This window comes from Ovis canadensis, chromosome X (genome assembly GCF_042477335.2).
Source record: "Ovis canadensis isolate MfBH-ARS-UI-01 breed Bighorn chromosome X, ARS-UI_OviCan_v2, whole genome shotgun sequence".
Classification (NCBI taxonomy): Eukaryota; Metazoa; Chordata; class Mammalia; order Artiodactyla; family Bovidae; genus Ovis; species Ovis canadensis.
The window spans coordinates 1034940-1179118 of NC_091727.1; the positions used below are offsets into that span (position 1 = coordinate 1034940).

At 48.3% G+C, this 144179-nt stretch overlaps 1 protein-coding gene and 1 long non-coding RNA gene across 3 annotated transcripts in view; both read right to left on the reverse strand.

Moving 5' to 3' along the window:
* Window positions 1–4248: 4248 nt before the first annotated feature.
* Window positions 4249–78237, reverse strand: LOC138930901 (uncharacterized). 2 transcript variants are annotated; one of them, XR_011446270.1, is made up of 7 exons: window positions 76445–78237; window positions 51164–51340; window positions 49105–49193; window positions 30959–31026; window positions 30784–30880; window positions 9241–9353; window positions 4249–5005 (listed from the first exon to the last, which is right to left on the reverse strand). It is a non-coding gene; the product is annotated as an uncharacterized lncRNA (long non-coding RNA). The 2 variants fall into 2 exon arrangements; XR_011446271.1 differs by lacking the exons at window positions 4249–5005; window positions 9241–9353; window positions 30784–30880 and adding exons at window positions 49284–49443; window positions 50900–51039 and having other exon boundaries at window positions 30882–31026; window positions 76445–76861.
* Window positions 78238–85275: 7038 nt separating this feature from the next.
* Window positions 85276–144179, reverse strand: part of LOC138929695 (polyprenol dehydrogenase-like) — a 141762-nt gene continuing 82858 nt past the window's right edge. The window contains exons 4-7 of the mRNA XM_070291325.1: window positions 123747–123848; window positions 109240–109447; window positions 100444–100651; window positions 85276–85935 (exon numbers count right to left, since the gene is read on the reverse strand). Coding sequence (XP_070147426.1) covers window positions 85732–85935; window positions 100444–100651; window positions 109240–109447; window positions 123747–123848 — 722 coding nt within the window. The 3' untranslated portion in view covers window positions 85276–85731. The remainder of the gene's footprint in view (window positions 85936–100443; window positions 100652–109239; window positions 109448–123746; window positions 123849–144179) is intronic.

Sequence of the window (144179 nt, forward strand, 5' to 3'; positions counted from 1 at the left end):
GGAAGGACTGATGATAAATCTGAAGCTCCAATACTTGAGCCACGTGATGCAAAGAGCCGACTCATTGGAAAAGACCCTGACACTGGGAAAGATTGAAGGCAGGAGGAGAAGGGGACGACAGAGGATGAGATGGTTGGATGGCATCACCAACTCGACGGACATGGGTTTGAGCAAGCTCTGGGAGTTGGTGATGGACAGGGAGGCCTGGTGTGCTGCAGTCCATGGGGTCACAAAAAGTTGCATGTGACTTAGGAACTGAACAACAATAGGTAAAGATATAGACAGATGAGTGATGGTAGGTAGGTAATAGATACAGAGAGGTAAACAGATGGAGGTATTGATATAGATGGACAGATGGTTGATAGATATGGAGACAGATAATAGACATAGACAGGTTGACAGAGATAGATGATGGGCAGATGGATGGATAGATGGATGACAGATATAGGTATAGGTACAGATAGAGATAGATGATTAATAGGTAGATAATATATATACAGATAACATTATACATATTCATATAGATGAACAGAGATGGCAATGGCACGCCACTCCAGTACTTGTGCCTGGAAAATCCCATGGGCGGAGAAGCCTGGTGGGCTGCAGTCCATGGGGTCGCGAAGAGTCGGACACAGCTGAGTGACTTCACTTTCACTTTTCACATTCATGCATTGGAGAAGGACATGGCAACCCACTCCAGTGTTCTTGCCTGGAGAATCCCAGGGACGGCAGAGTCTGGTGGGCTGCCATCTCTGGGGTCGCACAGAGTCGGACACGACTGAAGCGACTTAGCAGCGGCAGCAGCAGAGATAGATGTCGACAGTTAATAGGTAGATGGGTGATACATAGATGATTGACAGGGAGATAGTAGACATGGATGGATAGGTGGGCAGACAGACAGAGATAAGACAGATATGATGGATGGATGGTTAGATGGATAGATATGACTGACGGATGGATGGATGGATAGATGTGATGGATGGGTGGATAGATATGATGGATAGATATGACTGATGGATGGATGGATATGCAGACATATCACTGATGGATAGATGGATAGACAGATAAATATGAAGGATGGATGGATAGACAGACAGATATGATTGATGGATGATGGATAGAGAGATATGATAGATGGATAGAGAGAATATAATGCATGCTTGGATGGATAGAGGTGATGGATGGATGGATAGATATAACTGATGGATGGATGGGTAGATATGACTGATGGATGTATGGATAGATAGATGTGATGGATGGGTGGATAGATATGATGGATGGATAGATATGATGGATGGATGGATAGATATGATGGATGGATGGGTGGATGGATATGATGGATGGGTGGATTGATATGACGGATGGATGGATGGACAGACACACAGGTGGATAAGTAGATACAATGGATGGATAGATAGATAGGTGGATGGATGGATGGATACGATGGATGAATGGATGGATATGACTGACGGATGGATGGACAGACACACAGGTGGATAAGTAGATACAATGGATGGATAGATAGATAGGTGGGTGGATGGATGGATGGATATGATGGATGAATGGATGGATATGACGGATGGATGGATGGATGGATGGACAGACACACAGGTGGATAAGTATATACGATGGATGGATAGATAGATAGGTGGGTGGATGGATCCTACCGACTGTGTTTCCCTGCAGAACTCTGGCAGACATAACACCCGTGTCCACCGCAGGCTGACATGAGGCAGTATACCTGAAGGGGTGACACGTGACCCAACTGTCAGGATTCCAGCCCAGAACCACTCCCAGGTACAGCCAGAAACTCAACATCTGCCACTTGGCAAGTTAGGACTAAAGGATTTTATGGCTTAACATGGGCAATCAGCCACTGGGTGACAGAATGCATGCCTTTTGCCCGAATTTCCTGTCTCTCTTTCCCCAGCTATTACTCTTCCCATACCCCTTCCTCCCTAACCCCAGACTCTTCCATGAACCCACCCTGAACCCGTCTGAACTTCTTCAGATTCTTAACAGAGGGGACCAGTATTCCTCCCTGGAATACCCTCCAGCTCGTGGCTGGCTATGTCTGTCTCCCCTTCACATGTTACTTCAGATGTCTCCAGGTGGCCTTTTCTGACCTCTGAGTGCAGCGGAGTGATCTTGTAGACACCTGGACCCTTATTTCAAATGCAAAAATCCATCGGCTGACAATTCACTTTTCCAAAATTTAAAAGCAAGCAAAAGATGAGAAGAAAATCAACCCACTGAGGATTCACTAGCCTTTTCAGGACAGGAAAGGGGGGGAGGGGGGGAACCCTAAATAGAATGCCTGGGACGTCCCTGGTGGTCCAGCAGTGAGGGATGTGCCTTCTCTCTGGGGGCTCAGATGGTAAAGAAGCTGCCCACAATGCGGGAGACCTGGGTTCGATCCCTAAGTCAGCAAGATGCTCTGGAGGAGGGAAGATCCCCTGGAGGAGGAAACAGCAACCCACTCCAGCGTTCCTGCCTGCAGAATCTCATGGGCAGAGGAGCTTGGTGGGCTACCGTCCATGGAATTGCAAGAGTTTGGACACGATTTAGCGACTAAACCACCAACAAAGAAAAAGAATGCATGCCAATGCTTTCTCTTTATCCTTAATGTCTGACTTGTCTCACTTTTTCCAAGAACCCATCTTTCTCACCAATTAGAGGAAAAAGGAAATTGTGGAAGACCCATGTGGGTTAATTTCACGTTTCAACTTGAAACGTCATGGGCAGCCTGGATGTTTGAGTTAACTTCATTCTGAGTGTGTGATGCCTAAAGGCATATGTCTCCCATCCCAGGGGGCTGTGGACAGGGGTCCAGGACAAAGAAAGAAAAAGACGTTACATTAGTCATGGTGCCAAGTGCAGGAATCTTGTCCTTTGAGGGTGGGAGCGGTTTAGCCGCTAACTCGTGTTTGACCCTTCTGACCCCATGGGCTGTAGCCCACCAGGCTCCTCTGTCCAGGGAATTCTCCAGGCCACAATACTGGAGTGGGTGGCCATTTCCTTCTCCAGGGGATCTTCCTGACCCAGGGATCAAACCCACGTCTCCTGAATTGCAGGCAGTCTCCTGCATGGCCGGCAGATTCTTTTACCGCTGAGTCATGGTCCTCTGGGGGGCATGCGATAATCGATCGTTGTCTTCTGAATGTCCCCACTTTGCCTATGTTGGAACACAAAAGGACAAGCTTTCTGATCCTACTTGTGCGGGGAAACGTGTATATAATGAAATAGCATAAATATTTCAAAATATGAAACAGGTTGTCCAGTGATTTCTAAAGACATAGAGACAGGTTGTCCAATGAGTAGATACAAAATATACTTCTACTGACTGTACTTTAATAGTTATGCGTTTTTTAAGAAAATATTTGTTATTTAATTTTTGGCTGTGATGGGTGTTCATTTCTGCACAGGGGCTGTCTTTAGTTGCAGAAAAGGGTGGGGGGGCTCCTCTCCAGCTGAGGGGCATGAACTTCTCATGGCGGTAACTTGTGAAGCATGGGCTCCAGCCGTGTGGATTTTAGAAGTTCTGCACGAGCTAAGTTGCGTTGTGGCAGGTGGGATCTAACTGGACCAGGGGTGGAAATCTGTGTCCCCTGCACTGCAAGGCAGATTCTTACCCACTGGACCACCAGGGGAAGTCCCAATAGCTGTGCTTTTAATAAAGCTGAATAGACATAAGGTGCATTCGTACATGTGTCTATGTCTGTGTGTACGTGTGGTGATGGGCACGTATGTTTCTATATGTCTGTACGTGTGATACAAGAGACTTCACTTTGCCGACAAAAGATCCATCTAGTGAAAGCTATGGTTTTTCCAGTAGTCATGCACGGATGTGAGAGTTGGACCATAAAGAAGGCTGAGTGCCCAAGAATTGATGCTTTGGAACTGTGGTGTTGGAGAAGACTCTTGAGAGTCCCTTGAACTGCACGGAGATGCAACCAGTCCATCCTAAAGGAAATCATTCTTGACTATTCATTGGAAGGACTGATGCTGAAGCTGAAGGTCCACAACTCTGGCCACCTGAATGGAAGAACCGACTCATTGGAAAAGACTCTGATGCTGGGAGGGATTGGGGGCAGGAGGAAAAGGGGACGACAGAGGATGAGATGGCTGGATGGCATTACTGACTCAATGGACATGAGTTTGAGTAAACTCTGGGAGTTGGTGAAGGACAGGGAGGCCTGGCATGCTGCAGTCCATGGGGTCACAAAGAGTCAGACACGACTGAGAGACTGAACTGAACTCAAGCCTTTATTAAGTGTAGTAGAAAAGTGTTTGCATATTACAGATAAACATGTATAATATCTATGTTTTAGAAAACTTAGAAATTTTTGCCTAGCTAAAAACTCATGACATTTTGATTCCACTCATTTGATTTAGTATGAATAGAATGCCAGATTTCTAATTAAAAAATAGCTCTGCAACAAGCAATGGAGGTTTAGTGTATAGCACAGGGAACTATAGGCAATATCTTATAATAACTCACAATGGAAAATAGTTTCAAAAATAATATATGTGCGTATTTGTACAACTGAATCACCTGGCTGGGCACCTGAATCATTGTAAGTCAACTACACTTCAATAAAATGTATCTGTTTTACAAAACAAACAGAAAAAAGCACAGCTTGGCTTGCCTGAAAATGGCGCTCCCTAAAGTCCCATAGGGTCACAGCACCTGCCATCCTGGTGGAAACCAGAGACGGGATCTAAGTCGTAAGCGACCTGCGTTGAGAAGATGCAAGCTGTGTCAGGGAGGCGGCCCCACAAAAGACCCAGTGCCGGGCACAAAGCGATGGGGCCGCCATGCGGCAGCCTGCACGGGTGGGACTGGGGATCCCACGCCTGGGCTGGTTGTACACGCCAGATACCAAATGGGGATGCAAGTGGGTTTTCCGTCAAGTTCTGAAGACAAGCTCTGATCCCAGAAATGCTGTGACTCCTGGAGTCCCCAGCCTCCATGATCCAATGCCTGATGTTCAGCGCTGATGTCCTAACAACAGAAATACAGTGCGTGGAAAAAATGTCATGTGCTTGAATCATCCCGAAACCTTCCCCCAACTCCCCGATCTGTGGAAATATCCATCTGCTGTGAAACCAGTCCCTGACGCCAAAAAATAGGTTGGGGACCTTGGCTTTAAAGCATCATCAGGCCGAAAAGCTCCCCGGGGCTCCCTAACTGCAGTCACTGCGGTCAGGACAGCTGTGCAGGGGTGAAGGAAGAAATTGCCAAGCTGTGCCGTGTCCCATCTGGACAAGAGTCCGGTCCTAATGAGAAACGGAGTTTGGTGGCAAGGTGCCCTGTGTTTAAACCGTCTTCTCAACGGTTTGTCACAATCCTTCCATTTGAGTATCTCTTTCATGGCAAAGAAAAACTGTAGAGTTTTCTCCTGGACAGACTCTAAATATAGACCCATGTGCGTCATCTTGAAGGTGCATGTGTTTGGAGGTGACCTCTTGGCTTGTTCCTCCTGGAGATGATGACCTCAGGGTTGGAGATTTTGTTTGTTTGTTTGTTTTTAATTGGAGGATACCTGCTTTACACTGTTGTGCTTCTAGGAGAATTCTTTGAGGGCAGGAAGAATTTTGTGTTTTTGTTTTTTTTGTGGAAAGTGTGTTTTTGTTCCTTATCTCTGCCAAGTCTACAAAGCACAGAAGATGCAGGGGTGAGCCTCTGCTGGGTACAAGCTGTGCATGCATGGGCAGGTCACGAAGCTGCTCAGAGGAGGTGATGGGTCACACACAGTCACCGTGAGGATCCACTGAGTTTGTGCGGGGAAACTTCCTACAGCCAGACCAGACCCTCAGCATGGTTTACGTGGAGGACTGTTGTCAGTGATACTGGCGTGGAAACCACTGTACGAGCACAGTGACTACTGCAGCTAGGACCAGAGCAATGACTACCGCCATGACGACTGCTGCTATGACAGCTATCATAGTGACTATGACCGGTATCATAGTGACGACTGCTACCCGACTGTGCCAACTAGGACCAGAGCAATGACTACCGCCATGACGACTGCTGCTATGACAGCTATCATAGTGACTATGACCGGTATCATAGTGACGACTGCTACCCGACTGTGCCAACTAGGACCAGAGCAATGACTACCGCCATGATGACTGCTGCCATGACTGGTATCATAGTGACTATGACTGGTATCATAGTGACGACTGCTACCCGACTGTGCCAACTAGGACCAGAGCAATGACTACCGCCATGATGACTGCTGCCATGACTGGTATCATAGTGACTATGACTGGTATCATAGTGACGACTGCTACCTGACTGTGCCAACTAGGACCAGAGCAATGACTACTGCCATGACGACTGCTACTATGACTGGTATCATAGTGACGACTGTTACCCGACTATGCCAACCAGACCTGGTGAAATCACTACTACAACTGCTAGCTTTACAACTACAACCGTAACCTTTACCATGATGAGTGCTGCTATGACCGGTATCATAGTGACGACTGTTACACGACTGTGCCAACTAGGACCAGAGCGATGACTACTGCAACTGTGAGCTTTACGACTACAGCGGCAACCGTTACCGTGATGACTGCTGCTGTGACTGGTACAAGAGTGACTCGTGTTGCATGACTGTGCCAACTAGGACCAGAGTGATGACTGCTATAATTATTAGCTTTACTATGACTATAATGCTTGCTACTGCTCTAACAATTAACACTGCTACAGCTGTTCCTATCCCAACTTCCTGTGACAACCACAACGACATCACTCGCTACTGCTACAAAAACTATTACAACCACTCCTACAGCTCTCTCACTTACTACTGCAGTGGCAACCATTACGATGACTAGTGTGCTTACAGATGCTACTAAAAGTATTACTCGTGCTACAACTGTGAAAGCATTTGTCGTTGTTGTGAAGTGGCTCAGTCGTCTCCGACCCTTTGCAACCCAGCAGACTGTAGCCTGCCAGGCTCCTCCGTCCATGGGATTTTCCAGGCAAGGATACTGGAGTGGGTTGCCGTTGCCTTCTCCAGAGGATCTTCCTGACCCAGGGACCGAACCTGGGTCTCGCGCTTTGTAGGCAGACGCTTTTACCGTCTGAGCCACCAGGGAATTGACAGCATTAGTACTAATACAATCACTGCTGCTGCTGCTGCTGCTAAGTTGCTTCAGTCGTGTCCGACTCTGTGCGATTCTAAAGACGGCAGCCCACCAGGCTCCCCCGTCCCTGGGATTCTCCAGGCAAGAACACTGGAGTGGGTTGCCATTTCCTTCTCCAATGCATGAACATGAAAAGTGAAAGTGAAGTCGCTCAGTTGTCTCCGACTCTGTGACCTCACGGACTGCAGCCCGCTAGGCTCCCCCATCCCTGGGATTCTCCAGGCAAGAGCACTGGAGTGGGTTGCCATTTCCTTCTCCAATGCATGAAAGCGAAAAGGGAAAGTGAAGTCGCCCGGTTGTGTGGCGTTAGGCTCTCCACTACAATTGTAACGTTGACCACTGTGACGATTACTAACACCATTAGCGCTGCTTCAGTTGTGAGCCCTGCTACAATGACTACAGAAGTCAGGACTGCCGCACGACTGGTCCACAGGTTACGGTTACCACTGCTGCTGAGACACCGACTGCTATAACAACTCTGGCTGGTTCTGCAAGGCTTACCGCTGCTGCAGGAACTTTACAGACGAGCACTCCTGCAGCTGTTTCTCTCACCATCACAAGCGCAGCACTTCTGATGACTAAAGCAATGACCGCCAAAACCACTGCTGCTGCTGTAGCTCCCACAAAACTGGTCCCGCTAGAACAACTCCGACTCCAGAGACTACTGTTCTCATCGCAATTGCTGTCATAATAAATCTTCGCTGCTGCTACACCTACTGTTATTACAATCAGGGCTGCCTCCACGATAAGAATCACAACTCCTATGACTCGCCTAACGACCGCAGTTGTGACTGTGACAAAAACGTCTATCACAAGCACTGCTACAACCATTACCACTGGGACAACAACTGTTACAATTGTCCTGCTACAAGCCCTACTGCGACTATCACACTTGCCAGGAGTACACTTACAACAGTTACTAGAACTTCGAAGATTACAGACACTACTATAACTATTACTAGTGCTACAACTGTAATTAATATAAGTAGTAGCATTGTAATTACCACTCTGTCATTGTAATTACCAAACTGTCAGGTTTACTACAATTTGGGCTTCCCTGGTAGATCAATGTGAAAGAATCTACCTGCCAGTGAAGGAGATGCGGAAAATAGTAGGTTCAGTCCCCAGGAAGATCCCCTGGAGGAGGGCACGGCAACCCACTCCAATATTCTTGACTAGAAAACTCCGTGGACAGAGGAGCCTGGTGAGCTACATTCCACGGGGTTGCAAAGAGTCGGACATGGCTGAATCGACTTAGCATGCATTGCAATAGTGCAAAAGAGACCTTTTATGGGTCCAGACTCACCTCCAAAGTTGGCAAGGGCAAGAGGGTATTTATGGCCAACGAGCAAGTGGGGGTCAGTGGATGGAAAAGTCACTGGTTGGGGGATTGTGCCTCAACTGACCTTACAGGATTCCCACCAAGGGCTGGGCAGGGTCACGAGATACCATTTGGGGGTGGTGGAGAATGAGGAACCCGATCAGATATTGAGACAAACTGATACAGAGTCAACCACACACAGTCTAGATGAGCATGCAGACTCTTCCACACTTAGGAACTGTCGGACCTGAGGGACACCTGACTCAGGCATTCTGCTTCAGTTTTCTCATTTATAATTAAGGGCCAGGGACTTCCCTGGTGGTCCAGCGGTGAAGACTCTGCTTGCCGATGCAGGGGACACAGGTCCCATCCCTGGTCTGGGAAGATCCCACATGCTGCGGGGCAGCTAAGCCCGTGCGCCCAAACTACAGAAGCCCACGTGAGCTAGCGGCTCTGCAACGACAGAAGCCACTGCAATGAGAAGGCCGCACACGGCAACTGCAGCGCAGCCGCCACTCTCCTCTGCAACTAGAGGGAAGCCGGCACAGCAGTAGAGACTCAGCACGGCCAAAAATAAATAAAAAGTATTTTTTAAAAGTTCTTGAGAGAGGAAATCCTGAGTTCTCATCACAAGGAAAACAACAACAACAACAACAACAAATGTATATATAGATAAAGAATCATGTCTTCTCACAAAGTAGTTCATGGCACGCACACAAACGTTTCGTCACACAGACACGCACACTCACCAGGAACTGACTCACCGGTTCTAGAGACGGCGTGCGAATTTAGTCTCTTGCCGATTTGGATCACTCCACTTCCATTTTCGGCGTATCCACAAGGGCCGTCCGTAAAGTCAAGGGACTCTTCCGAGTTTCTGAAATTATGAAAAGGATAAAAGCATTTCAGTAGAGGCATGGATGGTTGGAACTCTTTCCCAAACAGCTGTAATTTTTTTTTTTTTGGTAGCACATGCCAGTGAAGGGGATTTTAGCAAATACTGTAATGATTATTATTATTATTATTATTTTACTTATTTATTTAGCTGTGCTATGTCTTACTTGCAGCATGTGGAATCTAATCCCTTGACCAGGGATAAAACCTGGGCTCCCTGTATTGGGAGTGTGGAGCTTTAGCCACTGGACCAGCAAGGAAGTCTCTGAATACTTTCATTCTTAAAATGGATTTCAATTCCAAATTTTCATGTGAGAAGACCTGCCCCCCTTTCTGTTGTTTTTACCCATTAAGTTGTGCCCGACTCTTTGCAATCCCGTGGACTGCAGCCTGCCAGGCTCCTCTGTCCATGGGATTCTCCAAGCAAGAATACTGGACTGGGTTACCATTTCTTTCTCCCGGGGGTCTTCCTGACCCAGGAATAGAACCCCCATCACCTGCTTAGCAGGTAGACTCTTTACCACTGAGCCACCTGGGAAGTTCCATCCCACTTTTAAAGGCCACTAATTTACAGAGGAAAGTATCAAACACATAATGATCAACTTTTTTTTATTTTTTCCCCTCAGAGAAGAATATGCAAATTATTTTGTCATCATTAGAAAATCCTATTAAAGATATTTTGTCCCCGTTCCAGGGTTTGAAGGATCTGAAAGCAAGAATGACTTGGCTGTGAGCTGATTATTGCAAAACTTTAGTAAATCATAATCTGTTTCGCTTCCTGTTTTTTGATATTTTTTGAAGTGCGGATTAAGAACCAAACCCTCTTTGCTCTTTCTAACTGCTCTGTAGGCAAAAAATTTGCATAATGCAAAGAATGTTCGATTTAGGGCATAAATCTATCTGGCTGGATATTCATTTGTTTACTTAGAAACTGGTTTCCTCCGCACAGCCCAAGTCTGCAGCACTGGATGGTTACTGACCTCAATTCGCTGTTGTTCATTCACTAAGTCATATCCAACTATTTGCAACTCCATGGACTGCAGCATGCCAGGCCTCCCTGTCCATCACCACCTGCCAGAATTTACTGAAACTTTGCTCAGACTCATGTCCATTGAGTCGGTGATGCCATCCAACCATCTCAACCTCTGTCATCCCCTTCTCCTCCTGCCCTCAATCTTTCCCAGCATCAGGGTCTTTTCCAATGAACCAGTTCTTCCCATCAGGTGGCCAAAGTATTGGAGTTTCAGCTTCAGCATCAGTCCTTCCAATGAATATTCAGGACTGATTTCCTTTAGGATGGACTGGTTGGATCTCCTTGCAGTCCAAGCCACTCTCAAGAGCCTTCTCCAACACCACAGTTCAAAAGCATCAATTGTCTGGTGCTCAGTCTTCTTTATGGTCCAACTCTCACATTCATACATGACCACTGGGAAAACTATAGCTTTGATTATAAGGACCTTTGTCAGCAAAGTGAGGTCTCTGCTTTTTAACACGCTGTCTAGGTTTGTCTTAGCTTTCCTTCCAAGGAGCAAGCGTCTTAATTTCATGGCTGCAGTCACCGTCCACAGTGATATTGAGTACAATACTGTGAATTGTATTAACTGTACTGAAAATTATTTGAACACTACTTTGGGAGTAAAAGATAATTCTACAGTACCTTCACTGTGGAATTTTTAATAAAGATTTTTTTTTTTCCCCTCATGAATGCTTGGCAGTCTAATATCATTGTGTCATTTCTTGCAGCTGAGATGACATGAAGCCAAACCCATATTTGTTCTGCTACTCTTATCTTTCCATGAGCACCTGTAGAGGTTTTTTTTTTTTTTTTTTAATCTTTTGGACAATGGTACCAGAACACGTGTAGAACTGGTTTTCTTTCCAATTTTCACTGAGAACTCAGCATGTAGTCATTTTTTTCTATTTCTTGGCTTCCAACATTCATCTCTCATCATTTCTATAGTTAGTGTTTCTGGTCGATATAGCGCGTATTCCCTTGTAGGAAATCCTGTTTCCAGTTTCGCTTTGGTGAGTGTTGTTGGTGTCTCTAAGTTGCTGTTCTATCCCCATAAGCATTTTAAACTCTCCTCTGCTTGCTGGAAACATTTTTTTCCTCCTCAGTTTTCTGCTTCACCAAAAAATTGATTTCTCACCGCACAAAGCGCCTGCATTCATACTTTAAACTCCGAGGTGATGTTTATCTATCTCGTGCACACTACTGTATCTCTGTTTATTTCTCAGGATCAAATACCCCAATTTTCTCTGAATCCCAGAGATTTTTAAATCATTTTTTTTTTGTTATGAAAATCTTTTCTTTTCATAGTTGGAATAGACTCAGCTGACAGTGTTGTGTTGGTTTTGGATGTGTAGCAGAGTGATTCCATTACACATATATTTTTCAGACTCTTTTCCCTTATACATCATTACAAGACACTGAACATAACTTCGTGTTCTAAATAGAAATACTTTGTTACTTGGTCGGTCGTATCCAACCTTTGTGACCCCATGGACAGTAGCCATCCAGACTCCTCTGTCCATGGGATTCTCCAGGCAAAAAGAGTGGAGTGGGTTGCCATTCCCTTCTCCAGGGGGTCTTCCCAACCCAGGGATTGAACCTGGGTCTCCTGCATTGCAGGCATATTTACCATCTGAGCAACCAGGGAAACCCATATATTTATCGGTGTGTATTATCTATTTTACATATAGTACTGAGGATTGGACACGACTCAGTGACTTCACTTTCACTTTTCACTTTCATGCAGTGGAGAAGGAAATGGCAACCCACTCCAGTACTCTTGCCTGGGAACCCCATGGACGGAGAAGCCTGGTGGGCTGCAGTCCATGGGGTCGCCGAGAGTCAGACACAACTGAGCGACTTCACTTTCACTTTTCACTTTCATGCATTGGAGAAGGACATGGCAACCCACTCCAGTGTTCTTGCCTAGAGAATCCCAGGGACAGGGGAGCCTGGTGGGCTGCCGTCTATGGGGTCGCATAGAATCAGACACGACTGAAGCGACTTAGCAGCAGCAGCAGCAGCCATGTGTATATGTCAATCCCAAACTCCTAATTTACCCCTTCCTCCTTTTTTCCTTCTTTTTCAATTACTCTGGTTTTTTTTTTTTTTTTTGGTTTTGGTTCAGGAAGATCCCCGGGAGAATGGAATGGCCACCCACTCCAGTATTCCTGCCTGGAGAATCCCATGGACACAGGAGCCTGGCAGGCTACAGTCCATGGGGTCGCAAGAGTCAGACATGACTGACCGACTAACACTTCCTTTTGCTTTCTTACTTAGCAATATGTATAGCAAAATGCCTTCTGTAATTTTGATATCAGAGTGCCGCCTAGACCATTTATTTAAGGCATGCATGATATTGACTTCTCCCTCTTTGAAACCCTTATTAGAGATTTTAATTGGAGATTGACTGTGAAGGAGGGAGTCACCATCCTGATTAAAATTAGCTCTATGAAATCAGCCTTGGGGGATGGACTGTTACTCAAGGAAAGGAGAAGAAGGGAGACATCCTGGTTGGGGGATGGGGAGGGCGAGATTCTGCTTTGTAGAGGTGGGAGGCAGATGAGACTGGTCACCCCCTCCCCCTCATCCATCTAACAAACTGCTCATTTGAGACAGAGGTCCTGGGAGGTGTAGACAGACTCCCAGTGGGGACAATTCCTGCTCCCAGGGAACCTCTATTGCAATAGGAAGAATAAGCAGTGAATAACAATAATAAGGGGCTTCCCTGGCAGCTGAGGAATGAAGAATTCCCCTGCCAGTGTAAGAGACCCGGGTTTGGTCCCTGGGTCAGGAGGATCCCCTGGAGGAAGGCATGGCAACCCGCTCCGGTATTCTTGCCTGGAGAATCCCATGGACAGAGGATCCTGGTGGGCTACAGTCCACGGGGTCGCAAAGAGTCGGACACAACTGAGCAACTAAACAACAACAAAAAGAAGCTAAGGGCTAAAGAATGTGATGTGTGTATTAAGGAATTTAAAAGATGGTGAGAAAGGTCCCTGTGAATGGAAAAGTCAGGGGCGATCTAAGGGGGTGATTTCATCTTTAAAAATAATTTTTTTACTGGAGGATAATTGCTTTGCAATGTGTTGGTTTCTGCTGTACAATGAAGTGAATCAGCCGTATGTGTACAGATACTCTTCCCCTCCTAAGCCTCCTCCCTCCCGTCCACCCCTCTAGGTCATCACAGAGCACCAAGCTGAGTTCCCTGAGCCACGCAGCAGCTTCCCACTAGCTGTCCATTTCACACACGGTTGTGTAGAGATGAGGAAACAATGGAAACCGTGACAGACTTTATTTTCTTTGGCTCCAAAATTACTGCAGATGCTGACTGCGCCCATGAAATTAAAAGACACTTACTCCTTGGATGAAAAGCTATGACCAAGCTAGATAGCATTTTAAAAAGCAGAGACATTACTTCGGCAACAAAGGTTCCTCTACTCAGAGCTATGGCTTTTTCAGTAGTCATGTATGGATGTGAGAGTTGGACCATAAAGAAGGCTGAGCACCAAAGAATGGATGCTTTTGAACTGTGGCATTGCAGAAGACTCTTGAGAGTCCCTTGGACTGCAAGGAGATCCAACCAGTCCATCCTAAAGGAACTCAGTCCTGAATATTCATTGGAAGGACTGATGATGAAGCTGAAACTCCAATACTCTGGCCACCTGATGGGAAGAACTGGTTCATTGAAAAAGACCCTGATGCTGGGAAAGATTGAAGGCGTGAGGAGAAGGGGGCGACAGAGGATGAGATGGCTGGATGGCATCACCAGCTCGATGGACATGAGTTTGCACAAACTCTAGGAGACAGTGAAGGACAGGGAAGCCTGGCGTGCTGTGATCCATGGGGTTGCAAAGAGTCGGACATGACTTAGCCACTGACCAACAAGAAACATTGGGATGCCTAGAACACTTAAGGCTGTGGTCCATGTGCATGATGGCGGCTGGGTCTCAGCTGGTGGCTGCCACGGTGGTGACAAGTGGACACACAGCAACTGTATGTGATGGACAGAACTGGCAAGGCTCGGAAACGTTTTGACTCTGGTGGAGAAGAAAGAGTCAAGCTTCCGCCTTGTTTTGACCAGCTGAATGACGCTATTTACAAGGACAGGAAAGGCTGCGCGGTACGGACCGAACAGTGTCCCTCACCTCAAATTCGTACGCTGAAGCCCTTGACCCTCAGCACAATGGTGTTAGAAGCTGGGCTGTGATGAGATGCAGATGAACTCTTGAGGGTGGGGCCCCCATGATCGCCTTGGAGAAGGACATGGCAAACCCACTCCAGTATCCTTGCCTGGAGAATCCCATGAACAGCGGTGCCTGGTGGGTCCAATGGGTCTTAAGAGTCTAACACAACGGAGAGACTTCACACACACACACACACACACACATAAGGAGAGAGAGAGACCACATTTGTATTCTCTGCACCACGTGAGGATGTGGGGAGAAGGCAGCCACGTGTCTACCAGGAAGAGAGCCTGCCTCAGGACTTTATCAGCCCACGCTGTGATCTTGAACGTCCAGCTTGCAGAACTGTGAGAGGATGAATTCCTGTCGTTTAGCCCGGTCTCTGGCATTTTATTACAGCATCTGGAGCTAAGGCGCCAAGTGTGGTGGACTTTTGCTGGTCTTGCCTCTTGCACAGGCGACACCATTGCCTTTGTTTTGGGGAACTAAGCCTCTTTTCCTATGCAGAGCGTTCTTCCATCACCAGTGATGTTAGTCATGCATGGGTTACGGTTGATGACTCCAGTTTTCTGACCACCTTTTGTTCAGAAAATGGGATTGGGACGGTTCATTCCAATTTGTTGCCACTGTTTAGTTGCTAGGTCGTGTCTGACTCTTTTGCAGCCCCACGGACTAGGCTGCCGGGCTCCTCTGTCCATGGAATTCTCCAGGTAACAATACTAGAGTGGATTCCCATGCCCTTCTCCAAAGGGATCTTCCCGACCCAGGGATCGAACCTGGGTCTCCCGCATTGTAGGCAGATTCCTTACCGTCTGAGCCACAAGGGAAGCCCAGCTATTCCAATTCAGTTTGTCTAAATCTAAATGGGTTGCAATTTCCACCTCCAGGGGATCTTCCCAACTCAAGGATCAAACCTAGGTCTCCTGCATTGCAGGCAGATTCTTTACCAGCTCTTCCTGACCCAGGGATCGAACCCAGCTCTCCCGCATTGCAGGCAGATTCTTTACCAGCTGAGCCACCAGGGAAGCCCAAGAATACTGGAGTGGGTTGCCTGTCCCTTCTCCAAGGGAATCTTCCCAACTCAGGAATCGAACTGAGGCCTCCTGCATTGCAGGCGGATTCTGTACCACTGAGCCATCTGGGAAGCCCGGAGTGTGTGTATAAATAAATATAAGCATACAGACAGACAGACAGACAATGGTGTATTATTTAGCCATAAGGAAAACGTGAAATAGTGCCCTTTGGAGCAATATGGATAGCCTTAGACGGTATTATGCTGAGTGAAGTAAGCCAGACAGCAAAAGGCAAATGTCATATGGTATCACTTACACGTGGAATCTCAAATGACACAAACCCAGCTTATGTATAAAACAGAAACAGATCCACTGACAAAAAAACAAACTTAGGGTTACCAAAGAGGGGGCAGGCGAGGCAATAAATTAGGACTTTGGGATGAGCATACAGACACTGCTGCTGCTGCTGCTGAGTCGCCTCAGTCGTGTCCGACTCTGTGCAGCCCCGTAGATGGCAGCCCACCAGGCTCCCCCGTCCCTGGGGTTCTCCAGCAAGAACACTGCAGTGGGTTGCCATTTCCTTCTCCAATGCATACAGACACTGCTGTATATAAAATAGACAAGCAAAAAGGACCTACTGTATGGCATAATATTGAGTCAGTATTCTGTAAGAACCTAAAAGGGAAAAGGATCTTCGCACACATATTATATGCATACATATATGTGTATATACACGCACATAAGAGACGCAGGTTTGATCCCTGGGGTGGGGAAGGGCCCCTGGTGAAGGGCCTAGCAACCTACTCCAGCATTCTTGCCTGGAGAATCGATGGACAGAGGAGCCTGGTGGGTTCTGTCCATATGGTCGCAAAGCCCTGGACACAACTGGCAGTGACTTAGCATGCATGCTCACATATATACACACACATATATGACTCATATATATACACACATATATGACTTATATATATACACACATATATATGACTAAAGCCCTTTGCTGTACACCTGAAATTACTAACCCTAACCCTAACCCTGTGGTATAGGGTTAGTATACCACACTGTCCGTCAACTCTACCTCAATTAATAAAAAAATAAAAATAAAAACAACAACAGACAAAGCCTTAAAGCACAGAAGCCATCATCCTTTAAAGGGCTTCTCCGATTAAGTCAGGCCCACCACCACCCCTTTCCTCTTGATGAGCTCAAGTTCACCCACTGCAACATCGTCACGAGCTGGGGGGCTGGGCTGACATCCACCGAGCTCACACTCCAAGGGGGGAGATTATACCGGGTGTTTCCACTAGGGGAGCAGCAGTCTTGAGGCCACTCCAGAATCCTGCCTACCACTGCTCCTTGCGACATAGCCTGAGCCTCCAGGGCCTCAGCGTGCCTCCTGGTAAACACACCTGAGATCTGACAGGGGCCTCCTCAGATTTCCTGGGCAATTCCAGGTCCACTCACAGCGATATTCTGCCTGGTCTCTAAAGGGACTCAATGGGGAGGCAAGGTCGCACAGAGCAATCGAATTTTCATGACATTAGATTGCTCTATATTTGCAAAACGGTTCTTGCCTGGTGGCTCGGGGGGCCAGGAATCTGCCTGAAGTGGAGGAGGCCCAGGTTCAGTCCCTGGGTCGGAAATATCCCCTGGACAAGGGCATGCATGGCAACTCACTCCAGGACTCTTGCCTGGAGAATCCAATGGACAGAGAAGCCTGGCGGGCCACAGTCCATCGGCTCTCAAAGAGTAAGTCTTTATTTTATTTTATTTTCCCTCCAGCCTAGGAGTTTTCAAAATATCCCTTATAATACAACACAAGTCTGTGTTAGGTTTAGAAAAGGATATCTCCTCAGTTTCTCCGCACTGTGGGCTCAAGAAGTCTTCCTCTCGAGTCCCGACCATCTGCCCTGTTCCCCCCAAAACATCTTCTTCCAATTATGAGGCCATTTGTTCTCCTTTCTCCTGAGAGGAAACAAGAGCCCGTCAACGCATTTGGCCGACTGGCACGCGGCAATCGCCATCCACCCGTCATGGCTTGGCGAGCGCTACCTGACGCAGTGCGAGCGGGCTGTGCTCGCTTCTGCCCACCTGCTGGGCAGCCTCACGGAGGCTCTGAGGAACACGGGGTCCATTTAAGGCTGACTTTTCTAGGAGAGACTGAGTCTCTACCTTCTAGGAACTAGCCAGTGAGCTCCAAAGAACTTGGACAGCTTTATTGAGCCATTTTGATTCCCCCTCCCCCGTTTTGTAAAAAAATAAAATAAAATAGTCACTGTGGTGAGCCATTCATAAAATAAAATATATCATTTTCACCATTTAAAAACATACAGTTCAGTAGCATTAAGTACATTCACAGGGTTCTGGAACTCACACCAACACGCATCTCCAGGACTCACTGTTCTTGGAAAACGGAAAGGGTTAGGGTTAAACTGTAGCCCCACAGCCTCCGTCAACCAGCATCTTCCTGTCCTTTAAGTCTGCCCTCTCCAGGGGGCACACATGAGTGGAACCATATAGGATGTGCCCTCCTGCGTCTCGTTTATTTCACTGAGCATAATTCCGAGACGGCTCAGCGGTAAAGAACATGCCTGCAGGAGATGAGGGTTGGATCCCTGGGTCAGGAAGACGCCCTGGAGGAGGGCATGGCAACGACTCCAGCATTCTCGCCAGGAGAATCCCGTGGACAGAGGAGCCGGGCGGGCTGCAGTCCGTGGGGTCGCCGGGCTGGACAGGACTGAGCGACTAGACGACAACAAAGTTCTCAAGATTCATCCACATCGTTAGCCTCTGCCGGAATTTCCTTCCTCTTTAAACGTAAAGGCCGCTCCGTTGTGTCTGACTCTTTCCAGTCCCATGGACTGCATGTAGCCCACCAGGCTCCTCTATCCATGGGATTCTCCAGGCAAGAATACTGCAGTGGGTGGCCGGGTCTCCCACATTGCGAGCAAATTCTTTGCCATCTGAGCCGCCAGGAAAGCCTGTGTAAAGGCTGAGTAATATTCCCTTTCTGGGTGGACCACCTTTTCCTTATAAATTCACCCCTCCTTGGACTCTCGGCTTGTTTGCACACTTCAGCAGTTGTGAACGGCACTGCTATGAACACAGGTGTGCAAATCTTTCTATAAGACCCTGTTTTTTGTTTTATTGGAGGCTCAATACGCTCTCTGCTTTGGGGTGGAGTCGACATGGCTCCAAAGGAGAACGTGGAGTTCGAATCTCCTCACAGGGCCTCATCTCAGCACACGGGCCCAGCTGCACGCAACTGGCCACAAACTACAGCACTGGACGCCTCAGGACACACAAACAGCGAGACAGAATGATGTACATCAAGACGGAACGACAGAGAGATATGTTAAGATGAAAGAGCATGGTCAAAACCTACAAGACCAAATCCATGAAGAGAAAATAGGTAATTTTCTACCTGAAAAAGCATTCACAGGAATGCTACTGAGTTAACCAAAATCTCACAAATAGCATGGAGGGGTTTCGGAGAACATAAAAGAAATGTCTCACAAGGACCTAGAAGAAAAAAAAGAAAATCCGTGATGAACAGCGCAATAACTGAAATGAAAAAATATACTGAAAGGAACCGGCAGCGGAGTGACCAAGGCAGATGAACAGGTAAGCAAGCTGGCGGAGGGAAAGAGTCGGTATTCTTCTCAGGAGAATATTCTCACCCGGGGAACATTCTTCTGAGGAGCAGAATAAGACAGGAATGAAGAAAAATGAGGAGAGCCTCAGAGACGCCCGGGACCACATTCAAACACACCAACGCTCAAATTATTTACTCAGTTATTACCCTCCTCTCCCAGCAGGAGGAGAGAAAGGGTCTGAGAGAATACTGGAAGAGATGATAGTTGACAGCGTCCCTAACATCAGAGAGGAAATAGCTACACGAGGCAGGAAGTGCTGAGAGGCCCACGAAGCAGAAACCGAAGAAAAACACGCCCAGACGCATATTAATCGAACTAACAAAAATGAAATTCAAAGGAAAAGAACTATGAAAAGCAGCAAGGGAAAAACAACCACATACAAAGCAGTCTCCACAAGTTTATCAGCTGAGTTTTCGGCAGAAACTGTGGGATAGAAGAGAAAGGCAGCATGCGTTTGAACTGATGAAAGGGAGGAACCTACAAGCAAGATGACCCTACCCAGCAAGGGTCTCAGTCAGATTCCACAGAGAAACAGGAAGCTTCACCGACAAGCAAACGCTGAGGGAATTCAGCACCAGCAAAGCAGCTTTGTAAAACTCTTTGCAACCCTGTGGACTATACAGTCCATGGGATTCTCCCAACCCAGGGATCCAACCCAGGCCTCTCGCATTGCAGGCGGATTCTTTACCAGCTGAGCTGCAAGAGAAGCCCAAAAATGTTTTATAAAACAGCAGATGCTGAACGAACTTCTCTGTACGCAGAAAAGACAAGAAAAAGACCTGCAGAAACAAGCGCAAAACAATTAAGAAAACGGCAGTAAGAACATACATATTGATAATTACCTTAAAGGTAAATGGATGAAATGCCCCAGCCGAAAGACACTCGACTGGCTGAAGGGATATAAAAAATGGATACGAAGCATATATCTGGATATATGCTTCCTACACGAGACTCATCTCAGAACTACAGACAGCACAGACCAAAAGTGAGGAGATGGAAGAGAGATTCCATACAAACGGAAATCAAAAGAAAGCTGCAGTAGCCATACTCATATCAGATAAAACAGAGTTTAAAATCCACCCGATTACAAACGACAAGGAAGGGAGCTACATGAAGATCCAGGGATCAGTCTAAGGAGAAGACATAATAGTGATACATATTTATGCACCCAACATATGAGCGTATATTCAATACGTACATTCAATACATAAAGCAAATGCTAACAGCCGTCAAAGGGGCAGTCAACAGTGACACAATTACAGTGGGGGGACTTTAGCATCCCATTTACACCCGTGGACACATCATTCAGGCATAAAAGAGCGAAAGACAAGCTTTAAATGACGCAGCACACCCGACAGATTTAGTGAGTGTGAGCCAGTCGGTCATGCCCAGTTCTTTGCAATTCCATGGACTGTAGCCCACCAGGCTCGCATGTCCGTGGGACGTCCTGTCCACGGGCAAGAATCCTGGAGGGGGGTGCCATTTAGTTCTCCACAGACAGATTAATGGATATTTATAGACGTTCCACCCCAAAAGCAGCAGCATATGCTTTCTTCTCAAATGCACACAGAACATTCTGCAGGATAGGTGAGATCTTCGGTCACAAATCAAGCCTGGGTAAATTTAGGAAAACAAATCACATCAAGCATTTTTTCCAACCACAATCCGAGGAGACTAGAAATCAATTACAGGGAAAAAAATTATAAAAACAGAAACACATGGAGGCTAAATAATACTCTGCAGCTGCTGCTCAGTCGCTTCCGTCGTGTCCGACTCTGCGTGACCCCATAGACGGCAGCCCACCAGGCTCCCCCATCCCTGGGGTTCTCCAGGCAAGAACACTGGAGTGGGTTCCCATTTCCTTCTCCAATGCACGAAAGTGAAAAGGGAAAGTGAAGTCGCTCAGTCGTGTCTGACTCTCAGGGACCCCATGGACTGCAGCCCACCAGGCTCCTCCATCCATGGGATTCTCCAGGCAAGAGTACTGCACTGGGGTGCCATTGCCTTCTCCAAACAATACTCTACTTAATAACAAAAAGATCATTGAAGAAATCAAAGAGGAAATTTAAAAAATACCTAGATACAAATGACAAGAAAAACACGAAGGACCCAAAACCTGTGGGCTGCAGCCAGCGCAGTTCTAAGAGTAAGTTTATAGCAACTCCGTCTCACCTCGAGGAACAGGGGAAACCTCAAGTAAACAATCCAACCTCAAACCTAAAGCGACTAGGAAACGAAGAACACGCGAAATCCCAAGTTCGTAGAGGGGAAGAAATCAGGAAGCCCAGAGCAGAAATACATGACATAGAGGGAAGGAAGCAATAGCAAAGGTCGATGGGGCTAAAAGCCGGTGCTTTGAGAAGATAAACAGAAGTAAGACACCCTTTAGCCAGACTCGTCAAGAAAATAAAGGGAGAAGACTCAAATCCACAAAGTTAGAAATGCACAAAGGAGAAGTTACAACCGACACCACAGAAACACAAAGAATCAAAACAGACGGCTGCAGACAGCTCTACGCCGATACCATGGACAGCTGGAAGAAATGGACCGATTCTTAGACACATACAGTGTGTATGAACACACCAATCATAAGAGATGAAATTATAACTGTTCTAAAAGAAAAAAAACTTCCAACAAAGGTACGGGACCTGATGGCTTCCGAGGCAAATTCTATCAAACCCCTTGCTGCTGCTGCTGCTAAGTCACTTCAGTCGTGTCCGACTCTGTGCGACCCTATAGACGGCAGCCCACCAGGCTCCCCCGTCCCTGGGATTCTCCAGGCAAGAACACTGGAGTGGGTTGCCATTTCCTTCTCCAATGGATGCAAGTGAAAAGTGAAAGTGAAGTCGCTCAGTTGTGTCTGACTCCTAGCGACCCCATGGACTGCAGCCCTCCACACTCCTCCATCCGTGGGATTTTCCAGGCAAGAGTACTGGAGTGGGGTGACAGAGAAAAGCTAACACCTGGCTATTTCTGCTTTATTGACTATGCCAAAGCCTTTGACTGTGTGGCTCTCCATAAACTGGAAAATTCTGAGAGAGATGGGAATACCAGACTGCCTGACCTGCCTCTTGAGAAACCTGTATGCAGGTCAGGAAGCAACAGTTAGAACTGGACATGGAACAACAGACTGGTTCCAAATAGGAAAAGGAGTGCGTCAAGGCTGTATATTGTCCCCCTGCTTATTTAACTTCTATGCAGAGTACATCATGAGAAATGCTGGGCTGGAGGAAGCACAAGCTGGAATCAAGATTGCCAGAAAAATATCAATAACCTCAGATATGCAGATACCACCACCCTTATGGAAGAAAGCAAAGAAGAACTAAAGAATCTCTTGATGAAAGTGAAAGAGGAGAGTGAAAAAGTTGGCTTAAAGCTCAACATTCAGAAAACGAAGATCATGGCATCTGGTCCCATCACTTGATGGCAAATAGATGGGGAAACAGTGGAAACAGTGGCTGACTTTATTTTTTGGGGCCCCAAAATCACTGCAGATGGTGATTGCAGCCATGAAATTAAAAGACGCTTACTCCTTGGAAGGAAAGTTATGACCAACCTAGACAGCTTATTAAAAAGCAGGCACATTACTTTTGCCAACAAAGTATAATTATTATAATGAATTGCAATATGGAATTCTCCAGGCAAGAATACTGGAGCGGGTTGCCATGCCCTCCTCCAGGGGATCTTCCCAACCAGGAATCGAACCCGCAGTCTCTTAAAATCTCCTCTATTTGCAGGCAGGTTCTTTACCACTATCACCACCTGGGAAACCTCAACACTATATTACTAGCTGATATTAAAAGAACAATATTTTATTAATGAATTTTTAATTAATAATTAATTGCTAATCAATTTTATTAATACAACAATATTTTGTGGTGTATTCCTCAATATGCAAGTTGACAGGAAATGCCAGGTTGGTTTGATTACAACCCAAATGGCCTTTTCAGCTTCAATTAGGTATTGGAGAAGGGCATAGCAACCCACTCCAGTATTCTTGCCTGGAGAATCCCCTGGACAGAAGAGCCTGGTGGGCTGCAGTTCATGGGGTAGCAGAGAGTCAGACACGACTGAGTGACTAACACTTGGTGTAGGAGTTTTCTGCACGGATTTAATGACCTGGACATGGGCCTCATGGGGAGTGTCTGTTTACAACTGTCTAGTGCTGTCCTGGGTGGGTGCAAACGCAGAACCGAGCCCCACAGCTCCCGGAAAATGACCCCTGTGTCCGCCAACGTCATTTACAACCAAAACAGCATGCCAACTGCCTACTGCAAATTCCCTGAGTGAGACTGTGGTGCAGGCTGGCACAAACTTGTTTACAGATTTTGAAAGGAAATGAGATGAAATGCAGAAAAACCCTGAAGAGCCCTAGACAGCTCTCCAAAACAGAATCTCATCTGCAAAGCTCGGAGGAGGCAGCGTATTAGCTTCAACAGGGCTGAGTATTACATAGAGAACAAAGACTATTTGGATTTTTCCAGATAGGAGCATAGATATGAAGGGCCCTTCAGAGAATGAATGAAATCCCATCAACCATTTGAAAAACAAAAAAGAAGAAATCCAGCCAATTTGTTAGAGCCATGTTTATACTCCCAGGAAACCACAAATCCCATAATAATACAGCTTGCATCTTTCACTAAGAAGTAAAATTGCGTTAACTTATTTGCATAATTAAGACACATTGTTGGATCTGAAGAGATGAACCAGAAATCCAGAACTCCAGAATAAAAGCCGACTGTCCCAATCCACTGTGCAGTCAGTGAAGTTTTTAACGGACAAGTCCTCTTGCCCCAGTGGTCTATATTACCAGATTTACAGTTTACAAATATTTTTTCACCCATTCTACACAGATACAGAAAATGTCTCTTTGCTGTATTCATTGTTTCCCTTGTTATGCAGAAGTCGATTTTTTTTTAAGTTGCTGCAAACCCATTTCTGTATTTATTTGCTTCTGTTGCTAAAGTTTTCATATTAGTTCTATGAAGTCATTGATGCTGCCCGTGTCAAGAAACTCTTCTAATGTGTTTTTGGTGTTTAAGGGTTTTCATATGGAGTGCTGAAGCTTTTACTGCATTTTGAGTTAATTAAAAAAAATTTTTTTTTGTCATATACAGCCTGCTGTATTTAAAATGGAGAACCAATAAGGACCTGCTGGACAGCACAGGGAACTCTGCTCAATACTCTGTAATAAACTTATGGTTTGCAGGCAGAAGGATGGGGGAAGAGATAAGTCAGGGAGTCTGGGATGGACATGGGCACACTGCTGTATTTAACACGGAGAACCAGCAAGGACCTACTGGACAGTACAGGGAACTCTGCTCAATACTCTGTAATAACCTTATGGTCACCAGGGGGAAGGATAGGGGAAGGGATAGTCAGGGAGTCTGGGATGGACATGGACACACCGCTGGATTTAACATGGAGAACCAGCGAGGACCTGCTGGACAGCACAGGGACCTCTGCTCCATGTCACGTGGCCGCCTGGATGGGAGGGGAGCTGGGGGAGAGTGGATATGTGTACATGTGTGGCTGAGTCCCTTTGCTGCCCACCTGAAGCTTGCACTACGTTTCAGTGATAGTTTGAAATCGGCTCTGGATGAGAGTCTCTCAGTCCTGCGCAACTCTTTGCAACCCCATGGACTATAGAGTCCACGGGATTCTCCAGGCCAGAAAATTGGAGTGGGCTGCCATGCCCTCCTCCAGGGGATCTTCCCCACCCAGGGGTCGAACCCGTGTCTCCTGCATCGGCAGGTGGATTCTTTACCCGCTGAGCCACCTGGACACGCCGTCCCTCATCGATAGCTCACGGTTGATTGGGGAGCTGCAGGAATTCAGGAAACACTTGGGAACACTTCAGCAAGCCCGTGGCCACGGCCTGGTTCTCAATCTGTGGTTTCTTAGGGCTTCCGTCTCCTTATCCTTCCGGGGAGGTTCTCGATTCTTCCCTGGAAGTTATACTAACGTGTGAGTGTCTCTCTTTCCCCCTTTTCTCCTCTTTGCTTCTGTCTCCTCTCTCACTCACACACAACCTATAAAACATACAGAACACACAGGGATGCTCACCTATGGCTGATTTAAATTTGTGATAGTTTCAGGGGTCCCGCAAAGTGACTCAGTTATACCTGTCACTGCTTTCGTTGCTAGCTCCTGTCCGACTCTTTTGCGACCCCCCTGGACTGCAGCCTGCCAGGCTCCTCTGTCCACGGGATTCCCCAGGCAAGGATACTGGAGTGGGTTGCCATTTCCCAACTCCAGGGGATCTTCCCAACCCACAGATCGAACCCACATCTCCTGCCTGAGCAGGCCGACTCTTTATCCACTGAGCAGGGAAGCCGTCAGTTATAGACACACGTGCATATCTCGTTGTTTCCACAGCCGTTTGCATTGTAGGTTATTACACGATTCCCCTTCACTTTTAAACCTGGTCCTTGGGGGTCCCAGTCCTGGGTGGGGAGGGTCTCCTGTGAGCTCCCCTGTCCCGCTATGGGACTCAGGGCGGGAGGGTCACAAGTGCCCACCGTGGTTTCCCAGCGTCCTCAGAGCAAAACGCAGACACCGCTGTCTCCTGAGCCTCGTGGGTCCTCCTGTCTGACTTTAGCTGAGAGCCTGATGGTTTCTATCTGTTTCGGGTTGTTTTCTTTTCTGTTCCCCAGCCCAGGATGGATTCCGTGGCCCCTGCAGTGGAAGCGTGGAGCCAGTAACCACTGGACCGCCTGGAAACTCTGTCTTTAAATCCTGAATGATACTCCACGGTGTGTACACACAGAACAGGGCGTGTTAATGAACGTTCAGGAGCTAAGAAGCCCTCAAGATCCCGGTGGGCATCTGAGCTTTGACAGAATTAGCATAAAGTCCCTTTCTCCAGCACATTCTTTCTGGAAGACTCCCTCATCCTCCACTTCAGCTGTCTGCCTCACTTGCCTCTTCCTTCCCATTCAGAATTCAGACTGCGTACTTTTTAAATAGGGAAGCCGCTTAGCTATCCCCTATCTAGCTGGCTATCAGATCTACCTACTTGTCATATCCATTTATCATATCCATCCATCCATCCATCCACACACCCCTCCATCCAACCATCCACCTACCCCTCCATCCATCCACCCACCCCTCCATCCATCCATCCATAATATCTATCAATCATGTCTATCCATCCATCTACCCACCCCTCCATCCATCCATCCATATGTATATATCAATCATGTCTATCCATCCATCCATAATATCTATCAATCATGCCTATCCATCCATTACCCACCCCTCCAATCCATCCCCTATCTAGCTGGCTATCAGATCTACCTACTTTTCATATCCATCCATAATATCTATCTATCCATCCATCCACCCACCCACCCCTCCATCCATCCATCCATATGTATGTATCAATCATGTCTATGTATCCATCCACCCACCCCTCCATCCATAATATCTATCAATCATGTCTATCTATCCATCCACCCACCCCTCCATCCATCCATATGTATCTATCCATCTATCCATCCATCCATCCACCATCTAAAGGACATCAGTCCTGGGTGTTCATTGGAAGGACTGATGTTGAAGCTGAAGCTCCAATCCTTTGGCCACCTGATGCGAAGAGCTGATGCATTGGAAAAGACCCTGAAGCTTGGAAAGATTGAAGGCAGGAGGAGAAGGGGGTGACAGAGGATGAGATGGCTGGATGGCGTCACTGACTCGATGGACATGAGTTTGAGCAAACTCCGGGAGTTGGTGATGGACAGAGAGGCCTGGGGCGCTGCAGTCCACGGGGTCACCAAGAGTCAGACACGACTGAGCAACTGAACAACAACAAGGATGTGCCCCCGATTGCAATCACACAGAGAGCCACGCGGTGGCCGCTTCCACAGCACAGCCTTGGCCCGCATCTGAGGACCTGGAGAGACTGGACTTGGCATTGGATACACTGGCACTCTGGGCTGCTGGTGAATCACAGTGACATCCGGGTGAGGAGGGAAGGGGAACAGAGGCTGCTGTTCCAATATCAGTGGGCGTTTAAAATACGGAAATGCTTTTGCCAGGGGTGAGGGTGGGCATTTCTTCCTGAGGACCGGCAAACGTAGGTGTGGATGAGCTCCGTTATTATCGCCGACATGGGGGCTAGGGGATGCGAACTGCTGGGGGCGTGCGGAGGACCGGGGGTGGTGGGGAACACAGTGGACGGCAGCATGCGCTGCCCAGATGAGCCCTGGGGGTAGGACAGCCTTGCCGTGCCAGGGAGAGCCTTTTCTGGAAGTCGGCGGGCATTTTTCTAACATCGATCATCTCTGCTAAGTTGCACGTACTGTGTAGCGCTACTAGGGGGTGTCATTACAGATAATCGGCGGCCTCTGCCAAGCCGAAGGTTTTGGAGGATGTCAAGGGAAGATGAGGTCATTGGAATGTGGTATCTGACTCTGAATGACACAGAATGAGGACTGCAGAGCCCAGATGACTGCAAAGAGAGAGCTTTCGAGATCCCGCTACAAAATCCAACTTTGCCAAATGAATGCGGGAATCTGGCTAGGTAAAGCAAACTGTTGCTTTTTTTGTCTCTTCTCCTAAGGATGTATGTTGTTCTTCACTCGCTCGTGTCTGACTCTGCGACCTCTGCTGGACTGCAGCACGCCAGACTTCCCGGTCCATCACCAGCTCCTGGAGCTTGCTCAAACTCATGTCCACGGAGTCGGTGATGCCATCCAACCATCTCATCCTCTGTCGTCCCCTTCTCCTCCAGCCTTCAATCTTTCCCAGCATCAGCGTCTTTTCTAATGAGTCAGTTCTTCGCATCAGGTAGACAAAGGATTGAAGTTTCAGCTTCAGCATCAGTCCTTCCAGTGAACACCCACGACTGATCTCCTTTAGGATAGACTGGTTGGATCTCCTTGCAGTCCAAGGGACTCTCAAGAGTCTTCTCCAACACCACAGTTCAAAAGCATCAATTCTTTGGCACTCAGCTTTCTTCACAGTCCAACTCTCACATCCATACACGACCACTGGAAAAACCATAGCCTTGACTAGATGGACCTTTGTTGGCAAAGTAATGTCTCTGCTTTTTAATATGCTGTCTAGGTTGGTCATAGCTTTTCTCCCAAGGAGCAAGCGTCTTTTAATTTCATGGCTGCAGTCACCATCTGCAGTGATTTTGGAGCCCAAGAAAATAAAGTCTGACACTGTTTCTATTGTTTCCCCATCTATTTGCCATGAAGTGATGGGACCGGATTCCATGATCTTAGTATTTTGCATGTTGAGAATTAAGCCAACTTTTAGCAAACACGACTGTGTCATATTCAAGCCAGCCCACTCATTAAAGGAAAACCTGTATATGGAATTAAAACCAATATACAGATTAGTCCAAGAAAGCAAAGTTAAAAATTTCACAACCAAGATTTTGGCAAACTCTCCATGACTCAGATTGTTTGAGGTGCGTCCATTATTTTTATATTCTCCTCCGTTTCTCAAGTCTGTCCACTCAAAAAAGCATCTTGAAGGCTTATCCGTGAACAACTAGGCGTGATATATGAGGAATTTTTGTGTGTGTGTGGCTAATCTTACATTGAAAAGAATGTTCAAACTGCCTAAATTCAGTAACTTCAGATAAAGCAACGTTTAAATTAAAAAATGATTTGCTAAGATCCGGGATTATGTTTTTGGGCTCCAACATCACTGCAGATGGTGATTGCAGCCATGAAATTAAAAGACGCTTACTCCTGGGAGGGAAAGTTATGACCAACCTAGACAGCATATTAAAAAGCAGAGACATTACTTTGCCGACAAAGGTCCGTCTAGTCAAGGCTATGGTTTTTCCAGTGGTCGTGTACGGATGTGAGAGTTGGACTATAAAGAAAGCTGAGCGCCAAAGAATTGATGCTTTTGAACCGTGGTGTTGGAGAAGACTCTTGAGAGTTCCTTGGAATGCAAGGAGGTCCAACCAGTCCATCCTCAAGGAATCCAGTGCTGAATACTCACTGGAAGGATGGGTGCTGAAGCTGAAACTCCAATCCTTTGGCCACCTGATGTGAAGAGCTGACTCATTGGAAAAAAAGACCCTGATGCTGGGGAAGACGGAAGGCAGGAGGAGAAGGGGACGACAGAAGATGAGATGGCTGGATGGCATCACCGACTTGATGGACATGAATTTGAGTAAACTCTGGGAGTTGGCGATGGACAGGGAGGCCTGGCGTGCTGCAGTCCACGGGGTTGCAAAGAGTCAGACTCGACTGAGCGACGGAACTGATTGACTGAAGACCCGGGAAGAAAATGATAGAAGATATTTGCCATCACCGAAGGGGGATAAAATTTAGTCTTGGTGTCTGTGAGAAGTCAAAATGGAAACACAGATCAGAAGCTTGGATATCTCTGGTGGTTCAGACAAGGCCTTGGCTCAACCCCTGGTCCAGGAGGGTACCATGCGCTGTGGATCACGGGCTTAGGTACATACATACATGCCTGTGTGTGTGCTCAGGCCTGTCTGACTCTGTGACCCCATGGACTGTAGCCCGCCAGGCTCCTCTGTCCATGGGATTCTCCAGGCAAGAACACCGGAGTGGGTTGCCATTTCCAGATTTATGTTACTATCCTAACAGGCAAAAGGAGAAGAAGGTGGCAGAGGATAAGACAGTTAGATGGCATCACTGACTCAATGGACGTGAGTCTGAGCAAACTCCAGGAGTTGGAGATGGAGAGGGAAGCCTGGCGTGCTGCAGTCCATGGGGTCGCAAAGAGTCAGACACGACTGAGCGACTGGACAAAAACAATAACAGATCTGGGAGAAAACAGGTAAGCTTTAGGAAGGCCTCTGAATGCATTGAGAATGTTGGGTCACGGGTGATATTTTCAGTGGGTTTTTAATCAAATCCGTAAAGTCTGCTTTGGCTGTTTGTCAGCAAATTGCACCTGATCCTTCCTCAGCAAGACGTGACGTTTGGAGGCTGAACCTGGGGATCTGTGTTATTCCTCCAGGATGAGTGAATTTCAGCGGGTCACATGTCACACTTCCCCTGGCTTAAAGGCAGCAGTGGGCCAGAATGTATACACACTGATCCCAGCTCGCCTGGCGCAGCAGACTGCTACCCCACTTCTGAGCTTTCAGTCACCATCCTGTTATCCGTAAATTGTAGAGGCTGGACTCGGTCATGCTTCTGGGTCTTCTCAGATCAGTCATTCTTTTCCCCTTCCCTTCCTCTTTTTCTTTATTCTCAACAAACAGCGATGCACTCTTAAATAGGTGCTGGCTATCAGGGCAATTGACCCTTAGGTGTGCCTATACGCATGTCTTGGAGAAGTTGCTAAAATGTGGATTCTGCTTGAGTCATTTGGGGTGCGTGCGTGCGTGCTTAGTTGCTCACTCATGTCCGAGTCTTGGCGACCCCGTGGAATGCAGCCCACCAGGCTCCTCTGTCCACGCGGCTCTCCAGGGGAGAGTGCCATGCCCTCCTCCAGGGGAATCTTCCTGACGGAAGGATTGAACCTGAGCCTCCTGCATCGGCAGCACAGTTCTTTACCACTGAGCCACTTGGGAAGCCCCTAATTTGGGGCGAGGTCTTACCTGCTACAAAGATGACGCTCACTGGGGTTCCACGCTTCTGGCAAGGCGACAGACGGCATGAGGCCAGGTTACCTGTTTCTTTTTATATTTCAGCTTCCTTTTTAAAAACGATTTAACTACTTTAATTCTTTCTGTCATCCTTTGAGACCATTTTTCAAGCAGAGACATCAAGTACCTTCATACTGTTGGGGAAGCATTCTTGCTGTTCGTGTTCAGAATATGTTTCATCTTCCCAAACTGAAACTTAAAAAAAAAAAATTTTTTTTTAGACTAACTTTTTCTTGGTGAATAAAAATAACACGTGATGGACAAAAACAGATTTACAGGACATGAAATTTGGGGTAGGGAAAGAATGCAATAATACTGGGTAATTGGGTAATTGGGTAATAAGGGATACTGTTAACATTACAGATCCTTTCATCTTAAAAATCCTAGGTAGTACCAACAGTCTCCAAGATGAATAAAACATGAGCTGTGTCTCACCTCAGCCAACGCCGAGCATGAGTCAGATTTTCTCTGTTGTTATGAAACAGTCCAAAGTGGCAAGACTCAGAATTCTTTGTCATAAATATTTTTCAAGGATGCCACAGTCACTGCTTATACGTTGTTTTGCAGACAATGCTTTTTACAGAGAGACTAAAATTTTCCTGTTCACTAGAGCATCGCATCCCAAACTTTTCAGCCCTAGGGCCCACTTTCATGGGAGACAATTTTTCCACAGACCGTGGTGGGGGTCCGTTCAGTTCAGTCACTCAGTCGTGTCCGACTCTTTGCGACCCCATGGGCTGCAGCACGCCAGGCCTCCCTGTCCATCACCAACTCCCAGAGCATGCATAAACTCATGTCCATGGAGTCAGTGATGTCCTCCAACCGTCTCATCCTCTGTCATCTCCTTCTCCTCCCGCCTTCAATCTTTCCCAGCATCAGGGTCTTTTCTAAGGAGTCAGTTCTTCGCATCAGGTGGCCAAAGGTTGGAATTTCAGCATCAGCATCAGTCCTTCCAATGAATATTCAGGACTGATTTCCTTTAGGTGGTGGTGGGGTGGGGTGGGGATAGTTTGGGGATGATCCAAGCACACTACATTTATTTTGCACTTTATTGCTAATCTAATGCCGCTGCTCATCTGACAGGACATACTTGACCCCGGCCTGGAGGCCGGGGACCCCTGCACGAGAGTCCGTGGGGAACCCAATACACTTCTCTTTGCCTGGACTTGACTTGAAGAGATTTTAATTCAGTGGCCAGGGAAGACGATGCAGGCATTGGGATTTTTGCCAGCTCTCTGGATTCTAAAGCCTGCAGCCCAGGTTCAGAACGACTGCTTCTCGGGGTCAAGTGAGATTCTAAAACTCTCCCTGGGGTCGTCCCATAAAACCCAGAGCCTAGAATTATTAATATTTGTTTTTAAAGGCAAAAGTGTTTTCTGTTCTCTCTCCAGCAAGCAGGAATGAACACATTCAGATGGCTTTGCCCTTGTCTGCAGTGAATGGCCATGTCTGCTGCAGATTGGCGTTTGCCGGCCACTGAACGACAGCAAGGGCATCCGCCGTCTGCCTCTCGGGAGCCTGAGCCCCGAGCTGCTGCAGCTGCTGACCTTCGACACCCCAAGAAGGAGTTCACGGTGGAAGGAGCGGCACTCTGTGGCCCAGGGAACCTGGAGGAACACGTCTTGGCGTTGCTCTTAAGTTGGTCAGTCGTGTCCGACTCTCTGCGACCCCCTGGACTGCAGCACGCCAGGCCTCCCTGTCCATCACCAACTCCCGGAGTTTGCTCAAACTCAAGTCCATCGAGTCGGTGATGGGCCTGGAAATTTCTGCTCCGTGTCCCGGAGGGTTGACTGTCTATGTAAATTACCTATCTGAGTTTCTTCTCCTTCTAGGAAGATTTATCTATTCTCCCCATTATGGATTTATCTAATCACTTATTTATGGTCGCAGAGATGAATGGTTATTTGTTTTATACTTTGGGTTACAATGCAACCTTCCTTTATTTATGCTGTTGCCAAAAAAAACAATCAATCAATCACATCTCCCAAAACCCCACTGCACGTTCGTAAGCCGTGCTAGATTTTTACAACGCAGGACTGTGATGGGAAAAAAAAAAAAGAGAGAACGGGGATAGATTTCCATGGTATCCCACAGCCTGTATGCAGTGTTCCATAATTAACATAGGATGGGACGTTGTTTGTCAGTTATACTGAAATAATAATAAGGAAAAAAAAAAAAAACATGCTGTGAGAAACTGAGTCGCTGGGAACACATCTGATAAACACTATTATCATGGAAACTTCCCAACAGTCAAGGTTAAGATCAGACTCTAAGAATGTTGGTGAGGAAACAAAGAAGTGTAACAGAAACATCTCCAAGACACTGGAAAAAAAAAAAAAAAAAAAAAAAGCTCTGGACGTATTAGCCAACCAAGAGTGAAAAAAATAAATAATGAGAATTAAAGAAAAAAAAACAAACAAACAGGTTTTCTAACCCTTCTGGGTAGAACAGAAGTCACTGCCTTGAGCTTTCTCTGACGACTGAATTCAGGTGAAATTTTTCCAAAGACTGAGTTCTTTTATAAGTAACCTCTTAACCTCCCAGGGGAAAAAAAAATCCACTCTAAGAAGAAGATTGGAATCTATGTAAATAGAAACATATTTTCAGGTTTGGTGGTTTAGTCGCTAAGTTGTGTCCGACTCTGCGACCCCATGGACTGTAGCCCGCAAGGCTCCTCTTCCCTGGGATTCTCCAGGCAAGGATATCGCACTGGGTGGTTTCCATGGCCTCCTCCAGGGGATCTTGCCGACCCAGGGATCGAACCCACATGTCCTGCATTGCAGGAAGATTCTTTACTGACTGAGATACTTTCTTTTTGTATGTAAGAAAGATTTTATTTTATATGGTTCTTGGCTTGAGAAATGTTTGCCTCAAACTCAGTTGCTGACATCAGTTTTGGAAATACCAGTAGATTTTTCTGTTGTCTGTTAGAAATTTTTTAATGTTTGATTAGTAAATTAGTTCCATGTGAAGTTACATACATAATGGGTTTGAACTGTAGCTTAACTGCTGATGGCTTTGGGACCATTCTTTTTGATCCACAGTTTCATCATCTGCGGACTTTCCTGGTGGCTCAGCTGGTAAAGAATCCACCTGCAATGTGGGAGATCTGGGTTCGATTCCTGGGTTGGGAAGATCTCCTGGAGAAGGGAAAGTTCTGGCCTGGAGAATTCCATGGACTGTATAGTCCCTGGGTTTCACGACTGAGTAACTTTCACGCTCATCATCTGTGAGTGGTAATCTTACTTCAGAGGATTGTCAGGATTGAATGAGAATATATTTGGCACCCTGTCTGGGACATGGTCTCTGTTCCTCTAATTTATGATGGATGCCAAAGGATCGGGTAAAATTTCAAACTGCATGAATAAGGAAGGTGTAAGTGAGGAAAATGAAGCTTTAAGAAGGCTAGATTCCTCAATTCTGTTTAAAGGAAGAGCTGGAGTGTTGCTCAGTAAGAGACTGCAGAGCCATGGGCTGTTGCTCTGCTAGAAAGTCCCCTGTTGATCGTGGCCTTTGACTCCTTATCTGTGTGATTGACTTGAACTTCCTGTCACAGCATCCTGCAACCTAGAGCTAATCTTAGTCAGTCCTGCCACCTTCTGCATAAAGCTTTGTGTGTGAGCTGTGCTGGACTGCTCGCTTTTTCTGCATAAAGCTTTGTGTGTGAGCTGTACTGGACTGCTCGCTTTTTCTGAATATCTTATGTGCTGGGTTGGCCAAAAAGTTCTTTTGAGTTTCTCCATAGATGGTACGGAAAAACCTGAATGACCTTTTTGACCAACCCAGAACTTCCATGTATCTGTTCTACCCTCTTTTTAGAATGTTGTACTTGCTTTTGTTTCTTTTTTCTGATGTATGACTTGTTTCTTGAGGATTTCTAACATATTACCTATCTACTTCGTGATTTCTAACATATTACCTACCTTATCTCTTCCTCTGCAGAATTAGTCCTTCTTTGTCTTGCTCTTAAAACACCTTGATCTGAATGGGGCCTTCGGTGTAGTGGTAGGTTTGTGTGTCTGTCTTCCTTGATAGAATAGGAACTGCTAGAGTGTGGTGGGGAAGGCAGGGGCACCCCACTGCAGCACTCCTGCCGGGAAAGTCCCAGGGACTGAGGAGCCTGGTGGGCTGCCGTCCATGGGGTCACGCAGAGTTGATTTACAACATCATGTTCATTTCTGCTGAACATCAAAGCAAGCAATGCGGTCCAAAAAGGGGCAGAAAATCTAAACAGACATTTCTTCAAAGAAGACATACAGATGGCCAAGAGGCACATGAGAAGATGTTCAGCACCAGTGAACTTTAGAGAAACGCACTTCAAAACTACAATGAGGTTATCACCTCACAGCACCCAGCATGGCCACCATCAGGAAACATCTACAAACAGTCAACGCTGGAGAGGGTGCGGAGGAAAGGGAACGCTCCTACACTGTTGGTGGGATCGGAAATCGGGGCACCGTTGTGGAGAACGGTCTGGAGATTCCTTCAAAAACTAAAAACAGGACTACGATGTGACTCTGCAATCCCACCGCCGGGCGTACACCCACCCAGAGAAAGACAGGAGCCGGAAAGATACATGCACCCTCGGTGTTCAGAGCAGCGCTGTTCACAACAGCCCGGACACGGAAGCGACCTACAGGTCCGTCAGCAGAGCGACGGAGAAAGAAGGTGCGGGACGTTCACACAGCGGATGCTACGCAGCCACGGAAAAGAGTGAAACCATGCCTCTGGCAGCGGCATGGTTGGACCTAGAGACGGTCCTACTAAATGAAGTCAGTCGCAGAGGAAAGGAAACACACCATGTGATGTCACTGATAGGTGGAATCTAACTTGAGAAAAGGATGCTAATGAATGATCTAAATGGGAAGGGAATCCAAAAGGGAGGGGGCCAATGTCTCCATATAGTGGATTTAATTTGTTGTACCGCAGAAACTCACAGAGCATTGTAAAACAGCTATACTCCAGTAAAGAAAAATTTTTAAAATGATACCAATGAACTTGTTTATGAAACAGAAACAGACTCACGGAGAAAACAAACTTGAGGTTACCAAAGGGGAAGGGGCAGAGGAGGGAAGATGAGCAGTTTGTGATGAAAACATACTCGCTGTGCTTACGTGCTCAGTCGTGTCCAACCCTGAGACCCCCGTGGACTGTAGCCTGCCAGGCTCCTCTGCCCATGCGGACTCTCCAGGCAAGAGTGCTGGAGAGGGTTGCCATGCCCTACCTCCAGGGGATCTTCCCGACGCAGGGATTGAACCCGGCTCTCCCGCACTGCAGAGGGATCCTTTATGGTCTGCACCACCAGGGAAGCCCAGATACGCACCACTACGTATAAATTAGATGACCAACAAGGAACTGCTATATAGCACAGGGATGTCTACTCAATATGCTGTGACAACGTATATGAGAAAAGGATCCAAAAAAGAATAGGTGTATGTCTAAGCGAACCACTTTGCTGAAACCAACACATTGAAACTAACACATTGCAAATCATCTATAGTCCAATAAAATGTAAAAATAAAAATGCAGAGTGACCGGAGTTCTTTTTGTTCTGGTAATTACATGTACAGCGATGTTGTTTTTGTTCAGTTGCTCAGTCGTGTCTGACTCTGAGACCCCCAGTGACTGCAGCCCGCCAGGCTTTCCCTGTTCTTCACCATCTCCCAGACTTTACTCAGACTCATGTCCATCGAGTCAGTGATGCCATCCAAGCATCTCACCCTCTGTCATCCCCTTCTCCTCCCGCCTTCAATCTTTTTCAGCCTCAAGGTCTTTTCCAATTAGTCAGCTCTTTGAATCAAGCGCCAAAGGATCGGAGCTTCAGCTTTAGCATCAGTCCTTCCAGTGAATATTCAGGACTGATTTCCTTTAGGATGGACTGGTTGGATCTCCTTGCAGTGCAAGGGACTCTCAAGAAGTCTTCTCCAACATCACGGTTCAAAAGGATCCATTCTTCAGCACCTACTACTCTTTATGGTCCAACTGTCACATCCATACATGACTACTGGGAAAACCACAGCTTTGACCAGACATTTGTTATTACCCACGAGCATCTCTGCTGGATGAGATCAAATGTTTGCTGGCATCATCAGAGGTCTTCTCTCTTTTAACAAGTTAGCCTTGGTTCTCAGTGATCTTCACGCATCTTCATTTCCATCCAAAGGAAGCGATGTGGAAAATGCCTTCCTTCCACAAAGCTCACTGGACACACGCCAAGACCAGCTTTCCCCAGGTTAGTGAGCAACCGAGGAAATGGACACAGGATTCTTTCCAATAGTGGCCAGGGATGAAGTTAGCATCTGAACCTTCCAGACAAGAGCCAGCAGTGGATGGGTGAAACCAGCAATGTCTGATTGAGCAAATCTAATCTAATCCTCCCCCCGACCACCAAAAAAAAAAAAAAAAAAAATCACCAAGGAAGCAACAGCGGCTAAAATATAGCTAAGAGTTACCTTTAGGAGACAAGCCTCATAAAGCCTCATATTTTTAGATGATATTAAGATGACTTTAAGATGATATTGAGATGATATTAAGACAAGCCTCATATTTTAACATGATAAATGCAAAGAAAGAGAGTTTATTTATAGAACAAAAAATAGGGTAAGTTTCCTTGGAGATGTGCCGTGGGTACCACCTTGGGGAAACGAACACCCCTAGCAACAAACATCGCGACTCCTGCACGCACGTGTCCAGCTGGGCGTGGAGAACAAACTCAGAACCAAATGCTTCGTCTCCGACCTCCACACTTGGCGTGGATGATGAGACTCAACTCGCAAAGGCTTTGTCTCATCAGGGAGGCGTCGACCGACAGCTAAAATTACGGGTTTCTGCAGCCCCGGTGTTGTGCTCTATTTTCTTTCTTTTTTTTTTGCTTCTGGGAGATGAGGGATAGGCGTGCATAAATTAACCCAAATGTTCATGGCAGACAATAATTAGCCACGGGCTCAGTGGAAATAGTAAGGGCCTGATGGCACATGTCACAGAATATACAATTTTCTCTCCGTCTAGCGCAGAGAATGCCTTGATTCACGTCGCTCCCCCACTGTTGTGTCAATCGTGATGAGACGCAAAATCTACCACCCCCCCAAAGGGAAAAAACACAAAGGAGACTACACAAACCAAGAAGAGCAGGGCGTTGATTACATGTCCAGACGCATACCTGTTTGCACGGCCACCTCTCATTATTTCTGCGCAATGGGGATTTCCGTCTCTGGGTTAAGTGGTGGCGGGGAGATGGACCTTATTACTTCCAGGCTCTTCTTTAACACAAGAGCCCTGAAAAGTGTGTGAAAGCGGTTTAGTCCCCGCAGGCTGAGCAGTTCTTGGATATGCTGAGCAGTCTACGGGTTTCACTTGAAATTAATAAGAAAATGTGTCCATTGAGAAAATTTGTTGTTCAGTCACTGAGTTGTGTCTGATTCTTTGCGACCCCATGGACCACAGCACGCCAGGCCTCCCCGTCCTTCACTGTCTCCTGGAGCTCGCTCAAACTCATGTCCACCGAGTCGGTGATGCCATCCAACCATCTCATCCTCTGTCATCCCCTTCTCCTCCCGCCTTCAATCTTTCCCAGCATCAGGGTCTTTTCCAAGGACTTGGTTCTTCACCTCAGGTGGCCCAAGTATTGGAGCTGCAGCTTCAGCATCAGTCCTTCCAGTGAATATTCAGGGTTAATTTCCTTTAGGATGGTCTGGTTTGATCTCTTTGCTGTGCACAGGACTCTCAAGAGTCTTCTCTAGCACCATAGTTCGAAAGTATAAATTCTTTGGCACTCAGCTTTCTTTATAAAGGTTATAAATAGCTTTCCCAGGTGGCTCAGATGGTAAAGAAGCTGCCTGCAGTGCAGGAGACCCGGGTTTGATCCCTAAGTCGTGACCATCCCCTGGGGGAGGGCCAGGGCAACCCACTCCAGTGTTCTTGTCTGGAGAATCCCGTGGACAGAGGAGCCTGTGAACCACAGTCCATGTGGTCGCAGGGAGTGGACACGGCTGGAACGACTTAGCGCAGCACCGCGGCGCCTCGTGTTAACCTCGCCTTTCCGTGCATATTCTTCTGATGTAGTGAACACTGCTGTCTGCTCCACTGATTTTCATGTTATTTGCCATCATATTCATATCACTTTGGACTCTCCTTGCCTTGTACTACTTTTTTCTTTCTTTTTTTTTTTAATTTAAAGATTAATTTGTATTGGGGTATACCTGCTTTACAATGCTGTCAGCGTCTGCTGCACAGCAGCGTGAATCAGCCGTGTGTCTACATAGATCCCGGCCCTCTGGAGCCTCCCTGCCCCCGCCCAGCCCTCTAGGTCATCACAGAGCCCCGAGCTGAGCTCCCTGAGCTGCAGAGCAGCCGCCCACTCGCTGTGTATTTCACACGACAGCGTATAGATCTCAGTGTGCTTTAAAAATCAAATTTCAGAATGATTCTGAGATGTCTCTCACGGAACTACTTGGAAGCATTCCCCCTCAACGCGGTCTCTGGATAATATAAATACTTTGAGAATGATTCGTGGGTTTCCGAGAACTTGGTTCGGAATTCTGTGACCTTGAACGTTTTTACGCCGATAGCTCTTATTCAACTTCTTCCTTAAAGCTGATATACGGATGCTTACTCTGTTTTTCTAGCTGTGCTAATGCATATTTTCCCTAGAAGAACTCCTTGTATTCTATTTTTCAAAAATATTTGTATAAACCTCTGTCAGTCAGACTGATTTTTGTGATGCGGGTACTGTTTTGGGGTTGATTGGGGGTTGATTTGGGGTATGTGCACTTTAATGCTCTTTTTCATACGCTTTCTAGCAGTCTAACTCTGATGGTAAAGAATCTGCCTGCGATGCAGGAGGCCCCGGTTCGATTCCTGGGTTGGGAAGATCCGCCGGAGAAGGGAAAGGCGACCCACTCCAGTATTCTTCAGCTTCCCTGGTGGCTCAGCTGGTAAAGAATCTGCCTGCAATGCGGGAGACCTGGGTTCAATCCCTCGGTTTGGAAGATCCGCCTGGAGAAGGCCATGGCTACCCACTGCAGTATTCTTGCCTGGAGAATTCCATGGGGTCGCAAAGAGTTGGACGCGACTAACGCTTTCACTTCACTTGCGATACAGATCCACGATCTCGGTTATTCAGTTCCTCCGTCGGTAACTGAAAAGTTTCACTTATTACTTTCTTGCGATGGATGCTTCTCTTTATCCACTTCTCAACTGAATGCTGAATTCATTATTTTAAAAGTAAACTCATTCTAAAAAAAGGTCAGTCCCCTCACCCCACCCTACTCCAAGAGTAATTTTTGCCATACCCACAAAGTTCTGAAACGGTGATGAGTTTAAATCTTCTTCTTCCAAAAAGATGTCTGCTGCTGCTGCTGCTAAGTCGCTTCAGTCGTGTCCGACTCTGTGCGACCCCATAGATGGCAGCCCACCAGGCTCCCGTGTCCCTGGGAATCTCCACGTAAGAACACTGGAGTGGGTTGCCATTTCCTTCTCCAATACATGAACGTGAAAAGTGAAAGTGAAGTCAGTTAGTTGTTTCAGACTCTTAGCGACCCCATGGACTGCAGCCCATCAGGCTCCTCCATCCATGGGATTTTCCAGGCAAGAGTACTGGAGTGGGGTGACATTGCCTTCTGCAAAAAACTATCCCGGTTGGAAACTATCCTTCAAAAATACACATGCAGCCCAAAGTTGACAGCAGAACCACTGACAATAGCCAAGACTCAGAAACGATGTAAGTGGCCTGTGACGGATGAACGGATAAAGAAGAGGGGGTATGATACAATGGAATATTGCTCAGTCATCAGAAAGAATGAGCCAGTGGCACACCGCGTGGATGGACGTGGGCAGTATCACGCCAAGTCAACCAGAGAAAGACTGACCGATGCAGGACATTGCGCTTCTGCAGAATCCTCAAAAAAGGGTGCAAATGAGCTCGTCTACAAAACAGAGTGCCCGACGTTTATGCAACAGTTACGGAAGACTCCCCTACGCTGTTGGTGGGGAGGTAGGTTGGTGCAGTCACTGTGGATAGCCGTATCGTGGTTCCTCAGAAAACAAAAACGGAGCTAACATATGACCCAGCAATCCCACTCCTGGGCGTATTCCTAGAGAAAACCACAGTTCATAAAGATACATGCACCCCAATGGGCCCAGCAGCGCCGTTCACAACAGGTGAGAGACGGAAGCAACCCAAGTGTTCGTCGACGGATGAAAAGATAAAGAAGACGTGCTAGCTACGCCGCGTGGGATGCTACTCGGCCACGAGGAAGGCTGGGACAGTGCCATCTGCAACTACGTGGACGGACCTAGCGACGATCTTGAAAGTGAAAGCGTTACTCACTCTATCACGTTTGACTCTTTGCAACCCCGCTTTTGGAGAAGGCGATGGCACCCCACTGCAGCACTCTTGCCTGGAAAATCCCATGGGCGGAGGAGCCTGGTGGGCTGCAGTCCATGAGGTTGTGAAGAGTCGGACACAACTCAGCGACTTCACTTTCACTTTTCACTTTCATGCATTGAAGAAGGAAATGGCAACCCACTCTGGTGTTCTTGCCTGGAAAATCCCATGGATGGAGGAGCCTGGTGGGCTGCAGTCCATGGGGTCGCTAAGAGTAGGTCAAGACTGAGCGACTTCACTTTCACTTTTCACTTTCATGCATTGGAGAAGGAAATGGCAACCCACTCCAGAGTTCTTGCCTGGACAATCCCAGGGATGGCGGAGCCTGGTGGGCTGCCGTCTATGGGGCCACACAGAGTCGGACACGACTGAAGTGACTTAGCAGCAGCAGCAGCAGCCCCAATGGAATTCTCCAGGGAAGAATACTGGAGTTGGGTGGCCATGCCCTTCTCCAGGAGATCTTCCCGACCCAGGGGTCGAACCTGCATCTCCTACATTTCAGGCAGAGGCTTTACCACTGAGCCACCAGGGAAGGCACAGAGATGATCTTACTAACTGAAGTAAATCAGACAGAGAAAGGCTAATACCTCATGATATCCCTTACTGGCAAAATCTAAAAATACGGTATAAATAAAGTTACCTACACAACGCAGGAGACCCAGGATGGATCCCTGCGTTAGGAAGATCCGCTAGAGAAAGAAATGACAACCCACTGCAGTCTTCTTGCCTGGAGAATTCCACAGGCAGAGGAGCCGGGTGGGATACAGCCCGTGGGGTCGCGAAGAGTCAGGCATGAGTGAGCACACGCACAAACAGAAATCGATTTACAGACACAGAGAATGGATTTCTGGTTGCCAGAGGACAGAGCAGTGAGGAAGCATGGATGGGAGTTTGGAGTTAGCTGGTGCCAACAGTTATATACAGGATGGATAAAACACCAAGGTCCTACTGCAGAGCTCAGGGAGCTAGACTCAATATCCTGGCGTAAACCAGCATGGGGAGCAGTATTTTTTAAAGCACCCCACTCCAGTGCTCTTGCCTGGAAAGTCCCATGGACGGAGGAGCCTGGTGGGCTGCAGTCCATGGGGTCGTGAAGAGCCGGACACGACTGAGAGACTTCCCTTTCACTTTTCACTCTCATGCATTGGAGAAGGAAATGGCAACCCGCTCCAGTGTTCTTGCCTGGAGAATCCCAGGGACGGGGGAGCCTGGTGGGCTGCCGTCTATGGGGTCACACAGAGTCGGACACGACTGAAGCGACTTAGCAGCAGCAGCAGCAGCAGCATAGACGTGTGTACAACGGAAAGGCTTTGCTCTACAGTGGACCTTGGCTCAGCCTTGACCATCAGCTGCATTTCAGTAAAAACATTCCAGGGAGAGGGGGATTCAGGATGGGGAACACGTGTATACCCGTGGTGGATTCACGTTGATGTATGGCAAAATCAATACAATATTGTAAAGTAGGAAAAAAAAAAAAAGAAACCAACCAACCAAAAAAAAAAAAAAATCCAGTTGGACGATCACATTTCTTTTCGAATATTTTTGTTTTCAAATGTTGTCTTCAGGACAGTATGGGCCCGAATATGGCTGACTTATTTATATCACTTGGAATTTTCTTTTTCTTTCTGAGCTAATAGTTGATTTATCTATTTTTCACTGCAGGATAATGGCTTTACAATACCGTGTTGGTCTCTGCCATGCACCAGCACGAATCAGCCGTAAATATACACATGTTCCCCTCCCTCATGAACCTCCCTCCCACCTCCCACTCCTTCCCCATTCCAGCACTCTAGGTTGTCTCAGATCAGTGGTTTGAGTTCCCTGAGTCATAGAGCAGACGCCCACTGGCATCTGTTCTTACGTACAGCCGTGTATATGTATCCATGCTTCTCTCTCCTTCTGTCCCGTAGCTCAGCTGGTAAAGAATCCGCCTGCAATGCAGGAGACTCTGGTTCGATTCCTGGGTCAGGAAGATCCCCTGGAGAAGGGATAGGCTACCCACTTGAGAATCCTAGGGCCTCCCTGGTGGCTCAGCTGGTAAAGAATCCGCCTGCAATGCTAGGAGAGCTGGGTTCGATTCCTGGGTCAGGAAGATCCCCTGGAGAAGGGATAGGCTACCCACTTGAGAATCCTAGGGCCTCCCTGGTGGCTCAGCTGGTAAAGAATCCGCCTGCAATGCAGGAGACTCTGGTTCGATTCCTGGGTCAGGAAGATCCCCTGGAGAAGGGATAGGCTACCCACTTGAGAATCCTAGGGCCTCCCTGGTGGCTCAGCTGGTAAAGAACCCGCCTGCAATGCTAGGAGACCTGGGTTCGATTCCTGGGTTGGGAAGATTCCCCTGGAGAAGGGAAAGGCTACCCACCCCAGTTTTCTGGTCTGGAGAATTCCAAGGACCGTATAGTCCATGGGGTTGCAAAGAGTGGGACATGACGGAGTGAGTTTCACTTTCAGGTTCTCCTCCTCCCACTGGGCCCACAAGTCTGGATCTCCCCTCTGCAAATGCACTGTATTATAAAGACTGAAGTAAGTCAGAAAGATAACACAGGGACCGGATATTAATGCATATATGTGGAACATAGCAAGATGGAACTGATCGTTTGAAATGTCATTTCTGTTTTACGGGTATGGACTTTGTTACACACCCGTGAAAGTTTCCTTCAGTTACATAACTTAAATCCTTAATTCCGATTTTCTTCTTCTCTTCTTAACCTGTCATGCTGCCCTTGTTTAATACGCTTGCTATTTCTGGTAACATGGAAGGCTAACTCTCTTGACCCAACATTCCTGGTGAATGCTGGGCGCACTCTGAAAAATGCTTGGTGTACGTATTTGTAAAGACTCTCGCTACAAGCATCTCAAGACTGATGGGATAACAGAGCGTCCCGCTAGGATCTCGAAGGCAGCATGAACACACAGAGCCCTGAAACCCCTTTTTCTTCAGAGACCAGTCGGCGAACTGGTCAGACTTGAGCCACATTTTTCACCCGTCCTCTGATTTCTCCCGAAACAGAAGACAAAGGTTTTCATGTCCTCCTTAAGGTCAGGACTCTAGTGAGACGTTTCCCTCCAGTAATCTGGCCGCCTGATGCAAAGAGCCGACTCACCGGAAAAGACCCTGAGGCTGGGATGGATTGGGGGCAGGAGGAGAAGGGGGCGACAGAGGATGAGATGGCTGGATGGCATCACGGACTCGATGGACGTGAGTCTGGGTGAACTCCGGGAGTTGGTGATGGACAGGGAGGCCTGGCGTGCTGCGGTTCACGGGGTCGCAGAGAGACGGACACGACTGAGCGACTGAACTGAACTGAACTGAATATTACTGAGAGGATATTTGTCTTTCTCACCTATAGTCTCTTGCAAGAGTCCAGGGGAGTTTTCCAGCAGCTATATGGTGGATGAGAACACAAGAGGCTGAACACAGAAGCGGATATAGGAGTCTAGTTGGACTTACAAGCACCCATTCTCCGCCAAACTCCCCTCCCATCCAGGCTGCCACCTGACATGGAGCAGAGTTCCCTGTGCTGTCCAGCAGGTCCTTGCTCGTTCTCCATGTTAAATACAGCCGTGTGTCCATGTCCATCCCAGACTCCCTGACTATCCCTTCCCCCATCCTTCCCCCTGGTGACCATAAGGTTATTACAGAGGATTGAGCAGAGTTCCCTGTGCTGAACAGCAGGTCCTTGCTGGTTCTCCGTGTTAAATATAGCTATACTTCTTTCTTTTAAGCTAAGCAGTCTTGCTTGGCTCTTTCTTAGCTTGATACACACCCACACTCAATATATGTTCCTGAGTTACTGGTCTATGCTTCCTCAAGGGGTTCTCAGTGGCACTCAAAAAATGCTAGCACTTGAGTTCACTCACTCCAATGATCCCATCCTCGGTCGTCGGCTGGATGGCATCACGGACTCGATGGACGTGAGTCTGAGTGAACTCCGGGATTTGGTGATGGACAAGGAGGCCTGGCGTGCTGCGATTCATGGGGTTCCAAAGAGTCGGACACGACTGAGCGACTGAACTGAACTGAACTGAACTGAATGATCCCATCGAAAGTCAGATTGCAAAGTGCTGAACAGTAAGGGATATTCTGATTGTAATAGCTTCATCAGCCTGGTTCTAGGTCTTAGACAAATGTTTCAAACAGGGTTGCCGGCTTTAGCAAATTGACACACAGGACTCATAGTCACATTTGAGTTTCAGATTAAAACAAACAAACAATATTCTTTGGTATAAGTAAGTCACAACCATAGCACGGGACATACTTTTACTAAATAAACTACTTCTCTGAAATATTGTATGGGATCCACTTATACTAAATAAACTACTGGTCTCAAATATTACATGGGACATGCTTATACTAAGTTAACTATTTAAATGGCTCAAATATTGCATGAGATGGACTTAGACTTAAATAAACTACTTGTCTCAAATATTGTATGGGATACTCCAACAGTAAATGAATTCTTTGTCTCAAAGATCACATGAGACATACTTCATAAATTACTTGTCTCAAATATTGCACGGGACATACTTGTAACTAAATGAACTGGAGAAGGGGAATCTTCCTGACCCAGGGATTGGACCGGGTGTCCTGCACGGGCAGCCAGATTCTTTACCGTCAAATACTCCATGGGATGTGTGTATATTAGGCTCCTGTGTATTGTTTATTATGCAATATTTGATATGTACTTACACTTAAAACTCTGTAATTTATATAAAAAGCTCAGGGACTTCCCTGGTAGTCCCATGGTTGATTCCACGCTTCCCGTGAAGGGAGCGCGAGCTTGATTCCTGGAACTGTATCCCGCGTGCTGCAACTAAAGATTCCATGTGCTACAATAACACCAGCACAGCCAAGTAAATAAACAAATGTTTCTTTTAAAAAATAAAATATAAAAACAGTGCAAATTTAACTGGTGCCTTGTAATTTAAGGGGCTTCCCTGGTGGCTCAGATAGTACAGAATCTGCATACAATGCGGGAGATCCGGGTTGGGAAAGATCCCCTGGAGAAGCGAATAGCTACCCACTCCAGTGTTCTTGCCTGGACAATCCCACAGACAGAGGAGCCTGGTGGGCTACGGTCCATGGACTCGCAAAGACTCAGAAACGACCGAGCGCCTAACACTTGTAATTTAATGGGGCAACTCCACTTCCAAAGGCATAGCTTGACTTTTCGGAGCGGAAAAGAAAGGGGCAAAGACAGTTGGTGTCAACAAAATGCAAAATGTCCGTACCGTGTGACCAGCAAGTCCCGTTGATCGGGTTTCTTCTGAGCAAATAATACCATTATGAGGAGGAGGAAAGCGCAAAGATGGCGAGCGCAGTTTTACAGGAGGCTGGATACAGAGCACGTCGCGTTTGATGAAACGCTAGGCTGTCAGCATGACTAATGGGGAAAGCCGTACATAAAATTTTCATGAATGAATATCAAATTAAATATTAGAACACTATAATTACAAACACATTTGCACATCATAATTACTAAAGAAAAGACTCAGAATGGCGGGGCAATTAGATTGTGCGTGGGAGATGTTTTATTTCAATATTCATGTTGCAATGATATATTAGGGTTCTCCAGAGACAAGGACTGAACAGAATGTGCGTGGGTATATATGTGTGTAGACAGTGTGCCCATGTATATGTGTGCATACGATGTATATGTGTGCGTGTGTATATGCAGTGTATGTAGGGAGACGTATATATGTGTGTATATATGCAGTATCTGTGTATGTGTGCGCAGTGTATGTGTGTATACGTGTATATGTGTATATAGTCTGTGTGTGTGTATACGTACATGTTCACGTGCATATACAGCATACGTGTGTGTGGTAGGTATGTGTATGCATATGTGTGCACACAGGATATGTATGTATACATATATATGTATTTATACAGTTCAGTTCAGTTCAGTCGCTCAGTCGTGTCCGACTCTTTGCGACCCCACGAATCGCAGCACGCCAGGCCTCCCTGTCCATCACCAGCCCCCGGAGTTCACTCAGACTCACGTCCATCGAGTAGGTGATGCCACCCAGCCATCTCATCCTCGGTCGTCCCCTTCTCCTCCTGCCCCCAATCCCTCCCAGCATCAGGGTCTTTTCCAATGAGTCAACTCTTCTCATGAGGTGGCCAAAGGACTGGAGCTTCAGCTGTAGCATCAGTCCTTTCAATGAACACCCAGGGCTGATCTCCTTCAGAACGGACTGGTTGGAGCTCCTTGCAGTCCAAGGGACTCTCAAGAGTCTTCTCCAATGTCACAGTTCAAAAGCATCAATTCTTTGGCACTCACCAGATAGTCAACACCTAAGTTAGATTGATTATACTCTTTGCAGCCAAACATGGAGAAGCTCTGTACAGTCACAAAAACAAGACCAGGAGCTGACTGTGGCTCAGATCATGAACTCCTTATTGCCAAATTCAGACTTAAATTGAAGAAAGTAGGGAAAACCACTAGACCATTCAGGTATGACCTAAATCAAATCCCTTATGATTATACAGTGGAAGTGAGAAATAGATTTAAGGGCCTACATCTGATAGAGTGCCTGATGAACTATGGAATGAGGTTCGTGACATTGTTCAGGAGACAGGGATCAAGACCATTCCCATGGAAAAGAAATGCAAAAAAGCAAAATGGCTGCCTGGGGAGGCCTTACAAATAGCTGTGAAAAGAAGAGAGGGGAAAAGCAAAGGAGAAAAGGAAAGATATAAGCATCTGAATGCAGAGTTCCAAAGAATAACAAGAAGAGATAAGAAAGCCTTCTTCAGTGATCAATGCAAAGAAATAGAGGAAAAGAACAGAATGGGAAAGACTAGAGATCTCTTCAAGAAAATTAGAGATACCAAGGGAACATTTCATGCAAAGATGGGCTCGATAAAGGACAGAAATGGTCTGGACCTAACAGAAGCAGAAGATATTAAGAAGAGGTGGCAGGAATACACAGAAGAACTGTACAAAAAAGATCTTCACGACCCAGATAATCATGATGGTGTGATCACTCATCTAGAGCCAGACATCCTGGAATGCGAAGTCAAGTGGACCTTAGAAAGCATCACTACGAACAAAGCTAGTGGAGGTGATGGCATTCCAGTTGAGCAAATCCTGAAAGATGATGCTGTGAAAGTGCTGCACTCAATATGCCAGCAAATTTGGAAAACTCAGCAGTGGCCACAGGACTGGAAAAGGTCAGTTTTCATTCCAATCGCAGAGAAGGCCAATGCCAAAGATAGCCTTAAGTCATGTTAAATAAGACCATGTAAAAAGGAGATCCTTCATGATACCCCAAACTAAAGTGTGTCTGATCTGATGTTCTGAGCCTCATAGCTTATTAGCAAAAGCATCATCATCACCAACATCATGTGGACGCCAGGGCCATTACTGTGGGGGCCATTACAGTGTGAGCGACAGGATCATCTTCATCCTGTTATCTCCGTCACCATCACCATCACACCGTCATCATTATGAAGTCACCACCGACGCCATCACCGCTCACGGCGCCATCATCATGTCATCATCGGCACCATCACCTTCATCCTGTCACCACCAGCATCATCACCATCGCTACCACAGGACGTCATCATCACTATCGCATCAGCATCAGCATCGTCACCTTCATCCCTTCATCACCTTGATCCATTCATCCCCAAGAGCACCATCGTCCCTATCACACGACATCATCACCAGTATCGTATCATCAGCACCATCACTTTGATCCCTTCATCACCAGCATCACCATCGTCCCTATCACGGGACATCATCACCATTATCACATCAGCATCAACGCCATGACCTTCATCCTCTTATCACCATCACCACCACCACCACCATCAGCACCACCACCATTATCCAATAGGTTCTGAATCCCCATGGCGATTCATCAGAGCCTTTTCAACTGACCTGAAAGGACTGTGTTTTCTCTTCTTCATCCCAGAAGGACAGTCATCTGACAGATGTTTCCCTCCAGGCGGTGGAGCATCCTTGGTGCCCTGAAAACAAGGAAAAGTGATGATTGCATGTCCTTGTGAGACAGCCTCTAAGTGGCCTCAAAACAAATCGGTCTGGCTTGAGCCTCCTACGTGGTTTTCTGTGCAGTTTCATCTCCCACCCTCATTTGTCGTGTGTCACAGCGTGGCTCCTTAGGAATCAATTAACGGAAATTGAAGACAATGAGGTCTCTTCCTCTCCGTCATGTTCCCTTCCACAGATACTGGTTTCTCTCCGGAGGAACTGACTGTCCTGAATAAACAGAGGCAGAGAAATGTTCATTTCTGTTACTTTGCCCTGCTGAGAAAAATGACAGGAATGAGCCATCTCTGGTGTGGCCACATTGAAGGTAAAACAGTCTTCTGGCCCCATGCACTAATTTTTAAACAGTAGCTTTAGAACTAGGGCCTCCCTGGTAGCTCAGCTGGTAAAGAACCTGCCTGCAATGCAGGAGACCCTAGTTTGATTCCTGGGTCAGGAAGATCCTCTGGAGAAGGGATAAGCTATCCACTCGAGTCTTCTTGGGTTTCCCTGGTGGCTCAGCTGGTAAAGAATCTGCCTGCAATGCGGGAGACCTGGGTTCGATCCCTGGGTTGGGAAGATCCCCTGGAGAAGGGAAAGGCTCCCCACTCCAGGAGTAGGGTGTGCCTCTCTGACAGTGAACTCAAACAGAAGTCAGAAAGGGTCCACCTAAACTATGCTAGGAAAACATGCTGGGGAAAAGTGTTGGAAGAGAAATTTAAAAACAATGCTGTTGCTTAGATCAGACATGGTTGCTTAGATAAGACATGGTTGCTCAGACCAGACATGGCTGCTCAGACCAGACATGGCTGCTCAGATCAGACATGGCTGCATGGGGCTGAAGTCTTCCCATGCCCACAGGACCCATGGAGGGGCAAAAGAAAATCGAAGCCTCCAAATATGTCAGTATTTGAGCTGCTGTGGTAGATGGTTGCACTGTGGCCTCATTAATGAGGGCTGGGCAGGGTATTGTTGGCCAAGCTAAACCCTGAGACCCAAACGTTAGTGAACCTGGAAGGACAGCAAGGGACTCAACGAGGCCAGCCAGAGACTCCACGGGTCCAAATAGCTATTCAAGCAGACGAATGGCCCAGAAGGCCAAGGTGACATGGCCAGCTATGTATTCAAGGTGGATGGAGCCTGCTGAAAACCTCGGGCAGGAAAACCCCGGAAAATGAGTTGAGAGGCTTGTGCCATTGGAATGAGCCGTCATCCACACACCCAGCCACTCAGCATCCATTCATCTATTTATCCATCCATGCATCCATCCATCCATTCATCATCCATTCACTTATGCATCCATCCACAAATCCATCTAAGCATCTAATCATCCATCCACCCACCCACCAGCTACTCACCATCCATTCATCATCCATTAACTTACGCATCCATCTACAAATCCATCTAACCATCCATCCACCCACCCAACCAGCCACTCACCATCCATTCATCTATTTATCCATCCATGCATCCATCCACGCATCCATCCATCCACTCATCATCCATTCACTTGCACATCCATCCACAAATCCATCTAACCCTCCATCCACCCATCCGTCCATTCGCCATCCACCCATCTACATATCCATTCACCACGCATCTATCTATTCATTCATCCATTGATTCACCCAACCATCCATCCACTGGTCCATCACCCATCCACTCGGGCATTCATCTACTAACCCACCTATCCATCCATCCATTTAACAAGCAAGCATGATATGTGAGGAAATTCCCCAGCCTTGGGGCCTCAAAGGCATGAAGACGCAGTCCAGTCAGCAGAACTCCAGGCTCCCAGTCAAGGCTGAGGCTCCCAGAAGAAAGAGCCTGGAGACACAGGGGAAGGAGATGAGCTTGAGTGAGTCAAAGGCTAGGCTGTAGCAATCTCTCACTGCAGAGGAATGAAGGATCACAAGGACCAGGATGGACCACCTCGTCGAGCTCAACTCACCCTCCAGTGATCGGCATCAAGGCACCTCCTTCTCAGGCATCCTCATGGGAATGCAGACAACATTTGACCTTCTCCACAAAGTTGTTGCTTCAGAAAGGACTTCCTCCATGGGGAGCTTTCAAGCTCACTCGTGGTTTTTCCAGGACTCATTGGAAAACACCCTGAGGCTGGGAAAGACTGAGGACAAGCAGAGAAGAGGGCAACAGAGGATGAGATGGTTGGACGGTGTGACTGATTCAATAGACATGAGTTCGAGCAAACTCCGGGAGACAGTGAAAACTGAGAGAGATAGCTACTGAGGGGAAAAATTAGCTCAGTGATTTGAGCTGTTAGGATGCAATCTGCGATCCAAAGCTCCCTGGAATGAGTAACTGCGAACCGTCAGGCTTGGATAAGGGCAGGGTTAGCAAGGGAGAAGAGATGTGTCTGGCTGACTCTCTTTGTCCATAAATGTTTATGTAGAAGGGGACAAGGAAATAAACTGTTTCTCACTTCACAGGTGGCTCAGCAGGTAAAGAATCTGCCTGCCAAAAAGGAGATGAGGGTTCGATTCCTGGCTCAGGAAGATCCCCTGGAGAAGGAAATGTCCATCCACTCCAGTATTCATGCCTGGAGAATCCCATGGTTGGAGGAGCCTGGCAGGCTGCAGGCTATGGGGTCGCAAAGAGCTGGACATGACTGAGTGACTGAGTGCTCACACATGGTCAGGGGTGGGGGTGGGCTTCCCAGGTGGCTCAATGGTTAAGAATCTGCCTACCAGTGCAGGAGATGCGGGTTTGACCCCTGGGTGGGGAAGATGCCCTGGAGAAGGAAATGGCAACCCACCCCAGTGTTCCTGCCTGGAGAATCCCAGGGACAGAGGAGCCTGGTAGGTCACAAAAGAGCTGGATGTGACTTAGTGACTGAACGACCACACAGGCTAGGGAGAGTCTGAAAGACCTCCATCCATCTAGGAAAGGAAGCGAGGAACAGTAATAGCTTCTACCATGCTTCCTTCTAAAAATGGTGTTTCAGATGGGGCTATTGCAAGCCATCTTCGCCGTACAACCTTGACGGCACAAAGCATTTAAGGCTGCCTGAGAATTAAAGCAGTGACATCCACGGCTTCGTAGGTGCTCTGTGATGACCTAGTGGAGGGGGATGGAGAGGCGGGAGGGAGGCTCAAGAGGCGGGGGGTATATGTATACGTATGGCTGAATCACTGAGGAAGACTTTCTATTAAAATAGTCCAACTCTCACAGACGTGTCCAAAATCACTGCAGATGGTGACTGCAGCCATGAAATTAAAAGACGCTTGCTCCTTGGAAGAAAAGCTATCACCAACCTAGACAGCATCTGAAAAAGCAGAGAGTTTACATTGCCAACAAAAGTTTGTCTAGTCAAGCTTTTTCCAGTGCTCATGTATGGATGTGAGAACTGGACCATAAAGAAAGCTGAGTGCCGAAGAATGGATCTTTTGAACTGTGGTGTTGGAGAACACTCTTGAGAGTCCCTTGGACTGCAAGGAGATTAAACCAGTCTGTGCTAAAGATGAGTCCTGAATATTCATTGGAAGGACTGATACTGAAGCTGAGACTGCAGTCCTTTGGGAAGAACTAACTCACTGGAAAAGACCCTGATGCTGGGAAAGGTTGAAGGCGGGAGGAGAAGGGGACAACAGAGGATGAGATGGCTGGATGGCATCATTGACTCGATGGACAGGAGTTTGACCATGGTCGGGAGTTGGTGACGGACAGGGAGGCCTGACATGCTGCAGTCCATGGGGTCGCAAAGAGTCGGACACGACTGAGCGACTGAACTGAACTGATCGCTGAATCACTTTGCCCTAGAGCAGAAACTAATGCAACATTGTAAATCAATTGTACTCCAACTAAACACACACACACACACACACACACACACACACACAAAACTGAAATCTATGCTCATCTCTCTCTCCAGGGAGGCAACCAGCCATCTGTTGAATGAAAACCAAGAGTCTGCCCAGAACTGCTTAATTGCAGAGCTGGGGAACACCCAAAAGTCTGATTAATGGAACCTGGCTCAGTTCTACTGCAGGCAGATGGAAACATGACTGAGACTTAATAAGCGGGAATCCGGTTAATCGTATTTTCCCGGGTGTGTAGAGAGACTGAGCTAATTAGAGAAGAAGCAGTCAGCTTCAGTGAACCCTGCCCAGAGTGTGTAGTGGACAATGGAACAGGCATCTGATGGGTGCTGGTAGGTGGCGGACACAGCTCAGCATCCTCAGAGTCTCATACTGACGAGAGGGTCAATTCCTAGGCAGGTTGATTAGAAGTCTGGAGTCCCTGAGGAGGAGGGGTGGGGGGTAGGAGGGAAGGGAGGAGGAGGAGGGGGAGGAGGAGGGAGAGGAGAAGGGGGAGGAGGAGGATCTTGAAAAAGAGACAGGGGTCTGGAGTTCTCAAGGAGGAGGAAAGGACAAACGTGTTTTTCTCTCTGCATTCCTTAGCCTACATTCCTTGGCATCACCAACTCGATGGACATGAGTTTGAACAAACTCCAGGAGTTGGTGATGGACAGGGAGGCCCAGCGTGCTGCAGTCCATGGGGTCACAAGGTGTCGGACACGACTGAGCAATGGAACTGAACTGAGCTTCCTTAGTCTTAGTCACATAAGTTTTCTTCTTTAACTGATGATTATACGACAAAACAACTCAGCTTAAACTCTGTACTAGGGATTATATTGGAGAAGGCAATGGCACCCCACTCCAGTACTCTTGCCTGGAAAATCCCATGGACGGAGGAGCCTGGTAGGCTGCAGTCCATGGAGTCGCTAAGAGTCGGACACGACTGAGCGACTTCCCTTTCACTTTTCACTTTCATGCATTGGAGAAGGAAATAGCAACCCACTCCAGTGTTCGTGCCTGGAGAATCCCAGGGGTGGGGAAGACTGGTGGGCTGCCGTCTATGGGGTCGCGCAGAGTCGGACACGACTGAAGCGACTCAGCAGCAGCAGGGATTATATAACAACAATGTATCTTGCTTGAAGATAGTTTCTCCTTCCTGAAAACCTTCTGACGAATCCTGTCATCTTAAAATGTATATTACTGGAGTGGGTCTGGTAAGATCTTTCTGTTGTTAAGTTCTAACCCTGCTACCTTAAAATGTAAATTGTGGGACTGGGTCTAGTAACATCTTTACAACCTTGAGACATGCTTTTGATTTATTATATAATCAATTCAAAAAGTATATAGCTCCTTTGCTTAGATTAGGGAGGGGGCACTCTCTGTCTCCCTTCTGATGTCTCTGTCAGAAGCTTTCTCTGACTCTTTTCACTGTAATAAGACTTCTGCCACACAACAGCCCTTGAGTGATCAAGTCTGGTCCCTGGTCCCGAAGCTAAATCTTCTTCTTCGGAGATCACGAATCCAGTACCATTCACTGTAAGCAATCATTAATACATGCAGAACCAAAGTAGAATCATCTGTTGATAGGAGCTTCTGTTCTGCTTCAGTAGTTAAGAATCCGCCTTGCAATGCAAGGGACGCGGGTTCGATCCCTGGTCCGGGAAGATCCCACATGCTGCAGGGGCAGCTGAGCCCGTGCGCAGGAGCTGTTGACCTGAGCTCTAGAGCCCGGGTCTTCAAGAACAGAAGCCACCAAAATGAGACGCTCATGCACCAAAGCCAGAGGGGAGGCCCCGCCCCCCAGCAACCAGAGGAGAGGCCCCGCCCCCCGCAACCAGAGGGCAGGCCCCGCCCCCCACAACCAGAGGGGAGGCCCCGCCCCCCGCAACCAGAGGGCAGGCCCCGCCCCCCACAACCAGAGGGCAGGCCCCGCCCCCCGCAACCAGAGGGGAGGCCCCGCCCCCCGCAACCAGAGGGGAGGCCCCGCCCCCTGCAACCAGAGGGCAGGCCCCGCCCCCCGCAACCAGAGGGCAGGCCCCGCCCCCCACAACCAGAGGGCAGGCCCCGCCCCCCACAACCACAGAAAGCCCACGCACAGCACCAAGGACTCAGCATAGACAAAAATCAATGTTTTTAAAAAACCGCCAATTATAACAAATCTAGCCGTTTGGTGCAGGGTGTGTTTATAATGGAAGAGACAGTGTATGCTTCGTTGAAAGTGAAAGTCGCTCAGTCGTGTCCGACCCTTTGCGACCCCATGGATGACACAGTCCATGGGATTCTCCAGGCCAGAATACCGGAGAGGGCAGCCTTTCCCTTCTCCAGGGGATCTTCCCAACGCAGGAATCAAACCCAGGTCTCTTGCATTGCAGGCGGATTCTTTACCAGCTGAGCCACCAGAGCAGGCCCTTGTACATGGGAGGTGTCTTCAGATTTGCTGTGAACCAAAAACAGCTCTAAAACATAAAGTCTGTTGAAAAAATAAGTAACAAATGGCATTAAGGACAAAAAAAGGATGCATAATATCATATATATTAGTATTTGTATATGTAGAAATAGTATATTAATAATATCTATAATTGCATCTATAATATCCATATTATATGTATATATAATAGTATAGAATATAAATCTTATATTAATATATAGCAGAGTACATACTGGGCTTCCCTGACAGCTCAGCTGGTAAAGAATCTGCCTGCAATGTAGCAGACCCTTGTTCAATTCTTGGGTCGGGAAGATCCCCTGGAGACGGGAAAGGCTACTGACTCCAGTATCCTTGGACTTGCCTTGTGGCTAGACCTGGGTTCGATCCCTGGGTTGGGAAGATCTCCGCAGGAGGGCATGGCAACCCACTGCAGTACTCTTGCCTGGAGAACCCCATGGACAGAGGAGCCTGGCGGGCTACAGTCCATGGTGTCGCAAACAGTCAGACAGAACTGAGTGACTGAGGACAGCACAACGCATCGTGTACACCACTCTCACGGCAGAAAGTTAACAGGAATTAAAGAGCCTCTCCATGATAGTGAAAGAGGAGAATGAAAAAGCTGGCTTGAAATTCAACATTAAAAAACCTAAGATCGTGGCATCCAGTCCCATCACTTCATGGCAAATAGATGCGGAAACAGTGAAAGCTTTATTTTTTGGAGCTCCCAAATCACTATGGATGGTGCCTGCAGCCATGAAATCAAAAGACGCTTGCTCGTTGGAAGAAAAGCTATTACAAATCTAGACAGATTATTAGAAAGCAGAGATATCACTTTGCCAGCAAAGGTCTGTCTTAGTCAAAGTTACGGTTTTTCCAGGAGTCATGTGAGAGCTGGACCATGAAGAAGGCTGAGCTCCAAAGAACGGATGCTTTTGAACTGTGGTGTTGGAGAAGACTCTTGAGAGTCCCTTGGACTGCAAGGAGATCCAACCAGTCCATCCTAAAGGAGATCAGTACTCGGTGTTAATTGGAAGGACTGATGCTGAAACTGCAATCCTTTGGCCACCTGATGTGAAGAGCTGATGTACTAGAAAAGACCCTGATGCTGGGAAAGATTGAAGGCGGGAGGAGAAAGGGACGACAGAGGACGAGATGGTTGGATGGCATCACTGGCTCGATGGACATGGGTTTGAGCAAGCTCTGGGAGATGGTGATGGACAGCAAAGCCTGGTGTGCTGCAGTCCACGGGGTCACAAGGAGTCAGATACGGTTTATCTGAACAACACTGAAGAATGTCAAGTCCACCCCAGACTCCCTAACTATGCTCCCTCCCATCCATCCCCATTAGTAACCATAAGTTCTTTCTCTGAGTCTGTGAGTCTGTTTCTGGTTTGTAAATAAGTTCCTTTGTACCATTCCTTTTTAGATTCTGCATATAAGTCATACGAGCTCTGGGAGTTGGTGATGGACGGGGAGGCCTGGCGTGGTGCAGTCCACGGGGTCACAAGGACTCGGACTGAGCTAACTGACCGATACGATGTTTGTCTTTCTCTGTCTGACCTAGTTCCCTCAGCATGATGATCTCCAAGTCCATCCACGTTGCTGCTGCTGCTGCTAAGTCGCTTCAGTCATGTCCGACTCTGTGCGACCCCGTAGACGGCAGCCCACCAGGCTCCCCCGTCCCTGGGATTCTCCAGGCAAGAACACTGGAGTGGGTTGCCATTTCCTTCTCCAATGCATGAAAGTGAAAAGTCAAAGTGAAGTCGCTCAGTCGTGTCTGACTCTTTGCGACCCCACAGACTGCAGCCTACCAGGCTCCTCCATCCATGGGATTTTCCATCCACTTTGCTGCAGATCAAATGCTATTTTTTGTTTTTTGTTTTTTTAATGTGTGTGTCTTGAGTGTCTCTCAACTCCCGCCATCAGCATGGGGGCATAAGAGAGCCTTCTGAGCTTCCACGGCAACCACAACACGTCAGCTTCACTCAGCATCCTCGGGTCTCCCCGGGGAATGGCGGGGGGGTCCATATCCATCAGCCACAAGAACCCGGCTGCCAAGGATGATTAACGGGCTGAGCCTGCCAGCCTCCACGTAGCCAGGTCCTGCCAAGAACCATAAGGCAGAGCCTGAAGGAGGCAGACGTATCGGATCTGGCAAGAGACCATGGAGGACATTAAAATTAACCTTGGGCCACTCCCGGCAAGAATTAATTGCTTGTGACTGCGAGATTCCTGTCTGTGCCAGAGGCTCACAACCAGACAGGACACATCACGCTCTGAGCTTTGGCTGATCCATTCCCTCCATGGACATTTGTGCAAATCTTGCTGGTTTTTTTGTTTGTTTGTTTGTTTGTCTGCTCAACATGAAGGATCTTAGTTCTCTGACCTGGGATCGCATCGACATCCCCTGCATTGCAAGGGGAAGTGTTATTCACTGGACCACCAGGCAAGTCGCTGCAAATTTTTCCACATGCAAGAAAAAGTAAGCTTCAAATACATCTCCAGTCATGTCCAACTCTCTGCAGCCCCATGGACTGTAGCCCACCAGGCTCCTCGGTCCATGGGATTCTCCTGGCAAGAATACTGGAGTGGGTTGCCCTGCCCTTCTCCAGGGGATCTTCCTGACCCAGGGATCGAACTTGGGTCTCTTGCATTGCAAGGCATATTCTTTATCAACTGAGCCACCAGGGAAGCCCACTCAATTCGTTAGGAAGGCCAAGAATGTAGCTCTGTTTGCAGGATCATGGAAGAAAAGTCTATAGACTGTAGCCTATCAGGCTTTTCCATCCATGGGATTTTCTAGGCAAGAGTACTGGAGTGGGGTGCCATCGCCTTCTCCAGAAAATGCCAGCAAGACGCCAAACGGACAGAAGATTTAAACAGATGTTTCTTTAAACAAGACGTACAGAGACAGACAACAGACACACGAAAAGATGCTCAGCATCGCTCATGATAAGAAAAATGCCAGTCAGGAGTACAGGGAGGTATCAACTCCCACCAATCAGAACGGCCATCATCCAAAAGTCTACAAACAGTACATGCTGGACAGGGTGTGGAGAAAAGGGGACCCTGCTGCACTTCTGCTGGGAATGGAGACTGGTGCAGCCCCCGTGGAGAACACCACGGAGGGCTCTTAAAAAATTAAAAAAATAGAGCAGGCATATGACCCGGCAATCCCACTTCTGGGCATATATCCAGAGAGAAACGTGGCCCCCAAAAGATGCAAGCAGCCCAAAGTTCACTGCAGCGCATTCACAACAGCCAGGACGCGGAAGCCACCTAGACGTCCATCAGCAGAGGAATGGATAACCGAGACGTGGGACATATATACAACGGAATGGTACTGAGCCATGAAAGAGAATGAGACAAAATGCCAACTTCGGCATCACAGACGGACCTAGAGGTTGTCATACAAAGTGAGGTAAGTCAGACAGAGAGAGGTAAATATCATATGAGACCACTTATATGGGGAGTCTGAAGAAAAAAAAAAACGATACAAATGGACTTATTCATGAAACAGAAATAGACTCATAGACATAGAGAACACATTTGTGATGAACCAAATCGGGGAAAGGAGGAAAGATAAGTTGGGAGCTTGGGACGAAAATGCGCACACTTCTAGGTAAATTGTGGATAAACAGCAAGGACCTATGTACATAGGCTGTAACTGACTCGCTTCACTATACACCTGGAACTAACGCAACATTGTTCGTCAACTGTGTGTGTGCTCATTCGCACAGCCGGGTCTGACTCTCTGTGACCCCATGGACTGTAGCCCACCAGGCTCCTCTGTCCATGGGGATTCTCCAGTCCAGAGTACTAGAGTGGGTTGCCATTTCCTTCTCCAGGGGATCTTCCCCACCCAGGGATCAAACCCACGTCTCCTGCACTGCAAGCAAGTTCTTTACCACCTGACCCACGGACAAGCCCACGAATACTAGAGTGGGTAGCCTATCTCTTCTCCAGGGGGTCTTCCCGACTCAGGGACGGAACCCACATCTCCCACATGGCAGACAGATCCTTTCCTGTCTGAGCCCCCAGGGAAGCCCTCATCAGCTATACACTCCAATACAAAAATTAAAAAAAAATTTTTTTAAGATGCCAAATGAGGCACTGGAGTGCTTTTTCGTATTTCGTTCCAGTGTGATTTCTGCCTAGCTTGCGTCTGTCTCCTCCTCACCCTTTCCCTCCTGTTCACTCTCCAGGGCTCCCCTCCCATTTCTGGGTCCTGACTGCTTTGGAACTGTCAACTCGCTTTACGTCTGGGGGTCCTGAGGTTTCCGAACGCCTCACACAATGGACTCACATGGAGTAATATCATTTATTTATTTATTGGCCGTACCATGTGGCTTGTGGGATCTTGCTTCCCAGACCAGGGATTGAACCGGAGCCCTTGGCAAATGAACGCGTCGAGTCCTAACCACTGGGCTTCCAGGGAAGCCCCACGTGGAGTCTTTTTTTTTTTTTTTTTTCCACTCCTCAGCTCTGAGTAGATATTCCCAGGAGGCTCAGCAGTAAAGAATCTGCCTGCCAAATCAGGAGATGCTAGGTTTGGTCCCTGGGTCAGGAAGATTCCCCTGGAGCAGGAATGGTAACCCACTCCAGTATTCTTGTCTGCAGAATCTCATGGACAGAGGAGCCTGGCAGGCTACAGTCCATTGGGTTGCAAAGAGTTGGACACAGCTGAGCACACTTAGACGCATCTGAGTAGATAAAGGACTCCACAGAAGGACAGGAGTCCAGCCATTTTCTAGTTGAATCTCTGCGGCTTCCCTGGTGGCTCAGCTGGCAAAGAATCCACCTGCAATGTAGGAGACCCGGGTTCAATCCCTGAGTTGGGAAGATTCCCTGGAGGAGGAAATGCAACCCACTCCAGTTTCCTTGCCTGGAGAATCCCATGGACAGAGGAGCCTGGGGGGCTGCAGTCCACGGGGGTCGCAGAGTCAGGCACAGCCCAACGGCTAAGCACAGCACAGCAGAGTTGAGCCTCCACGCTCTGCAGACATGGAGATCTCCGTGCACTGCTTTGAGGAGAGAACTCTGCCCTTGAAAAAAATGAACGTTTTGTTGAAGAGCCTGGGGTGCGGGGGATGAGACAGATGTCAGCAAGCAGAGCTGGGCAGCCCCCCGGGCTGCACACACCAGGGGGCTGAGAGGTGCCAAGCTTGGAGCAGATGAACTGCTTCTATTCCGACGTGGAATTTCTGAGCTCGCAGATCTGATTACTGAACGTGGAGTAAAAACCCTTTTCCGTTTTCTGCCTTTAACGTAAGAGTGAGGGATGCTCAGTGAGGAAGAGCTCTGCGAAACGCAGGCTGTTCTCTTCCTGTCTTCCTCTCTGGGTTTTGCATATGTCTCTGTTCTTCCTTTGCCGACAAAGGTCCGTCTAGTCAAAGCCATGGTTTTCCAAGGAGCCATGTATGGATGTGAGAGTTGGACTATAAAGAAAGCTGAACGCCGAAGAATTGACGCTTTTGAACTGCAGTGCTGGAGAAGACGCTTGAGAGTCCCTTGGACTGCAAGGGGACCCAACCAGTCCATCCTAAAGGAGATCAGTCCTGGGTGTTCCTTGGAAGGACTGATGCTGAAGCTGAAACTCCAATACTCCTGATGTGAAGAACTCACTCACTGGAAAAGACCCTGATGCTGGGAAAGATTGAAGGTGAGAGGAGAAGGAGGTGACAGAGGATGAGATGGTTGGATGGCATCACTGACTCGATGGACATGAGTTTGGGTAGACTCTGGGAGCTGGTGATGGACAGGGAGGCCTGGCGGGCTGCAGTCCGTGGGGTCTCAAAGCGTCGGACATGAGTGAGCAAGTGGATGACAACATATACGCTGCGGTAAATTTTTTCCAGCTTACTCTAGCTCAGATAGGGTCAGTTCTCTATTACTGAGGACCGGCTGACACACTTTTTCCTGTAAAGTGCAGGAACAAAAGCCCGTTGATTACACAAAGCGGGCTGCTGTCAGAGAAGGTCTCCGCCCCTAGAAACAAATGTCCCCCAGGGACCTCCACTGTGAAGGGCACAGAAGCAAGTTCGCGGGTAAATATCCTAGAATGTCACCGTGCTTCTGATTTCATCTCTGAGGTGTAAACCGAGGCTCTGGAACTTAGGCTGCCTTGCACAGAAAATTACGGTTTTTCCACAAGAATATAAAATTCATCTCTCTAAGGGAACCATCCACACAGATGAAGGATTTCAGGACATTTCTGTTCAGAGATAACCGGGCTGGCTCGTTTCACTGTGGACATAAAACCCTTTTTCTTGGGAACTGCCTGGCAGAAAACTGCTTCATAGACCCAGAGGCTGTTGGCATATTTACGATATCTATTCTATTTCCCCCGGAACAGGGCTGTTCAGTTTGTGTCCAGAAGTTCCCAAGACTCTGTGGGTACAACCAGACACTATCCATCTTGTTTATTATTTTTTTTAGCTTAAAAAAAGTTTTTTTCTTTAGTTTTTATTTTATATTGGAGTAAGGTTGATAGTGGCGTCCCTGGGGGGCTCAGTCGGTAAAGAATCTGCCTGCAATGCAGGAGATGCAGATTCCATCCACCCTTTGAGAAGATCCCCTGGAGGAGGGCGTGGCAACCCATGCCAGTATTCCTGCCTGGAGAATCCCACGGACAGAGGAGCCTGGCGGGCTACAGGCCACCGGGTCACACAGAGTCAGATGGGATTAAGCAGCTGACACTTGAAGATCATAGTGGATTTACAATGTTTCAATAGTTTCAGGAGTACAGCAAAGTCATTCGGTGACATATGTATCTGTTCTTTTTCAAATTCTGTTCCCATTTAGGTTGTTTCATAATATTGAGCAGGGTTCTCTGTGCTGTACACTAGGTCCTTGTTAATGATCTGTCTTACATGGAATTGTGTGTGCGTGTTAACCCCAAACTCCTTATCTATTCCTCCCCCCAGGTTTCCCATTTGTGAACCATGAGGCTGTTTTCTGTGCCTGCAAACCTGTTTCTGTTTTGTAAATAAGTTCCTTTACATAGAACGTCATCTGATTTCCCTGTAAACAGGTAACACTGAAGAACAATGGACAGGTTTGAATGTTTTAAAAAAAAAAAAAAGGCGTAAGAAAGCCTTTATTCAAAGTCAGGGGTCATTTCAGAAATGCTCCTGTTTAAATCACTATTTTTGTAAAAAATTTTATTGACGTACAGTTGATTTGCATTGTTGTTAATTTTTGTTAATAAGCAAAGTTGTGTGTGTATTGGAAGGACTGGAATACATTCATGTATTTCAATTTATATATATTGGAAATATATATACATAAATACATACATGAATATATATATTCCTTTTTCAGGGAAGCCCATGAATATACATATATATATATATATATATATATATACACACATACATACACACACCCTGGAGAAGGAAATGGCAACCCACTCCAGTATTCTTGCCTAGGAAATCCCACAGGCAGAGGGAGACTACAGTCGGTTGCAAAGAGCTGGACACGACTGAGCGACCAGCACGGTCACTACTTTCCATATTCTTTTCCACTGGGGTTCATCACGGGATACTGAAGGCAAATCCCTGTGCTCCACAGGAGACCCTTATTGTTTCACCATCGTATATATATCGGTGATGGCGGTGGTTTAGTTGCTAAGTCGTGTCTGACTCTTGCGACCCTGTGGACTGTACCCTGCCAGGCTCCTCTGTCCATAGGATTCTCCAGGCAAGAACACTGGAATGGGTTGCCATTTCCCTCTCCGTCCTATATATAGTAGTTTGCATCACATTATTTTTTAAATTGAAGTAGCGTTTACTCACAATATAGAAATTATTCTTTTAATGACTTCTCAACCACAGTAAGCAGAGAGATTTAAAAAAAAAAAAAAAAGCAAACAGGAAATCTTAATGCCCAAGGAAATGACGTGGGTCTGGCGTCTGACTGAATAGTGAAACATTCTTTGGTCCTTGGAGCTGACAGGAGAAAAGTATACCTCTGCTGGCCTTGCAGCAACCACGATAATGTGAGTCAGATACCTGAATGATCTATCTACCTGTCTCTGTGACCCCATGGATTGCAGCCCACCCTGCTCCTCTCCCATGGGCTTCTCCAGGGCAGAACACGGCAGTGAGTACACATTCCCGTCTCCAGGGGATCTTCCCGACCCAGGGACTGAACCCTGGCCTCTCACACTGCAGGTGGTTCACCAGCTGAGCCACAGGGAAGCCATCTGTGTATCCATGATTTGTCTTTTCATTCATCTGTTATAGATAAATTACCTATCCATCTTTAGATAATATCTCTACCTATCCATCATTTATCTATTCGTCTATCATCCAGCCGGCCATCTAATTGTGCATCCATCCACTGTATCCATCAATCATCTACCCAACTTATCTATTATTTAGAATTTATGCATCTTTACCCGTCTAGCATTATCTAAGATCTGTTCATCTACCTACCATCTATGTATCTGTATCCATCCACCCATCTACCTGCCCATCCGTCCATTGTATCCATCAATCATCTACCCACTTTATCTATTATCTATCTATCTGCATTATCTATCTATCTACATCTATCTCTATATTTTCCATTCATTTATCTATTATCTAATCTATCGATATATTTATCCATCACTTATCTATCAATGTTTCTATCAACCTACCTATCTATATTCATTGCTTTAATCATCTATCAATGCATCACCTCTCAATCTTTCTATCTATAATCTTACAGAAAAACCTGAACAAACTTTGCAGCCAACTCAATATCTATCATCTGTCCATCCATCTATCCATCTATCTATCTAATCTATCCAACCATCCATCCATCCGTCTATCCATCTATCTCTATACACCTACCCATCCAGCCATCGAATCCATCCATCCATCCATCCATTCATCCATTGAATCCATCCATCCATCTATTTATATCCATCTACCTAATCCATCCATCCATCTCTAACCATCTATCCATCAATTCATTTATCTATATCCATCCATCCATCCATCCATCCATCCATATATCTATCCCTCCATCCACCCATCCATCCACACATCCACCCATCCACCCATCTATCCATCCATCCATCCATTTATCCATCTATCTATATCCATCCATCCATCCATCCATCCATCCATCCATCTATAACCATCTATCCATCAATCCATCTATCTATATCCATCCATCCATCCATCCGTCTATCCCTCCATCCACCCATCCATCCACCCATCTATCCATCCATCCATAACCATCTATCCATCAATCCATCTATCTATATCCATCCACCCACCCTTCCATCCATCCATCTAATCCATCCTTCTATAACCATCTATTTATATCCATCTACCTAATCCATCCATCCATCTATGTATATCCATCTATCCATTCATCCATCTATCTAACCCATCCATCCAGTTATCCATCTACGTATAACCATCTATCCATCCATCCATCTACCTATATCCATCCATCCATCCACCTATATCCATCTATCCACCCACCCATCCATCCATCCATCTATTTATGTCCATCTACCTAATCTATCCCTCCATCTATAAACCATCTATCCATCAATCCATCTACCTATATCCATCCATCCATCTACCTATATCCATCTATCCACCCACCCACCCATCCATCTGTCCCCCTATCTTTCTAGCTCCAGCTGCGGTTCTCACCCAGGGATGACTTTGCCCCCAGGGGACATACACCGACATCCAGAGACACTTCTGGTTGGCACACTTGGGGTGTGGGGGGTCATCCCCGGCACGTGGTGGATGGAGATCAGGGCTGCTGCTCCGCACCCCAAGTGCACCAGACAACCCACAGCCCAGGGCCATCCAGCCGCAGACGAGAGGCGGGGTGAGGTTGAGAAACCCAGGTCTAGAAGATGAAGCCATCTCACAAGACGCAATTTCTGATGCAGGAGCAGCAGACTGGCAGACAGCTCGCTGGCAGTCCGAGCTCCTGCACAGCACCACCTCAGAATCTGCCTCTCGGTCTCCCTCCCCTTAGCGTCACTCAGCCCTGCAGGGAACGTACTGCTTGTCACGCTCCTGGGGCTGGCTCACGGTCGTGTCTCATTCAACAGGGTCTTTCTAGGACCCTGACTTTTACCAAAATGCCACCATTCCTCTGATGCTGAGCAAGGCTTCAGGCAAAAGGAGAACAGGGCGGCAGAGGATGAGATGGTTGGACGGCATCACTGACTTGATGGACATGATTTTGAGCAAACTCCGGGAGATGGTGAAGGACAGGGAGGCCTGGCATGCTGCAGTCCATGGGGCCTCAAAGAGCCGGTCACGACTGAGCAACTGACCAACCAACCAGCAACCATTTCAAACTTCATCTCGCAGATGACCTCAGGATGTAAGAAGCCTCTATTCCCCAGGGTTGAGAGGGAAACATCAGAGAGAGACAGAGATCTTAAGAGTTCCCCCAAGGAAATGGCACCCCACTCCAGTATTCTTCCCCGGAGAATCCCATGGACAGAGGAGGCTGGCAAGCTGCAGTCCATGGGGTCACAGAGTCAGACACGACTGAAGCGCCGATGCACACACATCCCGACCAGGCAGCCAAGACAGCCGACGCGGAAAAGCCGGTGATGCAGGCAGAAAAGGATGAAAAAGCTGCACGGGGCACCCACACGCGGGCAAGCTTCCGCCTACAGCTACTCATCGACAAGGAAATGCCCTGTCTCATTGCAAGGAAAGCATCTCTTTCTTCCTTTTCCTCCTCTGTGCCGTAGTTCATCCTTCACACGGACAAACACACAGACCCAGGGTGACTTGCAGAATCTCCGAAGGCCCCGGCTGGCATCTCCGCCCGGGGATGCTGGCTCGAAGCATCAATTACTAATGTGGTCTGTGTCATAGCCCTGGAGCTGGGGTTGGGGGGGAGGGCACTCGGAGTGCTCGGCGGGCGGCTGTGCCCTTGGCTGCAGGCTAACCCTCTCCACCCCCCTCGCCATCGGGTACTTTAAAGTCAGAAGCGAAGTCTCCCTGTGACGGTAACTAAATTAATTTCCAAGGGACAGGCGGAGATACCGGTGCAGCTGTTATTAAATGGGTAGGAATTTGAAATGAATAGCTGAGGAGGAGACAGAGAGCTTGATTGCAAAGAGAGGGAGAGACCAGGTCAGCAAAGGAGGTTCAGAGGAGGCAAAAAAAAAAAAAAAAGAGAGAGAGAGAGACAGACAGAGAGGGACCAGTTTGCAACAACCAACTGAATAAAGGTTGCAGTTGCCTCTGTGTGTGTGTGTGTGTGTGTGTGTGTGTGTTTTAACTGGAGGAGAATTGCTTTGCAGTGTTTTGTTGCTTTCTGCTGCACAACAACGTAAGTCTGCCGAAGGCATACATAAATCCCCTCCCTCTTGAATCCCCCTCCTCCACTCCCCACATCATCCCTCAGCATCCCTCATTATTCGAGAAATGCAAATCAAAACTGCAACAAGCTATCTGCTCACAAAGGTCAGAATAGCCATCATCGAAAAACCTACAAACAATAAATGCTGGAGAGGGTGTGGAGAAAAGGGCCCCCTCCTACACTCTGGGTGTGAATGTAAATTGGTACAACCTCTATGGAGAACAGTAGAGATATTCCTTCAAAAACTAGTAATAAAATGACCATATGACCCAGCAATGCCACTCCTGGGGATACACCCTAGGGACACCATCATTCAAAAAGACACATGCACCCCAATGTCCATCCCAGCGCTATTCACAGTAGGTACAACTTGGAAAAGGACCCTGATGCTGGGAAAGATGGAGGGCAAAAGGAGAAGGGGGCGACAGAGGACGAGATGGCTGGATGGCCTCACTGGCTCAACGGACATGAGTTTGAGCAAACTCCGGGAGATGGTGAAGGACAGGGAAGCCTGGCGTGCTGCAGTCCGTGGAGCTGCAATGAGTCGGACACGACTGTGCAGCTGAACAACCGTTAAGGACGTGGAAGCAGTGTAGACGTCGACTGACCGAGGGATGGATAAAGAAGCTGTGGCCGATATATACAATGGAATATCGCTCGGCCATGAAAAGGGACCAGGGTTGCATCAGCTCTAGTGAGGTGGATGAACCTGTGTATGTTTTGACTGATTTCAATGTTGGGCTTCAGGAAGAGACAGCAAGAAGTCCAGAAGTCGTAGGAGATGTCCAGCGTCAGGGGAGACGGACGACTGCTTTTCCACGCTTGGCAAAGATGGGCGTGGCACGGGGTCAGTGAGCGCTGGGGACCCGCTGGAGCCGATGATGCCTACACAAGACATAGGGACTGTCTTACGGTTCTGCGTGTGAGATGTCTGAAACAGGTCATGCGGGGCTACGATAGAGGTGTCGGCAGGCCTTGGTGGGGAAGGATCTATTTCTGGGTTTCTTTCGGCTTCTGGAGTTGCATCTGTGGTTCCTGGCTTCTTCCTCCAAAAAGTAGGGTACCGTCTTGAATTCTCTCTTCTGTCACCTGCTTGCTTGCCTCCCAGCCTATCTGATCCTCTTCCTCCCTCAGATCAAAAACCTTTATGACTGGGGCTTCACTGGTGGCCCAGTGGTTAGGAATCCGCCTTCCACTGCAGGGGACGTGGGTTCGATACCTGGTCAGGGAACTAAGATCTCCTATGCCTCAGGGGCAAATAAAGCCTGCCCAGCAAGCAACGAAAGATCCCGCATGCCACAACCAAGACCCAGGGCAGCCAAAAATAAAGACATTAAAATTTTTAAAAACTTAATATCAAAATTTAAAAAACGTTTATGATCACAGGGCTTCCTAGGTGGCTCAGACGGTAAAGAATCCAATTGCAATGTGGGAGACCTGGGTTGGGAAGATCCCCTGGAGTAAGGAAAGGGTATCCACTCCAGTATTCTTGGATTTCCACCATTCTTGGGTTTCCACGGTGGCTCAGTCAGTAAAGAATCCATCTGCAATGCAGGAGACCTGGGTTCAATCCCTGGGTAGGGAAGATCCCCTGTTGTTTAAGTCGCTAAGTCTGACTCTTTTGCAACCCCAGGGACTGTAGCCCACCAGGCTCCTCTGTCCATGGGATTCTCCAGGCAAAAATACTGGAGTGGGTTGCCATGCCCTCCTCCAGGGGATCTTCCCAACCCTGGGTCAAACCTGGGTCTCCTGCATGGGAGGCGGATTCTTTACTGTCTGGGCCATGATTCTGGCAACATTTCACTCCACCACCCCTACGGTGATTGCAGAGGAGCTGGGCGAACACAAGAATCAGCCATCCGTGACCTCTGCCTTTCCTGAAGGTGAACAAGGAAACAGGCTCGGCCCTAGACAGCCGAGGTGCATTTGAAAGGAGTGAATTCGGTGAGGCCACAGGGTGCATGTTCCCTTACATGGAATCCTCAATTCCTTCCCTGATATCTGATCTTTGCTGTGCAGACCACCTGCTCCCTTTGTTGCAGACTTGTACACAGCCTGACTCCCCCTCCCGCCTCCTTGGAGCAGTTTTCTCAGAGCTACTGAGATGCTGTCTCCCGGGCTCTGAGTCCTCAACATGCCCACCCAATAAAATAAGTCTGATTTCAGGTGGGGACTGTATTTTTTGGTTGACAGCACCAACCTACTTCAACACACATTTTGCTGACTTGCTGGCTTCCCTGATAGCTCACTTGGTAAAGAATCCTCCTGCAATGCGGGAGACCTGGGTTCGATCCCTGGGTTGGGAAGATCCCCTGGAGAAGGGAAAGGCTCCCCACTCCAGTATTCTGGCCTGGAGAATCCCATGGACTGTATAGTCATGGGGTTGCAAAGAGTAGGACACGACTGAGTCACTTTCCATTTCACTGGCTTCAGTTCTCGTGTCTTTTTGCTATCCTTTTTTTTGCTCCATGGGGATTAGAGTTGGCTTGAGAATTATTTCAGGCTGAAAACATTTGAGATTCATCAGATGATGGGGAGAGAGGGGAAAAAAAAAAAAAAAGTCTGTGGCAGTAGTGGTAAAGAACTCCCCCGGCAATGCAGGAGACGCAGCAGACGTGGGTTTGATCCCTGGGTGGGGAAGACCCCCTGGAGAAGGAAATGGAAACCAGCTCCAGTCTTCTTGCCTGGAGAATCCCATGGACAGAGGAGCCCGGCAGGCTACGGTCCACGGGGTGGCAAAGAGTCAGACACAGCTGAGCGGCTGAGCACGCACGAGAATGAAAGGCGACGTGGGGTAGCTTTTGCTTCATTTCTAGAATGCCTACAACTCTTATTAACGATGTGGCAAATGAGCTGACTCTGCGAGTCCTTCCCTGGGCAGAACACCCGCTGCCTCATGTTCTCCTCCTGCCTGTTGCTGAGAAGAAAGCTTTCGCCTCCTAGGACTTCGCCGAATGCCAAAGAATAAAGCGAATCAGAGAAGAGAGCAAAAGCAGAAACAAAGGGAAAGAGTCAACGGAGACCAAGGGCAACCAGCTCAGCCATTAAGCAAAGCCAAGGACGTCCCGTTCCTCCTCAAGGGCTGGAGGCAATATTCTGAGCCGTGTCCTCTGAGCTGTATTGCAGACACTGAAGCCCCCAGGAGGTGGAAGAAGTTAACGGTGTGCCCCGCCCACCAGCACGGGGACCCCAGACGGCTGGAAGCAGAAGGTGGGTGATGCATCACCACCAGCCAATCAGAAGATGGTCCAGCAGGTGATCACACACCCTGGCACCCTCTGCCTCACTCTGCCTTTTAAAAAAACAGCAATTCCCGCAAGGTCTTCAGGGACCTTGAAATGAGCCTGAAATGAACTCTTCAGGGAGTTCAGGTCTCTGACCATGAGCTGCTTGTCTGTCTACTTGGACCTACATGGGGTGCCTTGCAGAGAAACCCACCTCCCTCTGCTTCTGTCTCATCCCACATCCGTCTTTGCCTCTCTCTCTGCTTCTCTCAACAAAGCTCCTTCTAGTCAAGGCTACGGTTTTTCCAGGAGTCACGTACGGATGTGAGAGTTGGACTGTAAAGAAAGCTGAGCGCCGAAGAATGGATGCTTTTGAACTGTGGTGCTGGAGAAGGCTCTTGAGAGTCCTTTGGACTGCAAGGAGATCCAACCAGTCCATCCTAAAGGAGATCAGTCCTGGGTGTTCATTGGAAGGACTGATGGTGAAGCTGAAACTCCAACACTCTGGCCACCTAATGTGAAGAACCGACTCATTGTAAAACACCCTGATGCTGGGAAAGATTGAGGGCAGGAGGAGAAGGGGACAACAGAGGATGAGATGGTTGGAGGGCATCACCGACTCGATGGACATGCGTTTGGGGAAACTCTGGGAGATGGCGATGGACAGGGAAGCCTGGCGTGCTGCAGGCCATGGGGTTGCAGAGTCGGACACGACCGAGCGACTGAACTGAACTGAAATAAACTGTCTCTCTCTGTCTGCTTCTATCTCTTTCTGTTTCTCTCTCTCTCTGTTTCTCTCTGTCTCTCTCTGCTTCTCTCTGTCTCCTTCCCTTCTCCTCCTCCCCTCCTGCCCACACAGGTCCAGAGCGGAGCTGGAAATGGTGCCACGGCACCGCGATCCCAGAGAGGGCAAGCGTGTCACTGCGTCTTGGCGCTGGCAGGCCCTTTCCTGGATCCTCTTAACATCCCCAGTGTCTGTCCACGCCGTTGGGCTGGGTCCGTCCAGCTGCTGAGGCTGCGTCTCGCGGAGGGGCCCCGCACCAGGTGGGCGAGCAGGCAGGTGTCGGGGGGAACGGATGTTCTGAGACGCACGTCCACCAGCTTCTCCTCCCTCCCAGACCCTTGAGTGCTCTGAGAAAGGGCAGCCGGGGACACCTCTGCCTTAGAAGTAAACAACAGAGCTCAAGGGCTGGGGTGGAACTCAGTGGCTCTGTTATTTATTTATTTATTTATTTTAAAATCTGGTCTGGAACACACGGATAACTCACTTGGAATTTTAATGTGCATCCCAGCTCTGCTGTTCTAAAAGCTAGTTGCACGCAACTTCGAACGGTTTAGTCTTTGGAGCGGGACCTTGGGGTCTGCAAAGGACCCTGATCTCCAGGGGACGCTGGCAATGTCTGGGGACATTGGGACACAGATACCCAGCGTCTGGAGTGTTATCACAGTGGTGGGGCTCCTGGCGTGTGGTGGGGGGTGGCCAGGGATGCTGCCCCATCCCCTCGGTGCCCAGGATGCCCCACAGCAGAGAGTCCAGCCCCAGACGTCAGTAGGGCTGAGGCTGAGAAACCTTGATTTAGCTTAAGAGGCGCAGCCTGTCTGTCTACGTATCCATCACTGGTCTCTTATGAATCCATCATCTAGCACGTATCTTTATTTTCTGTTTTCATCCTTCCTCCTACCAGCGCCACCTGGGAAGCCCAGGAGATGCGGGTTCCATTCCTGGGTTGGGAAGATCCCCTGGAGACGGAAATGGCAACCCAGTCCAGCGTTCTTGCCTGGAGAATCCCATGGACGGAGGAGCCTGGTGGGCTACAGTCCATGGGGTCGCGGGGGGTTGGACATGACTGAGAGACTGCACTTTCACTTTTCACTTTCATGCATTGGAGAAGGAAATGGCAACCCACTCTGGTGTTCTTGCCTGGAGAATCCCAGGGATGGAGGAGCCTGGTGGGCTGCCGTCCACGGGGTTGCAAAGAGTCAGACACGACTGAGCAACTAACACCTTCACTTTTTTTATATTGCTTTTCTTTCGATGATGTATCTATCACTCACTGAGTATATATCTGTCATCTATGAGTTGCCTATTTATCATCTATTATTTTTTGTTGTTCTTATCTATGTATCTGTCAGTATCTGTCTATTTTCTTGTCTTTCTATCTATCTCTATCATCTATATATCTGAAATGTCTATTTATCCATCTGGGCTTCCCAGGTGGTGCCAGTGGAAAAAAAATCCCGCCTGTCAGCACAGGAGACATAAGAGACTCGGGTTTGATTCCCGGGTGGGGAAGATCCCCTGGAGAAGGGCATGGCAACCCACTCCAGTATTCTTGCCTGGAGAATCCCATGGACAGAGGAGCCTGGTGGGCTGCAATCCATGGCGTTGCAAAGAGTCAGACACAACTGAGTGACTAACGCAAAACTAACTTTGGTAAAAAATCTTTCTGCAATGCAGGAGATGCGGGTTTGATCCCTGAGTCTGGAAGACCCCCTGGAGGAGGAAATGGCAACCCACTCCAGCATTCTTGCCTGGGGCAGCCCATGGACAGAGGAGCCTGGCGTGCTGCAGTCCGTGGGGTCACAGAGTCGGACGTGACTGAGCGACTAATGATGACTTTTTTATATTCATGATTCAAATTGTGAGAAATCCACAGTGCAGGCTTCTGGCCACTTGGTCCTGTTTCCTGGCCGCGTCCCGACGTCCCTCTGCAGATGCGCGAACCTCTCAGACACGTCCATTCGCTGGTGTGAGCCACTGGGGCTCCGGCCACCACTTTCCAAGCGGAGAGTTGCCGCCTGCACCGCCTGGCGATGCTTCTGGTCATTTTCCTCGAGAGATAATTTTGCATCTCTAACGTGACCACTTGCCATTTTCCCCAACACCCCAGGCAGGTCCTGAAAGCTAATCCCATGCTTCTGACAGCTTCTGGCGTTCTCTGAATCACCGCGGACAGTTTCATTACTCCCTCCAGCCCTGCGGCCAGCACACCATCAGTCACGCGCTGCCTCTGAGGTCCTTCAGCATCTCGGAAATGGCTGCATTTCACCCTGCTTTGGTACTTGTAAAAAACCTGCACGGAAAGAATTTCAAAGACTGGCAGGAAATTATAGAACCCGACGGAGTCTGGGCTTCCCAGGTGGCTCAGCATGTTAAACAACCTGCCTGTCAATGCAGGAGAAGAGGGTTCCATCCCTGGGTCAGGAAGATCCCCTAGAGGAGGAAATAGCGACCCACTCTAGTATTCTTGCCTGGAGAATCCCACGGACAGAGGAGCCTGGCGGGCTACAGTCCATGAGGTCGCAGAGAGACATAACTGAAGCGACCGAGCAACAGGGGGTCTGTTTCTTTCTACTATGAAGGTTGTTGGAAGTCTTCCTATTTTTGCTCCTTGCTCCCCTTCAGAGATGGCGTTTTGAAAGGAAGCAGCGTTTCCGCTACAAGGGAGCATTAAAGCCTGCTTGCCTTTGCCAAGGACACTTTGCGTGCTTAGTCACTCCGTCGTGCTCGACTCTTGCGATCCCATGGACTGCAGCTCACCAGGCTCCTCCGTCCATGGGATTCTCCAGGCAAGAGTACTGGAGTGGGTTGCCATGCCCTCCTCCAGGGGATCTTCCTGACCCAGGGATTGAGCTCAGGTCTCCCACATTGCAGCACATTTTCACCACTGAGCCACTGGGGAAGCCCACAAGTGACCACTTTATGTTTCTTTCCCTCAGGATATCCTTGAATGAAAAATTCTCAACGCATCTATACATCTGGCAGCAGGGCAGACCAGAAGTCCCGAAGGGTCCTTGAAGAACAACTTAAGCCTATTCTGGGTAAATGCATTCCTGAACTCACGACAGTGAAATGATTATTTGTGATTCTATGCACTTGGGGATTTTTAAAAACCCTTTTCAGTCACCCATGAGGGTAAAGAGGAACCACGCAAATAACAATGTGTCTATGACATGCAACCCGAGTGTCAGAAATGAGGACACTGACCCGAAATAAGAAAAGTCAAAAATTAAGGGCAGGCGTCAAACACAGGAAGTTCGACACGACCTCCTAAGAGGAAGGCTGAGAATTATAAAGAAAAAAGGGAAGAAATCGATGCAGTTGATATCACCAGAATTTGTAAGTTAGTAATAAAAGCAAAGAGTGCTAGAAGTTAGTGAACCTCAGAAAATGCTTTGTTGAAAGTGAAAGTCACTCAGTCATGTCCGAGTCTTTGCGACCTCACGGACTATACAGTCCATGGAATTCTCCAGGCCAGAATACTGGAGTGGGTAGCCTTTCCCTTCTCCAGGGGATCTTCCCGACCCAGGATTCAAACCAGGGTCTCCTGCATTGCAGGTGGATTCTTTACCAACTGAGCTATCAGGGAAGACCTAAAAACAAAGGTTGCTGGGCAAGTTATAGTCCTGTGCCATGGTTTGCTTCATTGAAGAGAGCCTCAGAGACTGGGGAGTTCTCAAGCGTTTTACTACGCATGCACACTGCCCTACCACACATGCAGACACCCAGGACATCGTTATGTCTGGGATAGTGTTTGTGCTTTTGTGGCTTTTGTTAAACAAACCCCTAGGATAGCGGGACCCAGACAACACCACACACACAACTTCAACTCATTTCTTAAATGACACATTTAGTGACTACGGAGCCTGGATGGAAAACCACGCCTGGCGTGGATTTGCCCCTAAGCGTCCCTCAGACAGAGTGCATAGGTCTCGCTGTCCACTCGGCAAACCCGGGTATAAACAGGGCATGTGTTAGCAGCATCAGTTGATGGAAGAAGAGTCAGCAAGACAGACACCAAAAAGCTTAATGACGGCGCCCATTGTGAGACCTGATCCATCCTGAGGACCAGGCCACTTGGGAAACAGGCATGGCGCTACCTCCCTGACCCAGCCCGTGGGTCTTCTGAGAAGCTTCCCCAGTCAGCCTCCCAAACCCTCCAGCCTCGGAGGGAGCCTGGTTCACCTGCTATTGTTGTATTTCCTAAAAGCCAAGGTGAGAGGTATTTATGAAATAGACACCCTCAAAATTCAGTTGGTATCAAGACAGAGGGAGCTTCAACTGGGTCACATTTGACACTTACCTGATTTTGCAGAGCTCAGTCCCATGAAAAGTGCCTCTTATCACATCCAGTATATCCCCAGTTTCTAGGCATTAGGAATTTATATATTGGGGCTATTACTCATCCCACCCTAGATGGCTAGCTCCTGTAGGACAAGACCTCTGTGGCACTCAACAGTGAGCTCCATCCAGTGTTTGCTCAGAGCCTGGCTGGGTAGCCCTACTCTACACACGGTTGCTGGAAGGATGGATGGATGGATGTGTGAGTGGATGGATGGATAGATCAGTGGTTGATTTATGCATGGATGGATGGATGGATGGATTGGGGGGTGGATGGATGGATGAATGGATACATAGATGGATGGATGGGTAGATGGATGGATGGGTAGATGGATGGATGGATGGATAAACAGATGGATGGATGGATTGATGAAGGATGGATAGATGAAAGGTTCGATGGATGAATGGACACAGATAGATGGATGGGTGGATGGATGGAGATAGTGATGGATGGATGTGTGGATGGATAGATGGATGAATGGATACATAGATGGATGGATGGGTAGATGGATGGAGAGACAGATGATGGATGGATGGATGGCTGGGTGGATGGATGGATGAATGGATACATAGATGGATGGATGGGTGGATGGTTGGAGAGACAGATGATGGATGGATGGATGGCTGGGTGGATGGATGGATGAATGGATACATAGATGGATGGATGGGTGGATGGGTGGAGAGACAGATGATGGATGGATGGATGGGTCAGTGGGTGGGTGGATGGATGGATGGAGAGATAGATGATGGATGGGTGGATGGATGGATGGATGAATGAATACATAGATGGGTGGATGGGTGGATGGATGGATGAATGGATACATAGATGGATGGATGGGTAGATGGACAGATGGGTGGATAGACAGATGGATGGATGAAGGATGCATAGATGAAAGGTTGGATGGATGAATGGACACATAGATGGACGGATGAGTAGATGGATGGGTGAATGGATACGTGGATGGATGGATAGATGGGTGGATGGACGGCTTGATGAAAGCATGGATGGGTGAATGGGTAAAAGGAAGGATGGATGAAGGATGGATGGATGAGGTGGCCATCCCCATTGGTGAACAGAACTCACTGATGCTACATGGAAGGGATGAACGAGCAGCCTTCCTGACAAACACACACTCTGCGGGTCCACCTACCGAGTCACAGTTTGCCCAGGGACGAAAGGTCCTCCATCCCTGTGCGTGTCCACACCACCCCCTCCCAGGTTCCCTGGACATCAGCGCCAGGCTCTGACCCAGAATCCCAGTGCTCATGATGCCTCAGATTCAGCCGTACTCACCCAGGGGTGCACAGGACCTCTCCAGGCGCCAGACAGTGTCTCCGAGCTCTGAGGAATGTTCCACAGTCTGGTGTGGAGGGAACACGGTAACTTCTCCAGAACCGAGTTCTCTCTCTCCCCTGGTGAACAAGGGCTTCCTGGGTGGCTCAGGGGGTAAAGAATCTGCCTGCCAGTGTAGGAGACATGGGTTAGATTTCCTAGGGTCAGGGAGATCCCCTGGAGAAGGGACTGGCTATCCACACTCCAGTGTTCTTGCCTGGAGAATCCCATGGACAGAGGAGCCTGGAGGGCTACAGTCCACGGGGTTGCAAAGAGTCAGACATGACTGAGCAACTGAGCATGCACGCCCGCCCAGTGGATGAATGACGTAAGGGCAGTCGTGAGATGAGACGGGGCCATCTGAGGCCAGGGTCCTACATGGTTCCACTTGACATTGGAGCCTCTCTTTGCTCAAGGATTATGGAATGTCCCAGGGATTCTCGAGAGGCTCAGCAAGAACAAGAACTCAGCAAGCTTGTTTCCTCAGTGACAAAGGATGGCGGCTTGGCCAAGTTCCCCACCCTGAGCCTGTACTTAGGAACCACCTTTGTGATGACGGGGAGAGTAGCTGGCGCTTGCGGACGATGACCTCAAGCCCTGCAATGAATCTCTGGTGATACGCAAACCTCAAAGCCTGGGGTCTTCCTGTGAGTCAAGATTCTACTTCTTGGAACATCATTCCGGCTGTTCGGAAATATTAGATGAGGTACGTCTCCATCTTGGTTTCAACACAGGAAGTAATCCTAGTTCTCAAACAGGACAGTCATGTCCATAGGACTTGGCAGAATATCTGAGCAGTTCTGGGAGGTGCCAGCATTCAGGGCTGAAAGCTGCATCTCAGTGGGTCTCAAACTTGTCTGAGCAAGACGATGGCTAGAGGAGGTCTAATAAATGCTGATGCCCCAAGGGATGAGTTTGGGAATTCTGTTGAAGGTGAGGCTGAGCATTAATTGTTTTCAGAGGCTCCCCTAGCGTGCAGCCAAAACCCACCAGCCTTACCAGACCTTATCATCATACAGTCGCTAAGTTGTGTCCGACTCCTTGTGACTCCATGGACTGCAACACGCCAGGCTTCCCTATCCCTCACTATCTCCTGGAGCTTGCCCAAGTTCATGTCCACTGAATCGGTGATGCCATCCAACCCTCTCATCCTCTGTCACCCTCTTCTCCTCCTGCTCTCAATCTTTCCCAGCATCAGGATCTTTTCCAATGAGTCGGCTCTTCATATCAGGTGGCCAAAGTATTGGAGCTTCAGCTTCAGTCCTTCCGATGAGTATTCAGGGCTGGACCTTGGGGACGGTCTTCACCACCCAGGACAGGCTTGAGCACATAGATGGTTTGATAGTGGAGAGGACGCGCTGGGGGTGGAGGTGTCCTTATTGGCTGTAGACTTGCTTGAGGTTGGAAGGAATGTGAGCAACGAAGGCTATAGCATTTGCAGTTCTGGTGCAAAATGAAACTGGGGATTCCTTGTTGTCACGTCATTAAGAACTTCAAGAGGGTGGTCACAGGGCATTAAGGCAACAGACATTCTTATGAACCCAGGGTCCTGTGTAGCTACATGGGTCAGTCAACCAGGAAAGCAACTCTGAGTATGTATACAAGAAGCTGTGATCTCCATGGTTTTCCAGGTCATCAGAGAAGGAACAAATGTTTTCTGAGCTTTCAAGCCTTCTGGTTCATGTAGGGTGCAGTGGATGAAATACTGTCTACGAAAAATTATGAGCACGTCTTAATCCCTAATATTGGTGGATATGACTGTTGGCGAAACGGGGTCTTGGCAGATGTAACTAATGAGGGATCTTGAGCTGAAGAGGTCATTCTTGACTATCCAGATAGAAGTGAAGAGTCTGAGATGAGGTTCCTCCTGGATAGGAGTGGCCTTAAACCCAGGCACAGGGTCCTTGTAAGACATGGAAGAAGAGAGACACGGACGCAGCGGAGAAGCCACGTGGAGACAGAGGCAGCGACGGGAAGGAGGCGGCCACCAGCCCAGGGATGGAGGCCCGGAGCCACTGGAAGCTGGAAGAGGCAGGGAGGACCCTCCCCTGGAGATTCTGGTCAGAGCTTAGCCTTGGGACACCATGACAATTTGAGGACCATCTCCAGGGCTGGGGGAGGATGGATGTCTGTTGATTTTAGCCACCCATTTGGGATCCTTAGATACGGCTGCCCCAGGACCCTCGTGTAGACATCACAAGAATGAGCTGGGTGAATCAGCAGGGTTGTCCACTGGGACCACGGGCCCCCATCACACAGAGATCCAAGCGATGAGTCACTGGGGCCCACCAATCGTCTTGTGGGTTCACACGGTGATTGTCACGTCTCCAGCAGGGACGAAGGAGGTCGGGAACCTCTGACCCTTGGCTTCCACTGTCTCTATGACCTCTGCCTGCTCTCTTCCTGGTGCTGGTCCCCGGTCCCCGGGAGACTCCTTGTCATGCCACAGCTCTCCTGGGAAGGGTGTCAGGATGTCTCTTATGCAAGTAGACACCCTGCAGAGTCAGGGCACCTAGAGAACTCTCTGGCTTGTTCCTTTCAGGCCACCACGTGGATAGTCCTGTGAGCTGATGTCTCATCTCTGCCAACCACAGCCGCACACGGGCGAGACGGCAAGGACCTCAAATGCACACGTCCTCATCTCCCGCTTGTTTACACCAACGCCTCCTGGTCCCGCAACACCGAATCTGTTGCACCCCGTTCATCTGTAATGAAAACACGGTCTCTGGGGTTAGACACACCTCAGGGTCCCACCCAAGGGCCACCAGGACCTTGAAACAAGGTCAGACATTGAGTCTTTAGGGGGCAGTTTCCCACCCACTTGATGGATTTACAATTCTCCCCATGGTGCACAGGGGGACGACACCTGGTGTCCACATACTACGGACCTTGGTAAGTCTGACCGTCCCCCCTTTTTTGTAAATAAAGTTTTATTAGAACACAGCCGCACACGTTAGCATAGTGTCTGTAGCTCCCTGTGTGTGGTATGGAAGAGCTGAAGGGTTGTAAGAGAAAACATATAGCCCTACCATAGGAAGACATTTATTAACTGGTCATTTACGTAAAAAGTTGGCTCTTCTGGAATGCCATCTATCTGAATATCATCACTCATCAATATCTATCTATCCATCCATCATATCTACCCATCCACCCACCCATCCATCATCTGTATCATCCATCCACCCAACCATAACATCTATCATCAACCCTGAATATCTGTCTATCCATCCGTCCTATCTCTCTCTCTGTCTGTCCATCCATCCATCCATCCATCATGTCTATCATCAATCTTGAATATCTATCATATCTATCTGTCTATGCAACCATCATATCTGTCCATCCATTGGTCCATCCATCACACCTATCATCAACCCTGAATATCTGTCTATCCATCCATCCTCTCTCTCTGTCTGTCCATCCATCCATCCATCATGTCTATCATCAATCTTGAATATCTATCATATCTATCTGTCTATGCAACCATCATATCTGTCCATCCATCCATCCATCCATCACACCTATCATCAACCCTGAATATCTATCCATCCATTCTATATATCTATCTATCCATTCATCATATCTACCTATCCAGCCATCCATCCTATCTCTGTCAATCCATCATATCTATCCATCCATCCATCACAGCTCTCTATCATCAATCCTGAATATCTATCCATCCATCCTATCTGTCTGTCCATCCATCCATCCATCCATGTCTATCATCAGTCCTGAATATCATCAAATCTGTCTACCCAACCATCATATCTACCCATCCATCCATCATACCTATCATCAATCCTGAGTATCTATTTATCCATCTGTTCTATCCATCTATCTATCCAACCATCATATCTACCCATCCATCCATCACACCTATAATCCTAACATCTATTTATCCATCCATTCTATCCACACATCTATCCAACCATCACATCTATCTAGTCATCCATCTGCCCATCATGTCTAGCAATCCTGAATATCTATCATATCTCTCTGTCTATCCAACCATCATATCTATCCATCCATTACACCTATCATCAGTCCGGAATACCTATCCATCCATTCCATCTATATATCTATCTACCCAACCATCGTATCTATCCATCCATCCATCTATCCATCTGTCATCTCCATCATAAATCCTGAATATCTATCATATCTCTGTCTATCCAACCATCATATCTATCCATCCATTACACCTGTCATCAATCCGAAATACCTATCCATCCATTCCATCTATCTATCTATCTACCCAACCATCTTATCTATCCATCCATCCATCTATCCATCCATCCATCTATCCATCCATCATCTCCATCATAAGTCCTGAATATCCATCATATCTATCCATCCATCCAGCATATCCATGTATCCTGAATATCTATCAATCAATTGGTGTATCAGTCTGCCTATCTGTATCATGTATCTATCTTTCTATCCATCTCTTTCCATCTATGATTCTATATGTCTACCTAAATATCATCTAGCCAGCATCTATCTACCTATCCATCTGTCTGAACATCATGCCTAATATTCATCTATCTACCTACCTATCCATCTGTCTGAACATCATGGCTAATATTCATCTATCTACCTACCTATCCATCTGTCTACCTAAACCATAACATCCAGGCACCTGATACTCTTTTAGAACAGAGAGCTGAATGAATGAACCGAGATGAGCCAATGAGTAAATGACGTCCGTGAAAGGCTCTTGCACTATACCTTAGAGCACAAATCTCTAGAATCTTTTCCTTTCTTTTGCTTCTACAGAGAAGCAGAGCTACCGAGGAGAGGTGGAAGCAAAGCCCCCATGGGCACGCCATCCTCCAGGCAGATGGCGACAAGCAGAGAGGGGAATGAAAACGCACACCTCCAGGGAGGGTACCGTTCGTGGTGGTGCTCCCATACCAGGGGCCGTGTGTGTGATGAGGACGTTGTGAGTTTCTGAGGACACTGTCATGACAGCTGTGTCCTGTGACTCAAAGCTGTGCTGGGGACCCCTGTGGGAGCTTCCTCCTGTTCAGTGCAACCAGGCGAATGGCATTGCCACACAACCAACACCGTGTGCCCAGAAGACCCATCACCAGAAATAAAGTTCGGGCAGCGTCCCTGCAGCCCCATCCACGCTGAAGAGCCAGGTGTTGAACAGCGAGACACAGCTCCGGCATCTTTGCTTAGAAGCAGATTTGTTTCAAGTTGAACACCTTTGCCGAGAAACGCGCCCTGCCCCAGAGGCAGGAGACTGAGAGAGAACCCGTTCTTAGTCGTCTTGAGTATTCCCAAGCGAGAGCTGCGGTGTTCCTTCATGGTTTTACTAAGCGACCGTTGAATAAACACTTTGTCCCAGAAAAAATGAACCCTCCTTCACTGTTGGTGAGAACGTGAATCGTGCACACGCTGCGGAGAACAGGATGGAGGTTTCGCAAAAAAAAAAAAAAAATTAAACAGAAGAGTTGCCGTACGATCTAGCAATTCCACTTCTGGTTGTATATCCAGAAAAGGGGAAAACTCTAACTTGAACAGACACACGGGCCCCACTGATCACACCAGCACCGTTCACAACAGCCGAAACATGGCAGCAACCTAAGCGCCCATCTTCAGGTGAATGGCTCAGAAAGACGTGGTACGCGCGCGCACACACACACACACACACACACACACACACAATGAAATAGCGCTCAGCCATGAAAAGGAATAAAATGACATTTACAGCAACATGGAAGAACCTAGAGATCATCACACTAAGTGGAGTAAATCAGACCCAGAAAGGCAAGTACCGTATGATACTCACTTATATGTGAAATCTAAAAAAAAAAAAAAAAAAAAATGCAAATGAATTTATTTACAGAACAGAAGTAAACTCTCACAGACATAGAGATCAGACTTGTGGATGCCAAAGAGGAGAAGGTGGGGAAGGAATATATTAGGAATTTGGAATTAACACACGCAGACTACTGTATCCGTACCACACAGGGAGTTATATTCAATATCTCGTAATAAGCAATAATGGGAAAGAATCTGAAAAAGAATATGTGTGAATATACAGGGTTGGGCAAAAAGTTCCCTTGCGTTTTTTCATGACACCTTCAGTTCAGTCCAGTCATTCTGTCGTGTCCGACTCTGCGACCCCATGGACTGCAGCGCGCCAGGCCTCCCCGTCCATCACCAACTCCGGGAGCTTGCTCAAACTCATGTCCATCAAGTCGGTGATGCCGTCCAAGCAGTCGGTGACGCCATCCAACCATAACATCTTATGGAACCTCACACAAATGTTCTGGCCCACCCAAGTTATTCATAACTGAATTACTTTGCTGTACACCTGAAAACTAACAGCATATTGCAAATTAAGTATAGTTTTAAAAAACGTTTAAAAAAATAAACACTCCATTCCAGAAGCACACTCCATCCATCTTATACTTGTGAAGGATAAACCCAACTCTGGAAGAGCTGCTGGTTGCAACCCCAATGCCTAGTGTGCTGGAAGCCCAATGTCAGGTTTGGGGCCTCCATAGATTTTCATTTGTCAAGGGAATATGGATAGCTAACCAGTGGTCCCTGGTCTTGAAATCCAGGGTGCGGTCTGGCAGGAAACACATACAGTCATTTCGCTAGCATCCCACGTGTCTGAACTCTCCACGCTAGACTCTGAGAACCCAAGAGCCGTTCTCAGAGACAGGATCGAGCCTTCCTTGACCTGACCTGGTGGGCAGGGGTCCAGGCAGGAGTCCACCAGCCTGTATGAGATGTTCATACAAGTCAACAACTGTGTAAGTTTCTGGTATCGAATCACGATCATGGTGTTGGTGTTTTGTTTGTCTTTTTAGTTGCTGTGTCTGACTCTTTGCAACCCCATTGTAGCCCAGCAGGCTCCTCTGTTCATGGGGATTCTTCAGGCAAGAAGACTGGAGTGGGTTGCCATTCCCTTCTCCAGGGAATCTTCCTGATTCAGGGATTGAACCCCGGTCTCCTACAATGGCAGACAGCTTCTGAGCCACCATGGAAGCCTTTTGGTGTTTTTTAAAAAACTGAAATTTATCCTCAGCTTCTTTTATAATTTCTTTTTTTTTCACATTAAAAAGATTTTTTTTTTTTTGCTGGACCACATAGCACGTGGGATCTTAGTTCCCTGACCAGGGATCAAACCCACATCCCTGGCACTGGAAGCCTGGAGTCTGAACCACTGGACCAGCAGGGAAGTCCATTGTCTTTCATTTCTGCAGATGCAGGCCTGAGCTCCCTGCAGAGGCTCCAGGGGAGGGTCCTTCCCATCTCTTCCAGCTTCTGGGGGCTCCAGGCATCCGTCCCTGGGCTGGTGGCCGCCTCCCTCCCGTCTCTGCCTCCATCTCCACGTGGCTTCTCCTCTGCGTCCGTGTCTCTCCTCTTCTGAGTCTTATAAGAACCCTGTCATTGGGTTTAGGGCCACCCCCATCCAGGACGACCTCATCCCAGACCCTTCACTTCACCATGTCTGCAGAGAGCCTATATTCACAGAAGGTCCCACTTCTAGGCTCCACCCATCAGAACCCAGTATCCTTCAGGAATGTTTTCAGGCTAACACAGCCTTCTCATTGATTGGCTTAAAACCATGGGAATCCATCCTCTCCCAGTCCTGACAACCAACCGCTCATCGTCCCCCAGACCTGGAGACCAGACGTCTGAGGTCAAGGGGTCCCAGGGCTGAGCTCCCTCCAGAGTCTCCAGGGGAGGGTCCTTCCCACCTCTTCCAGCTTCTGGGGGCTCCAAGCGTCCATCCCTGGGCTGGTATCTGCCTCCCTCCCATCTCTGCCTCCACAGTCCCATGACCCCCTCCCCTTCTGTAATCAAATCTCCCCCTACCTGTCTCTGATAAACAACCTCACGAGCACACTGGTGAACAAGAGCAACATCTTATCTGAAGAGCTTTGGCAATGATTCTTGTCCCAAATACGAACACATCTACGCATTCCCAGGTGGCAAAGTGGTAAAGAATCTGCCTGGCAATGCAAGAGACACAAGAGACTGGGTTAAATCTCTGTGCCGGGAAGGCCCCCTGGAGAAGGAGATGGCAACCCACTCCAGTATTGTTGCCTGGAGACTCCCCATGGACAGAGGAGCCTGGGGGGCTACAGTCCAGGGGATCGCAAAGAGTCGGACAGGACTGAGCAACTGAAAAATGACAAGCACATTCTGGCTTGAAGGATAACCCACGTCCTGTGGTATAACCCATCCTCCAGGAGAGGGACATGCCCATATTAACAGATGACGAACAGAAGGGCAGAGAGCAGGAGAGAGGTTTCACGTGCCCACTGAAGGGTCAGTGGACTGCAAAGCTGCCGTTCTATGACTGAGACCCTAAAAGGTAGTGGAGGTGGTCCAGACGCCCACATCCTGTCCACATCTGCGTCCTAGAGAGCCCCATGGGGACTGGTGTTCCGGGCTCCCGTGGTGTCACATGTCCTACAGAATTTCCTACCTCTCAGGAGACCGTCCTTCCATGAGTGGTGGGGTGAGACCCCTGGTGGGAACCCTGGGGGCCACAGGTTAGCCCCTAGGAGCCAGTCCTCCTGAAGACAATGTGGGGTCACGTGACGCTAGAGCAAGACAGTAAAGAAGGAAGGCTCAAAGCGTCTCCCTTTCTGGGAGCCAGAAATCAGAGATGCATCTCTGGCACGGTTCAGGAGTGAGACAGACGGGAACGCAGGACATTCTCGTAGCTACCAGACTTCCCTTGAAAGTGCCTGTTTCACCCGAAACATGTCTACCCCAGGGTTCCACAGCGCCTCTGTGCTTAGGAAAGGGACACCGTCCACGAGGCTTGCAAGATTTAATGACTCAGAGCACCCAGTACAACTGGACACTTAGCAGGGATCACAGGATTCATGGCTGAGAACCACACCAGCTCAGGGGTCCACTCAGCATTCCTCTTTTCTGTGAGTTCCCACCCTGGTCTTGATGGGAGACCCTGGGGAGATACAGGGCCCAGAGGGTCAGGGGGATGAGGGTGATGGAGAGGCGTGGTGCAGCAGAAACACAGCTGCGAGGGCGGCACAGATCGTGCTGTTCCCCATTGGACCACGGTCTTCCTGGCGGGCCGCTACCCACCGAAGGTCTCCCGGGTCACGACGGGAGACCCTGGGGGGATACAGAGCCTTGAGGGTCGGGGGGATGAGGGTGATGGAGAGATGTGGTCCAGCACAAACAGACCTGTGAGGGCGGCACAGACCGTGATGTTCCCTGGGTCGGACCACAGTCTTCCCGGCAGCCCGCTACTCGCCGAAGGTCTCCCGGGTCACGTCGGTGATGCCTGTCAACTGGCAGCTTCTGGCCCAGAGCTGCCGCTGAAGCTCCGGGTCGTACGTGGCCTCCAGAGACCGGGTCTCCCTCTCGTTGTAGAGATAGCGGCCACCGAGACCTTCCAGGGCTGGGGTGACTGCGGCATAGACGGAGGTCCAGGCTCCCTCATCTGGGGTCTGTGGGGAGAAGAAACAGAGGAAGATGCTGTCAGAGCAGGGACATGGGGTCTTGGGAGCCCAGGGGCATCAAGAGGGAGACACAGGGCCCCTCACTGGGGGCCCATCGACTCATCAACTCAAGCCTGGCTGGCCAGGCGGGAGGAGCTGGCACTCTGTGACCTCGCGACGGTGCACCCCTTGTGGGTTGTGTTTCCACGTTGTCCTCAGGCATTCCCACACACACACACAAAGACCCCCATTCCTCTGGACAACCAAAGGGAGCAGCCTCTAAAAAGAAGGCTGGATACATCTCAAGAGAGTGGAGCCCTGTGGCTACAATGAGAGGGTCTTTTTTCATGGACATGACTCACTCCAGGGCTGAGACAAAGTGCGGGTTCTGGGCACAGACCCTGAGTTTAAACACTCAGGTCTCCAGTCCTTTTTTTTTTTCTTTTTAATTCATTTGATTGAAGTAAGGTTGATTTCTGAGGCTTCCCAGGTGGTACTAGTGGTAAAGAACCTGCCTGTCAATGCAGGAGACTGTAAAGAGACGCGGGAGACTGTAAGAGGTGCAGGTTCAATCCCTGGGTTGGGAAGATCCTCTGCAGAAGGGCATGGCTACCCACTCCAGTGGGCTGCACCCACTCCCATATCCTTGCCTGGAGAATCCCACGGACAGAGGAGCCTGGGAGGTTACAGTCCGTGGGGTCGCAAGGAGCCGGACCCGCTTGAAGCAACTTAGCACGCATGCAGAGTTGATTTACAAGGTTGGGTTGATTCCTGCCATGCAGTGCAGGCTCTGTGAAACCAGAATGCCAGCTCACTGGGTCAAAGCAGATGGCGGTTCAGCCTCGGGGTTGAACTCGTGCTCTCTAGCAATTTTAGAGGAAATGTTCAGACAGCAGAGAGGTCCTTGCTTTCCAAGCAGGGGAGGAGGTACGGTATGAGAACTGGAAAGTCTGAAAAGAAGCTTGAAAGGAATTAGAGAGACGGGAGAAAAGTGGACGCTGGGTGGAAGGCAGAAGGTTGGAATGTAACACGTGCTGAGCTTCTGGGCTTAGGGCTCATGCCTGGGCGTGATCACTGGATTAGAAGTCGTGTCCAATTCTTTGTGACCCTGTGGACTGTAGCCCACCAGGCTCCTCCGTCCAGGGGATTCTCCAGACAAGAATACTGGAGTGGGTTGCCATTTCCTCCTCCAAGGGATCTTCCCAACTCAGGGATTGAACCTGCCTCTCCTTCCTATATTAGAAGACAGATTCTTTACCACTGAGCCACCTAGGAATCAAGAAAACTCCCTTATCTTACTGTCAAGGTAACGGTCGTTCTGGAGCTTGTCACTTAAACTTTGGAAAATTCACTCAGCTCGGCCTACCCTGGTCCTTCTCGTGAGCCTCTAAGAGTCTGTCTTTGGAAGCATCACCAGAAACAGATTGAGGCCAGGAGACAGCCTCATAGTCACATTTTCTAGACGGAGATAGGCTAAGAACATCTCCTGGGTAGGTAGTCATAGTGACAAATCTCCTGTTGCTCTTGGTCAGATGGATGACCGGGGAGCGCTGCACCTCCGCAGCAAAAACATGGTTAACTCAGCTCCCGGAGTGAGCCAGCTTCCTAAGTCGGTCATTGTCCAGGCTGAGATCCCAGGGGTCTGTGCCCAGAACCCCCACTCTGTCTCGCCCCTGGAGTGAGTCACTTCCACGAGAAAGACCCTCTTTAATGTAGCCACAGGGCTCCGCTGTCTTGAGAGGCATCCAGTCTTGTCTTTAGAGGCCGCCTCCTTTGGGTCGTCCAGAGGGCACTGTCTGGGGAGGAAAGGGTCCACTTCACTTCCCCTACACCTTGAAAATCCTCTTATCTGGGTAACAGTCCTTGTGATCGGCATGTCCAATGGAACACAAGGATGGCTGTTTTAGGCGACGGTGCCTGTGGTGTGCTGGACATGAACTTGGGTTGGGCACTCTGCCAGAAACTCGGGTACAGTCAGGAGGGATGAGATGTCATGGGATTCTGTCTGTTGATGTGATTCCCAAGCACAAACACACTACACCCTCATGCAGACACACTCACATATACCCAGGCACAGACATTCACGGGCACACACACACACCCATGCACATGCCAATATTCACATGCTCACACACTCACAAGCACACACACACCCATGCACACAAATGCATGTATATGGACACACAAACACTCACAGGCACACACATGCATATGGACGCACAAATATACACACGAACAGACAGATATACTCAATGCACACACACCCAGAAGCACACAAATGTATTTATGTGGACGCACAGGTGTTCACACAGACGCACAAATATCCACATGCACCACACTCGGTCACATGCACACACACACAGAAGCACACAAATGTATTTATGTGGACGCACAGGTGTTCACACAGACGCACAAATATCCACATGCACCACACACAGTCACATGCACACACACCCATGCACACAAATGCACGTATGCAGACACACACCCAGGCACACACGTTCACATGGATACACATACCCTCAGGCTCACACATGCATTTACACAGATGCACACACACTCACATGCACACAAACGCACTTATATGCATGCAAACACCTCCAGGTGCACACATTCACAAGGCTGCACATACATATACCCAGGCAGACACATGCATTTATATGGATACACAAATATTCACATGCACACACACACACATTCACACGCATACCCTCACATACACACACATTCCCCCAGGCACACACATGCATTTTCACACACGTGCAACTATTCATATGCACACACACACAAAACACACAGGCACTTACACGCAGACACACACATTCACATTTACACACGTATAACTCCAGGAGTTGGTGATGGACAGGGAGTCCTGGTGTGCTGCAGTTCATGGGGTTGCAAAGAGTCGGACACGACTGAGTGACTGAACGGAACTGAACGGATGCCCTCATGTACACACATTCACACACACACACACATATCCTTGCATGCACACACAACATTCACCCAAGCTGGTCTTGACCATCCAGAGAGTTCTCTGACATAGAAAAGGGAAATTTTTTTGAAGAAGAGCCATTCTCGGCGCTTACACATCTCATGGAGGATTAATCACATCCACTTATCCCACTTGAGCACATGATAGATGCCGGGCTAAAAACAGCCGCCCTCGATCACCTACAGAACATTTCCAGGCCTCGGGCGATGACAGAAAGGAAGGAAATGCGATTTCATTTGTAATGTTTTAATTCCCAAATGTTTTGACAGCTCATGAAACGGACGGTTTTATGCATTTCTTCTTCCCCGCGTCTGACGGCACAGTCCCAAATCTCAGCCGTGAGGACCGTGACACATCATGCCTGCCTGAAAGGGAGGAGGTCCGAGACGCTGAGAGTCATCTGTGTTTCCATAAAGAAGGCAGAACGCTGACGAATTAATACTTTTGAATTGTAGTGCTGGAGCTGGAGAAGACTCTTGAGAGCCCCTTGGACTGCAAGGAGATCCAACCAGTCCCTCCTAAAGGAAATCAGTCCTGAATATTCATTGGAAGGACTGATGCTGAACCTGAAACTCCAATACTTTGGCCATCTGATGCGAAGAACAGACTCATTGGAAAAGACCCTGATGTTGGGAAAGATTGAAGGCGGGAGGAGAAGGGGGTGACAGAGGATGAGATGGTTGGATGGCATCACCGATTCAATGGACATGAATTTCAGCAAACTCCAGGAGATGGTGAAGGACAGGGACGCCTGGCAAGCCTGGCGTGCTGCAACCCATGGGGTCGCCAAGAGCCAGACGTGACTGAGCAACTTTAAGACAATAGCAATATTTTCGTGGCCCCGAATACCAAGAAGGATAGTTTAGATAAGAGGTCCTGGGCACCTGGAGCTCACAACAGGAAGGGGCATTAGGTCAATGGCTGGGTACATGCGCGTGGAAAAAAGAAACCAAAATAAAAAGCAAGGAGAGCAGAGGGTGGGGCTGAAACTGTGCTCAACAGAGCTGGGAGCTGTGCGCTGCAGAGAAAGATGAATGTGTTATAATTACATAATTGCACAGCCCTTTGCAGGGTTGGAAACGCTTTCCCACACATTATGTCAGTGCCGCTCACAACAATCTTACAAGATGCCATTATCCAGAATTAAGAAATTACAAAGATGAGGGGCAGAATAGAGGGAGGGCAAGGGAGCGGGAGGGTGCACAGGATGGCCAGATCTTGGTTCTTCTGGAGACCCCAACCCTCCCCACCGTCCTCCTGAATCAGGATGGGCATGTTCCCCTGACAAGTCTCTTGCATCTCTGCCGGAATCCCTGAAAGCTGCACTTTCTGTGTGTTCCTCTGAGTTGCGGACACATGCTCTCAGCAGCCCAGCTGGCACTGGAGGCGGATACCCCACGGACACACCTCAGGGTCAAACCATCTTTACTTCTCATCTGCCTGGTACCCTAGTTCCAAGACAGGCACCAACACACAGCCTGGTGTTCCTGCATCAGAAACCCCAAATGACTCCTGAGACTTCCTTGCTTCACCTTTCAAGGTCAACGAGTTAAGACATCATGATGTGCTCTCTGGAATGGTCTTTTTTTTTTTTTTTCATACTTATCTATTTGGTCTTCCCCATGGCTCAGTGCTAAAGAATCACCTGCCAATGCAGGAGACGTGGGCTCGATCCCTGGGTCAGGAAGAGGCCCTTGAGAAAGAAATGGCAACCCACTCCAGTATTCTTGCCTGGACAATCCCATGGACAGAGGAGCCTGGTGGGCTACAGTCCCTGGGGTCACACAGAGTCGGACATGACTGAGTGCCTGAGGGCATGCACGCCTGTGTATGCGCACAGACACACATTTATTTATTTATCTGCACCAGGTCTTACTTGTGGCATGGGGCATCTTTCGTTGTGGCACATGAATTAGGCTGAGGTATGTGAAATCTAATTCTCTGACCAGGGATTGAATTCAGGCCCCCTGCATTGGGAGCGTGGAATCTTAGCCACTGGACCACCAGAGAAGTCCTGGAGTCATCTTCAAAACAATCTCCTGTCTCTCTCCATGCTTGCAATGGCCTCTAACCAGACCCTGGGTTCACTGCCTATGGATCATGCCCTCTGGTCCATGGATGCTCTGTAGACTGTGGTCCATGGGATGCCCTGTAGACTGTGGTTCATGGGATGCACTGTAGACTGTGGCCCATGGGATGCTGTGTAGACTGTGGTCCATGGGATGCTCTGTAGACTGTGGTCCATGGGATGCTGTGTGGGCTGTGGTCCACAGGATGCTCTGTGGGGTGTGATCCATGGATGCTCTGTAGACTGTGGTCCATGGGATGTTGTGTAGACTGTGGTCCATGGATGCTCTGTAGACTGTGGCCCATGGGATGCTCTGTAGACTGTGGCCCATGGGATGCTCTGTAGACTGTGGCATGGGATGCTGTGTAGACTGTGGTCCATAGGATGCTGTGTGGGCTGTGGTCCACAGGATGCTCTCTGGGGTGTGATCCATGGATGCTCTGTAGACTGTGGTCCATGGATGCTCTGTAGACTGTGGCCCATGGGATGCTCTGTAGACTGTGGCCCATGGGATGCTGTGTAGACTGTGGTCCATGGGATGCTGTGTAGACTGTGGTCCATGGATGCTCTGTGGGCTGTGGTCCATGGGATGCTCCAGAGGCTGGAAGCATCTGATTCTACGTCACTGCTGGCATCAAGTATGTGGCTTCCCTGGATAGAGTGTAGCCCCAAAATCTAAGCCACTCACTGCAAGTGGGCAACGGCAAGCTTGGGCTCTCCTGTGTCCAGACTGGAGCTGGAACCAGGTATCCTGAGGAGACTCGAGAAAGGGGTATATCAGATCATTACCAGGGAGTCAGGGGTTCAGATGGGGACCCCAATGAGAAGGGGGCAGTGACAGTATGATCACCCCCATCTTGAGCTATTTCTGCATCACCAATGGTCTGAGCCTAACTCAGGCTCCTTGGACCCTTGGGTTGTTCTTCAGTTGTGTCTGACTCTTTGTGACCCCATCGGCTGCAACACGCCAGGCTTCCCTGTCCTTCACCGTCTCCTGGAGTTTGCTCAATCTCCTGTCCATTGAGTTGATGGTGCCATTCAGCCATCTCATCCTCTGTCGTCCCCTTCTCCTCCCGCCTTCAATCTTTTCCAGCATTGGGGTCTTTTCCAGTGAGTTGGGTCTTCACAAGAGGTGGCCAAAGTATTGGAGCTTTAGCATCAGTCCTTCGAGTGAGCATTCATGCTTGATTTCCTTTAGGATGGACTGGCTGGATCTCCTTGCAGTCCAAGAGTCTTCTCCAGCACCACAGTTTGAAACTATCAAATCTTCGGTGCTCAGCCTCCTTTGTGGCCTAAGCTCAACCTTCAGCTCCGCTCTGAGGGCCACACTGTCTGCGTTCTGCCCTCAACACAAGCGCAGATCATTACTGCCATATTCCTCCACTTAGGGCTCGAGAGGATGGCTGAGGAAGCAAGAGAGTCAGGAGCAGGCGAGTTCCTGGTACAATCATGGGACATGCCTGCTCCACGCCTCATTAACTGTCTTCAGAGCTCTGTGCAGAGGGCGTGCGTGAGATGTCACCCAGCTGCAGGCAGTGATGGATGGAACGGTCTCGATTCGCTCGTGGAAAGAACCATTTAAGGGCTTCCCTGGCGGCTTGGTGGTAAAGAATCCACCAGCCAGTGCAGGATATTCATGTTCCATCCCCGGTCTGGGAAGATCCCGCGTGCCACAGAGCAACTAAGCCACCGGCAACTACTGAACCTGTGTCTCAGAGCCTGTGCTCGGCAGTAACAGAAGGCACCACCTTGAGAAGCCCTCAAGCACCTCAACTGCAGAGTTACCCCGCTCTGTGCAGCTGCAGAAAATTCCACACAGGAATGAAGACCCAGCGCGGCCAATAAATAAAGAAAACTACTTTTAAAAAACTAATTAAGCATCTCATCTTCATAAATGTATCAACCTATCATTTTTTTTTTTCCAAGGGAAAAACTGCCGTGCTCCGGGAACTGGCTCTGAACTTGGAATCAAGTCCACGGTTTTTGGTAAGGTGCAGAATAGACGTTTCAGAGTGATGTACCAGGGAAGTCCTCTACACGCGAACTCTCAAGGTGCAAACTCGCAAAGATGTGAAGGTGCGTTCCATCAGCCTCAGGCGTGAGTAACACTGCAGCCCGCCCTCCGTCTACTCTGCTGACAGCTCTTCAGCCCTGCCGTCTCCCACCGCCTCCCCCTGCTCAGTCACTAACTCCTCTTGCCTGATTCTGTCGATGCCAGCCCCTCTGTGCCAGCTGTTGCCCTGGACAACTGTCCCTCTCACGGTACCGTACTATAAGATTGAAAATGTTTGTCTTGTGTTTGCTTTTTGTGTATTGTTTGTGTGAAAAGTACTATAAAGCTAAGACAGTACAGAACTATACAGCCGATTGGGTTAGTTGGGTACCCAAGCTAACTCTGTTGGACTCACAAATAGGACGTAGGGACGTGCTCCTGGAATGGAACTCGTTTGCACGTAGGGGACGGACTAGAAAGAATGTCAGTAAATGACGTAAAGGGGCACAAAGACACGTCAGTCCTACAGACTCCCCCCACCGTCCAGGGATCAAGGGCACACCCTTTTGAGAATTCACACAAGTCATACAAATACGCATGCATCTAAGGAAGTAATTCGTATAGTATATGGTTGCGTGTGTGCTCAGGTGAGTCTGACTGTCTATGTGACCCCATAGACTGCAGCCCACCAGGCTCCTCTGTCCATGGGATTCTCCAAGCAAGAATAATAGAGTGGGTTGCCATTTCCTTTTCCAGGGGATCTCCCCAACTTAGGGATTAAACTCAAGTCTCCTGCATCGGCTGGGGGACTTTTATCACTGTGCCACCTGCGAAGCCCCCGTTCCATGTACATATATCTGTTCATGCATGTGTCTCCAGATACAGATACAGATAAATATTAGTATATCTATTTTTTGGTTTCTCCATCCCCAAAATATTTTCCTCCTATGTTCTAATATCATTGGTTATGACTCTCCAATATTACTGCTTTGTATCTTCTTGAAACAGAAAATACAGTGGAAAAGAGTATCGGCAACATACGTGAAAGACACGGATTAGCAGTCAGAATAAACAAACAGGGGCGAATCCAAAAGAGAAAGCCTAATATTTAACAACTTATGAGCAACCTAGATAGCATGTTGAAAAGCAGAGACATTACTTTGCCGACTAAGGTCTGTCTAGTCAAGGCGATGGTCTTCCCAGTGGTCATGCATGGATGTGAGAGCTGGACTGTGAAGAAGGCTGAGCACCGAAGAATTGATGCTTTTGAACTGTGGTGTTGGAGAAGACTCTTGAGAGTCCCTTGGACTGCAAGGAGATCCAGCCAGTCCATTCTGAAGGAGATCAGCCCTGGAATTTCTTTGGAAGGAATGATGCTAAAGCTGAAACTCCAGTACTTTGGCCACCTCATGCGAAGAGTTGACTCATTGGAAAAGTCTCTGATGCTGGGAGGGATTGGGGGCAGAAGGAGAAGGGGACGACCGAGGATGAGATGGCTGGATGGCATCATGGACTCGATGGACGCGAGTCTGAGTGAACTCCGAGAGTTGGTGATGGACAGGGAGGCCTGGCGTGCTGCGATTCATGGGGTCGCAGAGAGTCGGACACGACTGAGCAACTGAACTGAACTGAACTGAATGTTTCCAACAGCCACATGCATGGAAACAACCTGGATATCCACCGGCAGATGAATGGATAAAGAGGATAGGTGACTGCCCACGCATGGAGTATCAGCCAGAGAAAAGAATGAGGTCATGCCATTTGCACCAACACAGGTGGGTGCAGAGATGGTTATAATACGTAAGGTCAGCCAGACAGAGAAAGACAAATACCATGCAATATCACAGATATGTGGGGTCTTAAAAAAGAAAGGGTACAGACGAACATTTTTCCAAAACCGAAATAGAGTCGCAGACACAGAAAACAAACTGACGGTGACTTGGGGGTGAAGGCACGAGGGATGAATTGGGAGATGGAAACTGACATATACACACTAGGACATATAAGACGGATAACTACAAAGGGCCTGCTGTGCGGCACAGGGAACTCCACTCGATATTCCGAAACGATCTAGATGGCTAACAGTCTAAAGAGAGAGTGGACACACGCATATTCATGAACGGTTCACCTTGCCGTACTCCTGAAACTAACACCACTCTGGAAATCAACTTACAGCTCCAACATTTTAATAAATACATAAAATTTCATCAAAAAAAGAGAGAAAGGCTAAACATCACCAACTCACTGGACATGAGTTTGAGTAAACTCCAGGAGACAGTGAAGGACAGGGAAGCCTGGCATGCCGCGATTCCTTAGGGTCACAATGAGTGGGACACGGCTTAGTGATCAAACAACAACGAAACCAGACACCCCCTAAACAAAAGGGGAAACGTGACAAGCAGACGTTTCCAAAAAGGCAACGTTCAGATGCCAAGTAATCCCACGGAGACTGCTGAACCACAGGGTGTTTCGGAAAATGCTCATTAAAACACAGCTAACCCCGTTTCCTGCTCCAGGATGCAAGCACCCAGCAGTTGACTCAAGCTGGCAAACACCAAACAGTCCAACGCTTAACGTGCGTAAAGAAGGTGCAAAGCATCTGGAGACAGTGAGAGACTTTATTCTCTTGGGCTCCAAAATCCCTGCAGGTGGTGGCTGCAGCCATGAAATTAAAAGACGCTTGCTCCTTGGAAGGAAAGCTATGACCAACCTAGACAGCATATGAGAAAGCAGAGACATTACTTTGCCAACAAAGGTCCGTCTAGCCAAAGCTATGGTTATTTCTAATGTATGGATGTGAGAGTTGGACTGTAAAGAAAGCTGAGTGCCAAAGAATTGATGCTTTTGAACCGTGGTGTTGAAGAAGACGCTTGAGAGTCCCTTGGACCACAAGGAGATCCAACCAGTCCATCCTAAAGGAAATCAGTCCTGAATATTCTTTGGAAGGACCGATGCTGAAGCTGAAGCTCCAATCCTTTGGCCACCTGATGGGAAGAACTGTCTCATTCAAAAAGACCCTGATCCTGGGAAAGATTGAAGGCAAGAGGAGAAGGGGACGACAGAGGATGAGATTTTTGGATGGCATCACTGACTTTAAATGGACATGAGTTTGAGAAGGCTCTGTGAGTCGGTAAAGGACAGGGAAGCCTGGCGTGCTTCCGTCCATGGGGTCGCAGAGAGTCGGATGTGATCGAGCGAATGAAAAACAAAATCACATTGCATTCTCAGCACTCAGACTGTGCGCTGGAAAAACGGTCTTCTAAGACCAAATGGAATTCCCAGGAAGCATTGACATAGGAGGCCCTTCTAGTCTTATAATGCCACTGCCTTTGATGTTCCCAACAGAAAGAGAAATGGCGGTCTGCGGAAGACCAAAGCTGCAGGGAACAGCAAAAAACCAGAAAGAACCCACGCATTCTTACCCCAGAGAAAGGATCTGAACCACTTCATGGGTGCGGGTGGAGGACTTCAGGAGGACAGGGGTCAATAATCTGCTCTGACATACCTCAGCGTGGGCAGCTCTCAACATTTAATACCAAGTGCAGGGTGATCAACTCTGACCTCCCCCAGGAGACGAATCCAAGTGTGTGAATGCATGCGTGCCGAGTCCATTCAGCAGTGTCTGACTCTTTGCGACCCTGTGCACTGTAGCCCTGCCTGGCTCCTCTGTCCATGGGATTCTCCAGTCAAGAACACGGGAGTGGGTTGCCATGCCCTCCTCCAGGGGGTCTTCCTGATTCAGGGATGAACCCCTGTCTCCTGCACTGCAGGCAGAGCCACCTGGGGAAGCCCCAAAATACCAGGCATGGGTGATGAATTCAATCTCCAGCCCCCCTCTCCCTGGAGGTCAGAGGGTTAAGACTGAAAAGTCCCACCTTTTAATGGCCAGTTACCAGCCCCCACCCTAGGGCAAGTCCCAAAGGTCACACATTTACATAACAAGGGGAGTCTTTCAGGTTCTCAGCACTTGGGAAATTCCAAGGGTTTTAGGAGGGCTGAGGCAGAAAAGGGGACAAAAAAAAAACCCCCAAACCCAAATATATACATCTATCATAGACCACAATATCACAAGCATCAAGAAAGAGGTGGGCAAAATGAAAGATGGCTTACTTTCAGACAAGGAACAGCAGCATCTGAAATCTCGACGCTCCCTAAAGTAAGTTAAAAATTCCCCCTCCTGTTAGATTTGTTCAGATGAGATGATTATAGTAGAGTCATACACACATTATTATATTACCATTGGAGAAGGACATGGCAACCCACTCCAGTGTTCTTGCCTGGAGAATCCCAGGGACGGGGGAGCCTGACGACCTGCTGTCTTTGTGGTCGCACAGAGTCGGACATGACTGACGTGACTTAGCAGCAGCATAATCATATAAGCGTACAGTCATATACACTTATAAGTAAGTATACTGATACTTATATAGTCATATAACATATTAGAGCATATTATAGGTGTAGTATAGTATACTCTAGTCAAAGCTATGCTTTTTCCCGGAGTCATGTGTGGATACGAGAGTTGCACCGCAAAGAAGGCTAAGAACCAAAAAATTGATGCTTTTGAACTGTGGTGTTGCAGAAGACGCTTCAGAGTCCCTTGGACTGCAAGGAGATCCAACCAGTCCATCATAAAGGAAATCAGTCCTGAATATTCACTGGAAGGACTGATGCTGAAGCTGAAACTCCAATCCTTTGGCCACCTGATGCAAAGAGCTGACTCACTGGAAAAGACCCTGATGCTGGGAAAGATTGAAGGCAGGAGGAGAAGGGGACGGCAGAGGATGAGATGGTTGGATGGCATCACTGACTCGATGGACACGGGTTTGAGCAAGCTCCGGGAGTTGGTGATGGACAGGGAGGCCTGGCGTGCTGCGGTCCACGGGGTCACAGAGTCAGACACGACTGAGGGACTGAACAACAACAAGATACGACTTGTAAAAACGTAACCACCACGTAAACATAGAGAAATATGAGCAAATGATTAAGCAGAAGGAGACCTCTTCATCCTACAGTGGGTTTGTTTCCCTATTTGTAAAAATCCTCTAAAAGGTGGTTTAGAAATATAATCCGGTCAGTCGAGAAGGCTCGACTCAAAAAAATCAATGCACAATGTGAGGACTGGCAGTTAAGGTTTCCTTCGCGCAAAATGAGGACTGCAGGCCAGCAGACAGCACTTGAGATAGCACTGAGAGACTGCTCCAAAGAGCCAAGAGGGGGAAGGTCGGGGTATAAGTGATTTTGTTGAAGGGGGAGTACGTGCAATGAAACACGTATTATTTTATGCAAGGTTTCTGCTCGTCACGGGGAGCGGTCACCACCATGCAGGGCTTTTCAGTGCTTTTCTAGATATGAGGAGATGAAATAACCGGGCTTGTGAAATGGGCTCCTGAGAATACCCAGCCCTCTGAAGACCTGTCCTGCCAGTCTTTCCCGGAGCAGTCTTTCCCATCCGCTGTCCACGCTGAGCCCCTTTCAGGGAACGCGAAAGGTCTGCAGCTGCAGCAGCGCTTGATTGAGTCCTTGCAGAGGTGGACAGAAGATGCCCATGGCAACTGCCAGTGTGTTGCTGACAAAGGGTAAACACAAAGAGACAGGGGCTTCCCTGGTGGCTCAGCAGTAAAGAATCCGCCTGCAGTGCGAGAGACCCAGGTTCCATCCCTGGGTTGGGAAGATCCCCTGGAGAAGGACACGGCAACCCACTCCAGTATTTTTATGGACAGAGGAGCCTGGCGGGCTACAGTCCACGAGGTCACAAAGAGTCAGACACACTTAGCGACATAGAACAGCACCCATGTCTCATCCACAGGAAGAAATGAGATTTTAAATGGAACCAGAGGGGAACCGGCTGATACAGGAGAGGTGGGTTTTGCTGTCCCGGTGACGGACATGCGATTACAGCTGCTGCTGGCTGCTTGCTGGGGACAGTCGCCTCTGCTTGTTCGCATCTGCCAGAATCTGAGCTCCGTGGGTGGTCCCGGAATTCCGGACCGAGGGGAACCCGGAGGCGGAGAACCGGCGCCGGTCACGGTCACTGACGGCGTCCACCCCGCCCCTCCAGAACTCTGACCATCGCGGTTGCTAATGTGCGAGATCCCACAGAGAGGACGAAATGAATTCTGCGCACCTGCCAGGACTGCGGAGGTGGGTGATTTACCCGACTCCCCTCGGGGAGTCAGCACCTCCCACGGAAAAGATCACGGCTCGAGGAGGGATGTGATTCCAGCAAGAAGCCAGATGACTGCGCGGCAAAGACACAACCTGACTGGTCACAGCGACAAACGTGGAGACCTACACGCACTGCATATGGGCCTGGGACACCGTTCCACACGCACATCAGCAGACGTGTTGTGGGAGGTTGGGGTCCAAGTACTCCATGTCTGTGTCCCTTAGCTAGGGGCCGCCCTGGTGGCTCAGACTATAAACAATCCACCTGCAGTGCAGGAGACCCGGGTTCGATCCCTGGGTGGGGAAGATCCCCTGGACGAGAGCATGGCAGCCCACTCGAGTATTCCTGCCTGGAGAATCCCACGGACAGAGGAGCCTGGCGGGCTACAGTCCATGGGGTCGCAGAGAGTCAGACACGACTGAGCGTCTAGCACACAGAGCACATCCTCTAGCTAAACAAACTCCTTCTCGAGAATTTATCCTAAAGAGAAGACCACACGGAAGATCCCAACAGACATCTCTCCAAAGAAAGACATATGGACGGCCCTCGGGTACCTGAAAAGATGCTCAGCGTCGCTGGTTATTAAAGAAATGCAAATCAAAATTCCAGTGAGGGGACACCTCACACTGGCCAGATGGAAATGAAGCGAAAGTCGCTCAGCTGTGTCTGATTCTTTGCGGCCCCATGAATATACAGTCCATGGAATTCTCCAGGCCGGAATACTGGAATAGGTAGCCTTTCCCTTCTCCAGGGGATCTTCCTGATCCAGGGATCTAACCCAGGGATCTCCCGCATTCCAGGTGGATTCTTTACCAGCTGATTCTTTACCAGTACAGTATGGAGGTTCCTTAAAGAAAAAAACATGAACAATACATCCGCCATCTGACCCTGCAATCTTACTGCTAGGAATATATCTGAAGAAAGCCATGTTTAGAAAAGATAGCTGTAACTCAACCTTCACAGCAGTTTTGGTGGCAATGTATACTTGCCCAGGCATTATGGAAAACGGTATGGAGTGTTGGCAAAAAACTAGAAACAGAGCTATCATACGATCCTGTGATCCCGCTGCTGGGGCATATACCTGGAGAAAATGATAATTAGAAAAGACACGCACACCCCAGGGTTCATCGCAGCACTCTTTACAATCGCTGAGACATGAAAGCAACCTCAATGTCCATCAACAGATGAACAGAGAAAGATGCGGAGCCTGGAATCAGTAACACAGCGGTGTCAACGAGGTTAAAGCCAGATCTGCCCGCGGACCAGAGCAACACCCCGAGCATCGCGGCCTTTACCTTGAAAACCCACCAGCCCAGGAGCTTCTTGACGAGCCGGGTGCCCCAGAAGACGTGTCTGTAGAGGTCGGTGTCCACCACGCCGGGGTCGGCCACGCTGGCGGTCACGGGGACGCCCCGGGCGCTCAGGAGCGCCTGCAGGTGGTATGTGAACAGCACCAGGGCCAGCTTGCTCTGGGCGTAGGCTGCGTGCGCCGAGTAGCTGGTACTGCAGGAGCAAAGAGGGGAGGCTGTGAGACCCGGGCGTCTGGATGCCAACGCTGCCCTGGCCCAGCCGTGGACAACAGCGCCAGGCACAGGTTGAGGGCACCTAGAGACGTGCCCGAGGTCAAGCGGGCTGTGCTGAGTCACTCAGTCGTGTCCGACTCTTTGCAACCCCGTGGGCTGCACCCCACCAGGCTCCTCCATCCGTGGGATTCTCTAGGCACGAAGACTGGAGTGGGTTGCCGTGCCCTCCTCCAGGGGATCTTGCCCAACCCAGGCATCGAACCCGGGTCTCCTGCACTGCAGGCGGATTCTTTACTGAGTGAGTCACCAGGGGCGCCCACGTGTGTTACCTGCGCTGTGGAGCTCTCCTAGGATGCTACAGGGTGGGTACTAGGGTGGATATTTCACCCAATATAGGGTCAGGGGACTGGCTGGTTTAGATCCGGAGGCTCGTGGCAACAGCTGCTATGGGGCTTGGTCAGTTCCAGAGATGTTTATCCTGTGATTCTGGAGCAGAGCTGCCCACCTGTGACCTTGCTATAGGCTCCACATCACTTTTTCTTTTCTCCTTGGAGTGTTTGACACTTGGGGAAGACGCCAGGACAGATGTGTTCCTCTAGCGCACAACGACCACCTCCATCCACTCCCTTTTTGACTTTCTACCATCAGGCACTATTTTACGAGGTTGGACGTGGGCACCACTTCCTGAAAACCACAGGGCTTTTTTTCTGGCGGTCCAGTGGTGAAGGCCTCTTCACCTTCCAATGCAAGAGGTGTGGGTTTGATCCCTGGTCAGGGAGCTAAAATCCCACATGCCTTGTGGCCGAAATACCAAAGCGTAACACGGAAGCAATATGGCATTAATAAGAAATTCCATAAAGACTTTAAAAACAGTCCCCATCAAAAAAAAAAAAATTCTTCACATAAATAAATAAAAACATAATGGTTGGTCACTTATACCCAACCTTTCCCAGAAAGTAGCGTTCCTGGAATGTAGAAAAGAATTCACTGCAGAGAAAATACCACTCCAGGCAAACTAACTGTGGTGGCTTCAGTTCAGTTCAGTTCAGTCGCTCAGTCGTGTCCGACTCTTTGTGACCCCAGTTCAGTCGCTCAGTCGCATCCGACTCTTTGCGACCCCATGAATCGCAGCACGCCAGGCCTCCCCGTCCATCGCCAACTCCCGGAGTTCACACAAACTCACGTCCATCGAGTCGGTGATGCCATCCAGCCATCTCATCCTCTGTCGTCCCCTTCTCCTCCTGCCCCCAATCCCTCCCAGCGTCAGTCTTTTAGCTAGTAATTTTATGCATAGCTACATAGCCTGTGTAGTATGAAGAGCTCGTTAACATCTCTACCGGGGACTTTCCGGGCAGTCCAGTGGCTGAGGATCCACCTGCCAGTGCAGGGGCTGGGTGTTTCATGCCTGGTCAGGGAGACAAGATCCCACATGCCTCACGGCTAAAAAAAACCCAACACACAAGAGACGACGGTGTACAGCAATTACATTCCAATAAAAGTTAAACAGAATAAATAACAAGGACCAGTTTGGAGGCTTTCATCCTTTTCTTTTCTTTGTCATCAACAATAAATCTGCAAATGAAAAACCCAAGTGATTTGTGTTTAAAAAGAACAGCTAGCACTTATCGTGAAAGGGACATTAAAACCTGACAACTCAACTCTCCACAAAAAGGAACAGAAGCAACATTGTAACACACTCAATATCGACTTCAGAAATGGCCCACACGAAAAAAAAAAAAAAAAAAAAAACAACCCAAGTCTGAAATGGCCCACACGGAAAAAAAAAAAAAAAAAGAAGAAGAAGTCTGAAAAATAAAGAAAACCAAGGAAGTCTTCCTGGCAAAATACTCCACGTCTGGTTCATCGGGGATCGGTCATTTTCTTCATGTCCGCAGTTCTTTTTCTGTAATTTTGTGGATACGAATGCAGCCCCACTTGTGTTTCTTCTTGCGGTTCAACATGCCCCAGAGTCTATGTTAGTTTACATTTTCAGCCCCCGTGGTGACTCTAACATTCGGAGAAAATCCATCCATGGAATTCACCCTTGTGGGAATTTAATGCAGACAGAGATTCAAAAGAAAGAAATCCATCCTGACATGAGAAGCAAAAGAAAAAAAAAAAAGAAAAAAAACAGCACTCGCTGGAATTCAATGCCTCTTATGCACAAAGGCTCTTACTAAACAGGAATTGAAAATTGCATTAAATGAACTAAATGGACTCAATGATTCAGAAAAGCAAAGTCAGGAAACGTGACCAAGGAAAAACACATAAGAGGGAAAAAAAATGACAAAACGGAAAGGGAAATATTTAAACGTAGAAAAGAGGAGAAGCAATGATAAGGCTGAGAAATGAAGCCACGTAAGCGTCATTGCCTAGTGAGGCTTTCTGGAAAAAAAAAAATTTAAAAACCACCTCAAGCTGTTTTGTAAATTGCACACGTGGGCTCTCGGCTATCAAAATGTGACAACCACATCAACACCCTCGGGGACTCCGTCCCACCTCCTGCCGTTTCCCTGGGCAGCAACTTTCTTCCGTGTCAGCAGGCCCCCACTATGTTGCCGGCCAACAGCCAGCCACTTGTCACAAGAGGCCACGTGCAAACTCTGAGGTTCTTTCAGGGGCCCCAGCAATTTAAGCTGGAGAATAAACCCCAAGTCCTTTGTCTCAGCGATGAGTAAGGGCAGGTCGGCCAAGGGTGACGCAGGACGAGTTTCCGCAGAGCATTTGCCAGAGGAACTCCAAACACATCTTTTGTTGGAGGGAGGAAGGGAGATGATAACACAGCAGAGTTCCAAGCACCAATTCCCTCCCCGGGATCCGTGACAACCCCCCAATTATAGTCAAGATGCCTGTTTCTGGCAAGCTGTTCCTCTCTCTGCCCAGCAGGGGAGGAGAAAGCTCCAGGAATGAGGGGGTTATTAAGTACGGGGAGATAAAGGCTCAACTTTCCCGTTGGCTTTGGACCATGTCAGCAAGACATACATCCGTCTGCTCCTGAATTAACACGGACGTTTGGGACGGAAGAGCAGTCGTGAAGTTAAGAAAGAAGACACCGGAAACGTGCAGGTTCCTTAAAGGAAAATTGACGCATGACAGAATTATGGCTTACCTCTACGGAGACGAGTATGGAGGTTCTTTAGAAAAATGAACAGTGTTCACTGCAGAACTATTCAGGGTAACCAGGACCTGGAAGCAACCTAGATGTCTGTCAACAGGTGAATGGATAAAGAGAATGTGGTGATATGTGCATGGAATATTACTAAGCCATAAAGAAGGGAAGAAATCGGGTTGTTTGTCGTGATGTGGATGGACCCAGAGAATCATCTGTCATACAGATGATTGCAGTGAGTCAGAAAGGGAAAGACAGTTAGTGTATATTAACGCATGTATAGGGAATTTGGACGGAGAAGGCGATGGCAGCCCACTCCAGTACTCTTGCCTGGAAAATCCCATGGACGGAGGAGCCTGGTGGGCTCCAGTTTGTGGGGTCGCGAAGAGTCGGACACGACTGAGCGACTTCCCTTTCACTTTCCACTTTCATGCATTGGAGAAGGAAATGGCAACCCACTGCAGTGTTCTTGCCTGGAAAGTCCCAGGGACGGGGGAGCCTGGTGGGCTGCCGTCTATGGGGTCACACAGAGTCGGACACGACTTAAGCGACTTAGCAGCAGCAGCAGCAGCAGCAGGGGATTTGGAAAACTGGTTCTGAGGAACCCATTTGCAGGGCAGGAACACAGATGCGGATGTAGAAACAGGCATGCGGACACGGGGTCTGGCGGGGGCAGCAGAGGGCGGGAGGAACTGAGAGAGGAGCGCTTCCATCTATACGGCGCCACGCGCAACAGAGCCAGCTAGTGGGAAGCTGCTGAGTGGCACAGGGAGCCCGGCGGTGTGGCCTGCGATGACCTCAGGGGCTGGGATGGGGGATGCAGAGGAAGCTCGGGAGGGAAGGGATTATATGTACGCATATAGCTGCTTCATGCCTTGTACAGCAGAAACTCACACAACATTATAAGCCAATCACACTCCAGTGAGAAAAAAAATATGCTAAATCTTTGTGAAAAGAAGAATTATGGTCCTCTACTATAGCACGGAGAAGAGACGACGCAAAAAGTCAATACTTGTCTCTAAAGGATAAAAAAAGAAAAACAAGAGTCCAGGTAATTTCAGGAGTGGCTCCCTGGTGGTTTGAAAGATACACATCCACGCTGGAAATGGAAAAGAATCAGAGCTGAGACACCAGAGAACAGGATTCCCATTAGAGTTTCTAAGTAAAGCCCCGAGGGACAAGAGACACAGTTGGTATTGAAAACAATGAAGAGATGATTACAATGTTAACAGCCAAACTGCTCCTCTCTCAGTTCCTCCCACCCTCCGCTCCCCCAGCCAGACCCCATGTCCGCATGCCTGTTTCTACATCAGCGTCTGTATTCCTGCCCTGCAAATAGGTTCCTCAGAACCAGTTTCCCAAATTCCCTTTACAAACTAAAGCACCGGCAGAAGACATTCATAAAATGTCTACGCGACTTGCTTCGAAACAGGAGACTTTTAGTAAGTGCCCTTTGTAACACACGGCCTCAAAAAGTAGAGCTGAAACCATAAATATACCTTTGTTTTCAATAAACAGTAACTTATTAATATAACTGCCTCATAAATATTGGAAGGTCAGTCTAAAACAGAAGTAGAGATATTACTGTGATAGCCTTTTTGTTGGAAAGGCAAAAAAAAAGTTTCTTCTATACTTTTATGTTCGGTGATGCAGGCATGCAGATTAAAGCAACACATGTCAGATTAACAAGAGAAACACTTGTTAATTTCACTTCTAATTTCACAGGTCTGGGGGATTCCGAACACTCGGGAAGTCCTCGTTCCTCAGAAGTGTCTGTTTTTAGTTAGATAAGGGAAGTTCCAGGATGGCATCTTTCTGCATCTGTTGCTTTGCAATGGCCTTCAGCTCAAAATAATCTGTGTATCCAAGTGGCACATTTTGAGTTGGCATGTTCAGATCCCTGTCACTTTCTCTATCTTAAAGGCAAGAGAAGGAAAGGGGAAGGATGGTATTTTAGACACAATATACGCAAATCTGTGTACTGAATCAAAGACTCGATAACTCTCTAAAGGATTGGTTCTTGATGAGCAACCTAGGAAAGCGTTACTTAGAGATGGTAAATCTTCTCGTAAATTGCAGCAGCGTGGTTTTTTCGGTTGAGAAGAAGAAACTGGACCTTGACTTCCACATTTGATGCAAGCAGTAGTGGTGTTTACAAGGCTGAGTGTTGTATTTGGTCTGGGTCTGGCACTGAACTCAGAGCCAATCTAAGCCCACCACAGTAAGGATACTGGGACCCCCGAGACCAGGCGCTAAGTGGACACAGTGAGGAAGGGCATCCATTGTTAGCAAGACACCAGTAATGGAGTAGATCATATATTTGCACTAAAAAAAAAAAATTAAAAAAAAAGTTTTTCAAGTTCTCATCAGAGAAAAAATAGATACTGTCCAAAGGGCTTCCCCCTGGCTCAGTGGTAAAGAATCTCCCTGTGATGCAGGAGACCTGGGTTCGGTCCCCTGGGTCCAGAAGCTCCCCCGGAGAAGCAAATGGCAACCCACTCCAGTGTTCTTGCCTGGAGAATCCCATGGACAGAGGAGCCTGGCGGGCTACAGTCCTTGGGGTCACAGAGAGTTGGACACGACTTAGCTGGTGTTCCAGTCCTTAAGACTTTACCTTCCAGCGTAACAGATGTGAGTTTGATCCCTAGTCAGGGAATTAATATCCCTGCATGTCGCAGGGTGTGTCCAGAAAGTAAAAAAATTATATAAGGGACAAGGATATGTTTTAAAGCACGAGGAATATACCCAGTATTAGACAATAAATACAATACAACCTTTAAATTTATACACTATATATTAATATGGAAATGGCAACCCACTCCAGTACTCTTGCCTGGAGAATCCCACAGGTGGAGGAGCCTGGTGGTCTACGGTCCATGAGGTCACAAAGAGTCCTGAGCAACTAACACACGTGCAAATAATGATATGAATATGATAATATATGTGACTATGCAAGTATAATTATGCTTATATATACAATTATATAAATATTAACACAATTATTTAAGTTAAATAAGTTTAACTGTGCAAGTTTAAAAGTTATATATTTATTTAACAATTATATATTTAATATATTGTATACTATATGCAACATTATACAATAGTACATTTACATGTTATTACATAATATAGTAAATATAAATATGTTAAGATTAGATATATACTAGCTATATACTTATATAAGTATTATTGTACATAAAAATTAATATATATAATATATAACGATATGATACTGGTTGGGTTGCCATTTCCCTCCTCCAGAGGATCTTCCCAACCCAGGGATCAAGCCTGGTCTCTCATATCGCAGGCAGATTCTTTACCATCTGAGCCACCAGGGAAGCTCCGTATATTTAATGTATAACATATATGATTATATATAATAACATATAATACATGTTTGTAGAAGCCTTTCCCTGCTCCAGAGGATCTTCCCAGACCCAGGAACCAAACCGGGGTCTCCTGCATTGCAGGCAGATTCTTACCAGCCGAGCCATCAGGGAAACCCAAGAATACTGGAATGGGTAGCCTAGCCCTTCTCCAGGGGAATCTTTCTGACCCAGGAACTGAACCGGGGTCTCCTGCATTGCAGGCAGATTCTTTCCCAACTGAGCTATCAGGGAAACCCAAGAATACTGGAATGGGTAGCCTAGCCCTTCTCCAGGGGATCTTCCTGACCCAGGAACTGAACCGGGGTCTCCTGCATTGCAGGCTGATTCTTTCCCAACTGAGCTATCAGGGAAACCCCAATAAACCATCATGGAAAAGAATAAAAAAGAAGAGAATGGATAGACGTGTATGGGGAAGTCGCTTGGCTCCAAGGCGGAAATTACAACACTGTACGTCAGCTACGCCTCATAGACTAAATTGTAACCATGCTTCACGGGTTTTCTCACGTGTTGAAGAATATACTAGGATTTGCCTCAAAGCGTAAATATAAACACACAGGTGTGACCGCAAAACAGCAAACGGTTCCTGATCCGGGCAGATCTCCTCTTGCTGCGCGTCAGCGATATTGCGCTTTTGTGCACACTGAAGGTCTGGGCGAGCTCCGTGTGGAGGAAACCTCCTGGCACCGAGTTTCAAAACAGCGTCTGTTCACCTCACGTCTCTCTGTCACGTTTCCGTCATTCTCCCTGTATCCTTCTTTTACATTTTGAATCTGACAGAATCTTTATTTCAGAGTGCCGTAGTCCTGACTCGAAGTGAAGGGCCGGTTGTAAACGGTGCTCTGCAGTTCTGACATGACATTGAACAGCTGTGAGTTGCTCGGTTATCAGCCAGGTGCACACAAGATGGAAACAAGTAATAGAGAAAGTTTCGGTAGTCAGGAGATTCATCTTATGATCTCTTCAGCGACATATTTCCAGCCTACTCTAAATCAAAGGCCTGCTTTCTCACACTCTTTCAAGTCTTTGCATGGTGATCATATTTGTTCTGTTGAGCTGTGATGAGTGACCTTTGATGTGACCACTGCAAAAAGGTTGCGACATTCATGCAGAGTGAAGTCAGAAAGAGAAAAGCAAATATCGTTTATTAACACTTAGGCGAAGCGTGGAGAAACGGTAGGTTTTCAGTTGATAAGTCGTGTCCGACTTTTTGCGAGCGCACGGACTGCAGCCCGCCAGGCTCCCCCGTCCGTGGGATTCTCCAGGCAAGAATACTTGAGCGGGTTGTCATTCCCTTCTCCAGGGAGAGAAATGGTATAGACGCTCTTATTTGCATAACAGACACAGACACACGGATGTAGAGAACAAGCATATGGACGCCAAAGGGGAATGTCGGGTGGGAGGAATTGAGAGACGGCGATTGATACATATGCAGGATTTTGATACATATATGCCCGATTGATACTATGCATAACATAGACAACTAGACAAGTACTGACCGCACAAGAACTCTCACAAAAAGATTACAAGTCGCTGAGATGAGATGGTTGGACGGCATCACGGACTCCACGGACATGAGTTTGAGCAAGCTCCGGGAGTTGGTGATGGACAGGGAGGCCTGGCGTGCTGCACTCCATGGGGTCGCAAAGAGTCGGACACGACTGAGCGACTGAACTGAACACTCAAGGCTCAGAGGACAGTTAGCATTCTTCAGCAATAAAGGATTTTTTTTTTTAAATGAAGGTCTGTACCCTGTTATTTTAGACACAATGCTATTTATTGCACATCTAAGAAATTACAGGCTAGAGTAAGCATCGCTTTCAGATGCAGTAGAAAGAAAAACCAATTTGTGCAGCTCGCTTTCACGCGATACGTCCTTTATCACTGCGGTCTGGAACCAAAACCCACAGCCCCTCCCAGGTCTGCCTGTGTTGGTGGCCGCAGTTTTTTGCTTTTTTTTTTGGCCACGAGAGAGGCTAAGCTGCAGACCAGGAGGTGGGAAGCGACGTCGCCTGGGACAAGCGCCCTGTGCAGAGCATCGCGTTGACAGGTCACCTTGCCTCCCTGACTCACCTGCTCTGGAGGTCGTCCAGGTTCAGCTCCCCCACGTAGTGCGTGGCCGAGGACACGGTCACCACCCGGGCACTGCGGCCAGGGGCGCCCGACTCCTGCAGGGTGTCCAGGAGGAGGTTGGTCAGCAGGAAGTGCCCCAGATAGTTGACGCCGAAGTGCTCCTCAAAGCCGTCGTCCGTGGTCCTCTGGGGCACCATCATCACGCCGGCTAGGGACAAAGGGGGCGCTCAGGAGAGTCAGAAACGAGTAGGTGGGTGGGGTGGGAAGAGATGAGACTCTACACCATCCCGTAGACGACGGAGAAGCCCCTAAACTCCAGGACAGTATCTCTGGTCCTAACTCCCAGCACCCCTGCCCACCTCAGTGTCCAGCTCTGTCCACAGCAAATAGATGGGGGACAGGTGGAAACAGTGACATACGGTATTTCCTTGGGCTCCAAAATCACCAAGGATGGTGAGTTCAGCCACGAAACTAAAAGATGCTTGCTCCTCGGAAGGAAAGTTATGGCCAACCTAGACAGCGTTTTGGAAAGCAGAGGCATCGCTTTGCAGACAGAGGTCCGTCTAGTCAAAGCTATGGTTTTTCCAGTAGTCATGTATGGATGTGAGAGTTGGACCTTAAAGAAAGCTGAGTGTCAAAGAATTGATGTTTTTGAACTGTGGTGTTGCAGAAGACTCTTGGGAGTCCCTTGGACTGCTAGGAGATGCAACCAGTCCATCCTAAAGGAAATCAGTCCTAAATATTCATTGGAAGAACTGAAGTTGAAGCTGAAGCTCCAATACTGTGGCCGCCTGATGCAAAGAGCTGACTCATTGGAAAAGACCCTGATGCTGGGAAAGATTCAGGGCAGGAGGAGAAGGGGACGACAGAGGATGAGATGGTTGGATGGAATCAGTGACTCCATGGACATGAGTTTGAGCAAGCTCCGGGAGTTGGTGATGGACAGGGAGGCCTGGCGTGCTGCAGTCCATGGGCTCACAAGTGTCAGATACAACACAGCCTCTGAACAACAGCAATAAAGTGCAGAATCGATGCAATTGCGCTTGAATCTTCCCGAAACCATCACCACCCCCCTCTACCTTCAGTCTGTGGAAAATTGGCTTCTGTGAAGTTTGTCCCTGGTGCCAAACAGTTTGGGGACCACTCATACAGCACCTAAAATCTGATGAACAAAATACTGGGTTTCCAAAGAGATTGTTTAGCTTTCCTGTAAGATCTTCCAGAAAATCTCAAAAGAATGTTTTGGCCAACCCAATAGATTGGGAGTTTGGGGCTGACATATACACACAGCTATATTTAAAACAAAATGTGCTTTAAGCTGTGCTAAGTCAGTCATCTCTGACTATTTCACTGCAGCCCACCAGACTCCTCTGTCCATGGGATTTCTCCAGGCAAGAGTACATGAGTGGGTTGCCATTCCCTTTTCTGGGGGAATCTTTCCAACCAAGGGATTGAACCTGCGTCTCCTGCATTGGAAGGCAGAGTCTTTACCACCTGAAGGTGAGAAGTGAAAGTGACTGCCGATCAGTCGTCTCTGACTTTACGACCCCACGGACTATACAGTCTGTGGGATTCTCCAGGCCAGAAGACTGGAGTAGGTAGCCTTTCCCATCTCCAGGGGACCTTCCCAACCCAGGGATCGAACCCAGGTCTCCTGCGTTGCAGGCGGATTCTTTACCAGCTGAGCCACAAGGGCAGCCCTGAGAAGCCCCGTAAAATAAAATGCCTTTTAAATATTAAAAAAAAGAAAAAGTCAAGGGGCTTGGCAAAGTTCACACAAGCAAATTACAGACCTAGAACAAACGTCCATTATTTTAAGACTACACCCACTGATCATCTTTCTCCCCAAGACCTCTACGTAAACAAAACAGGTTTCCTCAACTAGAGACATTTTCTGCACGGTGGTCAGCTGTCTAAAGGTATGTGGTTCTGAAATGAGAAACTTTGCTACAGTTTTAACATATCAACTGAGTTTGCTGTTATTATATGATGCTAAGCTCAAAGATGTTCTAAAATGTTGCCCTGTATTAAACAGTAGTCAATAAAAAGTAATATATATACAACGGAATATTTAATGGGTGTGTGTCCAACGTGTCCAACTCTTTGCAACCCCATGGACTGTAGCCCCACCAGGCTCCTCTGTCCATGGGATTCTCCAGGCAAGAATACTGGAGTGGGTTCCCACGCCCTCCTCCAGGGGATCTTTCGAGGGATCGAACCTCCATCAAAGGCAGATTCATAACCCGGCGAGCCAGCTGGGAAGCCCACCGTGGAATGTTACTCAGCCACGAAAAGGAATGAAACTGTCAGATGCACTGATGTGGACGGACCTAGAGTCTGTCATACAAAGCGCAGTAAGTCAGGAAAACAAGTATTCATGCGTATATGCGGAATCTACAAAATCGATTCAGAGGAACCTAATTTCAGGGCAGTAACAGAGACGCAGACGCAGAGAACAGTTTGGGGGACGCTGGGGGAAGGAGAAGGTGGGATGAATAGAAAAGGACCGACATACAGGACTGATATATACACGACCGTGCGTGAAGCAGACAGCTAGCTCTGTATAGCCCAGGGAGCTCAGCTCGGGGCTCTGTGATGACCTAGACGGGTGGATGGGGGCTGGGAGGGAGGCTCAAGAGGGAGGCGATGTATCTATACTTCTAGCCCATCTGGGTTTCCCTGCTGGCTCAGCTGGTAAAGAATCTGCCTGCAATGCAGGAGACCTGGGCTCCATCCCTGGGTCAGGAAGATGCCTTTGGAGAAGAGCATGGCAACCCACTCCAGTATCCTTGGGCTTCCTTGGTGTCTCAGATGATAAGGAATCTGCCTGCAATGCAGGAGACCTGGGTTCCATCCCTGCGCCTGGAGAACGGAAAGGCTACGTACTCCAGTATCCTTGCCTGGAGCATCCCATGGACAGAGGAGCCTGGCGGGCTGCAGTCCATGGGGTCGCAAAGAGTCAGACACGACTGAGCTGCCGGGGGCCAGCGTGAGGAACTCCGCCCATGGCAAAGGTCATGAGGAACGAGGCTTGGCATACGCAAAGGCGTGATCAAGCCTCAGGAAACCCCCTGTTCCCGAGCACCTAACCCCAAAACCAGAGTCTGTTTTATGCTCTCACCTACACCTCTGACTTTACGGGGGGCTCTCCCCCATAACCATTTCTCTCGGAGAAGGAGTAAACGCGCAGCTCCAAGGCAATAAAAATTCCTGGGTGTGACAAGAGTGTTTCAGCTTATGGACTCCTCTGAAGGTGATCTAGCCCGCCTGTATAGGTTCATCTGGCCACATGTGATTGTTTACAGCCTCCCAACCTGAGAGGCACGAGATGTTTTAGACTTACTAAAGGCAAATTCTCTTCGGGAGTTGGAAATTATTAGTATAGTGGGTTGGTTAGGAATTATATTGGTGAAGGGTTCTTCATTTGTTGTGTCAATAATTGCTGCTAATTCCCTGCTCTGGGTGGGACAAGGATGTCTCAGGTCAAACCTCTCTGCTGACAGACTAGCTTGTGTGACAGGATTATCCATACTCCTGCCACTAGGCACATGACTGTTTACTACCTCTCAACCATAAACAGCACAGAGAGTTTTGGAGTATTTTGAGAGTCTTAATTAGCATAGGGCTTTTTCTTCTTGTTGAGTCAATGATTGCCGCCAGGCCTCCATATCCTTAGGCACCTGGGAATATATTAATCAATGTATTTGGAATATAGAAAAGGAAATATAGTAGTTTTTGATGTTAGCAATACTAGACTTTTCGAGTTAATGGATTTTCTCTTTTGTAATAGATCACTGTACTTTGTTATAAATCACTGTGTCCTTGCTATGTGAAAATGTAACTTTATCATATCTTAAGACTAAATAGATCTTAAGGGGAGCATTGGTGAAAGGATTTTCATTTGTTGGGCTGATGTTTGCTGCTAAATCTCCATATTCCCTGCCCTTATAATGAATATAACTAGCATATAGGAGAAATAAGTATTAACCTTTAAGCATATAGGAGAAATAAGTATTAACCTTTAAGACTAATCATGTTAACCTTGGATTAAATAAATTCCTTTCTTGATTGTAACTCACTACACCCTCACCCTATAGGAATGTAACTTTATTTGGAGGGTGGTGTCTGGTTGAAGAAAAAACACCCTTGGAAGAAATAAGTTTTTTGGTTATCAGAAAGAAAGGATCATAAAATGTCAGCAGGTCTCACTCATGGCCAGAAGATGATGTACCTTTTTTATACATTTATGTGAAGCACCTGATTTTGATAAAGGTCAGGACTGCTGACCCCCGCGTGACTCTGTATTCATCCCTATGTGTAACAAGAGGTATATAAGCAAACCCCCAAATAAAGAAATGGGATCAGTTTCCGGAAAGACTGATTCCCCCGTGTCGCTTCTTTCTTGCTCCCGTTTTTCTGGCTGAATTCCCATCTGGAACATGGATGCTATTCCACGTAATCCAAGGTATTCAGCCTCCTTTTCTCCACTAATCTTCCTACTACACTATCCATTTCTAATCTCTCTATATCTGTGATTAAATATGTATTTTTCCAAAGACGCCGACTCCGTCCCCACCTTCGAATCACCCTGGATCCACCGGGGCTGGACCCCGGCACTGAGCGACTGAACTCAGCACACGGCTGGTTCACTTCATTGTACGGCAGAAAGAAACACAACAGTGGAAAATCAATTATAGCCCAACAAAAAAAAATTTTTAAGAACACACCAAACTCTCACTGGGTGTCTGTTTTATATGTGATGAAAAGTAAGGCGCATGATAAAAAACGTTTCGGAGGAGTGTGTCGGGGATGCCCTTCAGAAGCTGTCTGGAAGAATCCAGGCAGAGGTGGTCAAGAGGCATTTTGGAGACAATGCGGACAGTTCCCTGCAGTAAGTTCCCTTGATGTTGAAGGTGGACGGGATGAAGCTGCGTTCAATAAGCTGCGTGCGTGCCCGCAGCAGGGAGGGTACTCAGCGTATGACAGACTCGTACATTCCGGGGGCACGCGGCTCACGTGAGGCCGGTCGGGAAAGGACACAGGGCTCCAGGCAGAGGGGTAGCCAGCCTGCTCACTGTCTGAACACGCATTCCCTCGGGAGACAGATTCTACAGCTCATTTCCTGAGTTGCGGTGGCCTCCTGAACTCTGCCGTCATGAGTGAAGTTGGCAGTGGTGACAAGGTCGTAGAGCGTCTGAGGGCATGCTCAGAAAAGACCCCAGTTTTCAGAATTCTGTCTCTCGGGGCAGAGCTGGCCTCCCGAGAGAAAGCTGGCACTCCTAAGATCTCTGTTCTGGCCCAGCGACCACACATGGGGATCTCGTCAACCAGCCCAGCGGAGGCCAGGCGCCATGCCTGGAGAAGATTCTTGAGAGTCCCTCGGACTGCAAAGAGATCAAACCAATCAGTCCTAAAGGAAATCAACCCTGCATATTCACGGGAAGGACTGATGCTGAAGCTGAAGCTCCAATCATTTAGCCACCTGATGCAAAGGACAGACTCATTGGAAAAGACCCAGATGCTGGGAAAGATTGAAGGCAGGAGGAGAAGGGGACGACAGAGCATGAGATGGGTGGATGGCATCACCGGCTCGATGGACATGAGTTTGCATAAGCTTCAGGAGATGGTGATGGACAGGGAGGCCTGGCGTACTGCGTCCATGGGGTTGCAAAGAGTCAGATATGACTGAGTGTCTCAACAACAACAACAACAACTTCATACCACAGGAGAAAGCCACTCTGGACATGAGACCCTTGTGGAACGTTCAGAAAACAGCTCCGGGTGCAGCCCCACGGGAGGACCAGAGGGACAGCAGTCCAAAATGCAGGCAAAGGACTGTGGTTATTTCAATATGTCTGCATGCTCGCTAGCTCAGTCATGCCCAATTCTCTGAAGCCCCGTGGACTGTAGCCCACCAGGTTCTTTTTGTCCATGGGATTTTCCAGCCACAAATACTGGAGCAGGTTAATAGCAGCATTAATTATAACAGGCAAGATGTGGAAATGACCTAAGTGTCCATTGACAGTGAATGGATATGGAAGATGTGGGGTGTGTGTGTGTATGTGTGTGTGTGTGTGTGTTCCCTCATGGAGAAGGCAATGGCACCCCACTCCAGTACTCTTGCCTGGAAGATCCCATGGATGGAGGAGCCTGGTGGGCTGCAGTCCATGGGGTCGTGAAGGGTCAGACATGACTGAGTGACTTCACTTTCCCTTTTCACTTTCAGGCATTGGAGAAGGAAATGGTAACCCACGCCAGTGTTCTTGCCTGGAGAATCCCAGGGACGGGGGACCCTGGTGGGCTGCCATCTCTGGGGTCGCACAGGGTCGGACACGACTGAAGCGACTCAGCAGCAGCACCAGCAGCATTCCCTCATTCCTTTTTTATGACTGAGTGATATTCCATGTGACTGAGTAATATTCCATGTGCTTCCCTGGTGGTTCAGCTGGTAAAGAATCTGCCTGCAAGGCGGGAGACCATATACATATACATATGCATATATGTACAAATATAATGGAATATTACTCAGCCATGAAAAAGAATGAACCAGCAACATGGATGGACTCAGAGATGACCACACTAAGCTAAGTACGCTATAAACAGAAAGACGAACACCACGTAGGATCACTTAGATGTTACATCTAAAATCTCCATCTCTAATCAAGCATTCGTATGCCTGGGCGCATATCCAGAGAAAATCATTTCAGAAGACACATGCACCCCAGTGCTCGCTGCAGACAAGACAGGGAAGCAAGCTCAGTGTCTACCGCCAGATGAACGGATGAAGAAGGCGTGGGCATAGACCCAGCGGAATATCGAGCAAGTGAGTGAGAGGCGCTCAGGCGTGTCCAAATCTCTGCGACCCCGTGGGCTATGCCGTCCATGAGATTCTCCAGGCCAGAATACCGGAGTGGGGAGCCCCTTGCCTTCTCCAGGGGATCTTCCCGACACAGGGATCGAACCCAGGTCTCCCGCATTGCAGGCGGATTCTTTACAGCCCGTGGAATATTACTCAGTCAAACGGAATATCACTCAGTCATAAAAAGGGATGAACTCATCCCAGTTGCTGCAACACAGATGGACTTGGAGGGCATTATGCTACCAGGAACAAGTCAGAGAAAGATAAGACGCTGCGTAGGATCACTCGTACGTGGAGCCGTAAAGATAGCACAGACTAGTGAATATAACGACAAAGAAGCAGACTCGGATGTAGGAGGGGCAGACTGGTGGTGAGATCAGCAGAAGAGAAGGGAGGGCTGCGGGCAAGATGGGGGAGAGGGTGAAGAGGTCCAAACCACTGTGTGTTACTCGAAACTTCCCTGGTGGCTCAGCTGGTAAACAATCCGCCTGCAACGCAGGAGACCCCAGTTTAGTTCCTGAGTGGGGAAAATCCGCTGGAGACGGGACAGGCTACCCACTCCAGTATTCTTGGGCTTCCCTTGTGGCTCAGCTGGTAAAGAATCCGCCTGCAAGGCCAGAGACCTGGGTTCAACCACTGGGTTGCAAAGATCTCCCTGGAGAAGGGACAGGCTAGCCACTCCAGTCTTCTGGCCGGGAGAACTTCATGGACGGTATAGTCCATGGGGTCGCAGAGAGTCGGACACACCTGAGCGACTTTCACTTCATTTCACATTAGTTTAAAATAAAGTACACGGATGTATTTTACAGTACAGGGGACACAGCCAACATTTTATAATGACTGTCCACGGACTCCAAGTTTACAGATTGTGAATCACTACCGTCTGCATTGTGGCTCAGCTGGTAAAGAGTCGGCCTGCAATGCAGGACACCCGGGTACAATCCCTGGGTCAGGAAGATTCCCCTGGAGGAGGAAATGGCAACCCGCCCCAGTAATTCTTGCCTGGGGGATCCCATGGACAGAGGAGCCTGGTGGGCTACAGTCCATGGGGTCAGAAAGAGTCGGACACAGTTGAGCGACCACCCGTTTCCCTTTCATCCTGTACACCTGCAACATATAACATTGTACAGGCATTGTACTTCATAAAAGATGATTATTAACAAGAAAGCAGGTATTTACGAACCCGCTGTGCTGTGCTTAGCCACTCATTCGTGTCTGACTCCTTGTGACCCCATGGATTGCAGCCCGCCAAGCTCCTCTGTCCAGGGGATTCTCCAGACAAGAATTCTGGAGTGGGTTTGCCATTTCCTCCTCCAGGGGATCTTCCCGACCCAGGGATCGAACCTGCATCTCCTGCTTGGCAGCTGGATTCTTGACCACGGAACCACCAGGGAAGCCCTTCACTGTATCAGCATCCACTGGAAAACACGCCATCTCGTGGAACAGGGGCACTGGAAGGGGACGTGGGGGTCAGCAGGAACTGAGGGTTGAATTTGAAGGTGTCTCCAGGGCCTCAGCCTGCGGAGTTGAGCACCAGGTTATACAAAAGCTGGTGCTGCTTCTCACATCTTCAAGATGCTTTTGGGGGAGTTCCATCGTGGTCCAGTAAGGTTAGGAGTCCACGGTTGCATTGCAAGGCGTCTGGGTTCCATCCCTGTTCACCAAGGTGAGGGGAAAATGGTCTTTGATTTCTTGGACACTGGCAGCAGAGAAACCACCCAGGAGAGTGTGGTCAGCCAGACCTGGGCCCAGCTGACGGGCTCTGGAGCTAACGCCACTGGACAGACCCACTGGACTCTTTCGTGTTCTTTTAATTTTTTTTTGGTTGGGGCACTTGCGGTCAGGTGCATGGAGATCTGAGCTGAAGGACACCCCCCTGAGCCACCTCCTTAAGGGTGGACCTATACACTCAGTCCGTTCGGATTATGTGTTTCCCAGCGATCACGGAGAGGACAGCTCCCGTGCAGCCCGAGGGGTGTGCCAGCTCGGATGGTCTCCACACACAAGCTCTGCTGACAGATTCAAGCGGCAACTCTCTGACTCCAGTCGACCGCGAGGAGGCTCCAGGCACAGGGGGAGTTCAAGGTGACCTGGGAAATATTCAAGGGTCATCTGAGCAAGCCCTGGGCAAGAGCATTGTGAGCGGAAATATATTTTTACAGCAGTGGCCCAGGCATCGCTGGCGTGTCTACAGCCTCACGCCCCACCACGTTCCAGACGCGTCAGATCATCTGGGGATTCATCCACTGGGGGAGCCAGGTGCGGATGGCAGCGCCCTGGATGCTGGGCCTAGAACTCCCAGGGTCCCCACTCATGACTAAACCCGTGATTAAGTGAGCTGCTGTCTGGCTTTCCAGGTGGTTCAGTTCAGTAGTAAGGAACCCGCCTGCCGATGCAGGAGACAGAAAAGACGCGGGTTTGATCCCTGGGTCAGGAAGATCCCCTGGAGAAGGAAATGGCAGCCCACTCCAGTATCCTTGCCTGGAGATTCCCATGGACAGAGGAGCCTGGCGGGCTGCAGTCCGTGGGGTCACACAGGGTCGGACATGACTGAGCGACTTCACACAGACACACACACAGACACAGACACACACAGACACACACACACACACACACACACACACACACACACACACAAACGCTATAAATGGAGAGAAAGCATGTGATTCGACTCAGGACCAGGGTTGGGGTGACTTTGACCCCAGATCCTCATCATGCGAGCAGGACCCAGGGGGTGGGGGCTGAGTGACCCCGGGGTGGGGGGCTGAGTGGCCCCAGGGTTGGGGGGTAGTGGACACACGGTCTCACCACAGACCAGGGAAAATGTAGACATTCAAAGAGCAAACGACGGTGTCCAGAATCTACCGTAAGTCAATGGGGAAATCATTAACCAGAGTGCCGTGTGGACGGGTCCACAGCTCACTGCGTCCACCGTGCTCCCCATAACATCATCTGCCGGTCAGCACAGAGGGAAGACCCACCGTGCCTGCCCCATGCCCCAAGAGCAGGGCCGACATGCTTCTCCAACAAGCAGCTATTCTTGGCTGGAAGCACCTCCCAGCCTCTGATGTATGTACACCCAGGACGCCTTGGGTCGGCGGGATCGGAAACACCCAGCTCTCTGAACGGCTTTTGCATTGTAAAATGTGCAAGAGCCGAGACGTGGGTGCAACCTAAACGCTGCAGGAAAATGGGTAAAGAAGGCTGGTACGTATATACAATGGAATATTACTCAGCCATGAAAAAGAATGGCATGATGCCTTTTGGAGCAACACGGACGGAGCTGGAGATTATCGTGTTAAGTGAAGTAAGTCAGACAGAGGAAGACAAGTATCATGTGTTATCAGTTACACACGGAATCTAAGAACGCGGTGCAAATACACCTATTTAAAAAACAAACTCACAGACGGAGAGAACAGAATGATGACTACCAGAGCTGAAAGATCCAACCGGTCCATCCTGAAAGAAATCAGTCCTGAGTATTCACTGGAAGGACTGATGCTGAAGCTCCCGTCCTTTGGCCACCTGATGAGAGGAGCCGACTCATTGGAAAAGACCCTGCCACTGGGAAAGATTGAAGGCGGGAGGAGCAGGGGACGACAGAGGATGAGATGGCTGGATGGCGTCACCGACTCAGTGGAGTTTGAGCAAGCTCTGGGAGGTGGTGAAGGACAGGGAAGCCTTACATGCTGCAGTCCATGGGGTCGCACAGAGTCGGACACGAACAATGACAACACTTGGGCACCTGCTGCCCAAGAATCAGACCCCAGTCCCCGCTTTCCTGAGTGCTCTGGACACCAAGGCCCCCATGGCCACTGCCCGGAAGGCCAGCGCTAACGGTCCTTGGTCCGCGAGCTGATTTATGCCATGCGTCCCTCAACTAATGAAGATCTACAGTGAAAACTGTGTTAACGTGTATCTGGCCAGACAAGCCATCTTTGTTCTTTCTCAGGGCTACCACTGACACATTTATTTGGCGCAGGGAACAGACACTTTTTAGTAATCCTTGATGTTGGGAGATTCATCTAGGAGAGTGATGGGAAGTATTCCTGCAAGGACAAACCATAAATTCTGAGCTGTGAACACAAACCTGTCCAAGTTCTGGCACGGGAATGGGAAACATCAAATTTGGATGGGAATAAATGATCAATATCAGCCGGCTCTGCAGGACATCCACTATTAATCATTCTCGGGGTGGACGAAGCCCCAGCCGTGATCACGAGTTCCCCCACCGGCGGAGAGAGGCGGTCTCGTCCCATTTGTGCCATGCTAACCCATGCACAAATATTCCCTGACTGGAATGCCAAACACCTGCAAAATCCTGATTGCTCTCTTTAATCATAAATTTTAGGGACTTTCCTGTCAGTGTGGGCTTCCCTGGTGGCTCAGCTGGTAAAGAATCCGCCTGCAATGCAGGAGACCTGGGTTTGATCCCTGGGTTGGAAAGATTCCCCTGGAGAAGGGAAAGGCTACCCACTCCAGTGGGCTTCCTGGTGGCTCAGCTGGTAAAGAATCCGCCTGCAATGCAGGAGACCTGGGTTCGATCCCTGGGTTGGAAAGATTCCCCTGGAGAAGGGAAAGGCTACCCACTGCAGTATTCTTGGGCTTCCCTGGTAGCTCAGCTGGTAAAAAATCTGCCTGCAATGCCAGAGACCAGGGTTCAATCCCTGGGTCGGGAAGATTCCCCTGGAGAAGGGACAGGTTTCCCACTCGAGTATTCTGGCCTGGAGAATTCCACGGACTGTATGGGGGGGTCACATACCCAGCAGGGTATGTCCATGGGGGTCACAAAGAGTTGGACATGACTGAGCGACTTTCACTCCACCACCTTCATGGACATAGTTTACAGCTACAGAACATAACTGCTTTCTTTAGAACATGGAACTCTCCTCTGACGGATACTGCAGAAGCAACACTGTAGCAAACTCGAGAAAGACTGGAAAAGTGATCTCCATCGACAATGGTGATACAGACAAATACATAAATTTTAAAAATGCAAAGCTAGCGAGGACCTCTAGCTAGCCATGATCCTCAGACAGCTTTCCTGTGGGATGCAGCTAGGGGGGTGTTCTCCATGAGAGCTGATGCCTGGGATGGTTTTAACAGGAGTTGGTCCTATGAATCCAAGACCCCACCCCCCGCCCTGTTTTAATTTCATTTATTTATTTTTCGCTGCACAGGGTTTTTGCCGCTGCTTGGCTTTCTCTAGCTACAGTGAGCGGGGGTTCCTCTCTAGCTGCAGTGCTCAGGGGTATCATTGCGCATCACAGGCTCGAGGGTGTAAGCGCTTCAGTACTGGGAGCACACACGCTTAGTTGCTCCAGGGCATGCAAAACTTTTCCCAGACCAGGGATCAAACCTGTGTGCTCAGCACTGGGTTGGGGGTGGCGGGGGGGATTGTTAACCACTAGAGCACCTGGGGAGTCTGAATCCAACTCCTTTGAGCCAATCACCTTGAGAGGAGGAGTTACTATCCCAGAGAAGGGTCCCGGGCACACAGCTTTGGTAAATTCGGCAGGCTCTTCTGAACACCATCAGTACCATGGACAGGGCCTTGGTCTGAGAACTCGTGGAATCAGGAAGTGGGTTTGCAGCTGCTGACTCAGAATATTCCCAGTATCGTCCCCTTTCGAGTTGTGGTTGGACCTGAGTGTCCATCGACAGAGAAACAGATAAATGACACGTGGTACGTATTGCAATGGAGTATTACTCGGCCATGAAAAAAGGATGTAAGAATGCCATTGGTAGCAACAAGCATGAACCTCCAGATTGCCACACCGGGTGAAGTTAGTCAGACAGAGGAGGAGAAACATCATACGATATCACTTATATGCACAGTCTAGAAAGAAACCGTGCAATTGAACTTAGTCATGAAACAGAAACAGACTCACAGGCATGGAGAAGGAAATGGCAACCCACTTCAGTACTCTTGCCTGGAGAATTCCCTGGACAGAGGAGCCTGGTGGGCTGCAGTCCATGGGGTCACAAAGAGTCAGACACGACTGACCAGCTAACACACACACACACACACACACACACACACACACACATGGGCTTAGAGAAAAAACGTATGGTTACTGGGGGGAAGGATGTGGGGAAAGGATAGTTAGGAAGTTTGGGGTGGACATGCACATACTGCTATATTTAAAAGGGAAAGAGGGAACCCTTCCAAACTCATTCTACGAGGCCACCCTCACTCTGATACCAAAACCGGACAAAGACTTCACAGAAAAAGAAAATGAGAGTCCAGTGTCATTGATGAACCGCAATGCAAAATTCCTCCACAAAATTGTAGTGGACAGAATCCAGGAACACATTAAAAGGGTCATACTCCATCACCACGATCCTAGGGGAGAAAGGAAGGAAGGTAGAGGAAGACAGGGGAGCCTGGCGTGCTGCAGTCCACAGGGTCGCAGAGAGTCAGACATGACTGTCTGTGGGATTCTCCAGGCGAGAACGCTGGAGTGGGTTGCCATTTCCTTCTCCAGGGGATCTTCCCGACCCAGGGACCGAACCCACGTCTCCTGCATGGAATGCAGATTCTTTACCGTCTGAGCCACCAGGAAAGCACTGAGCACGCTTCACATCATTTTAAAGCAACACCCTAAAATTGACTATCCTGATAGTGGTGCCCAAACACGTCAGTGGAACCCAGCTTCATCAATGAACTGAAACTCTATTTCCATGGTAACCCCTCTTTCGCCAAGGACTTCCAGAGCTCCTGTCTGTGCCTGAATTAGCCTCTGGAGTTCACCAGACCTCACCATTATTTTTTCAATTTATTGTTTCACTTCGGTTCAGTTCAGTTGCTCAGTCATCCCTGATTCTTTTCGACCCCATGGACTTCACCACAGCAGGCCTCCCTGTCCATCACCAACCCCTAGAGCTTGCTCAAACTCGTGTCCATTGAGTCGGCGATGCCATCCAACCATCTCAGCCTCTGTCGTCCCCTTCTCTTCCCACCTTCAATCTTTCCCAGCACCAGGGTCTTTTCCAATGAGTCCGTTCTTCCCATCAGGTGGCCAAAGGATTGCAGCTTCAGCTTCAGCATCAGTCCTTCCAATGAATATTCAGGACTGATTTCCTTTAAGATTAACTGGTTGGATCTCCTTGCAGTCCAAGGGACTCTCAATAGTCTTCTCCAACACCACAGGTCAAAAGCATCCATTCTCCTGAGCTCAGCTTTCTTTATAGTCCAACTCTCATATCCATACGTGACTACTGGAAAAACCATAGCTTCGACTAGACGGACCTCTGTTGGCAAAAACATCTATGGTTTACTTGCAGGAAAATTAGTTTACGATGTTGCTTTTTTTCTGTAAACACCACGAACCAGCCATAATTATACATACAGCCCTCCTGAGCCTCCCCCCACCACATACCATTCCACCCTCTAGATCATCAGCCTCTTACTCAGAGTGAAGAACTGGAGGCATGCCACTCAGTCACGAAAAGGGATGAAACGGACTCACTGTAGGGATGTGGACAGACCTAGAGTCTGTTACACAGAGTAAAAGGAGTCTGAAGGAGTGAAATAAACATCATATGTGAACACATTATATATGGGCTCTATAAAAACGGTGCTGATGAAGCTATTTCAGGGAAGAGTCAGAGGTGCAGACGCGAAGTACAGCCTTGCATCACTCACCGTTATTCACCAGGACGTGGAGGGGCAGCTTCTTCATTTTGAATGTCTGGACGAACTCCCGGATAGACCTCATGGACGCCAGGTCGCAATACAGAAACTCCACTGGAGGAAGACAAAGAAGCGAGGTGAGCTTTCAATGCACCGCACGTGCTACAGTCCATCAGCGTTCACTCGGAAGGGACATGTTAGGACACTCTTGAGTACAGACAGAGGAAGCTGTGTGTGCCAAGTCACCCGGCCCATGAGAACAAGGGAGGGCGCGTTTTCAATGCTTTCCCTAAAACAAGAAAATAACAAAGGGAGCGTGCGTAAGGGGCGGGCGTAGTCCAGGATCAGTTACTCAGCACGGTCACCATCCTGCGAATCGTGGGTGGCCCCTCCCCGGAAGACACACTGGGAAGGTGAGGATGCATTTGGAAAGTCGAAGTGTTAGTCGCTCAGTCGTGTCCTGCTCTTTGCGACCCCGTGGACTGTAGCCCCCCAGGCTTCCTCGGTCCATGGGGATTCTCCCGGAGACCCCGGTTCGATGCCTGGGTCCGGAAGATCCCCTGGAGAAAGGAATATCAACCCACTCCAGTATTCTTGCCTGGAGAATCCCCATGGACAGAGAACCCTGGTGAGCTACAGTCCATGGGGTCACAAAGAGCAGGATACATCTCCTGCATTGCAGGCAGACTCTTTACTGTATGCATTTAGAAATTTAAAAAGAATAAATAAAAATCAATCGTTGTTGTATGTCGGCTGAGCCCAGGGGTTTAAAAAAAAAAAAAGCAACATTAGGCACTTACCTTTTACATGTTTCTTTTTAACATTTTTTTAAAATGTGGGCCATCTTTTAAAGCCTTTAATGACTTTGTTACAATACTGTTTCGGTTTTATGCTTCTGGCTTTTTGGCCAAGAGGCCCGTGGGCTCTTACCTCCTCAACCAGGGATGAAACCCATACCTCCTGCATTGGAAAGCAGAAGTCCCTTGCATGTTTCTTAAATGCATTTTTTGTTGTTGTTAATTTTTTTGCTCTTTTGATTCTGTTCTCAATGGCAGCAGGCTGTGGCAGATTGGGGAAGATGGAGCTTTGCCGCAGGGAGTTGGGAATTTCTGCTCTAGAAGTCGGTGCCATCTGCACAGGAATTCCCAACACGCTGTTCTAATTTCCCCCTGAAACACTCCCAAGAATGTTTAAAAAAAAAAAAAGAGGGAAACCCACACGATTGCTAATAACTACAACCAATGGTGAAAAAAGGATGCGTGGACCCACACACTCAGCTTCCAGTCCTGTCCAACTCTCTGCGACCCCATGGACTGCGGCCCGCCAGGCTCCTCCGTCCATGGGATTCTCCAGGCAAGAGTACTGGAGCACGGTGCCAAGCCCTCCCCAGGGGGATCTTCCTGACTCGGGGATCGAACTCAAGTCTCCTGAGTCTGCTGCCCCTGGCAGGCAGGTTCTTTACCACTAGCGCCCCGTGGGAAGCCCCAAAAGGACCATAATTGACAAGCAACATGGGGGCTGACGCTTCGTGTTGAGAGCATTGCCTTTTGAGCGGGTCACTGCCTCTTGCTTTCTTTCTATCCACTGGTTTGAATTTTTTCATTTTTTATAGCTGTGCCGCACAGCTTGCAAGATCTTAGTTCCTCACCCAGGAATGGAAGGAGAGCCCTGGCAGTGAACGCGCTAAGTCCTAACCACTGGACCCCAGAAATTAGCCCAGTCTCGTCATCAGCACCAGTTTCCACGTCCACTCAGGAGCTACCCCTGTCTCTCACCTCTACAACAGCATCAGTGGAAGCGGGGGGTGATACTGCATGGGGGATCTGTTGTTCAGCCGCTCAGTCGTGTCCAACTCTTTGCGACCCCACAGGCTGCAGCACGCCAGGCCTCCCTGTCCTTCACTGTCTCCCGGAGCTTGCTTGTACTCACGTCCATCGAGTCGCCATCCAACCATCTCATCCTCTGCCGTCCCCTTCTCCTCCCGCCTTCAATCCTTCCCAGCAGTGGGGCCTTTTCCAGTGAGGAAAAGGAGCCCCTAAATCAAGTCCTGCTGCTGGGGAGGGCAGACTGCCCCTCGCAGACCAGACTGCGTGAAGAGCTCCATCTTTGAGAAGAGCGTCGCAGAAGACACAGTGTGACCCCTGCCTCCCGTCCAGCAGAGGCACCAGGACTGACCACGGGGGGGGGGGCTAGGCACTCACGTGTGTTAGGGGTTCACCTCACATGCAACTAGGGGCTGCGTATCTACAACAGCGCACACGGTGAGAGGGGCTGCAGTAGCTGACCCGGCAGGGCTCTTCGCAGGGAGGAGGAGACAACGGGTACCAGGGAAACAAGATTTCTGCCTTCTGTTTGGTTGAAAGTGAAAGTGAACTTGCTCTGTTGTGTCCGACTCTCTGCGACCCTGTGGACTGTAGCCCACCAGGCTCCTCTGTCCATGGGGATTCTCCAGGCAAGGAGACTGGAGTGGGTTGCCATTTCCTTCTCCAATTATTTATTTCGTTACCGTGGGTCTTACTTGCGGCATGCAGGATCTTTCAGTTGCGGGCATGGGGCATGTACCTCCCCGACCAGGGACTGAACCTGAGCCTCCTGCATTGGACGCTCAGAGTCTTAACCACTGGACCACCAGGAAGCCCCGTAGCTGACATTTTTCACTTGACCTGGGGCGCCATTAACCTACCCTTTCATTTCTAGCTACATGATTATAGAGAAATGGAGGCTGCCGTGCTCTGAGAATATTCAGGGCACCCCTAGGGAACAAGAAACAGAACACGTGTCTCGCAGGCGACTGGAACACAAAAGGTATACCAGTTGTCCGGGTAGCAAAAAAGCCGGAAACTCAGATAACAGGTAGGGGGTGAAGTTGGAAAGAGTTCAGAGTTAAGCCAAGGGTCTGATCCTGCTGCAGGAAAGAGTGAGACTGACAAGCTGCTGGTCATGATACAAAACCAAGATGGTAGCCTCCCACTGGGAGACCATGTTGAGGGCAGGGAATAGGAGGATTCTTCTGTATGGTAGTGACGGAGTTTTTTTTAAGGCAGGGATTAAAACTTAAAAGGCTGAAAAGCGGCAGGCTAACAAGGAAACACCAGGCAGGGCTGGCCCTTTTGAGACAAGGAGGAGGTGATTCAGGGCTAAAATTTCCATGGGACAACGCGGATCGTTACCTGTGGGTGCAGTGTTCAGGCAACGCGCAGGTGTGATACAGACGGAGAGAACACGTGTGTGGACAGCCACGTGGAGAGTGCAGGTGGGAAAAATTTGCGAGATTCGGACTGACATGTATACACTATTGATACTCTGTGTGAGGTAGGTAGGAAATGAGCACCTACCGTATACCTCAGGGGACTCTGCTCAATGCTCTCTAGTGACCTAAATGGGAAGGGAAGCCAACAAGGGACGCTATGTGTATACATATGGCTGACTCACCTCGCTGCACAGCAGAAGCTCGCAGAACATCGTGAAGCAACTATATCCCAACAAAGATTAATAAAAAATGTTGGAGCTACGATGATGGTTATAGTTAAGCAGCGAAATCCTCCGCTGCCATTTCTTCATCAGAAGATTTCGAACAACACAACATTACAGCCTCTTTGTCAAAACCCATTAGAAACGCAGGAAGAGGTGGGCAGAAACAAAACTGTTCTGGGAGAACGCCATGTATATCTTTGAGCATCTGAGGAATCGACAGACGAAAAAAAAAAAAAAAAACTCAAAAAACAAGGACCCAGAGAAGACTGTGGATGATACATCTGACAAGATCGGGAATGCAAATTAACAAACAGAGACGCATCTATGATAGGAAGAAGATTTTAAAATGATAGGTGTGTACTTCTAACCGAATGAATAATAGGCTAAATTTACAAGTAAAATAGGAACATCTCAAGGAAATGAGTACTTTAATCGAGAAAAGGACTGACTGATACGATCTAATCAAGCACATTAGGACTAATCAGACCAACAAATATGGGATAAATTTTAAAAAATTCATGAAGGAAAGACACTCAGAAAACACAGGGGAGGGTGTCAGATGGTATTTGATCAAATCCTTTCCTATTTTCAAAAACCAGACAACCTCGCCTCTAAACTGACCGACTTAGAATGCAGCGGGTGGAGGGGAGCCTGAATTGATTCTCTTGACGACGCGTGCATCTTTCTGATACAAAAAGCTGCCAAGAAATGGCATCAGAAGATTTCACCGCTGCTCAGTGGTTAAGACTTTACCTTCCAATGCAAAAGGGGCAGGTTCGATCCTTGCTTGGGGAGCCAAGATCCCATATGCCTTGCGACCAAAAACACGGAAACATAAAACAGAAGGAGTATTGTAACAAACTCAATAAAGCCTTTAAAAATGTGGGGGAGGGAAGAGACTGGGAAAAAAAAAAAGAAAACTAAACCACCACAATGGGAAGAGAGAGTTCACATTACTAACTACAGACGAAAAAACAAAACCGTGAATGAAAAGGCAAATTAAAATGTTTCCACTGGGATAAAAAGAACAGTGCAAACTGCAAGCAGCGACCTCATGGACTGTAGCCCACCAGGCTCCTCTGTCCAGGGGATTCTCCAGGCAAGAACACGGGGGTGGGTTTCCATGCCCTCCTCCAGGGCATCTTCCTGACCCAGGGATCGAACGTGGGTCTCCTGAGTCTCCTGCGTTGGCAGGCAGGTTCTTTACCACGGAGCCACCTGGGAAAACCCCTCTTACGCCGTCCCTCTGTGCCCACCTGAGCCTCAAGCTTATCCCTATCAAGCAAAGAGCGGGTCGTCAGAATCACACTGACCCCTGGCTGCAGAGAGATATGGTCAGGACACACGCGTCGACCTCCAGGAAAGTTCACTTCTCTAAGGCTCCCACTTCCTCACCCCCACCACAGAGCCATCTCAGGAAGACGTCACAGTAAAGCTCAAGCCCTAGAACCTCAAGCATAAAACCACGACCACCACCACCCAAATGGCAGCCCACGCCAGTGTCCTTGCCTGGAGAACCCCAAGAACAGGGGAGCCTGGAGGGCTACAGTCCATGGGGTCACAGAGAGTCAAACACGACTCATCAACTCAACAACCACCACCACCCAAAAGGCCAACAGTACAGGTTAAAAAAAAACCTTTGTAAAAGTGGCTAACATCTGTGCAGCTTTCAGATTACAGACCATTCCAATGTTTCTGACCCCCAAGTGTATTTGGCAGATGAAATTAAAACGAGAACATTCTCGACTGACGCTAACGGACCCCAAGGCACGTAACAGATGTCCCCAAAGCACTTCACAAGTAAAGAGAAAACACTGATATTGGACTGACTCAGAAGGCAGCCAGTTAGAAGGCAATCTGACTCATGCTTGGAAACAGTGATTTTTAAAGAGCTTTAAAAGCAATTCCTACTCCCAGGAGGTAAATGGTTCTCCTGGGGATCTTATTTACTTCTTCCATCTACAAGGCAGGGCGAAAAGAAGCTTCCGCCCAGCCCAGATGATCAGAGCCCCTAATTAGTGTAGGTTTAATCTGTTCCCCCCAACTGTGTATGGATGACAACACCCAGATGAAGTCAGCACGGCCCCGCCGTCAACCCCGGGTGAGCGTGCATACGGAACCACGGGAGAAATGCAAATTTAACTGCCTTGACGTATCACCTCGCACCTGTCAGAACGGCTATGCTCAAAAAGGTAACACAGAGGAAACGCGGGAAGGGGGGTGGAGAGAAGGGAGGCCTCCTACACTGTGGGTGGGATACACAAGGGCACATTCACTACAGAGAACAGGACGGAGGTTCCGTGAGAAGCTGAAAATAGAGAGACCCCAATGGCCCTGTCATCCCACTCCTGGGTGTCTACCCAGAGAAAACGCAAAGGGAAAGGTGCACCCCAAAGCCCTTTGCAGCACTGTCCACAATAGCCAGGGTGAAACAACCCATCGTCAGATGAACGCGCAAAGAACATGGGGGACATAAGTAAAAGGGGATGCTGCTACTGTTTACTCACTGCTGCTGCTGCTGAGTCGCTTCAGTCGTGTCTGACTCTGTGCGACCCCACAGACGGCAGCCCACCAGGCTCCCCCGTCCCTGGGGTTCTCCAGGCTGGGGAACCTGGCAACACTGGAGTGGGTTCCATTTCCTTCTCCAATGCATGACAGTGAAAAGTGAAAGTGAAGTCGCTCAGTTGTGCCTGACTGTGTGCGACCCCATGGACTGCAGCCCACCAGGCTCCTCCGTCCCTGGGGTTCTCCAGGCAAGAGCACTGGAGTGGGGTGCCATTGCCTTCTCCAATGCATGAAAGTGAAAAGTGAAAAGCGAAAGTGCAGTCGCTCAGTCGTGTCTGACTCCCAGCAACCCCATGGACTGCAGCCTGCCAGGCGCCTCCGTCCATGGGGTTCTCCAGGCAAGAACACGGGAGTGGGGTGCCATTGCCTTCTCCGTTTACTCACTAAGCTGTGTCTGACTTTAGTGACCCTATGAACTCTAGCCCGCCAGGCTATTCTATGCATGGGATTCTCCAGGCCAGAATACTAGAGTGGGTTGCCATTTCATACTCCAGGGGATCTTCTCAACCCAGGGATCCAACCCGCATCTTTTGCATGGGCAGGCAGACTCTTATCACTGAGCCACCTGGGAAGCCAGCGGTGGAATATTACACAGCCATGAAAAGAATGAAATCATGCCGGTTGCAACAGCAGGATGGACCCAGACATGATCATAGTAAGACAGACAGACAGACAGACAAATAACATATGATATCATTTATATGTGGTATCTGGGTTTTTTTTTAATATACAAATGAACTTATTTTCAATACAGAAAGAGACTCACAGATACGGGAGACAAACTTATGTTTACCAAAGGAGAAAGTGGAGATGGGATAAACTGGGAATTCGGGATGTACCCGTGCACACTAATATTGTTCAGTAGCTAAGTCGTGTCCGACTCTTTGCGACCCCGTGGACTGCAGCCTGCCAGGCCTCCCTGTCCATCACCAACTCCCGGAGCCTGCTCAAACTCATGTCCATTGACTCAGTGATGCCATCCGACCATCTCACCCTCTGTCGTCCCCTTCTCCTCCTGCCTGCATTCAAGAATCCCGTGAACAATATATATCGTCCTCTAAATTAAATATACTGGATAACCAACAAGGACTTATTGGATAGCACAGGAAACTCCACTCAACAGGCTGTGATAACCGACTTGGGAAAAGACTGGAATGAAGCCCTCTAAATAGCTCAGTATTTATAAGAATGCTTTGGGCATCGAGCAGAGCTGTACAATGCCGTGCCTTCAGAAACAGTGTCTATGGTCCACCACAGCTGCACTTGTAGACACTTCTCAGGCGGATCTCCTAAAAACTGGAGCTGGCATCGACTCAATAAAAGGTTTTCATGTTTCTACATTACCCCAGAACAGGAACTGGAGAAGGAAATGGCAACCCACTCTGGTATTCTTGCCTGGAGAATGCCAGGGACAGAGGAGCCTGGGGGGCTGCAGTCCATGGGGTCGCAGAGAGCCGGACACGACTGAGCGAGAAACACACAAGAGCAGGGAGGTTTCTGGTTTGGTTTGTCTCCGGCTACATGCGTCCCGCCAGTAACAGACAGGAGACACCCAAGGTGTGTGGTACTCACTGTCCTTTTTTTTGATTTTTTAAAAAATTTTTATTGGGGTATAGTTGATTTACAATGCTGTTGTTCCATTTTTTTTTAATATAACTTTATATTTTGTCCATGCCGCGTGGCTTGCAGAAGTTTAGTTATCTGACCAGGGATAAAACCCAAGCACCTGCAGTGGAAGCGCAGATTTTTAACAACTGGACCGCCCGGGAAGTCTGTCCATTCTATTGTAAAGAACATTTGTTTTCAAATAAAAAAGGAAGCCAGGAAGGCAGACAGGGAAGACAGGAGACAGGAGATAGGAGAGGGGAATGTGTCTTTATTGTGTTTTTACTGCGAACAGGGACCCCCTGAGTTTGGATTAATACAGAAGAATTCTTTTCACCTGCTCACATTTTGATGATGGCAATTGTGGAGGAGGGTGCCAGTGTTTTCTGTCTGTTCATTCACCTTGATTTTGTTTTATCAAATAAACTAGTAAAAAAGAAATTACTTTTTTTTTTGAGACAGCCTTGTGAGTCTCCTCTTTTCCTCTGTGAATGTTGTCAAATGAAAAAGACAATGAACGCGATCAGTAAATGAGAAATCTCAAAGCCGCCTCCGTGAGGGAGGGCTCCCAAAGCTGCGATCCAGAAGGTGCCCCCTCCCCCAACAGTGATTGCTGAGGGCCGGGAGGACGCCAGAATCAGACATCTATCTCTCCTTAAGGTGAACAACGAAATGAGTTTGACCCCAGACAACCGAGGTGCATTTGAAAGGAGTGAATTCAGTGAGCCCAGAGGCTTGCATCCTCCCCTACTACAATGCTCAGTTCCTTCCCGGATATCTGATCTTTACTGTTCAGACCGCCTGCTCCCTTTGTTGCAAACTTGTATACAGCCTGACTCCCCCTCCCGCCTCCTTGGAGCAGATTTCTCAGAGCTACTGAGATGCTGTTCCCAGGCTCGGCGTCCTCAACATGCCCACCCAGTAAGACACCTCTCTGCTTTCAGGCGGTGACTGTACTTTCTTTCATCGACGATCTGATTTGGTTTGCATATGTTGAAGTGTCCCTGCGGCTCTGGCGTGAATCCAGCGTGGCAGTGGTGTACCATCTTTTTGATGTGTTCTTGGATTCAGTGTGCCAGTATCTGGTTGAGAATTTTTGCATCTATACTCATCGAAAATATAGGTTTGATGGGAAAAGACCCTGATGCTGGGAAAGACAGAAGGCAGGAGGAGAAGGGGACGGCAGAGGATGAGATGGTCGGATGGCATCACCGACTCAATGGACTTGAGTTTGAGCAGGCTCCGGGAGTTGGTGATGGACAGGGAGGCCTGGTGTGCTGCAGTCCATGGGGCTGCAAAGAGTCAGATACAACTGAGCAACTGAAAAATAACAACAGTATTCATCAAAGATGTTAGCCTGCAATTTTCCCTTCTGGCAGTATCTCAAGACTTTTCCTGGGCTCCAAAATCACTGCAGACTGTAACCGTAGCCATGGTACTAAGGGACGCTTGCTCCTTGGAAGGAAAGCTGTGACAAACCTAGACAGCATATTGAAAAGCAGAGACACCACTTTGGTAACTAAGGTCGATCTAGTCAAGGCTATGCTTTTTCCAGTGGTCATGTATGGATGTGAGAGTCGGACCATAAAGAAAGCTGAGCACCGAAGAACTGATGCTTTTGAACTGTGGTGTGGGAGAAGACTCTTGAGAGTCCCTTGGACTGCAAGGAGATCCAACCAGTCCATCCTAAAGGAAATCAGCCCTGACTATTGACTGGAAGGACTGATGCTGAAGCTGAAACTCCAATCCTTTGGCCATCTGATGCCAAGAACTGACTCACTGGAAAAGACCCTGATGCTGGGAAAGACTTAAGGTGGGAGGAGAAGGGGATGATAGAGGATGAGATGGCTGGATGGCATCACTGACTGGACGGACATGAGTTTGAGTAAACTCTGGGAGTTGCTGATGGACAGGGAGGCCTGGCGTGCTGCAGTCCATGGGGTCACAAAGAGTTGGGCATGACTGAGCAACTGAAAAGCAACAAGACCATTTCTTGAAGGAGGTGAACACACTTCTTGTCTCTTCAGCCTGTATGTGTCTCGTGGAGGGAAAGAAGGGAACGCCCCCGCTTTCTCCTGCTCCAACCCCACCCCCACCGCCAGGCACCCCAGTCCTCATTGGATGCCTCCCCCCACCTCCGTGAGCAGAGCCTGAAGCTGCAATCACGACCGAGGTCTCAGCATCCTCTTGGTAATGACTAGCATCTTCCTGGGGATGTCAGAGTGATTTTCTGCACCATTTCCCTCCCGCGGTCGTAAAGAACACATTACGGATTTGGCAGAACCTGTTCATCAAGGCTGTTAAACCTCCCCAAAGAACAAGCAGCATCAGGACGGAAAAATGTGCTTTCATTTTCTCTGGATGTCTGCCGTTCTCCTTTTAAGCAGACTTTAAAAAAAACAAAAAAAAAACAAAAAAAAAAGGGTCCGGCTCTTTGCGACCGCACTGTCCATAGAATTCTCCAGGCCAGAATACTGGAGTGGGAAGCCTTTCGCTTCTCCAGGGACATTTTCCAAGCCCAGGGATCAAACCCAGGTCTCCCGCATTGCAGGTGGATTCTTTACCAGCTGAGCCACCAGGGAAGCCCTTTAATTAATTATTTTAATTGGAGGATAATTACAATATTCGAACATTGGATTTTGTTTTTTTTTTTAAGGCAGACAGTTGCCCTCCACAAGTCTTTCATTGCTCTCACTGTTTGGGGGGTTGTTTTTTTTTTAAGAGACAGTTTCCATCTGCATAACACCACGGAGACATGCCCACAGGTGACAGGCAAGTCGGGACATACGGTGACACAGACATGGTTCCGTAAACAAGGCCTCCAGTGCTGGGCCACACGGAACACAGTCCTGTCATCCAGGCATGCTTACTAAAGGAAGCCTTGTTTTCTTCTCCTCGGAGATTAAGACAGAAAGAAGACAGCGCATCAGTGAGACCGAACCCTTTCTTACGACCGAGTCACAAACACTCGACGCTTCCCAGGTGGCTCAGATGATAAAGATCTGCCTGCCAAGTCAGGAGACCCTGGGGTTCCCTGGGTCAGGAAGAGGGAGGAGGAAATGGCAACCCACTCCAGCATTCGGCCTGGAGAATCCCACGGACAGAGGAGCCTGGTGGGGCTAGGACTCAAAGAGCCAGACGTGACTTAAGACACAACTTTGTTGACTTGAACGATAACAACCACCACCAACACTTGAAAAAGTAAAAGATAGAGATTATTTTGTTAGAGTAATGAATTTCCTTTTTTTTTTTTTTTTGGCCTAGAAGTGTGTGGGAGTTTAGTTCTCCAACCAGCGGGGATCAAACCCATGCCGTTGGCCCTGGGAGCAAGGAGTCTTAACCCCTGGACCTCCAGGGAAGTTCCCGACTTATAAGTATTTGAAAAGCAAAAACAGAGCTGAGATGGTTGGATGGCATTACTGATTCCGTGGACATGAGTTTGAGCAAGCTCCAGGAGTTGGTGATGGACAGGGAGGCCTGGCGCACTGCAGTCCATGGGGTTACAAAGAGTCAGACACGAGTGAATGGAATTGAAAAGCAAAATATATATATATTTCAGGACATTCATTGAAATAGAAAAGATATATATATATATATATTTATATCAGGATATTCAAAGAACTCCATGACTGGCCTAGAGACTCCAGAAGGACTTCAACTTTAGACTCCAGGAGGGCTAAGACCTCCAGCCCAGGGACCTTCTGGCATGTACTCATTAGCCATAAACGGTGGTCCCTCGGAGGTCCACGAGATCCAGGGGAGGTGTGCACTCCCACAGTGGCTGGAGGGGGTAAACTGGCCTCCTAGCCTGAGGACACCAAATACCTAGGGTCGCACCAGCATCAACATAACAGCAACGAAGACGTCCCGGGGGGTCCAGTGGCTAAGACTCCCCACTCCCAGTGCAGGGGGCCTGGGTTCCATCCCTGGTCAGGGAACTAGATCACATTAGAGTTGGCATGCTGAAATGAAACCTCCCATGTGCTTCAGTGAAGATCCAGCCCAGCCAAATAAGTAAATATTTTTTTTAAAAAAGCATAAAGAAAGAGAGCAGGACAGAAGAGACAGACATTACAGATGTCGACAAAGTTGGCCAAGCAAATGGGCAGATTCCGTCTGCTCTGACGCAGACAATCGTCCCGACGGGGTGTGGGGGTGGGACCCCTGCTTCGGTCCCCCCAGCCGCCGAGGGCAGCTCTGGTCCCACTAACACTCTTGTCGGCCCCCACCCTACTTCTTCCATCCTATGGAGTCTCATGTGCGTCTATAGATTCCTCTGCAGAAGTCAGGGACTGACTGCTGTCAGCTCTGAGCTGGGGTTCTACAAGCACTTGTGTGTCTGAAGGCGTACCCCTGATGCGGCCGTGGAGAGCGGTGTAGTCCACAGGCAGCTACTCCTCTGCCGTCTCGTTCCTCCCTCGAGCAGATTCCCTCTGCTGGCAGAAAACTCCACCAGGATCTCTCTGATTTGGGCGTTTCTTGCCCCGTGAGGCATTGACCAACCTTTGTTTTGAATTTCCATTTCAAGCATTCATCTAGCAAAACACCTCGAAAATGGAGCTACCATCTTACTCCAGACCAACAAAACGAACCAAAAAAGAAGAAAAGAAAAAGAGGTCACCTTATTTATTTCTTCTTCTCAAATGCAACCAACATCACGCAGTAACCTGGAAAAAAAAATGTTCTCTTGAGACTTCCCTGGCGGTCCAGTGGTTAGGACTGGACTTTCCAATGCAGGGAATAGGAGGTTCAGTCCCAGGGCAGGGAGTTAAGATCCCACCTGCCTCATGGCCAAAAATAATAATAATAATCAAGACACAAAACAGAAGCAATATTGGAACAAATTCAATAACAACTTTAAAAGTGGTCCAGATTCTACCAAAAATTTAGAGAGGAGCCAACACCTACCCTACTCAAACTCTTCCAGAAAATTGCAGAGGAAGGTAAACTTCCAAACTCATTCTATGAGGCCCCCATCACCCTAATACCAAAACCTGACAAAGATGCCACAAAAAAAGAAAACTACAGGCCAATATCACTGATGAACATAGATGTAAAGATCCTTAACAAAATTCTACCAATCAGAATCCAACAACACATTAAAAAGATCATACAGCATGACCAAGTGGGCTTTATCCCAGGGATGCAAGGATTCTTCAATATCCGCAAATCAATCAATGTAATTCACCACATTAACAAATTGAAAAATAAAAGCCATATGATTATCTCAATAGATGCAGAGAAAGCCTTTGACAAAATTCAACATCCATTTATGATAAAGACTCTCCAGAAAGCAGGAATAGAAGGAACATACCTCAACATAATAAAAGCTATATATGACAAACCCACAGCAAACATTATCCTCAAGGGTGAAAAATTGAAAGCATTTCCCCTAAAGTCAGGAACAAGACAAGGGTGCCCACTTTCACCGCTACTATTCAACACAGTTCTGGAAGTTTTGGCCACAGCAATCAGAGCAGAAAAAGAAATAAAAGGAATCCAGATTGGAAAAGAATAAGTAAAACTCTCACTGTTTGCAGATGACATGATCCTCTACACAGAAAACCCTAAAGACTCCACCAGAAAATTGCTAGAGCTAATCAATGAATATAGTAAAGTTGCAGGATATAAAATCAACACACAGAAATCGCTTGCATTCCTATACACTAATAATGAGAAAGTAGAAAAAGAAATTAAGGAAACGAATTCCATTCACCATTGCAACGAAAAGAATAAAATACTTAGGAATATATCTATCTAAAGAAACTAAAGACCTATATATAAAAAACTATAAAACACTGATGAAAGAAATCAAAGAGGACATTAATAGATGGCGAAACATACCATGTTCATGGATTGGAAGAATCAATATAGTGAAAATGGGTATACTACCCAAAGCAATCTACCGATTCAATGCAATCCCTATCAAGCTACCAGCGGTATTTTTCACAGAGCTAGAACAAATAATTTCACAATTTGTATGGAAATACAAAAAACCTCGAATAGCCAAAGCAATCTTGAGAAAGAAGAATGGAACTGGAGGAATCAACCTGCCTGACTTCAGGCTCTACTACAAAGCCACAGTCATCAAGACAGTATGGTACTGGCACAAAGACAGAAATATAGATCAATGGAACAAAATAGAAAGCCCAGAGATAAATCTACACACCTATGGACACCTTATCTTCAACAAAGGAGGCAAGAATATACAATGGAGTAAAGACAATCTCTTTAACAAGTGGTGCTGGGAAAACTTGATCAACCACTTGTAAAAGAGTGAAACTGGAACACTTTCTAACACCATACACAAAAATAAACTCAAAATGGATTAAAGATCTAAATGTAAGACCAGAAACTATAAAACTCCTAGAGGAGAACATAGGCAAAACACTCTCCGACATAAATCACAGCAGGATCCTCTATGATCCACCTCCCAGAATTCTGGAAATAAAAGCAAAACTAAACAAATGGGACCTAATTAAACTTAAAAGCTTCTGCACAACAAAGGAAACTATAAGCAAGGTGAAAAGACAGACTTCGGAATGGGAGATAATAATAGCAAATGAAGCAACTGACAAACAACAAATCTCAAAAATATACAAGCAACTCATGCAGCTCAATTCCAGAAAAATAAATGACCCAATCAAAAAATGGGCCAAAGAACTAAATAGACATTTCTCTAAAGAAGACATATGGATGGCTAACAAACACATGAAAAGATGCTCAACATCACTCATCATCAGAGCAATGCAAATCAAAACCACAATGAGGTACCATTTCACACCAGTCAGAATGGCTACGATCCAAAAGTCTACAAGCAATAAATGCTGGAGAGGGTGTGGAGAAAAGGGACCCCTCCTACACTGTTGGTGAGAATGCAAACTAGTACAGCCACTATGGAGAACAGTGTGGAGATTCCTTAAAAAAACGGAAACAGAACTGCCTTATGACCCAGCAATTCCACTGCTGGGCATACACACTGAGGAAACTAGAATTGAAACAGACACGTGTACCCCAGTGTTCATCACAGCACTGTTTATAATAGCCAGGACATGGAAACAACCTAGATGTCCATCAGCAGATGAATGGATAAGAAAGCTGTGGTACATATACACAATGGAGTATTACTCAGCCATCAAAAAGAATACATTTGAATCAGTTCTAATGAGGTGGATGAAGCTGGAGCCAATTCTACAGAGTGAAGTAAGCCAGAAAGAAAAATACCAATACAGTATACTAAAGCATATATATGGAATTTAGAAAGATGGTAATGATAATCCTGTTTTTGAGACAGCAAAAAAAGACACAGATGTATAGAACAGTCTTTTGGACTCTGTGGGAGAGGGAGAGGGTGGGATGACTTGGGAGAATGGCATTGAAACACGTATAATATCATATAAGAAATGAATCACCAGTCTAGGTTCGATGCAGGATATAGGATGCTTGGGGCTAGTGCACTGAGATAACCCAGAGGGGTGGTATGGGGAGGGAGGGAGGAGGGCGGTTCAAGAGTGGGAACTTATGTACACCCGTGGTGGATTCATGTTGATGTATGGCAAAATCAATACAGTATTGTAAAGTGAAAAAAAAAAAAAGTGGTCCAGATCAAAAAAATATTCTTTAACCACATCAAAAAAAAAAAAAAAAAGAAGTGTTCTCTCATTTAGGGGAAAAAAAAAGTCTTCGTTTTTAGAAATTAATTTGCAATAAGTCCTTCTTTTATGAAAGTCCTCCCTGGTGGCTCAGATGGTAAAGAATTTGCCTGCAATGCAGGAGACACAAGTTCAGTCCCTGGGTTGGGAAGATCCCCTGGAGGAGGAAATCACAACCCACTCTAGAAAGGCATCTAGAAAGGTCTCAGTGCTAAATGTGAACCGTCATCACTTATCCATGTAGTCAAAGGTACGGTTTTTCCAGCAGTCAGGTATGGATGTGAGAGTTGGACTATAAAGAAAGCTGAGTGCTGAAGAATTGATGCTTTTGAACTGTGGTGTTGGAGAGGACTCTTGAGAGTCCCTTGGACTGCAAGGAGATCCAACCAGTCCTTCCTAAACAAGATCAGTCCTGAATATTCACTGGAAGGAGTGATGCTAAAGCTGAAACTCCAATCCTTTGACCACCCGATTCGAAGAACCGACTCATTGAAAAAGACCCTGATGCTGGGTAAGATTGAGGGTAGGAGGAGAAGGGGAGACAGACGATGAGATGGTTGGATGGCATCACCGACTCGATGGACATGAGTTTGAGCAAGCTCTGGGAGTTGGTGATGGACAGGGAAGCCTGGCGTGCTGCAGTCCATGGGGTCGTGAAGAGTCAGACAAAACTGAGCAACTGAACTGAACTGTATATATGAAATATATATACATATATATATTTCCATTCCATTTACTGAAGAAAAATGACAACATCCATCTACAAAAAAAAAAGACTAGTGCAAAAAATGTTCACAACAGCTTAAAAAGCCAAAGTGAAAGCTTTAATTGCTTAATTGTGTCCGACTCTTGTGACCCCATGGACTGTAGCCCACCAGGCTCCTCTGTCCATGGGATTCTCCGGACAAGGATACTGCAATGGGTGGCCATTTCCTCCTCCAAAGGATCTTCCCGACCCAGGGATGGAACCCATGTCTCCTGCATTAGCAGGAGGATTCTTTACCCGCTGAGCCACCTGGGAAGCTGCTGCCAGGTATTTATGGGGCCCCTTATCTAGGGCAGGAATTGTCCAAGGCACTGGGGTCCAGTTACCACCTGGGGGGTCACTCAGAGGCACCTTGGGCAACCTCGGATACTGCAGGACAATCAGCTACTCCGAGGACCACAGGCTCACGCTGAAGGCACTGAGGAATCCGGAAGAAAATTCACCGCCGGACTACTGGTGGACCACAGCACCCATGATGCCTTTGGGTCGCTCATCTCAAGAGCCATGTTGGTTTCCACCACAGCTCCCATGATGCCTTTGGGTCTCTCATCCCAAGCGCCATGTTGGTTTCCACCACAGCTCCCATGATGCCTTTGGGTCTCTCATCCCAAGCGCCATGTTGGTTTCCACCACAGCTCCCATGATGCCTTTCGGTCTCTCATTCCAAGCGCCATGTTGGTTTCCACCATAGCTCCCATGATGCCTTTGGGTCTCTCATTCCAAGCGCCATGTTGGTTTCCACCACAGCTCGCATGATGCCTTGGGGTCTCTCATCCCAAGCGCCATGTTGGTTTCTACCACAGCTCACATGATGCCTTTGGGTCTCTCATCCCAAGCGCCATGTTGGTTTCTACCCAGCTTCCCCAGTCAACAGACCTAAGGCAGACCTGAGACTCAAAGATGAACCCATGGCCAGCAAGACAGCGGTGGGGACAGTGAGGCTCGTGGAGTCCAGCTTAGACCACCGGCTGGGGATTACAAATGTGGGTGCCCGCCTTGGCTTGCCAGGGTCACCATCTGTTACCAGGATGGACAGGGAGATACACAGACCCACCCTGTTACCTTTGGAAAACCACTGGGTTGGCCGAGAAGTTCATTTGGGGTTTTCCATAAGATGTAAGTGAAGTAACTTTTTGGCAGACCCAATACTTTGAGCTTCCCTGGTGGCTACGTGGTAAAGAATCTCCCTATCAATGCAAGAGACACATATTCAATCCCTGGATCAGAAAGAACCCCTGGAGAAGGACATGGCTTTGAGTGTCCCGGCTACTGTTTGGATCATTGAAAAGAAGCCTGCCATGTGCCCAATCATTTGACACCATCGCCCTCTTGCCATGTGCCCAATCATTTGACACCATCGCCCTCTTGCCATGTGCCCAATCATTTGACACCATCGCCCTCTTGCCATGTGCCCAATCATTTGACACCATCGCCCTCTTGCCATGTGCCCAATCATTTGACACCATCGCCCTCTTGCCATGTGCCCAATCATTTGACACCATCGCCCTCTTGTTATATAAACAGTGGAGTGACACCAGTTCTTCACAGTTAACCGTTCTAGTGGCATAAACATGACCTTCGAATTCTAGACCCCAAGGAAGCTTCTTTTAGTGTGTGTGTGTGTGTGTGTGTGTGTGTGTGTGTGTGTTCTGGGGTGTCATTCTTATAACCCACTAAGCAAATGCTTCAGATTCACCTCATTAAAAATGTCCTTGGCCACGGGAATGGATAAAGATGTGGTAACACATATGCGATGGAGTACTACACAGCCATGGAAAAGGGTGAAACCAGGCCATTTGCAGCCACATGGATGGACCTAGAGACGATCGTGCTAAAGTCAACACGACGGAGAAAGACACATATCATATTATAGTTTACATGTGGACTTTATATGTAGATAAATATCACGTGATAAGTTATCCGTGGATATTTAAATATGGGATGTAAACGGTGACACAAATGGGCCTATCTATGAAACAGGAGACTCACAGTCACGCAGAACAGATTTGTGGCTGCCAAAATAGGGAGGTGGTGGGCAGAGGAGGGAGGGATTGGGAGTTTGGGGTTGTCAGAGGCAAATGATTATATACAGGATAGAAAAACACAAGAAACACTGAACAAGGAAATGTATTCAATAACCTGAGATAAACCATAATGGAAAAGAATGGGGAAAACAATGTGTGTGTGTGTGTATATCTATTTACATATGTATGTATGACTGAATCACTTTGCTGTACCCCAGAAATTAACACAACACTGCAAATGAACTGCAATTAAGCAAATAAAAGTAATTTTTAAAAATGTCCTTAGTAACCTATGGACCACACCAAAATCAGCTCACCATTTGCCGCCACAGACAGAACACACTTGTTGATGCCCATGACACATCCAATCAAAACAGACAGAAAAAGCAGAGCAAACTCAAGGGCAAGAGGCAGCGTCTATACAACCAGCGAAGAGGGTACCATTTTGCTTCCTGAAGTGTTGATCGGGAGGTCAACCAGAAAGGAGACAAGGAAAGCTTGGGTGTCACCTAGAGGAAGGGACATAGTCCGGGACATTCTAAATGTCTCCAGTGGGGGCTTCCCTGGCAGTCCAGTGCTTAGGACTCTGCCTTCCAATGCAGGTGGGTGTGGGTTCACTCCCTGATCAGGGAGTTAAGATCCTACACACCTTACAGCCAAGAACAAAACCAAACATAAAACAGTAACAGGGACTTGCCCGGTGGCCCAGTGGATAAGAATCTGCCTGCCAATGCAGGGGACGAGGGTTCCATCCCTGAGCTGGGAAGATCCCACATGCTGCGGAGCGGCTAAGCCCAAGTACCAGAACTACTGACCCCAAAGGACCTCAAGCTGATGACGGAGGAGACAGCGGGCACAGCAGATGGGAGGAGAGGCCTGAGAGATGCCCAGAAGTGGCCTTGCAGTCCACGCCTCTACCCTAGGTGGCTGGACCCCTTCGTCTCAGAAAGCCTTGGTTTTCTCACCTGTGAGATGGAGCTTAGGATCACACCTACCATCGGGATGTTGTCTGGATAAACCATGCGACGTTCTCAGCATCACATCCAACGTATGCTAAATACCCAGTCACCACTTCATTCACACAACAAAGGTCCATCTAGTCAAAGCTACGCTTCTTCTGGCCTGTCTCTTCCCTTCCTGACACGTTTCTCCAGAGCAGTTTTCCCTTCGCATCTTGGGTTTCTCATGACTTACTCACTCCCTGGGGCCCAAGATGCGAAGAGAAAACTGCTCTGGAGAAACGTGTCAGGAAGGGAAGAGACGGGCCAGAATGTGTGCAGTGATATTTTCCTAGAGCTTTTAAAAGTAGGTTTCTAATTGGCCAAATCAGACCTCAGCTGGGCGAGAGCGTGGGCAGATAACCCGCCCTGTGTCAGCCAGGATTCCGGGTAAACAGACCCCGCTAGACAGCTGGAGCTTCACACGTGAGCAGAGAAGACATGGCTGTACTGTGAATATGAGGCGCAAACTCTGTTGGCCTCCAGCTCCTCCTTTCTGGGACGTGACCACCAGCTGGTACCAGCCCACCTCAGTCCAGCCCCAAATCATCAGACTCCCAATTTCATACGGTGGCAAAAATACCTCAAGTTTTTTTCCTTCAAATTCTAGCCAGATTATTCAATAGGGGCTTCCCTGGAGGCTCAGACCATAAAGAAATCACCTGCAATGCAGGAGGTCAGGAAGATCCCCTGGAGGAGGAAATGGCAACCCACTCCAGTCTTCTTGCCTGGAGAATCCCATGGACAGAGGAGCCTGGCGGGCTACAGTCCATGGGGTCACAAAGAGTCAGACACGACTGAAGTGACTTAGCAGGCACACTTGTAGGGTTTTCTATTAACTCATCTTGCCACCGACTTCTTACCATCTGGAAGGGTGCCATACATCATTTTAAAGGCAAGTGTTTCCAGCAATATCTACCGACCTCATAACTCTTCTGCATTCAGTATTAATAGAGTCACTTAAATTGAACTGCATGAGATTAATAGGCTGGGGCTTCCCACATAGCTCAGTCAGTAAAGAAGTCACCTGCAACGCTGGCCTCTGCCTGCAGAGGAGGAGACCCGGGTTTGATCCCTGAGTCAGGAAGGTCCCCTGGAGGAGGAAATGGCAACCCACTCCAGTGTTCTTGCCTGGAGAATCCCATGGACAGAGAAGCCTGGCGGGCTGCAGTCCACGGGGTTGCAAAGAGTCGGGCACAACTCAGCAACTAAAAAACTAAACCCAGATTAATCGGCTATTGGGTACTTAGGGTCCCATTGCAAACCACGCCCACCAAAACGCACACCTCCTGACGTGAAGACCTCATAGCTCCTTCTATGCAAACACACAAAAGCAAAGTGCAGCCTCGCACTTAAACGAA